The sequence below is a fragment of the Rhipicephalus microplus genome, chromosome 2, assembly GCF_043290135.1.
Source record: "Rhipicephalus microplus isolate Deutch F79 chromosome 2, USDA_Rmic, whole genome shotgun sequence".
Taxonomy (NCBI): Eukaryota; Metazoa; Arthropoda; class Arachnida; order Ixodida; family Ixodidae; genus Rhipicephalus; species Rhipicephalus microplus.
This window is the reverse complement of record NC_134701.1, coordinates 34,624,960-34,769,138: the sequence shown is the minus strand read 5'-3', so window position 1 is coordinate 34,769,138 and position 144,179 is coordinate 34,624,960. Positions and strand designations below refer to the sequence as shown.

Genomic DNA, 144,179 nt, shown 5'->3' with positions numbered 1-144,179 from the left:
TCGCTCGTTTCAGCGATCGCTTTCCAGACTACAGTAGGCAGTGGAACCCAGAGCGCACCAGCGGCACGGCCTTGTTTAAGCTTAAACCGCGTAGGCCGCTGCACAAAAGCACGCAGAAATGTGGTTTGGTGTGAAGGGGAGAAAGATTCGTTCTGCCAGCCTCAAGGACCCCACAACCCGCGAAAGACTTAAAAAATGCTGGCCGTGGACAGCGGGAAGGAAAAGCGCACGTGGCCGTTCGGAGCAAAAAAAAAGTTAACCTCTGAAACAAAATTGTCATGCAAAACAAGAAAACGAACCAACCTATCAACTACATTTTAGAGAAGCAATACTTCCAACTGTTCATCTCCTCTTGCTCAAGTTCGCGGATATTTATTTGTAAGATAGAAATGTGGTGTTTGAAGGGTCACAGCTTATGTACAACGCTGTATACCAGTTTCCTTTATTTCACGAGTTACACGTGGCATGATTGGGTGGCAAATCGGCCAAAGTGCGTGTATGCAGGCTCTGCGCAGTTCCGATTAAAGTTGATATAGGTGACATAAAGGCACGTGCTGGCTCCGGAGACTGCGCCGTGCGCATTATTGCAAAACTGTGCGTGATGGGAAACGCCTGCAATGCATTGTAAGCTTTAATAATACGTATTATTTTATTATTATTTGCTGTTCGATAAAATAACTTAACGGGCGCTTTAGAGCATGTGGACCAAACTAGGTGATTTAATAAAGGCACATGCTGGTTCCAGATACTGCGCGTACTTAACAAAGCAGCTCTCCGCGCGATGGGAGGCACCTTCAATGCACTATGAGCTACATCGGCCAGACAGGGCGCTGCCTCAATGACCGACTCAGGGAACACGAAAGAAATCTTAACAATAACGAGAGAAGTCATCTTGTTGACCACTGCGCGGCGTGCTCGAATTGTGAACCACGGTTCCGCTGCGCAAAAATCCTTGGCAGAAGTAGGCAAAAAACGGCCCGTGAAACCTTAGAAGCGTTTTTCATTATAAAAGCAGGTGAGGATTGTGTCAGCGACACTTCCATTGCGCTGTACAAAGCCGAAATTCAATTTCTGACGCGCCTTGTTTGAACGTTTTTTCTGTTTCCTGTTCTAAGGATCGCTGTGACGATGCGCCTGCGCAGCTTGCTGGTATATATACTTGTTGATCTGCGTTCAATAAATCAGTTGTTAGTTTGCGCCTGTGCTCGTCTCTTCTTCCCTTGTGTTGTGTGGTAGCGCTTTTACGATGTATTCCATGGCTTTAATTACAGCCCGTTATTTCGGTACCGAATGTTGCTGATAGGGTTTTTTTAATACAATTCAAAAAAGTTTGTGAACGGCGCAGCAATTTTTCGGCGCAAAATTGCGTAATGCTCTGGGAAAAGCTAGGAATACATTCCTAATTAAGGCAACTTTATTCACTAAACAATGCGCGTCGGATGCGATAGGAGATAGCTATGAGCTTTAAGTACAGCCTATGAGCTTTAAGTACTATGAGCTTTAAGCGCTATGAGCTTTAAGTACAGCCATTGTATTGCGATGCGTAATTTTGGCGATTACATGAAGTTTCTTAATAGAGTTCAAATAACTCCATGAACGGCGCAGCATTTTATTGTTTTTTGCAATGCCCTGGAGAAGTGTAGGAATGCATTCCTAATTAAGGCAACTTTATTCACTAAATAACGGCGCGCGTAGCACTCATGGTTTGGCAAGGTTCTCCAGTAGTCATCGGCGGCCCAGCGCAAAACGAGAAGCGCCGCGAGAGAGAGAGCGGTTCGGGCGGCCAAACGCGCGCAGCGCGAAAGCCAAAACCGCGTACGAAGCAGCGGTAACGGTGGCGCGGCCAAAGCGGCCAAGATCCGAAGCGGCGCCGGCGCCGTTGCTATGGCGTGACATCACAGCGTCCCTCGGCTCAAGTAGCCAATCAGCTCTCGCCGCCAGTTGCTAGCTCTGCTCCTACTAGGTTTTCAATATATGCTGCCCGGAAAGCTTACCCAAGGGATGCGGTATCAAAATAAAGTATCAAATTATTGGAAATTTCTGATCACAGGCTATTACCCTCTCGCCTGTGATAAACAGGCACTTGAAATACAGTACGAACAGGCACGATAAGAAAAGAAATGGCTCTGACTGATAGTAGATTGAAACAAGAAAGTCCACAGTTTGTAGTTTGCTCTGCTTGTGTGAAGCAACAAGCTCGTGCGAGATCCTCTTTTCGAGGCGCGCCTTCTCCTCACACACCACCACCGCAGAGAATAAGCTTCGCCCTGCTGGGGCAACGAGCGCTGGGGAACCTTAGACAGGGTGCACGTGCAGTGGCGTAGCCAGGAGGTGGCACATTAGGCCTGTGACCCCCCTCCCTCCAAAAATGCCATCGCATACAGGGCACAAAACAAAACGACGCTCGACCACGTCTGCCTGGCCGGCCCCAACTTCGGATCCAGGTAGTATCCCCCCCCCCTCACCTTAAACAAATTTCTGCCTGCGTGCCTGTGCACGTGTGGCCATAAGCAGGCTAGAACGCAGGAGCAGCAAGCAGCGTGGGCTCAAAACCGCAGACGTTCATATACGGAGCCGGTTTCGCTACCTTTTCATGTGAAGTTTAACTTTGGACATAGGGAGATCCCAGCCGCCCACGTACGTTTCTTTGCATATTCTGCAGGTGCAGTTGGGAGTACAATGGAACGCCAGAGCGTGCGTACGCCGGCGGCTGGGGGTCCCTGGCACTAAATCTAGAACACACAACACGCGGATATGCGTGTCGTCTTTAGGCGATGCCAAAGCGGCACGTAAAAAAAAACAAAACTTGCCAAACTGCCGTGGTATTCCATTCGTTTGCTAGCTCTCGCGGTGTAAGACACACACTTTTTTCTTATTTTCTTACTCTGTGCTCGCTCCCAAGCAGTGTTCGTGTCACGCATAGGCATACGCAGGGTTCCCCTTCAGGAGGGGCGAAGGTTCGTCGCAGTGCCACCCCTCCCTCTTATGTCAATGCATGGGGCTGACTTGGCGCTCCCCCCCAGTCGCAGCCTCTATTATATCAATGTGCAGACCTAACTGCGCCCCCCCCTGCCCCCCGTCGTGAGAGAGGAGACTCGAGAAGTTTGTCCGGCGACGTCAACGCTTCTCTGCCGGAAAAAGCGTACAGCCTCCACTCCCTTTGGTTCCCGCGTCCCGCGTATACTTGTGAAGCGCGCGCTGCACGTGAAACAGCCCTCGTTCCGCCATGTCAACGCGACAAAGAGGAGGGAATCATAGCCAACGTTACTAGATACTTTTCCAGTTGTCAAACTCCGCCTGGATCGCCGCACAAACTTGACCCCTCTCTGTTTACTGCCGCCAGGGGCGCTCGCGCCACGGTCGGCCCGATCGAGCGCGTCGGCGCGCAGCTGAACAGGCAACTTTCCCCTGCAGTTCAGCGCAGTTGCGGGTGCTGTTCATAGGTTCTGCATGCTTTTTCGGCTAACATTTTCCATCTATTTGAGGCAAGTTGCCTGCTATTATACAGAAAACCGGAAAACGCAGACTGGGCGGCTTGTATTGCTCGCGAACTTTCGATAAAGAAAGCACCGCGTATCGCGAACGTGCGTCAGCACGTTGGTTCGTAACAGCTAGATTATTTTCGCACACTATCACGCCCACTCGCACGCGTGGTTGCTTGTGGCAGTTGGTATAACAAGTTGCTTCTTGAAAGCGCGAACTACCGGCGAGGACAAGAGAAAAACGTCAACTCAAAGCGCTCGTACTCACCTTTGCAGCAGCCCGGCTCCTAGCTCAGCAGCGGACGCCGACGAAATGTATGCACGCCCTGACAAACATTTATTTTACGCACAAGCAGGAGTGCTTCACATATCCAAAGAGCCAAAGTAACGCGCCAGCACACACTTAAAACACAAACGTACACACATTCAAAGAACCTTATTCGGCTGCTGCGTGATTGCTCACAGCAGGCGGGCCTTTTTGTTCGCTATTGCCACTTTTTGGCTGCTTCCGAGGCGGCGGTTCACATCCCGCGAGAAGAAATGCATGCGGGTGATGATAAAAAAGTTCAGCAGTTGGCACGTGAATGCTGAATTGTGCTGGTCACAGCCGAGTCGAGAAAGGTGGTGCTTCTCCAACTCTTCCAACACTTTCCAAAATATGTCCCCGCAGAGATCCTCCTTGTCCAGACAAGCTGAAACTACTTTGCTGACTATTTTAAAAAACGTCAACATCTTCTGTGTTGGATGCTTTAAGCTGCCTTACTTGAAGCTCCTGTAGTCGGTTAGGTAGCTGTCAGAAGCAAGCACAGGTGTGGCGGAGCTAATGTCCTCTATGCAGAGATGGCATGTTGCATGCTTGGTGAACTTGTGTATGACCTAGCCACACAGGTAGTACACAACAATGTCCTCCACCACACCCTTGAAATAGGTGTGGTCGCTTGGCCGTTGCTCAGATGTGTCAGCAGAAGCAGTTGTAATTTCCATCATTTTGGCTTCCACTATGTCATGCAGGCGGACTTTCTCTTCTTGGTGGGCGTCCTTGGACGACAACAGAATCAACGAGTTCAGTCGACCAGCCTTGCAGCCGCCGTCCCTCTTGCGCCATTGTCGATAGCTCATCGAACAAGGACTGAGTACTATCGAGTGTGACGCTGCCTGACACAGAGCCGTCTCTCTCCCCATAGTCGAAGGTGTTCGGCGCTGTGTTTTCTTGTTCGGCATCGTCCTGAACATTCCGACGCTTCGGTTGGAGGGGTGACCTCACGGCAGGAGCTTTGCGTTTCCGCAAAGGCTTCGAAAGATATTTCGGACAGTTGGGAAACAAGCGGGGTACGGCATCATCTTTGAGGCTCCACTTGTCTCGCGGTATGACGACGACGTCACCGCGGATGTTGTGCACGAAGTTTTTCACAAGGTCTGCTTCCTGAAAGTGAAGGTCGCACACAACACAAGAGCTCGTGAGCTCCCTGTCGCTCCTTGGGATCGCGTGTTGCCATTCTTGAAGCCTCGAAGTTTCGTTGGGCGGTTTGAAAAAGTGTCTCTTCTCAGCTGCGCTCTTCGCAGAGTCGTAGCCGCTTTTGCAGCCGGTCACAAAGCAACGGGGCATTGCTTCTCACTACACAGTCACAGCAGTCATCGACATTTTACGTCTATACACGGGAAACAAAAGCAAACGCGCACAACAGAGAGAGAGAGATTATTGAAAGAGGAAGAGACAAAAAGGACGCTATTTTCTGCCTCCCGTCGCGGGGGCACGGCTCAGCGCCTTTAGGGATCGGGGAAGGGGAAGTAAAGATGATAGGAAGAAGAGAGGAGGGAAAGAAAAAGTGAATGTCATGGCAAGAGAACGTCTTGTCAGTACAGTCAGTAGTGCGAGTGAAAAGAGTCCGTCTATAAGGCGGCGAGGTCCGCGCAAGCACAGAACTCGAGGAAGGCTCGAAGGGCTTTCGTCTTCGAGCGCGCGGGAAAAAGTATGTCTTCCATTGTTTCGGCAGGTAGTCCAAGCAGACGATAGCGGCTTACCAGTGCGCAACGCTCAGTGGCCAGGTCAGGGCAGGAGCAAACAATATGCTGCAGCGTTTCGTCATCACCGCACCTTCGGCACGCTGGCGATGAAGAGCGACCCGCGGAATACATGCGTGCCGCAGCGCACAACAACTCGAGCAGAACGATGCGGTCGCCTTCTGCGCTCGCAGGCCGGTTCCTTCGCGGTTGCACCTCTCACCGAACCGGGCCAATCGTGTCGCGTGCGCCCCCACGCGGCGCTCAATGGAAAAGCGTCACGCGCCGCGGCGGAGTTTAACAACTGGAAAAAGTATCTAGTAACGTTGATCATAGCTGTGTCGTCAACTGTGACAATGGCCATGTAAACACGAAGGGGTCGACTTCAACATTCCCAAACAGAAAAAGCAGGCGACAAGCATGGATCGCAACAGTGCGCCGAGACAAGTAAATTTTTTTTTATAAAAATGAGCACGTGCACGATGCATTTAACCTGACAGGAGTTTATTCCTGCGTCACCACTCCTCTAAGCTTTTGAGTTACATGGAGATACATATCTGCATCTTAAAAGCGCAAATTGCCATATTACTTTCAACTTGCATCTTTTCAGCACTGTCAAAAAATTGCGAAGACATGTTTATGCTGCTACTGTTATTCGATATTGTAGTAGTTGAAGTTGTGTACACATGTGGTATTTGTGATGTGTGATTATATATTTTTTGTATCTAAGCAGCGCCGATGGAAGAATGTGGTTGCCAAAAGCTTCGACAATGATTTGTAGCAGCCATTTTGTGGAAAACTGCAAAGTGACTCAAGCGAGCACACTTCTTATGTACTGACGATAGTTCCAGCGGCTTACAGGAAACGGGCATCTCACGCAGAAACGGCGCAGAGGTATGATAAGCAGCGAAGCGCATAACTGACTATGCATTTTAAAGCATTCTCTTTAGACTGTTGATTCCAAAATTTACGCTCAGCGAAAATTTGTTCCGCGCACGTGCAATTATCAAGTAAAGCTAGAATAAAAGGGTATTTATCATAAACGTGACCCCTTCATACCACCACGTTTTAAGGGTAAGATTGGAACGCGATTAGTAACAAGGACATTTGTCTATGCAACAAGCGCGCCCGCCCTGTCTATGTGTTTTCTTCATTTGCAGTATGGTCGTGATTTTGGCGCGAAATTGACTATTTAATTGAGACATGTACTAACTAGCCTAACAACGAGTACAACAAGCGCATTGCTCTTTGGATACCTTTCATTAAATGTAATAATGATTCAAGCAACGGACTACGCACAATGTTTGATAAATAAATTTCCATACATAGCTATCTCCGTGCAGTTCTCGTATGACATATTTCTGTGCACACCAGATGGTCGCAATCGCTAGTTTTTTTTTTAATGAGGCATTTTGCCATCGCACATGTTTTTATAGAGTTTGATTATGACGTTGTCGGCTACCACTTGCTCCGCATCTGCTACATGGCTGAGCAGATCGCTGACCTTTCACGAAATTGCTGCCACGAAAAAAATCTTAAATTGCGGCGATCTTAAACGCGACAAAAGCGTGTACATCCTAACCGCGCGCGAGGCGAAACTCTCAAAAACACGTGCAGAACGCGTGTAGCGAGGGAGCAAAGGAACAGGTTTTTTAAAGACAGGTTGAAGGGAACATCAGAGAGGTCAACATTCTTGTAACGAGTTTAGCCCCCCCCCCCCCATTCAACGGCAGCGGCTGACCCCGCAGCGCCCTCTACGGCGTGGGTCTCCCCTGCCATCCCTCCAACGTTCAGTCTACATTGGCTTGTCTCAGTATGTCACAGAAAAGGTCTATTGCCGACTTTTTTTCGCCTTCGAGCAAGCGGGCCAAGCAAAAAGCTGTCTCCCCCGAGCTTTTTGCTTCCACAGCAGAAGATTCGGAGACGCTTCAGGAACAAGAAAATGCTCAGTGCTTTGTTTCAATTCCGCTTGAAGAGACTGTGCGTAGCATCGCGTCTGACGATGCTTGCCCGTCCTCGTCAGGGCACATGGACCGCGAATGTGATGACCTTTCTGCATCGTGTGCAGCAAGACATCAACCTGATTCTGCGACAGAATTCACCGCCTCTGATGTGGATGTCGACCACGCAGGCCAGTTGGACATTTCGAAATTCAAGACAGAGCAACCCACACAGCCAATACTGAACCCATCTCCATCTAAGAAGTACGGCAAATTGAGCAGGAGCTTCAACTCAAACTGGTACCACCTATTTCCTTGGTTGGAGTACAGCGCGCAGGCTGACGCAGCTTTCTGTTTCCCTTGCAGAATGTTTTCAACTGGTGACAATGAGAAATCTGCATTTGTCAATGGTGGATACAGTAATTGGAAAAATGCCCTAGAAAGAGACGGTGGCTTCAGGAAGCACGAAAACTCACTCGTGCATAAGACTTGCCAGGCATCGTGGGTTTCCTTCACGCAGATGAAGGCGGGAGAACAAAGCAGGTCGGTTGCAACACATCTCAGCGACGCGTACTCCAGGGAGGTGCAGGAAAATCGCCTCTATGTAGCAAGAGTTGCCGATATATTGCGATTTACTGCCGTTCAGGGAATCCCTCAGAGGGGCCACGATGAAAGTGCCAGAAGTGAAAACAAAGGAAACTTCGTTGAGCTCTTGAACTTGTTTGCTAAATATGACGACATTATAGGAAAGAAACTGAATGGTGGAGCAGCGAATGCGAAGTACGTTCATCACTCGATACAAGACCAGATCCTCGAAATTCTCAGCCACATCACATTAACAAGTATAAAGGAAGAGATGAAAAGCTCCCAGTGCTTTGCACTTATCGTCGATGAAACCAAGGATCTAAGTAAGACGGAACAGTTGTCAGTGGTAGTAAGGTACTACCTCAATGGGGCTTTCTTTGAGAGGTTCCTTGTATTCCGCAACGCTGAGCAATTGGATGCTAAGTCGCTCCTGAGCTACGTCAAGGAAACGCTGAATCGCTGCGGCATTGATTCTCAACTGTGCATTGCTCAAACATACGATGGTGCAAGTGTTATGAGCGGTACGTCACGAGGCGTCCAGGCACTATTCAGGCAGGAAGTGCCGCAGGCAGTGTACGTACACTGCATGAACCACCGTCTCAATCTTGTCATCGTGGATGTGTCTGCAAGGCGATAAAACCGGTGAGGGATTTTTGCTCTCTTTTGGAAAGCCTTTATGTATTCCTAAGTGGATCTGCAGTTCACTCCCTTTATGTAGATGTTCAAAAAAGGTTGTCTTTGCCTGTGACAGAGCTGCAGCGTCTCAGCGATACACGATGGGCCTGCCAGATAACGGCTTGCACAGCTGCCATGAAAAGCTTTCCTGCCATTCTTGTATGCCTCAGCGAAGTCATCGCTACAAACAGCAGGCGGGCAACGGAAGCCGGGGGTCTGCTGGAGCAAATGAACTTCTCTTTTCTTTTCCATTTAAGGCTATTCACCAAGCTACTCAGCCGCCTTAAGGTTTTTTCGGACATATTACAAAGTAAAGACTGCAACCTTAGTCAGGCATGCCTCATGGCGCACACTGTCATTGACGAGTTATCCGAAATCAGAAATTCGCAGAGCGCGTTTGGCACTGTGTGGGAGCAAACCTGCACTATTTCTGAGGAGAACGGGGTCCCCCAAAGGGAAAAGCAGAGAACGAAGCGCCTTCCGCTCCATTTAGAGCAGTTTTTATTAAGTGAAGGACGGCCCGTTGAAGAAGAGTCTCCAGATTCAAAAGAAACTTTCAGAGTCAAAGTTTTTCTGCCCGTTTTGGACCACCTCATTGTGGAACTGACTAGGCGATTTGCGGAAAATAATGACGTACTCTGCGGAGTCAGCGCCCTCCACCCTCAAAGTGAGAATTTTATGGACGTCGCCTTGCTCAAGCCTTTCGCTGAGCACTATGCATGCGACATCAACAGCGTTGAAGTTGAATGCAAGTTGGTAATTAAACTTCTTCAGCACATCGAAGCCGAAAGGAAGTGCAAGATAGAAACATTGCTGCAATTGGTCACCGTCTTGGAAGAGTATAAGTTAGCCTTTCACGAACTGCACAAGCTAAGTGTTATCGCCGTGACGATACCGGCATCATCATCTTCTTGCGAGCGCACATTTTCGTGCCTTCGAAGACTGAAGACTTATCTTCGCAGCAAAATGACTAACAACCGTCTGAGCGACCTAGCTGTGCTTGCGGTAGAACGGTCTCTAGCCAATAAGATAGACCTTCAGCGTGTTGTTGACATGTTCGATGCTGCACACAATAATCGGCGTATACGTCTGCACTAGTATGCCGGTAAATGAAACTCTATAGTACCTTTGCGGCACTTTCATGGGAAAAATGTTCGCGCACGGAAACCCGCTTCGCCATCAAATAATTCCGGCCATTTTTCCTCGCTTTCAAACAAACTGCAAAAGGTGCCCCGCTTGTCTGAGGCCACGTCGGTGCCCCGCTTGTGTGGTGAACAGTGCCTAGTAGGAGAGCTGACACGTTTGTGAAAACTGGTGTACTGTTTAGTCAGATGTGAAATGACTTACCTGCCTATGCGTGATCCAGTTTTACAAATCTATGCCCTTCATTTGTTTATTCTTTTGCTACATTGCTTCTTTTTTCTTTTCCCATTTCCAACGTTTAGCCACACCAGCAGGTGCAAGAACAGCCTTTTAACATTTTGTAATCTGGCGCATCATTACGAAACTTGGAATTGATATGAACATTACTTAGTGGTGTTAGTTATCTCTGATGCTCTGAAATGACTCTTTCGAAGTTATATTCTGATCTAGTTAACACGTGTTATTTTGTTGCTGCTGGTTACCAAGCTTAATTTCTTTTATTTGGTACTGCATTTTGTATATCGGTTGTTTGACACACTGTATCAATTTTCATTTTACTAGCAATACAACTGCTGTGTAAACATGCTAAATATTAAGTTGTATCCTACTGCGTTGCTCGAATATCTTACTTACACTGGTGTGTTTAGAACCTGGGCCTTTAGCCCAGCCAAACGGTTTCAGCCACCGACTAATTGGTGTCCTCTTGTGTTTTCGGAAGATTGTGGTGAAAGATTGTGGTATTTCGTGACTAAGCAGCACTTGCGTGCAGCAAATGAAGCAGTTGCAGGTGAGCTAATAGATAGCTATCCTTGGCGAGATTGCAGGGAACTGCGCATAGCAGTAGATACAGCTACAGTGTACTAGACAGCAAAGACAGCGAAGCAGCATAGCGGCGTCAAACCGGTCGACGCTGATGACGTAGCTGACGTCGTGACACGCAGGCTTGACAAGTTCTAGGAGGCGTTGCTTCGGCTCGACTTCTCCCAGAGGCTTGGCTGGCTACCTCCGACTACATCACAGCTGCGCCCATTTTCTCAAGTTGCTATCGTTCTGGTAATATTATCAAGGAAGCTATAGATCAGCTGTTTTTCGCCCAGCTAATCCCATTCTAACCCGTATAAAGCTAGTGCCTAGGTGATTTCTTTTGTAAGAGTGTAAGAGTTGATTTAGATCAAGAGAAAATCTTTCAGATAATATATTACGTTGAACTTACCTAAGCAGAACAATACGCATGTTTATTGACGTGTTGAGCTACTGAACGAAGCGTAGGTGACATGTAACAGGACATATCGTAGACTTCCATCGAAGAAGTTGGGCGTTTATAAAAGAAGAAAAGGGGAAGAGAGTAAGACAGTGAAAATACAACGCATAAGCTCCCCACTTCCTTGCCCCCCTGGAAGAACTCACTTTTCGTGGTTGCCCCCCCCAGTAAAAACATCCTGGCGCCGCCCCTGCCTATCCCACGTTGCTTAATTTCTAATCTTGCTTGAACTTCTAATCTTATGCACAAGACCGCATTGCCGAACGTTAGACCAGGAACAAAAACCCCTTCCCATATTCCTCTCACAAGATCATACCTACTGTACTTCCACGGTGCCCTATTTTTCATCACTGCTGCATTTCTGATACCTTAGTGTTCACTTATATTTCGTGTTCCCTTAGGTAGTCGGTCCTATTGCTTATCCATACGCCCACATATTTGTATTTACCTGTTATCTCTAGGGTGACTTTCTGTATCCTAAGCTCACAACCTTCATTATCATTAAAAATCATGACTGCTGGTTTTACTTACTGAATCTGAAATCTAACCTATCTCCCTCATTACCGCAGATATCCACCAATCTGCAGGAACGCGACGGCGACACCTGTTGCATCGGTGACGTGGATTGAATCATTCAGCGCCTCGCTTCGCTTGCACAGGTGACAGCACCTATTTCAAATGCTAAAGATCGGAAGGAAAAGCAGCGTGCTCTGAGCACTGCCGAACCACAGAGGTGCGAACTTATTTGTCCAGTCATATGGCTCACGGCATATCTTTTAGTGAGTTTGTAACGCTATTTGATCATGGAGGACGGCTGTGTAGTACATGCTTGAGAATTTGTCAAGTAAATGTCGACACGAACTGAAGGCGATAATTAAGCACATACAAAATGTAACCGTAACGGAAGCATCCATGTCGAATGTGATTATTATACTGTGATGGCTCGAATATCTGTAGCCAATTCCTGATGCACAGCAGTTATCACTCGTACGGCACGAATTTTTAATATTTTGGAACTTGCTGTCGAAAAGAAGACGTGTTTAGAGAACCCTAAAAAGTGTGCTGTCACATTGCATCGTATATACTTTTATAATATTAAAAGGCACTTTCGGTTTCCATGTCGAGAGGGTGGATTTGCCGTGGCGTGAGAAGGCAATGTGACGTCTCGGAAAGGCAGCGATCCGCGCACTCTGCCATGGCCGCTAAATGAAAAAAAAAAGTTTTTTTTTTCATACAGCAGCCATGACTCTACACTTTAAAAAATCAAATAAAAATGATGTCTTTTTGTTTTAAGAAATTAAAGGACTGCAACATAGGGCGAGTCCTTTAATTTTTTTCAAAGAAGTTTTAGTTTTCAAAAAGGAAGCGCAAGCAAGCCGAATGACAATTATTGTTGTGGGACAAAAATGCACCAATTTTACTCGATCTTTTTAAAGTTTTTCTATTTTTTGCTGGCTCATCTGCGCAAGTTGCGGAAAGGAGCTAATTCAGATTGAGAGGCTTAGCTTCGAACAAACTATACAGATTATGAATTATAAACTCCGGGTTAATACTAACAGTAGCTACTTTCTGTGTTCGATTCTAATGTTTTTGCAACACGCCCATGCGCACTAACACTCACTGACATATCCTCTGCGGTCACGCATTTGCGCTCTCCAGCCTTTATTGCACAAGAGGCTACAAACCCAGGTTAATATCAGTAGTAGTAGTAGTAGTAGTAATAGACTAATATTCAGCCACAATTTACAGGCCGAGCATTTCGACCACCTGTGCGACCAGTCGACGCAGTTCTTCCCCTTCGGCGCCGATCCAGTCGAGCCAGGAGGTGATGGAAAGGGATGGGGGAGGGTAATAACTGGATTGCTGAGCAGTTGGGCAGTAAAACAGGCAGTGTGACAGGTCAGCATATGGGGAGGGACAATTAGGACAGCAGGGGTTAGACCTATCTTTATAAAGGAAAAGGCGAGAGGAGGTTATCAGGCAGTTCATTTGGATGTGCCGTAGAGTTCGAGCGTAGTGAGTGAAGGATGAGGGGGAGGGTAAAGACGCTTGTCGAGCCGGAGCTGGAGATATACCTCCTTGATAGTGTGATGCAAGGAGATCTGCCCATCGTTATTCGCGGAGCTCTCACTGTCTTCTGAAGGTGTGGGCCAGGGAATGAACGGTGCCCGGTGCAATATACCGCGGGCAAGCTGATGAGCTTGCTCATTGCCGTTAATACCCGAATGCCCATGAACCCAGCGGAGGAAGACAGCGGAGGGTTGAAGAGCAGAGGCCGCTTGCTCGACCTCCTGTTGAAGAGCAGGGGGCAACGTGTTGTTCTGTATGTGACGGATGGCAGAGTGAGAGTCGGAGTAAATCGTGTACTCGGGGAGAGAAGGGAGGGAGGAAAATGACTACATGGCAAGGACCATCGAAAGGACCTCGAGCGAAAGTACATTTGGCGGGTGTAAGTATGGCCCGCTGGTGTGCGTGTCAGGTGCCGAAAGGTGTGGATGGTAGATAACGTAGAATGATGCTGTGCTGCCGCATGACGCCGGCCGGCGTGAAGAACGGAAGACATATTGGATGGGAGGGGAAGGATGCGGTTTATATCATATCAGGTTTATACCCAGTCAAATAAAAAACCATTGCCACCAATCAAGAATTCCAGTTGGTCTCAATTGACCCCAGTTGGTGTGACCCATTATCTAACAGGTTTCAATGGGATATGCTCTGAAATTACAATGCTAGCCTATGGCCTCTTCTTCAATGGTTCTCCAACATAGTAAGAAAAATCACTTGGTCCAACTGCATGACGATACCAAATGGCCCCTATTTGCTAAAACCAATTGGGACCTTGAATCTTAATGGGATAGCCTAATTGGAATTGATAGTTCTAAACGGTCACAGCAATTGGTGCAAATTTTCTATCTCGACACTCCATCAGAATTTTCGATATTCCAAATGCTTGTGGAATTCCAATTGTGGTCAATCTATATTAGAAGATTGTTCTTCCAATTGAATGTTTGGGTATTTATAAATGTCAGGCCTTATCATTACACAGGCCTTCAATTTTATATTTTTATATATAGGAGCAATTAAAGGTTATTACAGGTTCAATTGTTACACTATATAGAACAGTTCTGGGAGGGGTCATTGCATAATGAATTGATATTAGTTATATTTAATGTCCAGTCAACAGAAATGCACGAGGGTTTTGGGTGATCAAATGATTAATGGAGTTTTAGAGTAAAGTTTATAAACAGGAATGCGCCGAGGACCCTTTATACCAGTGGGGTTCTAATGGGAATTTCTACAATTTATTCTAATCGAACGTCACTGATTTTCAATTGGTTTCAATTGGACATCATAGATATGAGTAAAGCTGTGAAATAAGAAAATAGTTCATAGAAAAGTGCTTGCAATTACACCATTACTTTTGAAATAAAATATCTTTGCACTTTATTATGGTCCACAAAGTGTGCCATTTATTTCATCGATTAACTTTACAGCTGGCCACAGAAATTACCTAATTGTTCTTGGGACCTCACACAACTTACTAGGCTGAATTTACTGGCATGTTGAGCAAGGTTAGTTTTAGAGAAATGAACATGACAGTAGTAAAGAAATTCTTCATTTCACAGTAATACAATCCAATAACATGGTTTCTTAATTTTGATGCGTCTCCAATGAGATTAATAGGTCATACCTTTAATTCAGCGAAACACGGTCTTTCCGATTGGACAGATTGGTCTGACCAATCATCCTAATTGGTGAAACCATTTGAATTACGTTTATGCTTCTGATGGTTTGAGTTGGTCAGACCCATCAACACAATTGATAAATCTAATTAAATTCTATACTGTTTTCAATTGGTGAACTGAGCTCACCTGCTAGTCTAATTAATCAATTCATATGGATTTTCATAGTGTAACCCATCAGTTATATTGGTCAGGCCCATTCAAACCAAACAGGATGACTTATTTTACCCACAGGAATTTTCCAATTAGTGTCCCAAAAGACAATTGAAAATTTTCAAGTGGTTCCAATCAGATGTGATTGGAAATTCCCAATCGGTCTAGGCAAATTCGTTTGACTGGGTACCAGAGCTGTCAATGCTGCGCCAACTCGCAGACAGCAAACGAACACTTCAGTATTTATCTATTTATACAAATACCTCACAGGTTCCTATGTTTAGAACATTGTGCGAGGGGGTGAATAAGACTAGTAATAAACAAGAACTAAAAATTGTGCAAAATATGGCTAATTCAACAATACAGTAGAAAAAACAGATGATTAAAAAAGTCATTGATAGACAGAATGAAGTATAGCAAAACATGCTAAGGCAATAGCAATAGACACATAAATGTGTGGAAAAGAACCACAGATCAGAAATATATCTTACACAAAAATACAACATAAATGTATAGAATATTAAAAAGTGGCAACTACTAGTATGGCAGTAATAAAATGAATTTCTTTGATAAAGCAATTGCATGTAGAAAAGGTACGAAAAAAAGAATAGAGTTAGCTCATCTCTAAAAGTTGTGGGCTCATGTAGGTTTACAATGGAGTCAGTGAGCCCGTTCCCCATTTTTATGCCCCGAAGAAGTGCAGAGTTGTTATATGCGTGTATTCGCCCTAACAAGCGTTGAAAGCACATGCTATTATTGAGATGGCTCGAGGAGCGATGTGGTTTTGTAAGAGGCAATGTGGTTTGACGGTTACTGTAAATTGTTTTGTGTAGCAAGCAGATTAGAGTAATGTTCCTACTTGTCTGCAAGCGTGAAAGTGAAATTAAATGCTTAATTTTTATTATATTAGATAGTCTGTTGTATTCATGAGCAATGAAGCGAGCTGCACAATTCTGGACAGCTTCAATGGATTTTATAAGGTAGTCCTGGTGAGGAGACCAGATGGCTGATGCATATTCGAGCTGAGGGCATATGAAAGTTAGGTAGGCGAGCTTGCGAGTAGTTTCAGGTGTGCTGGTAACGTTACGTTTTACGTAGCCTAATGTTTGGGATGCTTTTGTAGTTATTTTGTCTATGCCCGTAGACCACGATAGGTTAGGTATGAATTGAATAGCAAGATATTTGTAGCAAGATGCAGTCAAGAGAGCGTCATTCTCAAGAGAATATGTAAACGTGGAAATCGATAGCTTTCACCCAAAAACAGGATTTTGCATTTGTTAGTGTTCAAGCTCATAAGCTATTGATCGCACCAATGTGTTATACGATCAAGGTCACGTTAAAGCGCTCTATAATCACCGACCGTATCCATTTTTCTATATAGCACACAGTGTTTTGTGAACAATTTGATTTTGGATGTTATCTGAGATGGTAGGTCGTTAATGAATATGAGAAATAATAAAGGACCTAAGACGCTCCCCTGTGGAACACCAGAAGAAATGTCAGTAATGAGAGATGAAGTGCCTTCGATGACCGTGAAGTGTTTGCGGAATGACGAGAAGTTTCGAAGCCAGGAGACAGTTAAGGAATCAAAATTTGGTTATGAAAGCTTTTCTATGAGGCGACAGTGGTCGACACGATCGAACGCTTTTGAAAAGTCTATGAACATGCAGTCGGTCTGAGATTGTCATCAGCATGTCAGAATAAGTCATTAGTAAATTCAAAAAGCTGCATTTTGCATGAATGACCTTTTCTAAACCCATGTTTCTGCTTTTTCACAATATGTGTTTTCTGTAACTCCGACATATGCTAGTTCGGATTTCCTAACAATGGACCTCATTGTCTTTGATGCTGCCGGTATAAAAAAATCATAAAAATCTAAAAGTTTCATCATCATGTGGTGTAGATGGCATCAATTGAAAGTTCTTAATTAGTACTAAAGTGTACAGTTTCATTATTCTCACTAATATATTTCAGCAATCGCTTCATACTGGTTGCATTCCAGAAGACTGGGAAGGTGATTCCTTTGCACACAAGTCTGGGGATAGGCATTCTCCATATAATTATCGACCAATCTGCATTTCATGTGAAGATATGGAACATCTTATTTGCTCTCATCTCGCATCTTTTCTACAGTCAAACTTCTTTTTTTACAGATCACCAGCATGAATTTCGCAAGTCATTTTCATGTGAAACACAACTTTTGACATTCACACATGACCTAAATTCCATTCTTGACAGGGGTTCCATTGTCGACTGCATATTCATAGACTTTTTAAAAACATTCGACAAGGTTTCTCATCAACTCAGCAAACTTAACATTGATTCGAATGTTCTTCAATGGCTTCACTCTTTTCTCACTGATTTGTCACTGTGAATAACACCTCATCCATCACTTCTACAGTTGAATTGGGTGTGCCTCAAGGCTCTGCGCTGGGACCTTTGCTTTTCCTCATCTACATAAACGACCTATCTGATATCTATGTTCATCAATAAACCTGTTCGCAGATCACTACCATGTTATTAACAGTGACTCTGACGTTGATCTTCTTCAATCAGATGTAAACCGCGCTCGTGACTGGACTAACACGTGAAACATGGAGTTAAACACTAAAAAATGCAAGCACTGGCAATCCGAGCATACTGATTGGTATGCTCGGATTGCCAGTCAATACATCCACCCTATTATCGTTTGGAGCCAGTCAGTTGGGTGTGGGCCGCAGTGCTATTTTGTCAGCGCTACATAAATTCATTCAGGCAACCGGAAGGATACGCTGCCAGTGGTACTGCCAGATATATCCAATTCTTTCTCCCCCTTCCTCATTCTTGTTAATTTGTTTTATATAACCTGGTTTATTGCATTCTTCTGCAATTTTTCACGTTTTTTCAAAGGAACATTATTATTGTTCCTATCTAATTTCTCTTTATTTTTTTGCGTCGTAAAAAATGATCTATTATGAGGTACAGTGTGGCCAATCCCCCATGTGGGTATGAGCCAAGATCTCCTAGGAGACAAGACAAGACAAGACATGCGCGTTTCACATCGCGATACAACATTGCCCTCTTATCATGTTAATAATAATAACCTAGAACATGTGTCATGTTACAAATATATAGGCGTACTCATCACTTCTGATTTTTCCTGGAAGATGCATGTAACACATGTAACCAATAACGCTAATCGCACACTGGGCTTTATACGCCGTAATCTTTATATTTCTTCCTTTCCAGTAAAATTACTTTTGTATAAATCATTAATCCGTTCCAAAATGGAATATGCTGCATCTGTGTGGGACCCCAGCCAAGAAACACTCATTCATCAGCTTGAATCTATCCAGAGTCGGGCTGCTCGTTTCATTTTTTCTAACTACCAATGCACCTCCAGCGTCAATTCCATGAAAACAACTTTATCATTACCTCTGCTCTCACAACGTAGGGAAATATCTAGCCTCTGCCTGTTTCATAAGATATATTACGACAATTCAGTCCTTAAGAATAAATTGATAACCCCTTCCTCCTATGTATCCCCTTGCATCGACCATCATCATAAGGTTGGCATTACCACATGCCACACCAACCATTTTTACAATTCATTCATCCCCCGTACGTCAGCAAGTTAGAATCACCTTCCCCGATCTGTAGTCGAGATTACTAATAACTCTATGTTCAAGGCTGCTACAGTCGAGCCCGACTATATCGAACCCGTTCATATCAAATTATCCCGTATATAGAAACAATTTCTAAACATGTTAAGTTTACATTGAGAATATATAGCAAAAGTTACTGTTTTATCGAACGAAAATAGCAACGACAACTGATATATCAAACTCCATGTGCCTCAAAACTGCCCTAGCAAGTTCGCTTTCCCTCGCGGTGACGGGGTAAACTGCCGGCGCCATCCTAGAAAAAAATGCCGCCATATCCACGAAGTGAATGATGATGAGTGGGCGAAGCTCCGGAGGTAAACCTGGTAAAGCATGAATTCTCCGTACATTTTGCCCACTCGATTTTATTGCAACGCTCCCCCTAGCGTACCTCGCTGCACTATATCGAACGATGACACGCGCCATATGTGGCATCATTCCTATTTTATAACACCTCGCATCTTTCATAATCAACTACACGTACCGTCGTCTAGTTTATAACATCTTGCATCTTTTGAACGGACGGACGGACGGACGGATGGATGGATGGACAGATGGATGGACGGACGGACGGACGGATGGATGGATGGATGGATGGATGGACGGATGGATATGGCTGTACCCTTTAGATCGGGCGGTGGCTAGCGTAATACTTAGAACTGAACGAGAGGTGGCTACATACAGGGGACGCACAGCCCACGCCTTAAGGAGCTTCGCTCCTAAAAGTTGGTTAGACCCGGTTGTGCGCAGGCGAACCCCCCCCCCCCCCCCCCCCCCCCCAAGAAATGATCCTGGCCCGCTCGCAGCGCTTACAGCCAATCAGAGGCCGCCGTGCTTTCTCCGAGGCGCGGAGGCGGTAGAAGGGAGCGCCATTTTTTCTTTCTTTATGCTTGCGTGCATGCTGCTGCCGATTCAGCGTGGTCTGTGGTGATGCCTGTTGGTGCTCTGTGAACTGTATTGGCGCGCTGTAGTCAAGGCTTGCGCAAAGAGGCAAAATTTGCCGTTCGCCGCGAAGCTCAAAATCATCAATCGGGTTGAGCGCGGTGAAAAGAAGTCCGACGTCGCCGCCGCGTACAAAATTCCAAGGAGCACCTTGAGTACTATCCTGAAGAACAAGGCAGACATTAGGGCCAAGTCGGACAAAAGGCCAGGTGCCCGTGGCGCCCGACGTGTGCGCGCTGCTGTGTACGAAGATGTTGAAGCGGCCGTTTACAAGTAATTTGTGGACGTTCGGTCGCGAAACATCCCGGTGTCTGGCTCTATAATTGAGCAGAATGCCAAGGACCTTGCTTTTCTGCTTGACAGGAATGATTTCCAAGGCGGTTCAGGCTGGCTTCAGCGGTTCAAAGAACGGCACGACATCGTCGGCAAAGCTGTTACAGATGAAAGTAGAGTGGCGGACCGGGATTGCGTGGAAAAATGGCTCGAGGAAAACTGGGGAGGGCAAGGTTCCATTTGGCGTTGCATAAGTGGTTGCCAGACTGGAAGGGTGGCTGTTGCCAGACTGCCGCTAAATTTGGCAGAAAATTTTTTTCTGTAGTTGTGGCTTCTTCGCAAGAGTTTGGTGCTATCCGCGGTGCACTTCTTGGCTGAAAATTTTTCTTCTGTAGTTGTGGCTTCTCCGTCAGACAGACAGTCGGGAACAGCACAGAAGCGGCCGCCGACATCCGAGTGATGGGGAATTCGCAAGGACCTCGGCTTAATTATGGTGACCCACGATGCAGTAAGTCGTCACGTACAATCGCCCCGGCAAAAAAAAAAAAAAAAAAAAAAACGAGCAGACCCACACTTCAGGTACAATGGTTGCAGGAAACAGCTAGCTGTCCCAGCTCCGCGGGACACTCACAATGCTGGGTAGGCAGGGGCAAGGCTCCTTTTTTTTTTTTTCCTCTCGAGACGTACTTGGTCGTTGCACGTCTCAACGTGAAAGACCTTTTCCTTCGATTAAGGTGATCGCTCGCCGATATCCTGTGCTCGACTTTTGCTAGGCTCGGTTCCTTCCGTTAATTAAAACGGAATTGAGACGGCCTCTTAATTGCACGGCAGCACCGCGCTCGACTTCTGCTAGGCGCGGTATATTCCGTAAAGAAAACGAATTCTGTAATGCGCGGTTCATTCCGTTAATTAAAACGGAATTAAAACGGCCTCTTAATTGCGCAGCAGCGCCGCGCTCGACTTCTGCTAGGCTCAGTCCATTCCGTTAATTAAAACGGCCAGCGTCGCTCATGCACTCGCGAAATTCACCGCGGATAGCACCAAACTCTTACGGAGAAGCCACAACTACAGGAGAAAAGTTTTCAGCCAAGAAGTGCACCGCGGATAGCACCAAACTCTTACGGAGAAGCCACAACTACAGAAGAAAAATTTTCTGCCAAATTTAGCGGCAGTCTGGCAACAGCCACCCCAAAGTCTGGCAACAGACTTATGCAACGCCAAATAGAACCTTGCCCTGGGGAGATATCGCAGCAAGATATAGAGCCCAAGATATCTTCAAGATGGATGAAACTGCTCTATTTTGGCAAATGTTGCCAAACAAGACACTTGCGCGTCGTCGCGACGGGACAAGCGGTGGCAAGACAAACAAAGCTCTTGTGTCCGTGCTGTTGGCAGCTAATTTACACGGATCGAAAAAGCTTGGACCTCTGATTACCCGGAAAAGCACGGCACCGCGGTGTTTTCGAAATGCGCTCTCGCTTCCAGTTACCTACCTAGCAAACTCAAAAGCGTGGATGATTGGGGAGCTTTTCAGCAGATGGCTATCAACGTGGAATGATGATTTGGTAGGCGAAAATCGCAAGGTGTGCCTGCTCGTGGACAATGGTTCATCGCACCACTGCAGTACGACCTTCAGCAATATCGAGCTGCATTTTTTGCCCCCGAACACTATGTCTGTACTGCAATCAATGGATTAAGGCGTTATCTATGTCTGTACTGCAACCACTGGATCAAGGCGTTATACGCGCAATGAAAGCCGACTATCGAAAGCGCCTGGTGGAGAGCCTGCTGCAGAACCTTCGTGTCAGCAGGGAGCTTAAGATCGACTTGCTCGGAGCTATTTCTATGTTGAGTAGATCGTGGGCAGATGTCAAGAAGGAGACGATCCAGAACTGCTTTAGGCATGCCGGCTTCCGCATGCCTGGTGATGACACCCCAAATTCTGACAGCACTGAAGACACCCCAGGTGTTTCCGCCGAAGTTTGGAATGAGCTGGCAGAGTTCCCGGGTGCTATCGACATTCGACGAGTTCGTCAGTGCGGACGATGATGTCCCCATCATGGGCCAATTACAGGATGAGGATTACATTGCAGACGTCGTGCCAACCACGAGCCAAAGCGACAGCAATATGTAAATCGATGACAGCCCATTGTCCACATCCTCCGAAGTTATTAGTGCACTTGCGTTGGTCCGGCGCTATTGCTTGAATGTGGAAGGTTGCGGCCTCAGCTGCTCGGACTCGTTGGACAATGTGGAGGTGTGCGTGCTGTCGCAGGCAACGAAGTCGTTGACACAGAAAAAGATCTGGGGCTATTTTGTTCCACAGTAGGGCACGCAAGTAAGCCACCATATTAATAAAGTACTTTTCTTCTAGTTTGTTATGTGCCTTTGTGTCAAAACCTATACCGGGCCTACATCGAGTTATGCCGTATATTGGACTAATAAACGTTTTTTGGCGAGTTCGATATACCCGAGTTCGACTGTATAACTAACCTGTCGCCATAATTTTTAGGTCTTAGGTTTTTTTTTTAAGTACTAGACCTGTTAACTTTCGTAGTTCTTCAATACCTGTTTTTGTTGTTATAATGTGCACTATTTCTTGTTGGTTTCTTTCACTGATCCATGTAACCACCAATTTTTTGCTTCTTCATTATGTTGTGTTAAAAATGTAACCCACTCCCCTCTGTAATGCCCTCGGGCATTAAAATAAATAAATAAATGTTGGTTATGAAAAAAATTACTAGATTCCAAATGACAGGTGACATTTGAGACAATGATGTGTTCAATAATTTACCAGGGACGCTAGTTGGTGTTATCGACCGATAGTTACTAACCTTGTTTTTATCTCCCGAAGTGAACAGGAATGACTTTGCCAATTTCCCAAGTACATGGAATTTCACCTGTGCTCAACGAATGCTGAAAAATTCGAGCGAGAAATATACTTGACGGCATAACTGTTACTTTAAGAATTTTCGAGCTAATGCTGTCTGCCCCAGAAGATGTGGATATTTCTAATTTGCTGATTAATGGCGCTATTCCCCCAGATGTAACATTTATAGGGCTTATGTACTCGTAGCTAACCTCTAGGGAAGAAGGCATATTGAAAAAGTTTTCCTCTGTAAACACAGATGTAAAGTAGTCGTTGAAAATAGTTGCAAAATCAATGTGTGGAATGACATTACCGTCGTTGTCGAAAAGTGAGACGCGACACTCAAAAGTGAGTGTACAACTTACCGTATTGGCACAGTTTTCAGGCTTGCCTGGTGATTTAACACATTTTAAAACATTTTTCTCCGAGCATCCTTTATTGATCTGGAATCTTTTTTTTTTGTGGCTTGGAAGATACCACAGGAGGTCAGGAAAAACTTAAGGCACAATTCCCCATACAAGCCTCCACTTCACCATCGTGAGCATGTGGGACATTTTTCCTATCAACAAAGTGGCTGTAGGTTTTCAAGGTTTCATCGGTATGATAATGCACATTGCAAACTCGTGTCCTACCTGACAGCCTTTTAAAGGCGAGGAATAGCTCGATCCCACGCTACACAGAGAGCCAGGTCACGTAAAGGCCAGAAGTGTCTCGAGCACTTAGGCACACAAGTCGGCATTGCAGATGAACAAACATTGATGCTACTTAAAACACAACAGCATGAAAAATCTCTTCAGTCTGCGTACTGCAACACGCAGACCAGTGCAATCGCAGCGAAACACACACACACTGTCTGGTGCACAATGCTGGACTGGCTAAAGCCTGTTGCAACAACAGTGCTACTTCCAATCACCACTACGGCAGTGGCCCCACTCAACACTGCAGAGTTCTCAAACTAAACAAGTTCTATAAATGTTGGACGAAAGCACCCATGGCTGGGGTCCACAAACACAGTGTCCAGATATCACGTGTCTATGCAGGATTTTAAATGCCAAGCATTTCTTGAGAAACTTCGGCGACTTTGAGCGTATCTATCTATCTAGCCGCCTACAACTTTTTGCTTTCCTGGGCGTTTCGATAATGGCATCGATACCAAACTTGGAATGGCATAGCATGACTGTGTGAAAAACGTATTTGACTAGTCTTAACCTGAAAATCATGACATATATAATATAAATGTCAAGATTTATATTTCATGGTCTTGGAGCTCTTGCGGTGGTTTCGTTCGCATGGCATGTTGCAAAACTGGTATTATATGGCATGATTGCATGGCTAACACAAGCGACAAACCCTAACATGAAAATCATGACATCCATGTCATGTAACTACACGACTACAAGCCACGCTCATGATGCACTTGCGGCAGTTTCGCTAGCGTCACATATACCAAATTTGGTATTACAGTACAAAAATAGATGACAAAAATATGTGGCTGGTGCCACATATTTTCATGATAATACCTCATGATAATCATGAGATGCATGTCATGTAACAACATGACTACCTCCCACGCTCATGATGCGCTGGCAGCCATTACGCTAGCTTCACTTATACCAAATTTGGTATTACGGGATGTGAATGGATGACGACGGTAGGTTACTGGTGCAAACATGATGAACATGAGATCCGTGTTACATAACAACATGACTACATGCTACACTCATGATCCGCTCGCGTTCATTTCGCTAGCTTCACATGTACCAAACTTCATATTACGCGACGTTAATGAATGACGAAGTATGTGATTGGTGCAAACATAATAATCACGAGATGCGTGCCATGTGAGAACATGACTAAATGCCACAGTCAAGGCGCTAATACATTTCGAAGTAACGCGGTGCGCGTGCTCGCCGGCATTCATTTCGTCGCGTCACGCCGGCATTTCCACGCCAGGTGCCAGTCCAGCCATATACTCGCAGGCGCTTGCCGCGCTGGGTTGCTTTGACGCATGCTCGTTTCAGTGCGTCCGGTGTCCCTCCATCACGAAAAGAGGGAGACACAGTGTTGTTTAACAGTGCATCTCCTTCATCATTTCACATCAGCGTGAAATGCAGCATGTCGCATTTCGCGCTGGTTGCTGTCTCGCCGCGCCGACGGACGCTGGTTGTGCCTGGCGTCAGACTATAGAGTGCTCACGTTTCGCTAACGCAACGTCGCTGTGCCCAGTGTTCGCACGCGTCAACACTACATGGAGTATAATGGGCCCTTCGTGATGCGCTCTCGAACGTTTTGTTAGCACCACATATACTAAATTTGGTGTTACGTGACGTCAATGGATGACAAAATAAATGACTGGTGCAAACATGACTGGCACGCATGTCATTTAAGAACATGACAACATACCATGCTCATAGCGTGCATGCAGCTGTTTCGCGAGCTCCACATATACTAAATTTCGTTATCAAGTGACGTTAATAGATGACGAAGGTAAGTGACACAACAAACGTGGTAATCATGACCTGGAAGTCATGTACGGCATCATTTATCTCCACCTCGTAACGTTGTGATGATTTTTAACTGACATATCAACATTCCTCATTCGTGCTTCGTATTTCACCGATTACGACTGTATGTGGGACCTGCCAATTTTTTAAAAAATTTCGGTACAAATATGAGTAAAACAAAGAAAATGCCAGGCCTGCGCGGAAGGTGCAGCATAGTCACAGCAAAAGCTGGAAGAGCAGCCTTTGAGAGCCTTTTCAAAACACTCATTGGGTAACTAATGCAAGAACACTTGCTTCATACCCACAAGGGCGTTAGCATTAAACTTTTGCATAGTAGGCCGGCATTTCTGCTATTTTTCGTCATTCTTCTGACAAGCGTCGTATCCGCTAAACACTTGCAAGGAATTTCATGCCAATTGTTCATTCAGTGGCTGACAACGATGAGAAATTATGGATGAAGTGGGTATGCGCCACAGTTAATAGGGGAATAAGAAAAAGCTTTTTTAATGAGTTGGAGCATAGAAAATATCAGACCCATCTCGCTAACTTCTAACATGATTAAACTCCTAGAGAGGGTCCTAAATGGCCGAATAAACTCTTGGATGACGAATAAGTTCATATTAAAGCCAAACCAAATTGGTTTTCGCAGTGAATGCTCAATTTGGTGCGCCCATGTGGATTTAGAGAGTCGAATACAGCTTGCTCATAAAAGGAAACAGTACGCCGCATTAGTAACTCACGACAAAGCTCAAGCATATGACAGTGTCAAGCACTCTATTCTACTGAACACCTTGCAGAGCCTAAAGTTTCCTCATTATATTACTGAGTGGATAGCAGAATTTTTAAAACCAAGGGAATCTTACTGCGTGAAGGATGGCTGTTGTTCGCATAAATTCAAACAGAAACATGGTGTTCCCCAAAGGTCCGTCCTATCTCCAGCATTATTCAATATACTGATGAGCTCTATTCGAATTGTTCAGGATGTCAGTGTCTACATTCATGCAGATGATATCGCGTTCTTCGTTGCAGAGAGCGACTTTTTACTCACTTAATCAAAAATTGCAAAGATATATTAACACACTAGAAATTTGGTTGCAAGCCATTTCATTGTCATTGAACATCAGTAAAAGTGCACCCTTAGTGTTTCCTATAGCAGATACAGTTTCAATTTCTGTATTATAGAATCGGGAGCCTATTCCACAAGTAGATTCAGTCAAGTACTTAGGAATGATTTATAATGAAAAGCTTAATTGGAGCCCACACATAGAATATATAACAGCAAAGGCACAATAGGCTTTAGGTTTATTACGCAGGTTAAGCAACAGAAAATACGGGCTGCATAGAGACTCGAAGTTAATGATATATAAAATGTATGTGTGACCAATATAGAAATTTGGGTGTGTATTATTCTTTGGGGCCACTGGTTATAAAATTAAGCCGCTAGTAATGTTATAGCGAGAAGCCCTGCGAATATGCCTGGGACTTCCCAGGTTCGTGGTAAATAATGTATTGTACCAAGAAGCGCGATTGCCAACATTCCTCTGTCGATTCCGCATTCTAATGATTCAAACCTTCTTAAATTTTTACGCTTTACCGGTGTGAAGATCAGAGTACGCATTTATCAGCGACCCTGACTCTTTCTTTCTTGCACATTGGCCTCGATTTTATACCCCTCAGATAATCCTTGTTAAAAAGTAACTGGATTGCATGACTATAGACATTAGCACGGTAACTAAAACTAATTCCTCAACCTTCAACATTAGAATAGAGTATGATGAAATCTTCCCCCCACAAGCCAAGTTCCAATGTCTAAGAATTTTTACCACTACTATAAAAGTTAGTTACGTTGGGTTCTATGGCGCAAACGCAACAATGGCTATGATGCGCCAGAGACTGGGTGATTTTGATAATAGGGTTAAAATGTGGGGTGAAAAACAAATTTCTGTTTACAGTTTGTTTAAAAGACCTGCGGCCTCTAGACACCGAAAAACATCCTGTATAGAGATGAGTGCATTTTCTGATAGTATCAACATTGGGTGTAGAGGTGTTTGTGTTCTGTAAAATTGTTTAAAACAAGCATGTCTTCTTTTTTCAAAGACTGGGCATGTTATTAAAATATGATTGATAATCAGAGGTTCCTTGCAATGTTCGAATTCTGGCTGATCTTCTTTGCGCAATAAAGAGTTGTGAGTGAGGTAAGCGTGACCTATCCACAGGCGGCATAGTGTTACTTCGATGAAGCGCTTTTGGTGATTGCACGACTTCTATTCTTGTAGAATAGGTTTAACTATTTGAAGCTTGTTATGCACTTGAGCCTGTCACTCTTCTTGCAATTTTGCCCAAAAGGCTGTCCGACAACTGTTGAAACAGTCTCTGAATGGTGCCCTTATTTCTGCTATGCTTTGACGACCTGCCCTGGTTGCTACCCTGTCTGCCTTTTCATTTCCTGGGATACCAACATGGCTCAGCACCCATACAAACCGGATTGTCTTGCCATTTTTCTCAGCTCTTTCTGGCTTCTGTAAAATGTCCCCAAGAAACGGTTTGCTTTCCGACCTCAAATGTAGGGCTTTTAATGCAATAAGTGAGTCAGTGCATATGACAGCTTTTTTGTGATTTCTTGATAAAATTTCTTCGAGAGCAATCAAAAGAGCATATACTTCTGCTGTGAAGATAGATACAAATGGTGGCAGTCTTATACATGTTTCTGAGTGTTTTAATATGACAGCACTTCCTGTATATCCTTGTGTTTTCGGTCCATCAGTGTTGTACTCAGAGTGCGTGTTATATTTTTCTTGTACAGCTAGGAAATCCTGGATAATTTGTTCCCGTGGAGTTTCTTTCTTCCTTAAATGAGTTAAGGCAAAGTCAGTGTAGTGTGAAAAGTCCAACCATGGAGCCAGTCTTTCTGGTATTTGGACAACGCTCAGTGCCTGATTCAGTACTTTATAGTCTGTAAACATATTTTTTTTAAGCGCAGAAGTGGTCTTATCGTGTGCGGTCTGTTGTTGTATTCTGGTACCGATGTGAGAGACAATAGTGTGACATATGTGGCTTGGTTTCGATCTGGTTCTTAATACATAGGATACAGTAAGTAGTGCTCTTCTTTGTTCCAGGCTAGGCTCGTTACTTTCAGCATATAAGCTGTGGACAAGTGAAGTTCTATACGCTCGGGTCGCCAAGCGCAATCCATGATTATGTTTGGGTCAAGACGTTTGAGGTAAGATTTTCTGGCTGAACCGTAAATAATGCTGCCATAGTCGAGTATGCTGCACACGATCGAGCGGTATATGCATAAAAGGCAGACTCGATCGGCACCCCAGTGTTTCCACGATATTATTTTCAGAATGTTGAGCGCTTTTTTTGCTTTCTTTTTTGTGTAATTCATGTGGAAAATGAAGTTTAGTTTCCTGTCAAAGACATTAAAAGATTACTTGGTACATGCAGAAACAAAGACTGTAATAGCTACAGATGCTTCTGTCAACAATGAAAAGCAGGCGTAAGAATTGCGCATCTGATTTCCTCAGCTGGTCTTTTTCAGTGAGGCTTCCAGATTTCACTCCTATAAGCCGAGCTAGTAGCTATTATTTTAGCTCTTCGAAAAATTCCTACGACCGAGACAAGTGCAATTATCCTAACAGACTCGCTTTTGGAGTGTGCAGCTCTGACAACCTCAGAACAATCTCGTGCCCTAGCAGCGTTCCACACATTAGCACCGCCACGTCACTGTGGATTACAATTAAATGAATTGGCAGATGCTTTGGCAAGAGCATCACTTCATGGACCAGTAATTTCAGTACTGATTGATTGATTTGTGGGGTTTAACGTCCCCAAACCACCATATGATTATGAGAGACGCCGTAGTGGAGGGCTCCGGAAATTTCGACCACCTGGGGTTCTTTAACGTGCACCCAAATCTGAGCACACGGGCCTACAACATTTCCGCCTCCATCGGAAATGCAGCCGCCGCAGCCAGGATTTGAACCTGCGACCTGCGGGTCAGCAGCCGAGTACCTTAGCCACTAGACCACTGAGGCGGGGCTAATTTCAGTACTTCCCGAGTTAGAATACTTATCAGGGGGTTAGACAGGAAATTCGCTATTTTTACAGATAGTTTAGAAGATATCACACAATGGCCTCAAATTTCCATGGAAAGCCCAGTGGGGTCCGTCAAAAAAACTTGAAGTTATCTCCAGGTTCTGGTGCCGTGTCCCCCCATTAAATTTTTATTTGCACAGAGCTGGTATGACACTTTCCCCCCTTTGTCTGTTTTGCGAAGAATCAGAAACTATTGAACATTATTTTGGCTCATGTCGGAACTATGCAGTAATTAGGAAAAGACTTCTAGATATTCCATTTGCGAAGCTAGGTTTAAATTTAACCACAGAAAATGCTCTAAATTTTCGTGCCTGTTTTGGGAAATTGCCACAAATATGCATTCGATGTGGTGTGTAATTTTATTCAAGACTCTAAACGTTTTTTAACATAAAGCCCACGTTAACAGATACTCAAAAAAAAAGCGAGAGAAGTAATTTTCAAATCTGGATAAATCCGTGACATACCAAACTAATCGAGTTTGGCAAAACCAGCTGTCTGGTCGGCTCCCAAAATCAAGGTATAGCTATTACTGTCTACTTTCTTGTTGATTTTTTTTTCTATCTGAATCTTTGGTTTCTTTCTTTTTTTAATATAGTATACTTTCTTCATTTCACAACTTTTTTCCGCCATTTTTGTTTTTGTTCTAAGCAATAGTGCGGTTATCGTCCATATGAGACTATATGTTCTATTGGCCAATCCCCCAGAGTGGGTTTGAGCCATGGATTCTAGGCTACAAACAAACAAACGAACAAGTTGGAGCTTTGGACGACGGACTCGTTATGCTATTCGCATTGTGACATGACTGGTTGTAATTTCGCTGTTTTAAAATGCTTCATAAGTCGTATTTACGCAATTGCTTTCTCGCCATCAAGCCTGCCTAAGGCAAGTTTGCCAACGAGTCACAAGTACCAGCATAGCTCAGTGGTAGAATACTGGGCTGGCAGCCAGCAGACCCTGGTTTCGAGCCCCACTGTGTCTTTGGTGCTAAGTTTTTTTCTTCTAATATTGCGCGATGTGGTTACGGACACCAGTGGCGGCGGCAGACAACTGCACATGACCCGAGTTGTACTCTCATAACAGCTTGCGCTGTAAAATGATTCATGTTAGGTGTATGAAACTTTTTCTTGATTAGTTACAATAGCATCAAAGCAATGCTTGCATTTGTGTATATCTGATGTGTTCTTCGCCAGTTCTTTTTTGTATTGTCTTATGCTGTCTAACTCCACCAAAGCAACATAGAAGTTTCTGATGTGCACCTTTTAAGAAGCCGTCACAGTAACCGAGGACACTGCAGAATAGGAATTCACTGCTTCAGGTTAACATTCAGTGCCTTAAATCACTCTGTAATGATGGTCATCAGCAGAATGTTTTCATCGAGTATGGGGGAGGAGAGCACAAGTGTTGCTTGGGCGTGGGCAAGTGCTCGTGTGACTTGAGGGGGCCAAGTGCCCTTCTTGCACCCCTTTGCCGACGCCCATGCCTGTAAACTAGCCTTTGCATAGGTTTTGAGTTGGTCTTGTGAGAGGATTAAAATAGTGAAAGATATTGGTTTGGTTGATTGATATGTGGGGCTTAATGTTCCAACACCACCATACGATTATGAGAGATGCCTTAGTGGAGGGCTCTGGAAATTTTGACCATTTGGCGTTTTTTAATGTGCACCCAAATCTGAGCACACCGGCCTACAGCATTTTTGCCTCCATCAAAAATGCAGCCGCCGCAGCCGGGATTCGATCCCGCGACTTGCGGGTCAGCAGCCGAGTACCTTAGCTACTAGACTACCGTGGCAGGGCATCGGAAGATGTACACTAAAGCCAGAGGATTTGATGGAAGGCTATCATTATAAGCTCAATTCTACCTGAAAACTTGCCAGGTGATAATGCAGCACTTGCTCTACAGACTATCTCTATAACAGAGGGAAATTATACCATGTGTACTTTCTGAACATAACATTCGGCACATAGCGTTGCATGAAAAAAGCTGACCTTATTCTACTCAAGTCGCAGCATTTGTGTCTGTTCACAGCCCATCCCTTTCAGATGCTCAAGATGCTGCAATTTTTAGAAAGTGCAACAACCCAAATGGCCATGGTCACAACTACAAATGTAAGCATTTTGTTTTTCCGTGGTATGCAGGATTTGTCACCAGTATGCATGAGCGTTATTACTTGCAGCATACATTTAATTTCAGTGGAAGTCACAGTCACTGGCCCTGTAAGTGGTGTACATATTTTCTAGCTTGTCGGGACATGCAAGGTATGATTTTTTTTTCTTCTGATTTGCACTTTGCCTTGACAGGTGGACACAGCCACAGGAATGGTAATCAACATCACAGACCTGAAAAAATATATACAGGTCAGCCTCCTTGACTTTTGTACCCTTAGATGTAAACTATAAGGCTGACAGATCAACTTTCAATTCCTTCTTTTGCAATCCTAGTCAATTTGTGTGCTGCATATGTGTGTTCATTTTGTTAGCAATCATTTCATCATTAAAGACTTGGTATGTTTTGTGCAGAGGCTTACTCGTTACAGAAGACAAACTTGTCTGAATGTTCATTTTATTGAAGTTGATAATGAAAACTACCTGCTCATCATGTGCAAATATGGCAAAAATCTGCTTAGATATGAAATAAGCGAGGGGGCAAGCTACTAATTTAAGACGAGACTAACAAGGATAACAGACCAGTTAACGTAGTAAAGAAATAACGTTTACCTCAAGCAAAAAAACAACAATGAGGTCGCTAGGAAAATTATCTGCACTGCTATGCCTAAATTCTGCTTCAAACAGCAGTATTCAGCAAGAAAGGTCCGAATCGTTGCCATAGCCTTTGGCAAGTTTCCACCAGTACTCGCCATAATATCAATTTGCTAACATGTCCACAAACTGCTTAATGAGTAAGGCTGTACAAAGCTTTTCCAGATCAGGTGAAATAACTGTGGAGAACCCCAATAAATATGTAGTCCATCACACATCAAACACTTGTTTTATTTTCAATTTATGAAATGTTTATGTGTTGAACAACTCGAGACAAGTTGGTGCGAGAAAAATTGCTTAGCAACACTACTTTCAATGCTCAACTCACTCTCAAAAGAGTCAGCAAAATTATGTCCACAATTGAACAGTCATAAAACAGCATTTTTTAAACCACAACAATTCATTGCTAGTCCTTCTGTGCGAAGCTTTGGGCAGTGCCCAAATCATTCTGTATGCACTGTGTACTTGCAGTGGCAGTGCATGATGCAGTATAGCGAATTCCACTATGCAAACAAGGACAGACATGCATTGTCTGAAACATGTATGGCCATTGCGGAGTGAAGTGATGAATGCTCTTGATCGCGAGAATTTGGACAAAGATGATCCATACATTCAGAGAGCAGTCAGGTATGAACTAACAATTTATTTACTGCATTCCCTTATTGTACAGAAAAGTTAGGTACTATATATAGACATGAAAAGGAGGCAGTTTAAAAGTACAAGAGGGCTTCTGGAGCATGCAACTGGCTGCAAACATGCAAACAGCTTTTTTCACGACACCCCTGCACACGCCCTCCCCCTGGCAGAAAAGTCTTTTTGTCAGTGGGGCTATGCTTCTGGCCAATACTGGTTGTCCCAGCCCCTGCCAAAATGGTGGGGGCAGCACAGGAAAATAAAAGAGATAGATTAGAGCGTGCTGGCTGTGCAAAGAAAGACTTCGTATTGCTAGAAGATGGTTATACGGTAGCGATTACATGGCTTCACTTATGTCATTGGGTTCAGTTTATAGACCCAGTATGCCTCATTTGCAGTCTTGGGCAGCTGTCGTACTGCTGCCAGAGCCTCCGGAAATAACCAGTTAAATGTCTCTTGAGCTGCTTTCACAGAGGTCAACTGCATTTGAAAATGCAAATGCTTGCATGCCATGTAATGCTGCTGGCATGACATTTTTTTGCAGCACAACAGAAAATGTAGCAGTGCTTGTCTGGCAGCGGCTGCACAAGGTGCTGCCCAAAGAGCTGCAGCTTTGTGTGCGGTTGCACGAAACAGACAAGAATGTTGTCACATACGAAGGACTGTGAAGCTGTTGAAACACGCTTGCTGTACTGCTGTCGTCCTTTTGCACTGAACAATAGCAGTTTCATATCTAAGCTCGCTTATCCTGGAAATTATACCGTATTTACTCGCGTAATCCTCGCGCTCGCATAATTCTCACACACCCCACATCAGCCAACAAAATTAAATGTTCTTTTTTTTCCTCGAGTAATTATCGCACCCCCGAAAACTGCCCCAATAATGTCGTCTCCTCGTTCCAGCTACTGAAGATGATAGCGCGCGTCATCTGGTGCCATCTCTTAAGCATCAAGCGTATGCATTACCGCGCGGAGATTTAATCCAATCCAAGCTAGGCCAAAGTGGCAAGTGCGCATTGCGGCGTGTTTTGTATGTTGTGTCGGTAATCTTGTGGCGTTATGGGGCAACACTGAAGCTACATGGCTGCTTTTTATAAAGTGACAGATCATGCACTAAGCAACGGCAACAGGGCCACCGGTAGGCCCTTCGGAGTCTATGAGTTTTGTGTTTGCTACTGTTGATGGTAGCTGAAAGCCACGAAGACGCGTTGGGCCTGCTGTGTGCCTAAAACTGGGATTGATCGTAAACTTTATTTCTTCAGAAGGAAACTGCGGACGATTTTGTCAAATAGCCATCAGCCCAATACCGACGTCCTACGCTTACCTTTTGAGGGCTTCTGTTGCGGGACAAATGCTACCGCTACACCCGCAACACCCGCAAGCGCTTTGCGTATGGTATTCTAATTACAGACTATTTGTTTGCACTTTAGGTGTCTCAAATAAATCTTGCCTTGTGTTGAACCAGTGCTTTTAATGTTAAGATAAGTTTTAATTAGTACTTCTCAAAGCTTGTTAGTTGCTGGTGTAAGAATCCCAATTTGCGGCCACTTCGTTTTTTTTTTTTTTGCTCTGCACGTTTTCGTGGAAAATTTTCCCTGCGTAATTCTTGCACCCCCCAACTTTGCATCAGTTCTCCGCCAAAAAAAGTGCGAGGATTATGCGAGTAAATACGGTATGCAGTTCCTAATACACTGGTCACACTTCTATGTAACTAGGCAGTGTCCTTAGCTATTGCTTGAGGAAATAAATTGCAAACAAAACATATTTCGTCTCTTTTTGGTGGTGGATGCCCAGCGTCTACACCGCAAGTCTGTTGTCATAATTTGAGCTCATTGACAGTGATGTGAGGCACAGGGATGGATCACTTATTGTGATGCACACACAAATATGAAAATTCAAATGATTTATTGAACTAGGAATATAAAAATATACAGGTTATATGTAACAAAACAAAGTGATGTATATTTCAGCTTAGCTGTTTTTCTGTCCGATCTTCATGATCACCTGACGGTACAAAAAGAAAACATGGTAAGTAGCATTCAATAAGCTTCTTATTATTGCTATTGTTATTTGCAGTATATTGAGAGCTTCAACAATTAGGATGGCAGTGATTTTCCAGTGTAGCACATGTGCAAACTTGAAACATACCTACACATTACAAAAGAAATGTATAGTCAGCCAATTCAATTTGCAACTGTTATAAATTCATCCATGTGAGGTGTAAATATTGTTCCTACTTTGTCTTATAAAGTACGAAGTGGTTGAGAAATGTCTTCAAAGTACATAAGACCTAACTTATTCTGTACTACTATTTGGTGAGCTTTTCAAAGAACAATGAGCAAGATTAAAAGCATCAAAGAGAGTGCCTGTGGCCATTACACAGAAGTATTATTACACAGAAGCTGAAGCATTACACAGAAGCTGAAGTACCATTACACAGAAGTATTATTACAGCAGTTGCAAACTGTAGGTGTATTACTAGAAAGTTGGTCATGTCTTCGGAAGCGGGAGAAAAGAATGAAGGGGAAGACTAGTTCCCTTTACTTCAGTCTCATCATTGGGATTTAGAGCTGGCTATAGAGTTGCCAGCCAATTAAGTTTCCCGTGAACTTACCGATTTCACTTGGGTGTAAGCTTCAAGGCCATATTCTCCAAGCTCACGGCCAATGCCAGACATTTTGTAGCCACCAAAAGGTACTTGGGCAGTCAACACATCGTAGCAGTTCACCCTGAAGCAGAGAATAAACTTTCAGGTTTTAAGAAATGAAAAAAATTTTTCCACACCACGGAGCATGAAAACGAAATATGGCTGTTGCTTTGTAACATTCTTTCTATAAATTCCTGAAGTGTGCGGTGGTGAATGGGAAAATAATTTACTTAGACGCTGCTGTAAGTTATGACAATCGCAGCTTACGCCAGTATGAGTGCATGGCTAACGACTTGAGTCCGCCAATGGAAGCGACTACTTGCAATCCTCAACAAAACGGTCCACCCCATTTCAAATAGTTGCATGCAGAAGTGCAGCCCGTATATCAGCAATGTGAACTCTAGTGGCATTGACAGTTGCACTGATGTTAACAACTATTTATATTGAGACATTCGCAATATGAATGGTGGTCCAGAAAAAAATCTAGAGAGGCATTGTACCATATCTGAAACTTGACCATTATATAGACGGCTTCAGTGTTTGTAAACAAACTGGCTTGTGCAAAACTGCCTACCCCAGTAGACTTCCGATGCGCAACTTCCGGTAATGCTTCTTCAATAATCCCGGCGGTATTTTCGTAGTGTGTTCGAGTTTGCTGCTCTATTATTTCTGGCGCATTCTTTAGGATGTGTTTGGAGCCATGACTAGCGGCCACTTGAAGGGGCTCGATGTAGTGCACAGCAGGTGCAGGTGCGGCCGCTGCTGCAGGTAACACGGCTCACGTGGCCGACCGGCGCGGCACAAAATATTCGCCATGGTGTTCCGATGAGCGCAGCCCCCTCTTCCGTGTTACCTCTAACAGTGGCCGCCCCTGCAGGAGAAGCTTGTCAGCGAACTTAATTGGGCCAGTTGGTTCTGCATGTCGATGTGGATGCGCTTTGAAGTCGTGGACAGAGAATTGACAGCACACACCTGTGTTTTCCCTTTCCGCGTCTTCAAAGCGCACCCACATCATTGACATGTAGGAGAAGAGTTGCCCGATTGATAGTGAAGTTGTTCAATTCAGCTTTTCGACTATAACTGAAAACCTTCTTTCTGCCAAACCCTGAACATATTTGTGTTTTCGCCTAAACACACAACCTCTAGATAAAACGCTTATTTTTCGCCTGTGTCCGCCGGGCACTCTCTAGATCATCGGCGTTCAGAATTTCTCGTGATCTCAAGTGTTCGTGTGACCGGGAAAATATAAAATGTACTGGTTAAGTGATGACATTCACTGGGGCTTGGTCACACGAACTATTATGGTTTACTCACGAGTAAGCTATTAATGAATCATACTTTCAAGTTGAACCCCCTAAGCTATGTTCACACCGAAAGCTAAATGAGCTAGAATGCAGAAATATTAACTAGTGGCAGAAAGATAGGTGATGAGTCATTTGCTCGCACAGATTAGAGCCCACTCGCCGGCGTCGCTTTAAAAAAATTAAAAAATGCAACGACAACGAAACGTGGACACCACGACGTGCACAGTGCGGCAATTCTTGTAGAGCATGGCTTCTTTGTGCCCCATGTTGTTTCAAACAGTACGCATCGTTATTAGCATTCAAACTATACGAGAAACACCTTTGCGATACATTTTCAGCGTTCCCTTCCACGTTTTGTTACCCATTGCACGTATCAGTACACGTATCTGCCACGAGTGGGAGACGACAGTGATTGGTGTGTTCCCGGTAAGCGGGACCTTCGACTAATCTGAAATCTGAGTATAGTCTCTGTGCCATTAGTGTACGCTGAGCTTTACATTGCCTTTAATGAAGTGAAAATAACAAGCGTGCGCGATTTTCACGGGAATCCAGTCTTCTCTCGTGATAAAAACAGAACGTTGTGACTAGCATATAAAATTAGTTCAGGCTTGCAGACTGCATCCTCTCTTGACAAAGCTGTGCCCGAGTTGCGAGCGCTTCATCAGAATAATTTTATCCACATAAAATATCTGAACACAAGCAGCCCCGGCCAACAACAAACGCTAAAACCACCTAATAACAAGCTAAACCGGATGTTTACTGGGGTGGTTTTCTGGTGAATGCACTATGTTGCCAGAGACCGGCAGGCTCTGGCGAAACCTCCTATAGTGCAATCTAAACCCTTAGAGACTAACAGGTATAAGAGAGACTAGTGTGCCTAAACTGAAATAGGGGCTGATAAAGTGCACATAAAGTACCCTGCTTATAAGAGACTCCTCTTATAAGGGAAGAGACTCACTGCCCAGTGCATGTCTCTTATAAAGGGGTTCAGCTGTAGTACGTTATGTAGTACGGATAAAGTAGTAGAGGTGCTACAGGAAATGTTGCAATAATCGATCAGTGACTAAATGCTTCGTCCTTTGGTTTATCTAGGCTATCAGCCATGCCAAAGACTCATTAGGCTGTACCGGCTAGCTTTACGTTTACGTTCAAATTTCTTTTTGTTCTGTAGACATTGAAATTAAAAAAAAAAACATCGCTACTTGAACTGAACTGGATGCTAATTTAGTGTAATATGTTTAAAAGCCTTATACAGTGGACTCCCATCAAAACGAAACTCGGTTAAACGAAAAAGCCGCATAAACGAAACTCGGTTGAACGGAAAAGCCGCATAAACAAAACTATCTAGGCACATTTGATTGGTCTCCCATATATTTAATTATAAAAAGTTTTGGGTATTCGGAACATTTTTTAGCTTACATCAGTTAAAACTAAAACAGGCAAAGCCCATGAACAGCAGAAGTGGCCACAGCAGTCTAGCAACCATGAAACAAATGCCAAAGCTAGCCTAGCCAAGCCAATCCAGTGATTGCACATCTACGTGCACGCTGAGCAGCAATCGACGTCTCGTCGTGAACTTGAGGATAGCCTCAAGATCCTATAACTGAAGTTCGAATTGAGGACCCGTGCTCAAAAGCTAATGAGAAGGTGTGTGATCCAGATCGCATTTTAGTGGCCGACAGTGCAGCAAGAGATGCTGTCATCTTGTTGCAGTGCTATTTCGAACACGATGGTGGCACAGAGTTCCTGTTCAACCTTTCAGCAATGCACTCCTCGAGTGTAAGAAAGTGCTTGAACAAGGTCAAGCAAATTGTTATCACCTCCTTTTTTCCGAGTAAGGAATATTATGAACATTTATTTTTAACGATATAGTAGTATGGTATACTCAAAAATGTTTTTGTTGAGTTAGCCACGGTTGGTGCTTTTGAAATAAAGTAATAATTTATCCATTTTGTGGGCTTTGCTTAAACCAAACTTCTCATAAATGGAACAAATTTTCTTGCCCCTTTGAGTTCCGTTTAAGAGGAGTTCACTGTACTCCTGTAGTTTTGATTTATATAAATCAAAAAAGATAGCAGGAAGGGTAACATTGAAGCCTGCGATGAAAAAAATCTGAACAGAGCCTTGACGACAAGTCCACTTGTCCAAACACTGGCTCGATCACACAACCCTTGTTATTGGATTTTTTCATATAATTTATGTCGTAGCACAGATAATGGTCGCGAGGGCCTCCATTGGTACAGGTCAGAGGTGCGCTACAATAGTTCTGACGTCACAGATAGGATACTTCTGTTAACCTTGCTGTATAGCGGTTGTGGAATGCGACGTTTGGGTGAGATCGCGGTGCACGGCATTGGTTTCCTGGCGTGCAAAGCTTAATTTAGCCTGCTGGACATATTGCAACAGGTATGAGCCGAGAGAGCAGAAGAGGAGGAAGACGTAAACTGGTGCAGATACCTACGCCATTATTACTGGACCATCAACCTCATTCTGCTAATAAAAACTCTTCGACTTTAACCTAAACAGTTTTGTGGTGGAGTTGCTGAGTAATCACCCAAGGCGATGAAGCCACTGCCGCTAGGTCCTTGCCGAAGCCGACGCCTCGCGCGACTGCCTCCAACACTACTGGAACTCGTGATGTTGAACAACGGTGACCTACAGTCACCTTCAACTCCTCCGGCGTGGACAGCCGGTGCCTGGATGCGTCAGTTGGAGCAGCGCCCTTTCTCAGGGAAACCCAGCGAGGACGTGGAAGAATGACTCACACACTACAAACGTTGAGCAAGTGTAATGGCTGGGATGCTACGGCTCAGCTAGAGTATTTTGCTCTCTTCCTGACAGACACTGCTCGTGTGTGGTTCGAGAACCACGAAAAGTCGCTAACAACCTGGGATCACTTCGCTATCCAACTCGCAGAGTGCTTGGGGGATTCCACTGCGAAAAGAAAGCGAGCCGAGCAGACTTTGCTTCAGCATGCTCAAGTGCCAGGTGAGAATTGTACCACGTACATTGAGACAATCCTGAAGTTGTGTAAGACGGCGAATCCTCGTATGTCCGAAGAGGACAAAGTCAGGCATCTTCTGAAAGGTATTGCCAAAGACGTGTATACCTACTTGATTGGCAAGGAGAGTCTCCATTCAGTAGCGGACGTGATCAATAATTGCCTCCCATTTGAGACATTGAAGCTGCATCGTATCACGCTGAAGTTCGGTAAAATAGCGAATGTTGCGACAGTGGCAGGCATTGAGGACCGCAACAGTATCCATTGGGAACTTGCGACTACTGTGAGGCAAACTGTCCGTGAGGAACTCAAGTGACAAAGGAAATCAATGAATGCTGTAAAGGCCGAAGAGTTCGTTTGCATTTTTAATCAACCTCACGAAGCTGCGCCGGTGGTTCCTTCGTTGTCAGCCATGCCAGGCATTGCAGACAGTCGAAGCGATCTCCTAGAACAGCACCACCATACGTTTTCTGACGACGTGACGCATGACCAACGCACTTATTGGGGTATGACCACAAATCCGCACTTGGAAGATGGTAGTTACTACTCGCAGCGCCCGAGGGCAACTTATTCCGAAGTCTACAACGTCGGTCGCCCTTCACCTGTTTGCTACAGCTGCGGTGCGATAAGACACATCTCTCGTTTTTGTCGCCGTCGCCGCCAGACAAGGTATGGCCCACCACCGACTTGGCCTAACTTTCAAGCCGTCAATGATGATCATTGGCCAGCAGAATCTCGTGCAACAAACGCTACAGGCTCCCCACCCAGGAATGCCTTCCGCCATTGCAACAGGAGGAGTGACTCGCCAGCATCAGACTGCAGCCTGATGTTACCAACCAGTCGCTCACGCCCTTTACCATCCCCACGGCGACGTTATACACCACCGCCTTCATCGGGAAACTAGCCGGCGCGGCTGATGAAGATAAGGTCGTTGGCCCGTCTCCATCTCTGCAAACTGCTTCTCTTCCTATTATGATGTCCCAAAACAAAGCGTGTGTGTTAATTGATAGTGTGCCTGCAACTGCGTTAGTGGATAATGGTGCTACGGTTTCCGTCATGAGTGCCACATTCAAGGAAAGGCTTAGTCGGAAGGTTATGTTCCCGTGGAATGGTGGTGTGACGTTTTGTGGTGTCAGCGGAGAGTGCCTCGTTTCTCTAGGTATTTGTGTAGCAAGTGTTTTGTTTGGCGCTGAATGTCTCGTCACGGAATATTCGGTATTACCGCGGTGCACTCATGATGTGATTCTCAGGATCTACTTTCTTCAAAATTGTGGTGCTTCCGTTAATTGTGGCACAGGTGAAAGTACGGTGAATAACGCGCTTTTGTCTACGCTTGCTGAGACATCTTTACAGAGTAAAAACTGTTTCGTCATGTCAAGTGATTCTCTTTTAGCGCCGTGGTCTTTATGACTTGTACCTGTTAATCTTGCTGTTGCCGACCTTTCATGGTTTGAAGTGCAAATTCAACCACTTGCGACGGGTTGCATGAAGAAAAATGCATTTGTGCCTCGTTCTCTCGTGACAGTTGTGAATGGCGCCTCAAGCTTATGGGCTTTCAATTGTTCTTCGGTGATTACTGTTTTTCCGCGTGATATGAACCTTGCCGAGTTCGACGAAATCACGTACAACACAATCACCGTTTAAAGCGAAGAGCAGCAGTCTGAAACAAGCGACCCCCAAGAGAAGCAGTTCTGAAGAACAGATCTTAAAAATGATCAGCAAGTCGCTACACTCACATGAACGCTACGCTCTTGCACAAGTCCTTAGGGCACATCTTTCCATGTTCGAGTTCACACAAGGTGACATGGAGACTTCACTACCGCGTTCTCATGCTCATCACAGAATTGACACCAGTTCTGCACAATCCGTTCCTCAAATACCTTACCGCGTGTCGTCGACAGAGAGGGAAGTGGTAGCTGAACAGGTCACCGATACGTTGCGGAAAGATGTTGTCCAAGAGTCATCCAGTCCGTGGGCAGCACTTGTGATCTTAGTAACGAAGAAGAATGGATCATGTCGCTTTTGTGTTGACTATAGAAAACTAAATATGGTCACCAAAAAAAGATGTGTATCCGCTTCCTCGAATTGATGACGTTATTGATTGCCTGCATTCCGCAGCCTACTTTTCGTCACTGGATTTGAGATCAGGGTATTGGCAAATACCCATGCACCCAAACAACGAAGAGAAAATGGCCTTTGTGACACCTGACGGCCTTTATGAATTTAATGTTATGCCTTTCGGTCTTTGTAATGCACCCGCAACATTCGAACGATTTATGGACACAACACTTCAAGGACTTAATGGGAAATTTGTTTGTGCTACCTAGATGATGTGATGATTTTCGGCAGCACACTGAACGAGCGTAACAGACGTCTCATTCTTGTTTAGGATTGCATACAAAAGACCAGCTTGATCCTAACTATAAGAAACGTTTTGGTGAAACGAAGACATTAGTACTTGGACAACTCGTTGACAAAAATGGAGTAAGGCCAGACCCACAGAAAATCGAAGCCGTCAGCTCTTTCGAAGCTCCTCGAAAGAATCGAAGCTCCTCGATTCCTGCACCAAAATCGGTGCGGGAATCAAGGAGCTTCTTGGCCCCATGCTCATATTTTCGTCGTTTTGGTTCCGAGATTCGCCGATGTGATGCATCCCCTAACATGTCTTCTTCAAAAGGATGTCCCTTCCAACTGGACTTAAGGGGGGACGCGGGTCTTAGAATGGTGAAAAATGGACAAAAAGTCGATTTTGAGAAAATGCGATATTTGAAATTTTTAGACCTATAAGCCAGCCTATGTCCTCAAATTGTGAACGCTGAATTCGATCAGTAAATGAATTAAAATTGATTATGAAGTCGCCACGAGAGTCGCAAAACAACCCACGGCAGGTCAAATTCGTTCAAACTTCCCGCGCGCGCCGCCGGCGAGGCAGTCGGCTGATCGCCGCCATCTTGGGCTTGTTTTGAAGCTGATTCCTTTGTGCGCATTTTGCCACCCTTCAAAATGGCGTCGCTTAAACAACGGCTGCCCTCGTCCCTTTTCCGGAGCCCCCTTTCAAGCCGCTGATTGGCCGGAGCGCGCGCGCACCAAGCAAGTCCCCTGTTCCTCGCTTCTCATTGGCTGATGCGGCCAAAGTTGCCTGCGCCTTTTTTTTTGTATATTGCTCGTTGGCCGCCGGTTCCCGTTCGCGCACATTGTTCGTCTGCTTCCCGCACGTGCCTGCTTGTCCTACGCGACCGACGCACCGACTTTCCGTCTTTTGCCAGCATGATTGGAGACGCTCGTCTAAAGAAGAAGACGCGCCAAGCGTACGGCAAGAAACGGAAGCGCCCGTCGAACGCCCGCCAGAAGAAAGCAGCCGACAACGTGCAGCCGATTTCGCCCGATGCTGCCGAAGTCGCGCATTCCGACGACGGCACGCAGGCGCGGCCGCTTGTGTCCGAAGCGGAGCACTCTCCTGTGCCTTGCAGCAGCACTTCCCCGGATTCTGTCGTCGTCGGATCGTCATCTTGCACTTCCAGCAGCATCCTAGACCGCACTGACACGGCGTTTTATTCGGCGGACGAGTTTGCTGAGTGCGCGAGAAATGCAGCAGGCTTGAAGGCATCACTCGCATCGCAGTGCGCGACGGAACGTAAGTTCGAGTTACTAGATATAGGTATGGAGGATGGTGGCAAAGAAAATGGGACAGAATTTGTTATTGTGGATCTGGCGGCGATACGCTCGTTATTTGGACTTGTCACGTGCCCAGAATGCGGTGAAAGAAGCGTCACTATTTCAAAGGCCAAGAAAGAGTACGGGCTGTGTTCGAAGCTCATAGTCACGTGCGGCAGTTGCGACTTTCACGAAGAGCGTTTTTCGTCCCCACGTATAGCCAACGAGACCGACACCAAAATAAGGCCGTTTGAAGTTAATATGCGTGCCATGAAGGCCATCAGCAGTATTGGCAAGGGGGCAACGGCTCTGTCGGACTTCTTCGCCGGGATGAATATTTCGCATAGAGGGCTTCACCACAAGAGCTACCAAAGCCACATGAATATAATGAAAGAAGCCTGCTGTGCGACTGCTGCCGAATGCGATGTTTTTGCACATTGCACTCGGCCTTACGGAGTTTTTCCTATGTTAAACTTGAGTGAATGGGACAAAGTTGGTATCATTTTACTCATTTTGACATGATCTAGGGAGTGATGCTATTTCTATTTCTATAGCATCACTTCAAAAATTACCAATCAAGATTTTAGTGAGAGAAATTTATCGTATACTGACCATAAGTGTTCATCCGTTTTCTTGCTTGTAAAATGCCTTCAAATGGATAAAGATAGCATTACCCCCTACAGCAAGTCTCCTGCATTGGGATTATGCATTCACTTTTTGGATTTAGAAAGAATAAATTGCCAGGAAGTCCCGTAAGAAGTACGCAATTAATTAAGATTCAGACCTTCATATTTTCTAGACCACTTGAAATATTAAGAAACAAATCAGAGATTTGAAATATTACGAAACAAAACAGAGATTTGAAATCAGCATGAAAAACTAGCTTAGGTAGTGAAGTTTGGTTGAGATTGAGAAAAATTTTTAAAACAATTTTAGAACCCACGTTCCCCCTTAAGCTTGTGACGATGCGTTCCACCAGGTAAATTTTCTACTAACGTAGGGGCCCATACTGCGTCACTTCGATGTGTCTTTGCCTACGGAAGTGCATGATGATGCTATTGGCATCGGCGTCAGTGCTGTACTTGTGCAGCGTCATCAAGGAGCTAAGCACGTAGTGAGTGGCTTATTTAAGTCGCTCTTTCAACAAAGCTGAACGCAACTATATGGTAACAGAATGCTTGGCAGCTGTTTTTGTGGTACACAAATTTCGACCTTATATTTATGGACGTCGGTTCACTATCGTTACCGACCATCACACTTTATGCTGGCTAGTTGCCGACCTCACGAAGCGACCTGCAGGTCGCTTCGTGAACCAACTGGTCGATTGGCGAGTGGGGCTCTTTGACTTCAGAAGTATGACTTCGTCATCTTGTTTCAGTCTGGCCGCCGCCATGCAGATGCCGACTGTCTCTCCCGCCTTCCCCTGAAGACGACCGAGTGTGAAGAAGGCAGTTTTGACGACTGTTTTGCATCCATTTCTTCCACATTTACAGACTTAGGTACTTTCAAGAAAGAACAAAAGGCTGATATTAGCTTGGAGCCATTACTTGTCGCGGCATCGCGTCCTCGAGCCACCGGCCGCTTTTGTGTCCGTGACGGCCTTCTATACAAGACAAATTATTTGGCTAAAGGCGCACGCTTTCTTCTAGTAGTAGCACAGAGTCTACAATTCAACATACTGAAAGCCATGCATGACGATGTGACAGCTGGTCATCTGGGGTGCATCAGAACTTTGAATAGAACACAAGAGCCCTTTTACTGGCTCAGAATGCGGGACACAGTCAAGCACTATGTCGCAAGTTGCGAACAATGCTAACACTACAAGCAGCCTACGACTCCTCCGCCAGGTCTTCTCCATCCACTGCCACCTCCTTATCTACCATTTGATCAAGTTGGTATCGATCTTTTGGGCCCATTTCCACGCTCGTCTAACTACAATCGATGGGTGATGGTATGCGTTGACCATCTGACTCGCTACGCAGAAACTGCGGCGATAACATCCTCGACAGCCGCATGCGTAACCATGTTTTTGCTTAGATTCATCATTCATCGGCATGGCCCTCCAAGAGTAATCATTAGTGATTGTGGTCGTCAGTTCGTTGCGAACGCCGTCAAAAAACTGGTTCGTTTGTGCAATTCGCAGTTTCGCCATTCATTCGCTTGTTACCCTTAGACGAATGGGCTGGTAGAATGTACGAACAGAACTCTGACTAATATGTTGGCCATGTACGTATCGTCTGTCCACAAGGACTGGGATGACGTTCTCCCCTTCATTACATATACGTATAACACAGCCAAACATGAGACAACCAATTACAGTCCTTTTTACTTTCTTTACGCACGTTCACCGTTAAGCTGTATCGATACTATTCTACCATTTGACTTCCATAGCGACTACTCTGTCTCCAAGACACTCTGCCTAGCCGAAGAAGCCCGGCGTATTGGTCGTTTTCGTACTATGGCTTCGCAACACCAATTGAAGGAAAGCTATGACAGCCGCCACCAGTCTGTCGCATACTGCAAAGGAGACTTTGTGTGGTTGTGGACACCACAACGTAAACGGGGCCTATGCAAGAAGTTTTTACACCAGTACAGTGGCCCATTCGACACTGTTGATTGCTTGAGCGATTTGACATGCGTGGTCCAGTTTGACCGACGGCTGACATCAGCTGGTCGTCAGTCAATGCACACCCAGCTGGTACATGTCGCTCACCTTAAGCAGTTTCACCCTAAACATTCAGAGCAATTCATACTCGCCCAGCGGGCTTCGCCTGGTAGCCGGGAAATGCAACTGGTATGAGCCGAGAGAGGAGAAGGAAGACATGAACTGGTGCAGATACCGACGCCATTATTACTGGACCATCAACCTCACCCTGCTAATAAACACCCTTCGACTTTAACTGTAACAATATCATTGCAATGTAAGCAGTATTACCGTAATTACTCGAATCTAACGCGCACCTTTTTTCCGGTTAAGAGAGTTCATAAATCGCATGCGGGTTAGAATCCAGTACGAAAAAAAAAATGAATGCGGTCATTCTACTGCCATCGGCATTTCCAAAATGGCCGCCCCCTACGTGTGTCGGCATGGCGCGTCAGCCGTTTCTGCCTAAGTGTTTCCCATGTGCGGCACTTCGTACGTGTAATGAGGAGTTCGTCATCTTGTAGTGCACTAGCATTGACGGCATGGAAGGGCCGACTCTAAAAACTCGACGAGTGCACCACGATGCCGCTTTTAAAAGAAAAGTCATCTCGTGTGCCGAAACAGACAGAAATCGGGCCGCATCGCGGTCGTTCGGAGTTCCCGAAACGTGCGTGCGGGACTGGCAGAAACAAAAGCAGAATGTTGTCGACAACAAAGATTCACGCGAAGGCTTCAGTGGACCACAGCAGGGTCGGTTTCTGCACATTGAAGAGCTGCTCGGCGAGTATGTGATTGAGCAGTGAGCGGCACAACCGCCTGTGACGACAGAACTGCTCCAAGTGCAGGCGGTTCTGACGGTGCAGGCGGTTAGCCTTAGGAAAAGGTCTAATGCCGAGCCAGTTTAAAGCGAGCAGGTGCTGGCTAACTAACTTTATGAAGAGGAAAGGTTTTTCCCTCGGAAGGCGAATGGGCATACGCCAAAAGTTGCCGGAGGAGTACGAAAAAAAGCACTGTTTTCAGAGGTTCGTCCTAAACTTGCGGCACAAACTACGTGCTTGGGCAAACCGGGAATGCCGATCAGACGCCTCTTTACTTCGACATGCCTGGCACCACAACTGTCAAGAAGGGGGCGAAGCAAGTTCGCGTGCTGACATCGGGCCACGGTAAAACTAGAGTGACCGCAATGCTCCGTTGCACGTCAGATAGGCCCCGTACCTCATATTTAAACGGAAGACGCTCCCAACAAGAGTCGTTTTCCCGAGTGGTGTGATCGTGCGGGCCACCGAGAAAAATGGGTGCGCGTTGCAATCGATGTCTTACCCCCATTTTTTTTTTTTCGTCGAGGAAACCAGGTGCGCGTTACAATCGAGGGCGTGGTAGAATCGAGTAAATACGGTAGGTTGCGTACAAGCAGCTTTTGCTAATAATAACATATATGAGGTTTTACGCCCAAGAACCACGATATGATCATAAGGGACACTGTTGTGGAGGGCTCCGGAAATATTAGTTATCTGGTATTTTTTATTGTGCACAGGCCTTCAGAATATCACCTCCATTAAAATGTGATCGCCGCGATCGGGGTCGAACATGCGACGTCAGAAGCAGAGTACTGTAACCGCCACACAACCGCGGCGGACAGCATGCAGCTTTAGATTGTTGGTGTACTGTTAGATGTCTCAGTGCAAGGCGTATGCAATAGATGTCCCGGTAGATTTTCATCAATGCCCTAAATGCGAAGAAATGCGCTACACTTGACTGGTAAAGCTGAAAATGGGATAAGACGCCAACGCTAACTCGCGGGTCCGCAGAAAGCACTTTCGTAACAAAGATTTCATGTTTGCCGCCATTTTTGAGATGTTCAGTAACAGCTGAGCTGACGTACGCTCCCGAGGCACCCGGCAGCACATCACATGCATTTGCAAATAAATTTGCTGATGACTGACAACGACAGCCTCACTGTAAATTAACAAAATAAGTAAAAAAAACACAATTGTCTCCTATAACTCTCACGGCGAGGTCCTTAGGAAACAAACACTGTCACATTTACCATCTCATCGAAGGCACTGAAAACTAACATCGATATGTTGCCCCTGAGTGTAAGCCACGACGAAAAGTAGATGAAAAAACAGAAAAAAAAACGAAACTCCGATGACTATCAATCTTATTAGATCACAGCTAAAAAGAGCAGTGGAGGGCAAGCCAATTGGCCTTGTATATCCCACAAGCGCTTGTAAGCATGTTTTTCAATTCTCCACACTCACCATTCGCACGTGTTCATTGACACGTGCATTTGAATCGCATTAAGCTGTGCGTTTGAACCGCATGCGTGGATGTTATTACTGTTCTGCAGCACATTTTATACATGGTCTGAGATTTCTCGTGGGGTAAATGTTTAATAATCTATTAGCAGCTTAGCTTTCGCGATATCAATAGCATCGTTCGCTATGGCATCTGCTGCGCGGGGATTGTAGAGCGCTACAAATGAGTCCCACCAGGCGACTCTGGCTTTTGCACGGTTTGTTTGTCTGAATTATCCGATAAGTGAGCACACCCCAACAACAAGCAACTTCCTTCCTGTATCCGTGTTCTCCTCTTCCAGAATGAACACCTGACCACTAGCTCCGTTATTATAAACTTTACCAGGTCATACCCCACTTAAAAAAAAAATTAGCTTAATGACAAACTGGAAGCACAGGCTGTGCACACAACAAAGAGGCGCGGTGGCAAAAGTGCAGGGTACCTACCAGCAGACAATACAATTCGGCATCCTATGAGTGGCATCATAACATGGGTGGCGCCACGCTATGTCATCGACGCCAATTCTATCAAAGTTTGATTTCACAGCGGCACAAACAATGCAAAATAACAGTGGCAAGAGATGTGTTACGTTTTTTCAAGTTAATTTGCAGAATCTACAACATGATTCAACAGGCTCAATACTGAATGTCTTGTGATAAGTATTTAACTGGTAATTATTACAACAAAATATTGCATACTTTACAAATAAAAAGCATGCCAATTCTCTCACGACATGCTGCCACTCAAGCAAGAAACCATGTGAACCCACAGTGTGCCTTCTTTAAAAATCTGTCACACCAAATGACTTGCAAAAGCGCAGTAATTTTCACTATCCAACTCAAGCTACAGCTATAGAGAAAGCTGCTAATGCTCACCACACAGTTCCTGCTTTGATCCCAGATGAAAAATGCAAGGCCTTCTCAAGGTCTTGTGTAAAAAGGCTTGCGGCCAAACCATACTCAGTCCGGTTCGCACGCTCGATCAACTCGCCAATGTTTTCAAAACGCAAAATCTGCATTACTGGCCCAAATATCTGCAATGGAGACAAATTCAGCTGTACACTCTAGGTTTAGCCTGCAACAGCATGCGTTAAACAATTGCAGGTGACTGAAAAACCAGACAGTACATCTATTAACACGACAAAACTATTTTAGAACTTGTTTTTGCACAAAATAAAATAAAACAACAAAAACTGATCACCATGCTGGATGTACAATACTGGAGGCATTACCAATGCCGCTTGGTTGCTACCAAACTACTGAAACACAACATCAATTCAACGCCTTCTCAAGCACTCCTGCGACGCAAGTGGCTGAAGTCATCTTGGTGAAAATGCTACATGAACGGAAATGGCTAGTCATTTTCACATGTGCTGCCTTCAATCAATCAATCAATCAATCAGCTTTTATTTCTCCTTGAGAAATATGGGGGTAACGGAAAAAAGACGCAGTACTGTAGTTTGACAAAGCTGCAGCCCCCTACAAAGTCCAGCAGCAAATAGTCAAGTAGAAAAAAAAAACATTGCTGGAAATTTAACATTTGAATTCAGTGCAGACTAATATAGGTAGTGGCAACATACAGATTTTGAGAAGAGCCTGCACCACTACTGTATCGCAGGTAGTGGCAACATACATATTGTGAGAAGAGCCTGCACCACTACTGTATCGCAGGTAGTGGCAACATACAGTGAAAACTAGGTTAAACAACAAAATATTTGATTCTTTAGGAAATATTATACTGACACAATGCGACTTCAAGTTACGCGCGCTAGCCGATACTTATGCCCTCCGGGTGATTTGCGACGCACGAGCCTGCGGGGCCCAGCTGTGCGCGACCCGTGATGGAAAAAAGAAGCAGAAGTGAATTCTCGGGACTGCTAGGACATTCCGTTCTAGCTGTGTTATTATTCTCAGGCACAAGTTTGCCCTGCCTACGTTAGTCTATTAAAAGTGTTCATTGAACTGTGCGTAACAAATTTGGTGGAGGTACTGGGTACGATGCCAAGCCCCTCTCGAGTGACGGAGCACAGTCCAGAACCACAGCGATTCGAACCCAACGAGCTGATGTCTGTTTATCAGTGCTGCGGTCGACGCCTACAAGGTAAGGGTCCTGAATTTTCATTTTAATCGACTTCCCTTAGAACCTCAACCGTTGTGAATGGGTACGCAATCAACATGACAGCTCAGGTCACTCCAGCCAACATTGTAGTGAACCAGCCAATGCTACCAAAGTCTTTCCACGGCTAAAGGTACGAGGACGCGGAGGACTGGCTTAAACAGTTCGAACGTGTCACAAAGGCTAACAGATATGGGGAAGAGCGCAACCTTGGAAGTGTTTACTTCACCCTGGAAGATAGCGCACGAACGTGGTATAAAACCACGAAGCTGCCTTCCGGTCGTGGGATGACTTTCGACAGGAGCTGCTCGCTGCTTTCCCGAACACAGACCGCAAAGAGAGAGCTGAAGCTGCGCTCCAGACAAGAAACCAGCACAATAATGAAAGTGTCGCCATGTATGTGGAAAATATCTCGCCTATTCCGCCGAGCGCATCCAAATATGAGTGAAGACAGGAAGCTGCGTCATCTGATGTGAGGCCTGAAGCAAGAACTCTTTGCTGGACTAATTCGGAGCCCGCCACGCTTTGTCGCCCAGTTTCGTTTCGAAGCGAGTATGATAGAAAGGACGCTTCAACAGCGAGCAAGTTATACAACCGGGATGCGATCATCACTTACTTGGACATGTTGCCACCAGTCTTCGGTAACAGCATAGAAGCACTACGCGAGATAATGCAGTCTGTTGTTCGAGAAGAGCTGCAGAAGCAGTGCCTTGACCAGAACGCTCCAATGCTTTCGTCTCTAGCAAACATAATCCGTGAGGAGGTCAGGAAAGTGGTACGCAAACCTTAAAGCAACGCACAGCCACAACCGCCACTACAACAGGAGACGAAAATGACGTAAGCCGATGATCTCCAAGACGTGCAGACATCGCGGCGGCTACACCTATGCAGTACCCGATGCCACCCAGCACCGTGCAGCCAACGCCCGAGAGGAGACTCAAGGTGAGCGATGACTGGCGCACTCCCGACAGGATACCGCTTTGTTACCACTGTGGGAAGCTGGTCACCTCTACCGAACGTCTCACTACCGCCAGGCAAGACTATGTGGTTTTCGTGTTAATACACCTCAACTACGACATGGTGAGCACCCCTTCGAAATTGAAGAATACCTGTCGAGTTGTCAAAGCTCAAGTGGTTTCCAATGACACCAACCTTGAGCAACGACCACAGGGAGGTATAGGTCGCCTAGCCCCCGACCTTCAGCAAGCTCCCCGAGGTCTCGTTCTCCAAGCTTGCGTCGGGGAAACTAGACTCGGCGATCTGTGGAGGCAAAGCCGCTGTCGGCGCTAATGCAGAAAAACCTCCGTCGCCGATTCTAAATGACCGACTCAGAAACCGATGCTTCGATAGTGACGTTGCTTCCGATTTACGTGTGTTTGTTGACAGCTACGAAGTCATTGCACTGGTAGATACAAGCGCAGATTATTCAGTGATAAGTACCGGACTTTCTAAAATACTGAAGAAAGTGCGGACACCTTCGAAGGGGCCACAAGTTTGCACAGCAAGAGGGCACCTCATTAAGCCAACTGGATTCTGCACAGCAAGAATTGGAATACGAGGGTTCACATACGTCGCCAGTTCTATTGTGGTGCCGGAATGCTAAAGAGACTTGATTATTGGCATGGATTTCTTACAAGCTAATGGCACTTTAATTAACTTGCGAGAATCTTCCGTCTAATTGTCGACTAGGCACACGATTGCTACCATTGAAACTGAAGAAAACGTATATGACCCTTTTATTGCAGATGATGGCGTCATGGTGCCGCCAAGATCGAGCATATCTGTTGCAGTAACCAACAAAGCATTCAGTGAATTCGAAGGATTTGCCGATAACAACACTGCCTTAATACTCCAAAAAGGGATCTGCATGGCACGAGGCCTTGTTAAGTTGCATGAAGGATGTACGAATGTTATACCTACAAGCTTTGAAAATGAGGTGCAGCTTGTTACAAAAGGAAACGTCGTTGCCAGTCTGAATGATTTCGTCCAGGTTACGGAGCTGCGCACTTTCGAAACCAATGAGTCCGATTCGCAAGTCTGTCCTTGCAGCTGTCGACATCGAGCCAGGGCTACTACCAAGCCGAAAAGAGCAAATAAAGGTTCTTGTAAAAGAATTTGCCAAATGTTTGTCATTGTCGTCTAAAGTTCGACGCACTCCTATCGCCAAACATCGCATCATTGTCGACGAGTCAGTGAGGCCAATATACCAGCATCCCTACTGAATGTCACCTTTTGGTAATCACGTTAAAGAAATGCTCAAGGACGACTTAATCCAGCCTTCATCAAGTCCATGGCCATCACCTGTTGTTCTTGTGAAGAAAAAAGACCAAATCTAACGTTTCTGCATTGATTACCGGACGCTCAACGCCGTCACCAAATGGCATGTTTATACTCTTCCAAGAATTGATGACACTTTGGATAGGCTGCGAAATGCCTGGTATTTTTCTTCACTGGATCTTAAAAGTGAATATTAGCAGATAGAAGCTGATGAAAGAGATCGCGAAAAGACAGTGTTTGTAATACCGGACGGTTTATATAAGTTCAAGGTACTCCCGTTTGGCCTTTGTTCAGCACCTGCCACATTCGAACATTGATAGACACAGTGCTTTGCGGTCTGAAATGGCAGTCGTGCCTGGTTTATCTCGATGATGTTGTAGTCTTCTCTGCTACCTTCGAGCAACATTTGGAAAGGCTCCAGGTCGTGCTCACTGCTATCAAGTCAGCAGACTTGACGATAAAACCGCAGAAATGTAATTTTGGCTTCGGTGAGCTCCTTTTTCTCGGCCATGTCAGCAGTGCAGAAGGTGTCCGCCTAGACCCTGCAAAAACTGAGGCAGTAGCGAAATTTCTGAAGCCAACAGACAAGAAGGCTAGTAGGCGATTTTTTAGGCCTCTGTGCCTATTATCGGCAGTTTGTTAAAAATTTTTTACGAATCGCTGAACCACTCAAGCGGTTGACAAAAAAGGAAATGCCTTTCATATGGATTGCCGAACAAGAGGATGCCTTCAATGAATTACGCAAGTGTTTTCAAAGCGATCCCGTTGGGGCGCATTTCGACGAGGAAGCGGAAACCGATATCCACACGGATGCAAGCAATTTAGGTCTCTCATCCAATGGCAAAGCGGACAAGAACGAGTCACGACGCATGCCAGTCACACTCTTTCGAAAACTGAGGTGAACTACTCAGCGACCGAGAAAGAATGGTATGGGCTATCAGCAAGTTTCGACCATATTTATATGGTAGGCCTTTTCGAGCTATAAGCGACCATAATTCGCTATGCTGGCTGGCTAATCTCAAGGACCCATGTGGACGGCTTGCACGATGGAGCCTGCGATTACAGGAGTACGATATTACGTTTGTGTACATGTTAGGTTTCAAGCGCAGTGATGCGGATTGCTTGTCACGTGCTCCAATTCAACCTGCTGCTTCTACTTCCACGAGGACGGTGAAGATTTTGTTTTCTTGGGAGCTGTGACACCATCGGAGTTGGCACATCATCAGCAATCCAACCCTGAGCTACTCGATCAAATATCTACAAAGACAGTCTGTCGATGTTCCACGACCTTTTGCCCGTGGCTTGTCAGCGTTCGTCCTACGAAACAACATCCTGTATAAAAGGAACTTTTACAACAATACAGCGACATTCCTGCTCATCATCCCTTCACTTCTGCGACCAGAGATTTTGGAGGCTTGCCATGACGATCCATCAGCTGGACATTTAGAAGTAAACAGAACGTTAGCACGCATCCGCACTAAATACTACTGGCCAAAGTTGCTTATCTCTGTACGACACTATGTCAAAACTTGCCGGACTGCTAAAGACGTAGAGCCCCACCACTAAAACCAGCAAGTCTCCTTCAACTAATGAAACCACTAGAGGCCCCATTCACACAAGTGGGAATAGACTTACTGGGCCCATTTCCTACATTGTCATCGGGAAAACGGTGGATAATAGTTGCGACCTAATATCTAACCCGATATGCTGAGACAGCGACTCTTCTTAAAGAATCAGCCGTTGAAGTAGCCGAATTCTTTTATTGATATGTGGGGTTCAACGTCCCAAAACCACCATATGATTATGAGAGACGCCGTAGTGGAGGGCTCTGGAAATTTCGACCACCTGGGGTTCTTTAACGTGCAGCCAAACCTAAGCACACTAGCCTACAACATTTCCGCCTCCATCGGAAATGCAGCCGCCGCAGCCAGGATTTGATCCCGCAACCTGCCAGTCAGCAGCCGAGTACCTTAGCCACTAGACCACCGCGGAGGGGCAGCAGCCAAATTCTTCATCTCCAACATCATACTGCGGCATGGAGCTCCAGGAGCGTTGATCAGGGATCGCGGAACTGCATGCACGGCTGACCTGATAAAATCTATTATGAAATTGACGCAAACCAGTAATAGGAAAACGACGGCATATCATCCTCAAGCGAATGGTCTTACCGAACGACTGAACAGAATGCTGGCTGATATGTTGTCAATGTACGTGGCTATAGAACATCGTACTTGGTATAAAATATTACCCTATGCAACATTCGCCTACAACACTGCGATGCAAGAGACAACATGGATGAAGCCATTCCAACTTGTTTTTGGCTGGACGGTAACGACACCTTTAGACGCAATGTTACCTATTGACGAGACGTCCGAGAATAACTATGACGTTCACAACTACATACAAAGAGCAGAAGCCAGACAGCTGGCACGATATCTCATTCTCCAACAGCAGAAAACCGACACGCACCGATACAATCTGGGACGAAGGGACGTCGAGTATACATCAGGAGGCAGAGTATGGGTGTGGATTCCTGTACGAATACGTGGCTTATCGGGAAAACTGCTTCGCCGCTATTTCGATCCGCACAGAGTGCTCCGCAGTGTCGGCTCGCTGATCGATTGATTGATTTGTGGGGTTTAACGTCCCAAAACCACCATATGATTATGAGAGACGCCGTAGTGGAGGGCTCCGGAAATTTCGACCACCTAGGGTTCTTTAATGTGCACCCAAATCTGAGCACACGGGCTTACATTTCCGCCTCCATCGGAAATGCAGCCGCCACAGCCGGGATTCGAACCCACGACCTGCGGGTCAGCAGCCGAGTACCTTAGCCACTAGACCACCGCGGTGGGCGTAGTGTCGGCTCGCTCAACTACGAAGTGATGCCAGAAGGACAGGGTTTTTCATCACGACTGCGGCATCGCACAAAAAACTGTGCATGTTGTCAGAATGAAACCGTATTAGGACAGGCAATGAAACGTCGAGGACACAAGGTTGTTCGAAGTTAACTGCATCCACGACAAGGTATAGTGAATGAGAGCGATGCAACCAATTTGGCACAAGTATCGGGACGATGCACTCTGGCAAAGGGGGCAATGACACAATCTGACTTCCAAGTTACGCACGCAAGCCAATACTTATGCCCTCCAGGTGGTTTGCGGCGCAGGAGCCTGCGGGGCCCAGCTGCACGACCCGTGTTGGAAAAAAGAAGAACGTGGAGAACGAAGCAGAAGTGATTCCTCGGGACTGCTAGGAGATTTCGTTCTAGCCGTGTTATTATTCTCGGGCACAAGTTCACCCAACCTACGTCGGTCTGTTAGAAGTTTTCATTGAACTGTGTGCTACAATACGTAATGAGACACAGTCATGCGATTCAGAAGAATAAAGGGGGGTAAAAGGAAAAAAAAGGCACAATCGCAATTGAAAATATTGTAATCTAGTATACAACATAAGTTTACAATTTAGGCCAACAGTGTACTATGAAGACAATGAAAGCACAACAGGAAGAAAATAAAAAAAAGAATAAAAGCAAAGAAAACGCCATGCATCAAACAGATACGCATACACATCTGATTATCACAACAAGATGCTAGTGGAAAAACAAACTTTTATCATCACCCGATAAAAATGAGTGAAGGGTGCGTATTGAAGCCGTCTCAGCAAATAAGTCATATTTAGCAGATCTGTTTAAAAATGCAGGTAGTTGGAATGATAACGAGCGATTTCCATAGTTAGTTCAACCTAATGGCAGGAGCCAGAGGTCGTAAGTTCTTGTGTCATATGCATAGTGCCGTCTCGTTAGGCGAAATGAAGTGATGAAGTCTATGTTGTTAGTCCTTATCGCGAGGCGATATGCACAGGACAGACAAAATGCGTAGGTCAACTTAACCTTAAGTATATCTAATGCTTCAAAATAAGGGACAGTGTGAGTAGCTTACAGACGTTGGCTAAAGCACAAATTGCTCGCTTTTGGCATACTCTGGAGTTTTTTTCAAGTTGTTAGAGGATGCGTTACCTCATACAAGGGGACAATAGTTTACCGATGATAAAAATAACCCATTGTGTAACAAATATTGAGCTCTTTGAGGTAGTATTTGACCGTTTTTGTTGATCAAAGCAGTGTGGTAATTTAACTTGTTGCAAACATACTGCACATGCTTATTCTATGACAATGTTTCTGTAAAAATGACACCTCAAGCTTTAATCTCATTTACAGTACTAACTATATCATTATCACGTTACAAGTTTTTTTGTAGGTTGAATGACTGTGTGTTGAGTGTGGAAAATTATGGCTTGTGTCTTTTTGTGTTAATTCTCATAGCATTTCTTTTTGACCACACTAATACTTCAGCAAGTGCATAATTGGCTAAGGATACCAACTCGCCAAGTTCTACTCTGAAAAAAAAAAAAAGAAAAAAAAAAGGGCTGTATCATCGGCGTAACCTACCCACTTACAATTTGTAGTAGATGAGAAGATGTCGTTATTGTAGACGATGAACAGAAGCGGTCCGAGTATACTCCCTTGGGGGACCCTTGTCTTAAGGCATATCGTGTTTGAATTGAAGGTTTCATTCGTGACAAACCGACTTTTATGCTGGAGGTATGAATGAAGAAGATCACTAATTTGCCATGCACGCCATAGTGCTCTAGCTTATACAGAAGTATAATATGTTGCACACAATTGAGAGCTTTTGAGAAGTCAATATAGGTAGATGCTAAGTAGTGTATTTTTGTCTTCAAATACTTCTATTATGAATTCTTTTTGGGCTAGTAGTGCTTGTTTTGTGGATTTCCCTTTCAGAAAACCCTACTGGGCCAATGAAATAAGAGATTGTTCAGAAGGTGAAAAAGATGTGCATGCGTAATCTTTTTTGCGCTTTTTGATAAGACTAAGTATAGAAATAGGTCTAAATTTACCCAGATCAGTTTTATCGCCCCTTTTGTAAATGGCAATTACCCTTGCAATTTGCATTTTTTTCCGAAAAACAGCCACTTTCAAGCACTAAATTGTACAGTGTCGTCAAGACAGGAGCAATGATGTCAATGAAGTGGTTGATAGAGCTAATTTGCATGTCGTTAGGATCAAGTGATCTTGAAGTTTTCAAGCACTTAAATACATTGACAACCTCACTCTCCGTTGTGGGGAAGAACACCATGTTGAAATGGAATGGGCTAGTACCGTGAATAGGATATGGCTGAACGTTATATGCGTTAGACTGGCCTACTGCAATGAAATGATCATTGAGCACTTTTGATAAGTCTGGACCGACCTTCGTCAGACCATTTACATGCAGGTTTAAAATTGCATGGTCTGTCTTAGGATAAATTATGTTGTTTAGTCGTTTCCACACCAGATCAGTATTTGTTGCTACAGAGAAATGCTTGTTAAAGTATTCTTTCTTTCCTTTTTTGAGCAGACTATTCAGATGATTTCGGAAAGACTTGAAATTCTTTCACCATTCAGGTTTTCTAGTCTTGATAAAATCTCAATAGAGATTGTTCTTCAACTTCATTTGGCTGTGAAGGTGATTAATTAGCTATGGTTTTCGCGATTTCCTACCTGTATGTCTAAAAGCAAATGGGAAATGTTTATTGTACATTGTCTTTAGTTAAGCTATGAAGGTCTCATACATGGAATTTGAGTTGCATTGTTTGAGAACTACGCGCCAGTTACGAGCTTCGACTTCGTTATGGAAGGCATCCAGAAATACACTATTGCTTCGAAGTGTTGCCATAGCTGAGAGTATTGCTTAGCTGTAGATTCATTTTTGATTATAGTAATGATGGGAAGGTGGTCGCCTAGGTCGCTTGCAATCAGACCACCACAAGAAATCTCCTTATCAGTGTTAGTGATGAAGAGATAGATAAGTGTATTGGATGTCTGAGCAATATGGGTGAAATTTACGATAGTATTTACAAATCCGTTTGATTGCAATAGTTCTGAGAGTTCCGTCTGAGCCCTTGAAGTTTTTAACATGCCTATATTAAAATCACCGCCAAGAAACAGCGTATATTTTTTGGCCTGAATGAAGTCGAAATATTCTTCAAGAACACCAAGTGTGAATATCGACATCAGGTGGCCAGTAGGCAACAAAAAAATAATGAATCGGCTACACACGCTTAGAACTTGGAAGTTATTACTAGAAACAGAAAATTCTTTGACAATGACGACGTTTAGTTCAGTCTAAGCCAACAAGAGTTTGCCCCCTCCTCTGCGACTAGAACGGTTTAAAGCAAAGCTTTGATAGCCTGGTTGGGCGAACGATAGGGAATGTTTAGTGCACGTTTCAGATAACATTGTGATATACAATGGTACACCCATACTACCCAGGAGTAGTTCGAATTCATCATGTTTGGATTCCAATGATTGCACGTTTACGTGAAGTAAAGACTACTGATCACTTCCAGCTAGGTGCCTAAGTGAAGAAGATTTTACAGCCATTTTTGCAGAAGTCTATACGAGAAAAGGACCCCTTTAACAGCAGTTTCAGTTATGACGCATCAGTTGACTGCGCCATCTTCTCCAAGTCGCAGCACGGCTGAACTTTCATCTCGACGAGCAAGGATGCACCCATCCTTTGCCCAGACATATCGCCAGCCTACTTCTCTTTTCTTAGCTACTGAGCACATAGAAGTTGTTTATTCCGACGCGTCAGGTGTTCATTGATGAACACAGGTTTTGTAGAATTGCAGTAAAGCAATGTACCCGTTATACACGTTTTCCTAACCTTTGCTAGAAGGGAATTTTGCAAACATAACGCAGAATTATGTTTTGTTCGTTTTGCTTAGCTGGGAACATGCGATGACAGACATCAATATCGTCCTTCAATACTGTTTCGCCAATGATCTCGCCCATTTTCGAGACCACGTGATCCACATCTGGTTTTACAGGAACGGCCTTAATCACTACATTATTGGAGCGAGAATATTGCTCTTGCTCGTCGACTTGCGCTGTCTACTTTGCGTTCTCCCCCTTGGTTTTCCATTACCTAACCTTAGTTCCTTAATCTCTTTTATTACCTCTTTTATGTCACTGCCTATCTCAGTCACACTGTTACAAGAATCACTGCAGTACTCAACACTTTTTTTCAAAGAATGAAGTTCTGACATAATTTCCTTTCTGAGGTTATCAATTTCGTTCTGCTTTGCCGTTGACTTGCAAAGTTTATCTTCAGTGTCATCTTTGCTAGTTTTTCACGTAATGCGGCCAGTCATTTCGAAATGGCTTTAGAAAATAAGAATAGTCATGACAACAGTGAGGAAATACAAACAAACAAATACAAGTAGCACAAAAACTTTGCTCGGCAGCAGTGCGGAAAAACAAAAAACTTGAAGTACTAAGAGCTTAGAAGCACAAAAAAATTGCGCTTCCTGTACACCTAGCACTGGCAGATCTGTTACCTCGAAATTTCAGAATGGAAAACTGATGAATTTGATTACTTCTCTCATTGCTGGTCATGTCGGCATTACACGAGGCATGCAGAGGGGTCTTTGTCTTCACTGTATGCAGTAGAGGTGTGCAAATATTGGAAGTATCAAATATCTTTCTAATAGTGTTTGCAATTAGATTCGATTTGCACCGAAATTTCACTATTCGTACTACTGAAGACAAATGCAGTCTACATCCAATAGACCTTTTTCAAGCACACTAGTGCCATCAACAGGTGTGCAAGCGCTTATGGAAAAAGTTGGTACGCCGCAGCAGCCGCCACAACAAGCGCGCGAGCCTCACCCTCCAACTTTCCGTTTCCACCGTGCCAGCGCTTTTCAGATCAAGTGAACTTGGCAAGGTGTGATATTTACTGCATCATTCACTCAAAAACTTCAGTGTTTGGGGGTGATGACCTGTCTACAATTTGCACTAATCCCCGTATTCAACCAGCTGAGCGGCTCAGAAGCTTCAGTTCATTATTATTATCCTTTAGCATCAGTCCGCCTTCTACATAAATAAAAAAGAAGAACAACTTAGTTGTCTAACAGGTGCAAGCACTGTTCATGAATTCACGGAGGCATTAGGAATCAATGCCATTTGACACTATTTACGAGTAAGTTTTATAGTTCTGGTATATTCAAAGAGTGCTTTAGAAATAAGTGCAATTTCATGAAATAAAATTAATTGACTAGACCACTGCACGACACTCGCAGCATATGCGTTTACCAACTTCTCTTGGCACTATAACTGCAGGTTGAAATAAAGCCCACAGGCCAAAAAGAAAGAAGCAGGATTAGGAAAGAAATGTGCACAACAGAAATGCACACTCACAACTCAAAGGTTATCCCACGTGTTAGCAACCATATATAAGAAAATGGTGGTACATCACACACGTCAAAAAGAGGTACAAAAAGACCAAGATCCGAGGCGCGTGTTTACCGTTGATTAATAAAGTTGTGTTGTAAGGATAGCGAAGGTTAATTGACTTAAACAGGGTGTGGTGTTCTTTATGATATGTCCCCAATATTCCTCGGGCGGTCTGGTTAGAGTGACTGCGAGATTACCAGCCCTTCGAAGATGAAATTGCATGACTTAAAATGTTAGGTGCAATGCGATAGCTTCAATCAATGAATTTGGTGCTCTCTGAGGCACGTGTTGATACATCAGCCCGTCTGACCAATGTATAGATGTGAGCACGGGAGTGAATTCGGTTAGCAACTCTTGCACAACAATTGAAAGAGCAATTGGCATGCCTCTAATAGTACTTTTCTCTGGCCACTGCAGATCCCTGTGACCTTCTGCGCTCTATGGTAGAAACGTTACTAAGCCTGAGGAGCCGAAAACACAACCCTCCCCTATATCCCTTTCCAACTTCCTTTCAGACTGCAGAACGTATGCATAGAATAATTGCAATATGCCTAGTTTTTTTTTTTTTTTTTTTTTTTTGCAGGTGAAGGTTGTCTGAATGAATTTTTGTTTGCAGTGTGAATGAGGTTTTAACAAACCGATGCAATATGATATAGGCAGGACACCACACTTTCTCGCAGCTGGAACTAGTGCTCATGTAATGTGCCCGAGTTTTTTTTTCGCTGAGCATATGCAAGACATCATTATTCCTCGTTGAATAATATTTGAATGCGCCGACACGAAACTCAATAGTGGTCTCACTCAATGCGGAATATACTGCCAGCAAACATGTCCCGCAGAGACACAAGCATCTTATAAGAAACCACAAAATAACAGAGTAAGTTATCTCTCAGTGAATTTTAGTTCCATCCCTCCGTCTTGAAACGTGTTCAGATTGCGTTTTCCTTTCCTTTTTTTCAGCACGTGACTTGTTCATAAAAAGTTTTAAAATTACATAGCTATAACACTTCTCTGCAGCCTTGTGTTAACGATCCCAATCATACCGCAATGGTATTATAAGCATGAGCCGTTCATCCTTGAATAACTATGAATTCTGTGTTGCAGCTCGCATTCCTCACGATAACAGGTTTTGACCACATGTATCGGTACACAACTCGCATGCCGCTCATCAGCTACGTTTGATGTACACCCGTCCAGTAATACCTACACTGACTGCGTTATTCATTTCACATTTCATGCATAGATACATGTAGGTGTGTTCGGACTCTATTAAACAAGCGGTAACATGTTCTTTTCGTTTTGTGCACTCACACGGAGCCAACGAGCAGCCGGCGACAGAAGAGTCAGTTCTCACCAACGTTTCTAGACTAGGTAAGTTGCAAAACTCCCCGCGTCAGACTACTCGGCACACGGCGCCGGGAGAGCTTCCGGTTTGGTGGCGCTGGCGCCGCAACTAGCTTCTGCTAGCAGACGAAAACGCGTAGTCGTCATGGCAAGACGCCGTGGCGGCCGTTCTGAAAGAGGTTACCAACAGTATATTATTGAGATTTGCTGTGCGGCCGCAGAAACTTAATACTGCGTAATATTTAGTGGTGTAAGGCAAATACAGTATAATTATGGTTTTCTGAACTGCCCACAATAAACAATGCTTGATATATATAGCATAACATACGAGTCTGTAGGTTAGTTGCTAGTTGGTGTACGTTCGCAATAGATTTTTAGACGCGAAAAACCCATTTACAATGTATGGCATCCTCTTTTGTGGCTGTGTTTTTTGGGCTTGAAAATAAATTACAACAATGTGGCGTAATCTTGTGGCTTTTGTCTGGTTATGTAGTCAGCTTTTTTTTTTTTTTTCATGTCAGTCACATTCTTTAGCAACTTAGACCGTCAAAAAGCTACGCGTGCGGCCATTTTCTAGAGCATGTCTTCCCTCTGTTTCTTCTGGAGTTCCTCTAATGAAACCTGTTAACACAGCTGCAGCCAAAGCTTCGAGCAGAGACTGCACTTAGGGGTATCGGTGAGCACTTCGTAGTCATTACTCACTAGTCTGCCTGCTGGCGCATTGGGACAACATGCCCCGCCGCGGTGGTCTAGTGGCTAAGGTACTCGGCTGCTGACCCGCAGGTCGCGGGATCGAATCCCGTCTGCAGCGGCTGCGTTTCCAATGAAGGTGGAAATGCTGTAGGCCAGTCTGCTCAGATTTGGGTGCACGTTGAAGAACCCCAAGTGGTCAAAATTTCCGGAGCTCTCCACTATGGCGTCTCATAATCATATGGTGGTTTTGGGACGTTAAACCCCACATATCAATCAATTGGGACAACACGAACACACTTGCAGCTTTTCTATGTCCTCCAGAAGTTCGGCCCATTGGGTGATGGTATCTGCATTACCAGGCGACTTGGCTAAGTGATGGTGACGGCTGCTAATGGTGACTATCATGTCTTCTGCGACGACAATGCATTTCTCCACAAATAGCGCTCTTTTTTTTTCTTTGAGCCCTAGAAACACCACAAGAAGTCTTGTCTCGCCATTCTCAACTTTCCGCCAGCATGCAAAATAACGTTTTCTATGTTTTGAAGCGAAATGACGCCACTAGTTGACGGCATGTCGAGACTTATTTCACTGTATTTGAGCTCAGTGCTCGGAGATAGTCTATTCTTTTTCGCCGATGATATTCCGGAAAATACCCCACTCCTATCGGGCAGCTTTCGCTTCTTTGTTGCGGGCCCCGCGTTTGTCGCAAAGGTAAGCGGGCAAATTCGGGAATATTCGTGGAACGCATCCTTCGACGAGGGCCCACTTTTATCTTGAGATTTATACCTTCTTACCATATGACGTGAGTGAAAGTCTTCAGGATGTCCTTCTCATGAAAGTGCATATCACACACACGTGAGGTGCTGAGACAGTTTCTTATCTGCACGAGGAATAGCGTGGTCCCATACCTCTTGCTGCTCAGGTACACAAGGGCACAAAAGAAATGTCGTGGTGTCTCTTATTTCCAGTAGCTACTCTACAGCCGAGAACGCAACATCCGGGCATGATGAAAATGCAAAGCAGAACAGGGCGCTCTGAAGCACAAAAATTTTAACGCAGAAAGAAGCCTCTACAGATATCGACACACTGCAACATGCACAGTGATGGAGGTTACGGGAGTGACACGAGCAAGCTTGGTGTTCTGTGAGCGAGCATGCAGTGAGTGAATCTGGATGCGACAGCAGCGCCATATTTGTCGCTGCCAGCGGCGGCGCCGCGCTACATCGCTCAGTTTTGCAACTTACCCAGTCTAGAAATGTGGTTCTCACGGCGTACCAACTTTTCCCATAGTGCTTCGCGCGCCCACGGGACGCTGTGGGATAGCTTGCAAAAGCTCTATTGACAGTACCCTCTTCAAACTTATGATACCATATTTACTTGCATAATCCTTGCACTTTTTTGCCAGAAAACCGATGCAAAGTTGGGGGGTGCGAGAATTACGCGGGGAAAACTTTCTACGAAAACGCAGAGAGCAAAAAAGAAAACGAAGTGGGCGCAAATCGGAATTCTCACAAAAGCACCTTACAGCAAGCTTTAAGAAGTAATAATGAGAACTTACCTCAACAATAAAAGCAGAGGTTCAACACAAGGCAAGATTTATTTGAGACACAAAATGTGGAAGCAAATAGTCGAGAATTAGAATACCATACGCGAAGCTTGTGGGCGTTGCGGGCGTAGCGGTAGCGGTCAGCGCTCAACAGGAGCCCTCAAAAAGTAAGCGTAGGACGTCAGTATTGGGCTGATGACTATTTAACAGAATCGTCTGCAGTTCCCTTCTGAAAAAATAAAGTTTACCATCAATCCCAGTTTTAGGCACACGGCAGGCCCAACGCGTCTTGGTGGCTTTCAGCTGCCGTCGCCAGTAGCGAACACAAAACTCGTAGGCTCCTAAGGGCCTACCGGCGGCCCTGTTGCCATTGTTTAGCGCATGATCTATCATTTGCAACTTGAAGCAGCCGTGTGGCTTAAGTATCACCCCATAACGTGCCAAGATTACCGACACAACACACAAAACACGCCGCAACGCGCACTGGCCACTTCGGCTTGGCTTGAATTGGATTGAACCTCCGTGGAATAGTACGCTTGAAGCTTAAGAGATGGCGCCAGATGGTGCACGCTATCATTATCAGTTGCTGGAACGAGCAGACAACATTATTGCGGTAGTTTTTGGGGGTGCGATAATTACTCGAGGAAAAAAAAAAAAAACGTTATTTTTTTGGGGCGATGTGGGGGGTGCGAGAACTATGCGAGTGCGAGGATTACGCGAGTAAATACGGTATGCTTGACCCCATAAAACTCTCATATTGAGACAAAGCTGCCTTTGAGGCTCTGCTACAGTCCCACATGTACGGACTCGAGAAAAGGCTGGTTCCCACATGAAGATGATAGAAGCGGCAGAGGTTGGGGGCTCGATGCTGTTTTGTACCTGAAATTTTGACAGCAATTCTGAAAAATCAGATGCTGCAGTTCTTCAGCTTCTGAAATTTCAGGTGTTTTTATATAGTGGAAAGTTTTCGAATGGTGTACGCCAACACTATTCATTGCAGTCGCTACCACTGCCCATGCGTCATGACGCTAACTGCCGTTAGCATTTGCGGTTTACCCGCAAAAAATCCAAAACAGCGTGCAGCCCGCAAAGCCCCTTTGCGGTGACCCGAGTGTGCGTCAGCGTTTGCAGGGGACAAACTCTATTTAAAAACTTACACGGCACCCATACACAAGCGCCAAACCCACAACGGCCGCTAACTTAGTGTACTCTATTTGAAAGCTCCCTATTGACATCTAGGAGGCAGATTAGGAACTCCAAACACAAAAGGAGAGCACCCTTGTTCACCTTATAAGTTGGGCTTCCACAGAAGTTCTAGGAAGAGAAACAGCAGCTGAGGAAATAGCATCTTTGCCCTTCCCATCTAAGGTGTTGTCGACAACACTTTAATAATACTTGACCATGCACATAAACAGTGATGTTCCATACTATGCCAAAGACTTCCCATTCAGAGACACGGAAATTCTTTATTGCGGTGATTTTTCTCGGCAAACGTTGACGAAATTCCCAGCATATTTCCCTGCACAATAATACTGATTTATTTAAGAGTTCGACGAAATCTCGTCTTGTCGGGGACAAACAGTGCAAAGTAAAAAAAACGCCGACGAAGGTGAAATACATTTCACCTTGGTTGGCTTTTTTGTTACTTTGCAGTACTGATTTATGCTTCCATCCACGCACAGACATACTATAATTCCATGTGTCTTACGTACTGGTGACTTTTCACATAATGACTAGCCCCTCCACTGCCGCTCAACTAAAGCATGCTAAAGCATAACTTTATTAATTCATATACTGTTAGTACACTGCAAATTGTGGGCTTCAAGTCTAACACCCATAATAAACTAGAAATCACTCCGCGTAAATATCAGAAACAAATCTCAAAGGCTATGCTCGCGTGGTGCATGCGCCAGAACTGATGAAGGTGCGTTGTGAATGCTAATTACAGTCGTCATAAAAGAATTTACCATTCCTAAAATTCCCTGCAATATTATTCACAAAGATTCGCTTTTTTCCTTTGGCTCAAAACTACAGGTGAGAATTTCCCGAAAAAGAGAAAATTTCCTGCAGGGAACATCACTGCACATAAATAGAATTCAGCCTCTGCATTGCTTCATTCTTGATGATACGACTATGAAATACCACCCCGCTATCAACCTAGCCAAAAGAAGCTCGCGTTGATATCTCATAAGAATACCCTCTCTAACTTCTTTTTCAGCAATTTCACTTCAAAGTATATTCGAAATATATTCAAGAAATATCTATTCGCACTTCAATATTTGGATTCACTTCACACCCAAAATTTTGCTAATCGCACAGCTTTAGTAATAATGTTTCTGTATTCTTAATAAAAGACAAAATTGCACACGTCCATTGCATCCAAGAGTAACATAAAGATAGTTGTGCAAATAAATCCAAACTTAGTTTTTCTTGCACTTGTGCGTGACAATGCTCATGTTGAAACAACATGATGGGTGAGTGTCTTAACAAAAATGCAGTCATCTTCAGTACTAGCACCAAAACTGTCAGAACAATGGTAAATATCGAAAACACCGGAATCAAGGCAGGCTTTGTAGCAGACCTCACCTCCTCTCTGGCAATGCGCATGCCATCTTTGACATCCGAGAAGACAGTGGGTTCAACAAAGTAGCCTCGAGACCCATGCCTGGCTCCTCCACACAAGAGGCGGGCTCCCTCACTCTTGCCACTGTCAATTAGTGTCAAGATTTTTCCCAACTGTTCCTGGTCCACCTGGATTATGAAAAATATTTGTTATAGCACTCACAGGCTCTCATTTTGGCGTTGCATTTACACACAATTTCATGCATACAGTGTACGGCAGTGTACGCTAGTGCACGGCTGTGGCACACGCTTTGAAAGTTTTGTGTATGGCGACGCTGCAGTCCCATTTCCTATTCCAAAGTAATTCTTGATGCTGACCATGCGGAAGTGTGTCACAGTTTTGTGTGCTGACATGGTCAAGAGCTGCACACATTGGGTGGCGATAGTTGCACCTGGCTGCTTCTCGTTTTTGAAGCTCTTTCAAACTGAAACTAAAATTGTTGGATAATGAGGGCTTTGTAATAAATTATCTGTTGCATGCTGCAGCAAATAATGTGTCGTGTTATGACTAACAGGCCCCCAGAAACACATTGCAGCAGAAAAATGGGAGGCCAGAGTTTTTGTGTCAGTACCCCTAGGACACAGCTCGTTTGCAGCTACATTTTACTTATCTCAAAGATTAGCTGTTTCCGCAAGTTTCTTCTTTTTACACTGTGCAATAAAGGCTGTACTTGGAGCTCATTTTGTCCAAGAGCTAAAGCGAAAATTTTGTATCATGGAAGAAAAAAGGAAGCATGCTGCAACACTGACACAGAACTACATTATAGTTGAGCTGTAACAACAACAATAACAACAATATTAATAATAATATGTGAAATTTTAAGTTCCAGAACCCTGATATGATCATGATAGATGCCATAGTGAAAGGCTCCTGAAATTTCAACCATCTAGTGTTCTTTAACCTGTGCTGACCTCGCACAGTACATGGGTCTCTACCATTTCACCTCCATCGAAATGTGACTGCCGCGGCCAGGATTAAACCTGCGATTTTCATGTCAGCATATATTTGAGCTGGTTTGTAGTGACTCACCTCATACAAAAAAAAAGTGAGACGCACAGACACATACACAATAGATGGAAAAAGAAAAAACACTGGGGTCATACTGTAGAAAATGCACTGTAGCCACTGTGTGATATTTCAGCTGGTAGTCATAGTTTCTATTGCATGTTTTCCTTCTCTCTCGTGTGCCCTTAGGTTTTTTTCTTTGATAATACTAACGGCATGTCGAATGTGGGAAATTGAGTATTGCAACAGCTACTAAGTAGTAGAGTATACCTGTGGTCCCTGTGTGGTGTTAGCATCAAAGGGGTCCCCAAGAACTCTTTGCTTAGCAAGTGCAACACTGCGTGCCACAAAATCATCATAGATGGCGCCCTCCACAAAGATGCGTGAGCCAGCGCAGCAGCACTGGCCTTGGTTGAAGAACAGTCCAAAATGTGAAGTCTCTATTGCTTCGTCCACTGTAACGGTGGCATGCAATAAATCAATCAAGGTTTATATCTTCAGCTTCAAAGACATTCAATGCAGCACGGTGGGTACAGATAAAAAAGCCATGAATCTGGTTTGACACTGTCCATACCCACAGGCTTGGCAAACGTGGTATACAGAGTATACACGCATGCCATAATAGAGTATACACAATTCTATAATATACATCACGAATGTTTCTACGTTCCTCTGTGTCTATGGCAACATTTGGTACTCAATTCAGTGATGTCATGAAAGCTATCGGCTCCTGTTAACCGTCTACACAACATGTACATAACTACTGCGTGCAGACCTGCACACAACCTGATGCATTCTGGCACACACTGCCAGCTGTATCAATAACGTCATCATGAGTGATAGTACTTATAGATTAGAATAAGCACTTTGGGGAAGTCCCACATGATAACTAGGCACAAAGAAGCACGATCTTCCCTGCTATGAGCAAATAAGCTAAGACACTTACTTTAAATTATTGTGATGTGCAGAAGATTAGTATTACTGCATGAATAGAACTGCCCTTTTGCTTTCTGTAGAACATTCATTTGATTTTTACTAGAGCTGTGCAAATAGCAAAATTTGGTGTGCAAAGCAAATTCGAATAATGAAACTGAGTGCAATTCTAATAATTTTCGAATACTTCAAAGTGCTAATGCAGAAAAAAAGTTGGAGAGAATTCCTAAGCATACTTGTATTAGATAGCAACATAGAAGTTTCTTTTGGGCAGGTTGGCGACGCGTGGGAAGAGTGGAGGTTCATAGTCGTCTTATTAGGAATGAGGCAATGCAGAAACTGAATTTTATGCATGTACAGGATTTGGTGCAGCCAAAGTGTTGTGGAAAACACTTTACACGTTAAAGTCAAGGACACTACTTTTTCTTCAGCCTCTCCTCCCTTTTTCAGCTTCTGTAAAAGCACAACCGATGTGGCGTACAAGGGCATGCCTCCTCAATTCTAGCTTTCAAATCTGCCTCTTAGACATCAATGTACAAGAACCACCGATATTTCAGATACTAAAAATCTTCAGCGTCCCATTTTTCACACTTTCTAAAGTCTAGGTCCAAAACAGTTTTAATTGAGGCCCCAACTCTGTCGCATCTATCATCTCCATATTGTCTTGAATCGATACTGTGGGTATGCGAATATTCAAAATTTCAAAGATTCTTCTAATAGTGTTTGCTATTCCCGCTCGCACTGGAATTTTACTATTTGAACTTCCAACAGACAAATAATGTCAATGTCCGGTCGACAGTGACCCCTTCAAACTTTTATTAAGCTTCACCCCATCATAGTCTCGCATAGCAGCATAGCTTCCTTTTAGGCTCCACTACTGTCGCAAATGTATTGACTCAAAGAGCCAGTAAACAACCCCGAGGTACGAAAATTGTTACGAAGTGAAACATGTGCACTTTTGCTATGTGAACAAGCTGCCACGAGAATTGTGCAAATGTGTGTTATAAAAAGGAAGTTACAGATAACATCTGTTCTAGCTGGTTTCACACTTTTCGTGTGACCTCAAGACCCTTCTCAGTCACAGAAAAGGGGAGTCGTTGCCCATCACCCCGACTTCGCTCACTTCGGCAAGACGAAACGTCTGCGATAAGTCATCGGCAGACAGCCAACAACCGAGCAGGGCATCCTGAGCATGAGCACGTGTCATAGTGGCGCGGGGAGGAAGCGCAGTAGCACCCTTTCCCTGGGGGTAAAGTAGAGACCCCTCTTTATCGCAAAGGCTTTCGTTCTGGCAATACTGTTTCTGCCAGTAGTCTCTGGCTCAACAAAACGGCACAGGGCAGCCCAGGATTATGAAAATGTGCACTGCACGGCTGGGATTGCATCAACACAGGGCCAAGGCACTGTATCGTAGGACAAAGGCCCAATCAACGAGCTCAGTAATACATCAAGTTGCCCATGGGCAAACTTGCATCACTGCACATACAAGGGGGATTTGTCAGAAGCTAATGAGGTACGAGAATCGTTTTTTCGAAATGGAAGGTCTGTGTGGCAAGTAGTGCTGTAATATATGACGCGCGGGTCTACCATACGAATATGTCAACTTGTTTGGCAGGTGTAAAAAGAGTCTGAGCCTGTTTGCTAGCTTTTTAAGAAAACGCTGGTTCCCACATGAACATGGTAGATGTGACAGGTCTGGGGAGGCTCAATTAATGCTGTTCAAGACCCAAAATTTGAGCAGGAAGTCCAAAAAATAAGATGACTAATTTTTAGCATTTAAAATTTCAGGTGTTATCATATTGACGTTTAAAAGGCAGATTTGGAGCTCTGAATTTGAAGGAAGCCCTTGTTTGCCACATTGGCTTGGCTTCTGCAGAAGTTGAAGGACGAGGAGATGTTGAGAAAATAGCATCTTTGCTTTTCACATGTAAAGTATTGCCGGCAACACTTTGGTTGCACCAAATCATGCGCATAAAAACAATTCAGCCTCTATATTGCCTCATTCTTGGTAAGACAACTGTGAAACACCTCCCCGCCAGCGCTTCATCAACCTAGCCAAAAGAAGCACTTTTTTGTTGCTAGCTTGGAAGAATATGCTTAAAAACACTCTCAAACTTTTTCTGCATTTTCGCCTCAGAGTATTCAAAATATAGTACAGAAATAATAGGAAAATATTTGATTAGATTTTGCCCTTCAATATGCGAATTCACTTGGCACACCAAAATTTTGCTGTTCGCACAGCTGTGGTCAATACATTTGTAACCGTAGTAGGGCCTGAAAGGTGGCTTTCGCAATGTGAAAATATGACGGGGTGAAGCATATTAAAAATTCAATTGAACCACCACCAACTCAATGTCGACTGTACATAGTGTTCGAATAGTTCGAGCAGTAAAATTTCAATGCTAATCGAATCAAATGACAAAAACTAAAAAATATTCGAAAGCCGGAATATTCGCACACCCTTCGTTTTTACAAAGCCTGTTTGATTCTCTTCCTCTGAGCTAGTCTAATTTCCTTTCTGTAAAAACTGCGTAGCAAATAACGTGTGTGCAAATCTTGAGTACACTCACAGTTAGCATCCTTGAAAACTATGTTGGGACTCTTGCCACCTAGTTCCAATGTGACCTTCTTCAGGTTTGACTTGGCAGCAGTTTCCATCACCTGTTGGCCGACCTGTGACCCACAAAACGTAGCTCGCCAAGTTTCTCACACCAGAAAACTCACAATGACTAGGTTTTGTATGTACACATATGCCATCACTCAATTTCTCTCTACAGTATAAGATGCTATGCAAAGAAGCATGCCTTACACTTCCCTTTTTTAAACAAATGTGACAAACAGCAAAATCAAGTATGTACTCTTAGAAATGACTGCATACTAACCCCAGTATTCTAAAATCTAACTTGACCTCGTCCTTATGACTTCAGTCAACCTTAGTTATAAGTCCGCCCTTAACGCGTTTCAAGAACCTACCTTGTACTTATCGTGGAGCTTTCCTCGTACCTAAGTAAGGCTCGGTTAAGGCAGCCTATGACCTACCTTAAGGCTTCCTTAATGGCAGGGGACGACAGCTTTGTGTATTCCGTTTATTATGTGGACTGCAAAGAAGAAATATTGAACGGTACAGCGTATACATACACGTCACCGCCGCGGCGAGCCCTAAACGTTCGGCGACACTTACAACAAGCAGGAATTTTTGTGCCACCCTCACTTCACAAAAAGTGCGGGGAAGAATCTGCTCACTGTGCCTTTTTCACAGGAAAATATCCATGTTAGTGGGTTCGTTGTGTCCCGTCTCATGCAGCTGCTCATCGCAACGCGCTTTTATATAATTGGCACGTTTCAACTTGGAAGCGACGACCTTGTCAATGTCTACTATCCGATTGTGTCACAAGTATAGGGGTTATGCACTGAACCTTGATCCGCAAGGTTGGCGATAGCATCGCCGAGCAGCACCGCCATCTAGGTGGTGCGGCTGTTCGCGAGTTCGTAAGTGCAGTACCGGGCTGCATTCTGTGTGCGCTCAGTCTTCACTGTCCGCGCATGATAGGAAAAGTTTCAAAGGTTTGTACTGTACAAGCTGTCCTCCTCAGTTCACATACAGTAGTGTCATGTGCACGGCCCGCATTTATTACGTGGAAAGTCTGAACGAGTTCATTTGCATTCGAGGACAGGCGGTACGCGCTGTGGTTGCACGCCAATCAGCAACGACACTGGTGAACTGTGCCATATTTAGTTGTAACAGCCACACGATAAAGAAGCCTGGGGATCAAAATGTCGCCTCGGCAAGTTTCTTTTTTTACACAAAAAGTGCTGAATCATGGCAGAAGACCACAGAGGTGACACCACGACGAAGGATGGAGTTGTTTCACTGCATTAACCTTCGAGACATCCTGCCTTCCCTTTCCTGTTTACCAGATTCACCGGCGTTAGCACAACAAAATAAACGTGGTTAGAAATAAACGGGACGTCGGCTTATCTTTACAACAACAGCAATCGTGCTGTACGGCGGAACTTCCACGCCTGCACTAAACATATGCCATCAGTCGGCTACACATGAGCAAGGTACACAGCGGCTGTTGAGAAGAAACAGGCACTGCAATAATTGCTGTGATCATTTTTCTGCCATACATCCCGTAACTGTATTTACAGTATCAACACAACGCTCGCATGGCACCATAAACGCGATTACAAGTAAACGAGAGAAATCTGTTTGCCTTTCCAGCTACCACTACAATCGTGCTATTTGGAAAACCTGCACACCTAGCTGCTGCACCCATCCGTTCGTAAAATAGTTGTGAACCTCCTTGGATTTGCATACCTGCCAAGTTCAAGGATTCTGAATCCGGGAGATTTCCACAACGGAGGGGGCTGAATTATTTGCCCATTTTTTTTCGGCACCAAAAAAAAGAAAACCCAAGGACAAGCAAACAAAAAAACATCACAAAAAACAAGAGGGGGTGGGATGGGGGGGCCTTGTTGTCAAGCACCAACATCAGCGTTGCGGTCTTATAGTGGCTTGGAGTGGCCGAACACACGAGGTTAGGGTTTCCCACTAATGTGAGAGTCTCGAAGCAGAATCTATTTCCTTCAAAACAACTCGAGTATGTCTTCCTGGGACACACGTGAACAGACGGGACGGCACAGCTGGCTGCCGCAAAAGCGCAGGTTAAAGCTTTGCTCACTACTAGATTCTTTTGACAGGATCGCCAAAAACGCGTTTGGCCCTTTTTTGTTGCGATAGCAATTATATGGACAGTCTAGGCTGGTTTTTTGTCATCGCCACCGTCATTCACCGTATATATATTTATATATTTATAACTCAAGAAAGACCAGCACTCGGCATCCAGCTCTTCGCGATGCGTGGACACGCGCTTATCTCTCACGCGTACTATGCCCTGCGGATGAAGGGTGGAGGGGGAGGGGGGTAGATGTTTGTGCGTGCGCTCTTATCCTTTGGTGGGGAGAATTGTGTACCTTCTGCTTTCACTGGAACGATTGCGTTAGTTTCCAGGCCCACAAAGGCCGCTTCGGTCTTTGCACAGGTCCCCTTAGCGAGAAGAGTACACTTTTCATACACAGTGAGGTTTAACTGGGGAACTTGTTAGTTTGTACTCATCTGTATTAGTGATTATGTACCATGCATCCTTTTTCTTTCAACAGCACGTTACCTGTTGAGTGGTAAACGTTGCTAGTTCGCTCTCGTCCTGTGTGTGTCGTTTTCGTGCGTCATTTGTGAGTGAGCAGCGCGCTGCATGTTTCGATCTGCTTGCCGTTCTCAGCGTGACACTCCAAGTTGTTGCTGTCGCATTTGTTGCTTCGCCCTTACGGGGAAACTATGAACTTTTTTTACGCATTTGCGGCCTTTATTCTAGCACTGCGTGCCCTTGGAGCTCGTACATTGCTATCGCGTTGCTGCGACCGCAGTTTTATGCGCGGCAGCTGTGCGAAACGGTAGTTCCTTTTACAATCCCCGTGTGCTCGGCTGCGCAAGCGGCTTCAAAGCTAGGTCGTTTTATGCCATCTACGATCGCATCTGCCGCAGTTCGATCCACAGAGTTGCTTTGACTGATCAAGCCCACACTTTTGGGGCTCTTGTCAGTTACGTTGTCGCCATACATGATCGCGTCAATAGCGACCGCGGTTTTTACCACAGCGGTTGTGGCAACGACAATCGCATGCACTGTAGAAGACAGTGCGTGCGCTGGTCGCATGCGTACTTCCGAAGCTTCCAGGTACGCTGCTCTCGGCCTTCATTCGATGGTTTTTGTATCACCCTCTGCGATTACGAAATGTGTTCAGGACATTCAAATTTAGGCCCAATAGACATAATGAACTTTGGCTGGCAAATTTCATGAATTCGTATCCGCCGTAATTTCGCATCACTGAGATTCTACTGTAATGTTTACATGAACACCTTTTTAAACTCATCCGTAATAAAACGAGGTAGGTTCGAAAGGCCTTGTGCGTACTGAGCTGCTTTTTTTTTCAATGCGGCCAGATCATTCACAGAAATTTGGATTTCCGGGAGATTTTTATGACAACCGTACAAACCGAAGAAATGGCCCTAATCCGGGAGTCTCCTGGCCAATCTGGGAGACTTGGCAGGTATGGATTTGCAAGCTTTTAGTTGATCACGTGACACAAAAGTTGTCATGTCAGGAAGTCTACGCATGGCAACAGTTCAACATCGCGTTGGAGTTCAGCATCTTCAAGTTCGAGTTGGTCCATGCCGCCGCACAGATGCACTTTCTACGGGTAGCGCTATCACGCAGGTTCGTCTGACTCGCGTGCGTATGCGCTTATATCCATTGCAGTCCACAGGTGCACAAAAAAAAAAAACAGAAAAACTGATAGCTCTGCATTGTCACTGCAGCCACCATGATCGCATCGAACAACCGAGACCGCCAAGATGGTGGCATCCTGGAATGATGCTAGCACACCTTGCGGATGATTTCAAGTGAATACCTCCTATACAGTAGAGCGCATACCTGCTATGATTGCAAAAACATCTTTTTTTACGTACCTGTAAATCTTCTTGAAGTGGCGCAAACACTTTTCTAGTTGTTTGGTCGGCAGTTCACGGATCCTCATTGTGTCGATTGTTGAATTATATCGCTAGCTGCTTGCATGTTTTTTGTTTACTCTGAAGGCACATGGCATCTGTCTTGGTACTTGTTCACAAAATACGTCAGGATGCAGCCACTTCATCGACAAGTTTACTTCAGTGCACCATTCCACAATAAGTGCAACTTCATAAAAAGATGCTGTAAAAGTTTTCAAACTATCAAATAAATCTATTGAAATCTCAAAAGAAAATCACAGCATATCCACAGAGTGAATGATGATGAGTGGGGTAAAGCGTCTGTCAGCCCGTCCGTGCTTCCGTCCGTTTGCGCGACCATCCGTGCATCCGTCTGTCCGCAAGTCTGTCCATCTATTTGCCTGTGTCTCTTTGTGTGTCAATCCGTCCATACGTCCGCGCATATATCCATCTGTTCGATCGTCTGCTAGTCTGTCTGTCTGTCTGTCCATCCGTCTATCCATGCGTTCATCTAGTGAACACTCCAGCTACCGCCATCTCCCATTTCTCATCCCCAGTATGTGCGGGTATGTGCCACCAATGGCTACTGTGATGGAGTGCGCGGAACTTGAAACGGGGCAAGTGGAATTTGAAGTGCGCGCCATGAACAATGTTGGAAGTAGGCAAGGAAGAAGAGGCTGGCAGGGATGTTAATAAATAACAAGAAATGACTGAAGAGCCAATGCCACACAGATGCAGCCGCAAGACAGAGAAGAAGAAGAAGAGTCGCAGGGGTGGCCAGAGGGAGACGAAGTCCAAGGATGAGGCTGCCACCAGCTGCAGGGCTTTCGATTGCACGTCCTGTGAGAGGGGATTGGCCACACTTATCACCTTTGGTTCTTTATTAGTGGTAGAATTTCTTTTTGCTGATTTTTCAGGAGCCATCAATACCGGTCTCCGGCCCCGGCCAAGGCTCGCCCTGGTCGGCCAGTCGCCCTGCTGAATCGGTACCACTGGAGTGTTTCCTCAAGAACGGCGTAAGCAGTTTGCCTGTCGCGCTTGTGCCAACTGATGGTGGAGCCACTCGGTTGAGTAAAACAGAGGTGTTTCAAGAAGAACTTCGTAACATAAGCGGTCATTTTTTGGACATCCCGTAGGTGAGGCGTTTCGGCAAGACTGGCATACTATGCAGGTCTTCAAATATTCAATGCTTAACAGATTTACTGGCCGCCACGAGATTTGCGTTCATTGCTGTTCGCGCTTTTATCCCCCCTCATCTTGCGTGTGTGAAGGGCATTGTTCATGGTGTTCCAACTAACATTAGTCCTGAAGCATTCTTAAAGATGGTCTCTTCGGCTGGCGTGATATCTTTCTATAGATCCACCAGACCTGTAGGTGATACGCGAGTCCCTACTGAAAGAGTCATCGTTACCTTTGCCGGTCTCACATGCCCCTCTGAACTGAAGGCCTGGCCTTATCTATTCCGTGTAGAGGCATTGACACCTCGCCCACTGCAATGCCTAAGCTGCTGGCAATTTGGACATAGCGCTATTGCTTGCAGGTCCTCATTGAGATGTGCGAGTTGCGGTGGGGCACATGTCGCATCAAATTGTCAGGTAGACAACTGCAGGTGTTGTCTATGTGATGGAGCACACACAGCCACGGACAATAGCTGCCGTGCTCGAGAACGTGAAACACAAATTCAAGATATAATGGAGAAATGCCGTTGTTCTCGGTCTGAGGCAACATCCTTCATTAAAGAGCGCGAAGTGGAGTACACTGCTGCTACATCACGCCAGTGTGAGTCCATTGAAGTGACGGTCGCTTCCGCAGTGTCGGCAGCGATAGATAAGGTCATGCCGATGATTATGGAACGGCTTTTCAACACCTTTGCTGAAGGTCTGACTGAGATGCTCGCTGCCAGGTTACACAGCCTTATTCCCTCCTTGACTGCACACACTGTCACGGTCTAGGGTGAAGCTGAGCATCTCGACAATGAACAAAATGATCGGTGTCAAGAAGATGTTCCCCCAGAAACGCTCGTCAGTTCTCACTCCCCGGTCCCTGTGGGGCCCAGTGGGTCGTTTGGTGACATGAGGCTTGGTAATATCATTCATAAACGACGCAGCGCTCCATTGTCTCCAACAAGTTTGTCAATGTCGAAACCTAAAAAAGTTACTACTGATAGCAACAACGAGCTGGACGTTTTGCATTCTACAGTCGAGTCAACAATACTATTAAGTCCATTATAGCGCCTGTAAAAGTTCTTCAGTGAAATTGTCGTTCCGTATATTCCGCTTACATAGATCTTATTTATCTCATACAGCAAACAAGTCCTAATATTTTTTTACTTCAAGAGTCCTGGCTTTCAGTAAACCAAACACTTACTCTGAAATATTTTCGAACTTTTAGACTGGATCGGCCAGGTAGGAGAGGTGGATTATTGGCCCTAATATCTTCAAAAAATGTATCATCATGTTATTGTAACTTTTAAACATATTTGTCCAGATTGTAAATTGTTAGGAATGGATTGTTTGCTACCTGGCTCCAACAAGATTACAGTGAATTATGCGTACTTTCTGAATGGAGTAAGACGCACAGATCACCTAGATTCTGTTATCAAGAATTTTTCATCAAATTCAATTTTATTGGCAGGGGATTTTAACTCGCATCACACTTCTTGGGGATTGAAAATAGATGGCTGTGGCAAAAGATTGTGGAATTGGTTACAGGATAATAGTTTTCGCTGTCATAACTCTGGACAAGTTACCTTTTTACGCGGGATAAGCTCATCAACATTAGACCTAAGTTTTCAGGTGGCCAGTTTATAATTTCATCATGGGAAACGTTTGATAATGGGACGAGTAGAGATCATGTACTGATTACCTATGAAATAATGCTATCACAACTCACATCTGGGATCCGGCAACAATGATTCACGAGCCATAAAATTTATAAAACTGTTTTAAACTCCGCGCTCTCGTCATTGAGAGGACGCGTCAAACAGCAACGAGCTGCTTCAGTAGTAGCATGTCTAAGTGACTCTGTTCAGCCGGCAGAGTTTTCTGTTAAGTACGGCAGCACACCGTCAAATTCAGCTTGGTGGAATGAAGATTGTACGCTTGCGTATAGAAGACGTAAAGCTCCTTGGAAACGTTTACGCCACAGCCATACTCCGAAAAATTGGGTTCGCTATAAATTCCATGCAGCACTGTTCAAGCGTACAGTTGCTATAGCTAAAGATAAACACAAATCTGACTTACATTTGCATTTATCAAACCCTGATAAACGATCTGTCCTGTACAGGTTTCTATGGAACAAAAAATCGACGCAGGTACCAGCATATTCGCATTCAGTAGTGCTGTCTCCTAAAGAGACAACCGATTTGTTAGAAAGCATCGCGAAAGGACTTGAAGCGCGTTTCGCTTTGTCATGCTTAAGACCTACGGCATTCAAAAGCTCAACCGCGGACACTCAGGAAGTCACTATGGCGGAACTGGCAGATATCAAACTAACTGTAAATCAAGTGGCTCCCGGTCCAGATCAGATTACAAACTCTACGATTAAATTGATATTTCATTCCCATCCCGATGAGCTTTTGAATATTGTTAACTGCTCCTTACAGCACACATGGATTCCAAGCGCATGGAAAATTGCTAAAGTTGTGTTGTTGCGAAAAAATCAAAGCCTCAGGATATGTCCTAGATAACATTAGGCTAATTTTGCTTACTTCAAACTTAGTTAAAATAATTGAAAAAATTCTTCATAGAAAGCTCAGTGAATTCATCGCTCGACTAGACATCCTTTCACCAAGGCAAGTAGGTCAGCAGCCGAGTACTTTAGCCACTAGACCACCACGGCGGGGCGGCTTCGTGTATATTGTGCAAAGAGGAAAAACTAAGAGACAGTGATCAGGACCCCGACTACAGGCAAGAAGACGACATTACCGGGGCAATAAATGTGCAACGAAAGAATAGCAGAACGAAGTGCCGGATGCTGGTTTTGCAAGGACTTTTGTTTGGCAAAACTGTAGCTGTTTTACGGGACATGGGTAGCAACAGGACAGTAGTGCGATGCTCACTTGTGCCAGATGAAGCACTTAAAAGGTTCACTACAACAATGCTCTTAGCCGATGGCAGCAAGCTAACTGTCTCGGAAGCAAAGATTGAAGTACTTTCGCTATACTTTTGTGGCATGGAGACTGTGAAGTGCATGACATTCCCGCTCTAAGATGTCATTATTGTAAATGTCCCAAGAGCTCGTGATCCACGTGACCCACACAGGGAATGGAAGAAAAAAGATACCAAGAGGAAAGCGAAGCAGAATGTGACATCGAATGGGCTAGACGAAAAGGAAGACAGTGGCAAGATAGTGTTACTTGGAGGAGTCAAGAGCACAAGTTCATCATCATACTCGGGGACGGTGCAATTAAAGGCCTGAGAAGTAAACCAACAAGATTTTAAGGATGTACAAGCGAAAAATAAGACCCTAGAGGCTTGTGGAAACAAGATCGGCCAGATATTTTATGGGAGAAGATCGAACCCCCAATATTCGTTTTTTAGAGAGAAGGGACTGCTGTATCGCCATTACCAGGTATCGTCCAGCAAAACTATAGAGCAGGTCTGTTGTAACTTCAGAACCAGGGCATGCTTTTCGAATCCTTTATTCAGGCATGCCAAAGGGCAGCCTCACAACAGCACAACGACGCCGTAACGTAGGGCACACGCCCCTATATACAAGTGGCTCCAGGTTACACATGCGCAGTGGCGATCATTCACTTATCACCGCAACTTGACAACTACGACAGGTGTAGCCTATCGCGATATGAACACAACACTCCCTTTCTGACAACTTTAAGTACGGCTACTATAGCCCCAGCGATCAGGCGCCCGGCGTTGTCGGGTGCTTCTCCGGAGCGTAGTCATGTCCGGCTGCGGCATACGCTCCGTGCTCGACTGGTGTTGGGTAATCGGTGGCAGCGTCGTCGTCGAAGTAGTAGGGTCCCGTTCTTCGGGCACATGCGGCAGCTCGAACTCGTCGTCCACAGCTGGCTCTTTCTCCCGTTCCAGACAGGAGTGGCGCAAATGATCGGCATGCACATATCGCACACGATTTCCCACCAATACTAAGTATGTGCATATTGATTTTACCTGCAACACTCTACCCGGTAACCACTTCACAGTCTCTCCACGCACTGATCGTACCAGTACGCACTCATTCATCGCAAAAGAACGAAACACTGCGCGCCGCTTGTCAGCGGATGTTTTCACTTCCTCTGCTTGGTCAGTCAACACACCGTTCACATCTGGTCGTAGCAATGATAAGCGGGTCCTCAGTTTCCGTCGCAGAAACAATTCTGCTGGTGATTTCCCAGTGAAAGTGTGCGGGGTTGCGCGGTACGAGAACAAGAAATTATCTAGGCGATGTTGTAGTGACCTGTTTGTACCTGTCCTTTCGTCATCCATTAACTGCTTCAGGAGAGCCTTCTTAGTTGTTTGCACCGCTCGCTCGGCCGCTCCATTAGATTGCGGATGATACGGTGGGGTGAGCGTATGTTTCACGCCATTCGCTTTCAGGAAAGTTAGAAATTCCGCTGCGCGGAACTGAGGCCCGTTATCAGTAACCACTTCCACAGGTAACCCGTGCGACGCAAACCAGGAACGCACAGCCTCGACTGTTTTCGCAGCCGTGGTCGACTGCATACACTTAACCTCTATCCATTTGGAAAAAGCATCTACTGCAATAAGAAAGATTTGCGATTCTTTTTCCGCAAAATCCAAGTGGACTCGTTGCCACGGGTGTTCACAAACTTTCCATGGAAACAAAGGAACTGGCTGCGCTGCAGGAAGTACTGCCTGACAGATACTACATTTGCGCACCGCCTGTTCAAGGGCATCGTCGATACCCGGCCACCAGACCATTGACCGTGCAACAGCCTTCATTTTTGAGATCCCGAGATGCTGTTCGTGCAAGAGTGCTAGTACTACAGTCTTCAAGCTTTCAGGAACAACAACCCTGTTATTCCACACAATACAGCCCTCGTCCACCGTGAGCTCAAATCGGCGAACCCAAAACGGTTGCAGTTCCGCACTGACAGTCTTTGGCCAACCTTGCCATATCCTATTTCGCACAACTCGCAGCAAACTGTCACACCCTGTTGCACGCTCAATGTCTTTCGCGGTCAGCGGCAAATCTGACAACGTGGAAAAGTAGCAAATTGTGTCCTCGTCATGCCCCCCCTCCGACAACGGTAGCCGTGACAAAGCATCAGCATGCGATATGGCGGAGCCCGGCTTATGCGTAATTTTGTACCGATAGTCTGCTAGAAATGTCAGCCATCTGTGTACCCTGGCAATTGCCACGGCCCCGCAATGTCGGTGTGGGTCGAAAAGAGCCGTCAGTGGTTGGTGATCCGTTAAAACGTTGAATGCCCTGCCATATAGATACTTGTGGAATTTTCTTACTCCAAATACTATGCTCAGTGCCTCTTTCTCTATTTGTCCGTAGTTCCGCTCGGACACTGACAGCGATCTTGAGGCGAAAGCGATAGGCTTCTCTTGGCCGTTCACGACATGCGATAGTACGGCTCCTAGGCCATACTCTGAAGCGTCACACGTGAGCTGAATTTCTTTTGCCACATCATATATTTCCAACACACTTTCATCCGTCAACAACGTTTTACATTTGTTGAACGCGTCGTCACATAGTCGGGACCAGTGCCACTTGGTTTCCTTGCGCAGCAAGCCATGAAGAGGCTCCAGGACTGTAGCTACATTTGGTAAAAATTTTGCGTAAAAATTGACCAGTCCCAAAAATGCCTTTAGTTGCGTGACATTGTCTGGCTTGGGTGCATTCTTTATCGCCCTTACTTTGTCACTGGTAGGGTGCAACCCATTGCCATCAACTTCGTGCCCCAAGTAGGTTACTCTTTTTTTAAACAAGCTGCACTTTTCCGCGTTGACCTTGATACCGTATTCGCTTAGGCGCATGAGTACTTGTTCCACTCTTTCACGACACTGCTCGTAGCTACCTCCCGCTATGATGACATCGTCAAGATAGCAAGCCGTGCCTTGCAAGCCCCTCAGGACTTGGTCCATTACCGCCTGAAATGCGGCTGGTGCACAGGCTACACCATAGGGTAGGCGCCTGTACCGGAAAAGGCCCATATGCGTGTTAATGGTGAGCAGTTCCTGAGCGTGCTCATCTAATTCCAGTTGCAGATACGCCTTACTCAGGTCAAGAACTGAAAACACAGCTCCACCTTGCAACGTGGTGAATATATCTTCAGGCAGCGGTAGAGGGTAATGGTCAACTACCACGAAAGGATTGACGGTGACCCGGTAATCCCCGCACAGTCGAATGCCATTATTCTTTTTCGGCACAACCACCAGTGGGGTGGCCCAAGCACTGTGCCTCACGCGGTACACAATGCCTGCCTTCTCCATATTAAGCAGCTCTTGTTCTACCTGCTCGCGTAACGCGTATGGCACTGGTCTCGCTTTACAAAAAACAGGAGTAGCGCCTTTCTTAAGCACAATACTAGCGTGAAACCCTTTAATGGCCCCGTATCCTGGTTGAAATACCTCGCGGTACTTATCAGTTATCTGTGCTTCTTCCCGTACGTTCTGCACCCGTACCACATTCAGCCAGTCGAGTTTTATTTTCGTTAGCCACTCCCGCCCTAATAATGTTGGCATTCTAGCCCCTGTGCTATCCTTAGCAATCACTAGTGGCAAGCGAACGTGTTGGCTCTGGTACTCTACATCAACATCCATAATACCTTTGACCGTGACAGGCGTGCCATTGTAGGTGACTAGCCTAACATCTGTTTCCCTGAAACTTGCATCGGGAAAATGTTTTAAACATTCTGTTTCACACATTACCGATACGGCTGCGCCTGTATCTAGCTCCATCGAAATCTTTTTTCCGTTTATCAGCAACGGCACCACAATGGCAGGCGTGCCCGACCTACGGTCTGTGTGACACAGTGTCAACAACTCATCACGCGTTGCATCATTAGCCAGGCAATGAATAGGCGCCCTAGTTTTACACATTTTGGCTACATGGCCTTTCTTGTTACATTTAAAACAACGGCTGTTCATGAACGGACAACTTACAGGAGAGTGCCGCCCACCGCAACGATGACACCCCTTAGTCTCTTGTGTACCTGCAGCTGAAGTGGTTTTCGGCATGAAACTCCGTGCGTAGTCCCCAGCAGGTGCTTGCCGTTGTCCAGCTGCCGTTTCCTTGTTCCAGTGAACGTCGCTGTCGACGGGGGTCCCTGTTGCGAGGGTCGCCACCATTTCCCGAGTGCCTCTAGTAGCAGATTCCATGGCTGCTACAATGCTGCAGGTGCGCTCCCAGGTTAATTCTGCATCAGGTGTCGCCAGAAGCCTGCACCGTATGCTGTCGGAACACAATCCCGCGATGAGACGATCTCGCAGGGCTTGCTCAAGAAATGTGCCGAACTCACATGTTGCAGCCAGTTTCTTGAGTCCTACTATGAAGTCGCTGATGCTTTCGTGCGGTTCTTGATTGCGTTGGTTAAAACGGTATCTTTCCGTAACCACGGAGCACTTTGGGGTATAGTGCTTTTTCAGCGTTGCGATGACCACGTCATACGTCTCCTGGGTAGGCGTTTTCGGCAGAAGAAGGCTCCTCAGCGTGACGTATGCCTTCTCCCCGATGGACGTCAATAGCACTTGCAACTTCTTATCCTCTGCGATGTCGTTAGCAGCTGCAAAACACTCAAATCGCTCGAAGAAAACATCGCAGTTGTCCCCGTCCGGATCGAACTCTGGAAGCTTTCCGAGCATGGCACCACCCCGAACAGCTGCTGTTTTTCCTGCTGTCTGGATCCCATCTTCGTCGCCAAACATGTTGTAACTTCAGAACCAGGGCATGCTTTTCGAATCCTTTATTCAGGCATGCCAAAGGGCAGCCTCACAACAGCACAACGACGCCGTAACGTAGGGCACACGCCCCTATATACAAGTGGCTCCAGGTTACACATGCGCAGTGGCGATCATTCACTTATCACCGCAACTTGACAACTACGACAGGTGTAGCCTATCGCGATATGAACACAACAGTCTTTGTTCCACGCATTCTCAGGAGCCACATACTCAAGTTAGCCCATGAAAGATTCATGGCAAGTCATAAAGGTATCAAGAGCACGATCGACTGAGTGCTGGGGTCTTTCTACTGGCCAGGACTGCAGGAAGAAGTGAAGAGGTGCGTGCGATCCTGCGACATCTCTCAAAGGACTTATCCAAACAGCAAAGTGGGCTAGGCCCTTCTGGGTCAGATTCCTCTAATCGACACTTCCTTCAAAAGAGTAGCCGTGGACATCAGTGGGCCCCTGAAACCAATTACTAGAAGCAGAAAGCGATACATACTAACCATGGTGAACTTTGCCACGCGTTATCCCGATGCGGTGGCTTTACCAGCAATTTATTCAGCGACCGTGACGGAGAGACTGATAGAAATGTTTTCACGAGTCGGATTCTTACGGAAAATCCTATGTGATCAGGCATCCTGCTTTACTTCTGGCTTGATGAAAGAGGTGAATGATTTATTGTCCATCAAGCACCTAAGCTCGACGCCGTATCATCCGATGTGTACTGGCTTGGTGGAACGGTTTAATGGAACATTAAAACAGATGCTGCGATAGCTGTGCCAGGAGTTGCCGAAATCTTGGGATCGGCTGCTGGCACCGCTGCTATTTGCCTACCGTGAAGTGCCAGAGCAGTATGAGATTTTCACCATTTGAGCTCGTCTACGGCTGGTACGTCAAAGGACCCCTCAGTCTACTCAAGGAGGTATGGACTGGAGAACACATCGGCGATGAGATTAAGACCACGTACGGGTACGTGTAAGATCTCTGGGATCGTCTAGAGAAGACCATAAAAGTGGCCCACGAGAGCCTTGTGCGGGCCAGTAAAACCCAGAAGATTTATTACGATTGTAAGAGCAGAAATCATCAGCTCGGAGTAGGAGACCATGCCCTCATTCTACTGCCCACTACGGCCAATAGGTTGCTCATGCAATGTAAGGGACCTTTTCGAGTGACAGGAAAAAAAGGAAATCATGATTACTGACTAGACTTGAGACTCGAAAATAAATTGTTCCACATAAACATGTTAGAACGGTATGAGGAACGCCTAACAGGAAACACTCCCCAAACAGCCTCCTTCGTCGTGATGGAACAGGATGAGAATGATACACCCCTGCCAATATGCATAAGTGGCGTAAGAATAAGGACAATTACGGTTGGTGAGGAGTTGGAAGTAGACAAGAAAGGACAAGTTCATCCAATTCTGACTGAATAACAAGACGTGTTTTCGGAGATTCCAGGAAGGACCAACCTTTTAGAATGCCAACTCCAATTGACGACTTCCGAGCTTATTGCTACACCTCAGTACCCATTACCGTTGCCAATAAAAGAAGTGGTAGAAAATGGAGTTCGAGAGATGGTGAAATTAGTAATTGAGCGGTCTCAGTCCCCTTACAACTCTCCGTTGGTTATTATCAAGAAGCCTGACAACACTTAGCGGACATGCATTGACTTCCGTCGAATAAATAATGTTTTGTTGTCAGACGCAGAACCTAAACCGAGAATGGACATGTTTGTGGAAGTCGGCACAAAAAGATACTTTTCGAAATTTGACCCGACTAAAGGATATTGGCAAGTTCCGCTAGAGAACTCGTTAAAACCTATAACCGCTTTTTCAACTCAAACTGGACACTACAAGTTTATCTACATGCCGTTTGGCATAAAGACCGCATCTGCGGTGTTCACAGGATTGATGAGAAGCCTTCTTCAAGGTCTCCAAAATGTCGTATATTACATAGACGACGTGCTTATCGCCACAATGACATGGGAAGATCACTTACAGACATTAAAGCAATTCTTGCATAGAGTGAGAAAAGCAGGATTGACCATCAAGCCCCAGAAATGCGAGATCGCTGTGATGTCCGTCGTGTTCCTCGGACATCGTTTAGGAGGAGGACACATCCAGGCCGTGGAAGGTACAGCTGACAAGATAGCCAAAGCACCCAGACTTGAGACAAAAAAGCAGCTCCGATCATTTCTTGAACTGACGGACTACTACAGAGATTGGATTCCCCGTTATGCAGAGAAAACCCAGCCTCTAACAGAGTTAACCAGAAAAAGAGAAAGAAACAAGATTTGCTGGACTGTTCACTGTGAAGCGGCATTTGAAACCTTAAAGAACACACCGGCTTTGGGACCGATTGTGAAGGCTCCCAATCTGAAACAGGTATTTGTGCTTCGCACGGACACTTCCGATTCTTGTATCGGCGGGATGTTAATGCAAGAGCATAAAGAGGTCTTACATCTGGTATCCTGCCAGCCGCCAGCTCCTACCTCAAGAGAGAAATTATTCCACCATAGAGCGTGAATGTCTGGCGCTAGTATGGGCGCCAGACATTTTACAAAAAACAAGAACAAGTCTTGCTGTCAGCGGAGTTAGGGCTAAAGACGACTCCGATGACGCGCTGCGCTCGTAGACCGCGCGCTTGCTCGTGGTAATCTGATCGTGCATCCGGTGCGACCACTCGTAGTAAACAAATTGTGCCGCCGCTTACAGCTTCTTTGCTTGCGAAGAAGCACGTCGCCACGATTGCGCTAGCGCGTCGTTCCTGCCCGCCGTCTCGCTGTCGGCAAAGTTAGGGCTAAAGAAGACTCCGATGACGAGCCGCGCTCGTACACCGCGCGCCCGCTCGTAGTAACCTGATCGCGCATCCGCCTACGGCTCCTAACTAACCCGTAATTATATCCTAAGTGGTCATCAAGCCGCGAAAATGTAACAAAGTAGGGATTTTCGAAAGTCATGTGCTCGCGACGCACAAGCAGCAGACGACGATCTCCCGGAGCGAGCATCGGGCCAATGGCGAGGTGAGCTGAGGCAACATAGCGGCCACAGCCAATCAAGGGCCTTGAAACGCCCTTCAAACATTTGCTTTTTGTGCGCTTGTTTTTAAAGGGAGGAGCCAGCTGAGGCGGGAAAGTTAAGCACGGAGAAATGCTCTTTCCGATGAGCCCAAGAAGCCGGCTCCCGGCCCCGCCATCGTGAAGCTATATTTTTCAAAAATCGCTGTTTTCTCGCGATTTCCAGAAATATTTTCGCTACCTAGGCGAGTGAAACGAATTTACCAAAGCACTTCTGCGCGGTTTTCAGTGTGAATATTGTTACGGGGAAGATTTATTCACCGACAGCAGTTCTTGATAACGGCTTAAAGAGCGCACAGTCATGCAGGCCAACAAGGGAAGCTCGAGAAACCAACCCACAACAACCATGTTGTCATCTTCTTCCTTTAGGGTGCCATTTCAGCTGTGCCGAAGCGACAGTTCCACACACGTATCATCACCCCGGCGGGTCAGGCACCATCTCGGTGCCTGTTAAATGAGCGAGTCCACGTTGTAGGGCTTGAGAGGAGAAACGTGGACTATTTCCGTTCCGGGTGCAGCAGCCAATGAGTTTGCGGTAGCGGCAATCTCGCATGTCATAGGTGTGACCTGACGAAGGACACAGTAGGGCCCAGCGTACCGCGATAGTAGTTTCTCGCAGAGGCCGACACGTCGAGATGGGAGCCACAGGAGAACAAGAGATCCCACAGAAAAAACGGCATCCTTATGTCAACAGTCGTAAAAGGACTTTTGTGCTGTCTGCGACGACGATAACCGAGCGCGGGCTACCGCGCGTGTCGTGAGGGCAGGGGTGATGGCATCCTGAGCGTGCGAAGTAAAGGATGAGTGGTCTGATGAAAGCAGTGTGTCGAAAGGCAGTAAGTGATGACGTCCGAAGAGTAGATAAAATGGGCAGTAGCCTGCTGTTTCATGACGCAACGAGTTATAGGGGAAGGTGACGAACGGCAGAGCTATGTCCCAATCAGTGTGGTCGGTAGATATGTACATGGAAAGCATGTCTGTCAATGTGCGGTTTAGGCGCTCTGTAAGGCCGTTAGTCTGAGGGTGGTAAGATGTGGTGAAATTGTGACGGGTAGCACTAGATCGGAGTCGATCATCAATCACACGAGATAGAAAGTAGCGACCACGGTCTGTGAGTAGGTGAGGCGGAGCGCCATGCTGCAGAATAATGTCGTAGAGCAGGAAGTCGGCAACGTCTCTTGCGCAGCTGGTTGGTAGCGCTCGAGTGATTGCATACCGAGTGGCATAATCTGTGGCCACTGCAATCCATTTATTTCCAGTTGTAGAAACAGGAAAGGGACCTAGCAAATCCAACCCCACACGATGAAACGGCTCCGCTGGAACTTCAATAGGTTGAAGAAGACCGGCAGGGGAAATCTTAGGCTTCTTTCGGCGCTGGCAGAGATCGCAAAACGGCGAACGGAGCGGTAGAGACCCTTCCAGAATACTCGTCGTCGAACGCGGTCATAAGTTCTGGAGATTCCTAGATGTCCAGAAGTTGGAGCGTCGGGGAATTGTCGCAGAACATCCTTTCGCAGGTGATGTGGTACGAGGAGTAAAAGTTCCGCGCTATTGGGGTGTAAGTTGCGGCAGTACAAAATGTCTTGAAGCAGGAATCTGCTAAGGGAAGGGTCAGTATGACGTGATTAAAGGCGGTCAATAATGATGAGCAGCGATGGATCTCAGCGCTGTTCGTCGGCCACGTTCAGAAAGTCAGTTATGGCTAAAACACAGGCATCAGATTCCAAATCAGTCGAGTTAGGTGTATCAACGGGATAAGCAGTCAGCATCGCTGTGCAGCTTTCAAGCTTTGTACACAACCAAGAATTTGTGCTCCTGTAATCGAAGTGCCCATCGGTCGAGTCATCCCGTAGGGTCCTTAAGCGTCGACAGCCAGCACAGCGCATGATGGTCCGTGATGACTGCGAATGGACAACCGTATAAGTACGGATGGAATTTCGCAATTGCCCAAACAACGGCTAAGCATTCCTGCTTAGTGATGGAATAATTTTTTTCCGCTTGCGACAAAAGGTGACTAGCGTAGGCTATCACACGGTTGCTACCATTCTGTATTTGAGAGAGAATAGCACCAATGCCATGGCGACTTGCATCGGTGCGAAGCTCTGTTCGAATTGCTGGATGAAAATGAGCCAACACAGGTGGTGATGTGAGGGCGGTAATCAACGACGCGAAGGAATGTTCTTGGTCCTTCCCCCAAGAAAAGGCCACATTATTTTTGAGGAGATCCGTGAAGGGCCTAGCAATATCCGCAAAGTTGAATACAAAGCAGCGAAAGTACCCTATTTACTCGCATAATCCTCGCACTTTTTCTGTCGGAAAACCGATGTGAAGTTAAGGGGTGCGAGAATTACGCGGGGAAAACTTTCACGAAATTGTAAAGTGCAAAAAAAAAACAAAAAACGAAGTGGCCGCAAATCGGGATTCTCACACCAGCAACTAATAGCAAGCTTTGAGAAGTACTAATTAAAACTTACCTCAACATTGAAAGCACTGGTTCAACACAAGGCAAGACTTATTTGAGACACTAAAAGTGCAAGCAAGTAGTCGAGAATTAGAATACCATACGCAAAGCTTGTGGGTATTGAGGCTGTAGCGGTAGCATTCGTCGCGCAACAGGAGCCCTCAAAAGGTAAGCGCAGGACGTCAGTATTGGGCTGATGGCTATTTAATAGAATCGTCTGCAGTTTCATTCTGAAGAAAGAAAGTTTACAATAAATCCCAGTTTTAGGCACACGGCCGGCCCAACGCGTCTTGGTGGCTTTCAGCTGCCGTCACCAGTAGCGAACACAAAACTCATAGACTCTGAAGGGCCTACCAGCGGCCCTGCTGTCGTTGTTTAGTGCATGATCTATCACCTTCAACTTGAAAGCAGCCGTGTAGCTTCAGTATCGCCCCATAACGTTGACAAATCACTAACACAACATACAACACACGCCGCAACGCGCACTTGCCACTTTGGCTTGACTTGGATTAGATTGAATCTCCGTGCAGTAATAGTACGATTGATGCTTAAGAGATGGCGCCAGATGACGCACGCTATTATCATCAGTGGCTGGAACGAGCAGACGACATTATTGCAGCAGTTTTTGGGTGTGCGATAATTACTCGAGGAAAAAAAAGAAGTCCTATTTTTGTTGGGCGATGTGGGGGGTGCGAGAATTATGCGAGTGCGAGGATTAAGCGAGTAAATACGGTATGAGCAGAGCCCAATAAAACAGCAAACTTCTTGTGTGGAACGCGTAACTGGGAATTCTCTGACAGCACGGACTTTGTCAGGGTCAGGTTGAACACCAGTGGCGTCAACAAAGTGCCCGAGTAGTTTAATCTGCCAGCGTCCAAATGAGCATTTCGACGAAATCAGTTGGAAACCAGCGCAACGAAAAACGTCAAGAATTGGCGAGAGACGAGACAGGTGGCTTTCGAAGGAGGGCGAGAAAATGATTACATCGTCCAGATAGCAAAGGCAGGTCGACCATTTGAAACCGTGGAGAGGACAGTCCATCATACGTTCAAAAGTAGCCGGGCGATTGCACAACCCAAAAAGCATGACTTTGAATTGGTAAAGGCCATCGGGTGTGATGAATGCTGTCTTCTCGCGGTCGCGGTCGTCGACCGAAATGTGCCAGTATCCGGATCGAAGGTCGAAGGACAAGAAATAGTTGGCGCCGTGGAGGCAGTCGAGCGCATCATCAATTCGGTGTAGAGGATAAACGTCCTTCTTGGAGATCCAATTCAGGTGGCGATAGTCGACGCAAAAGCGCCAGGTGTTGTCCTTTTTAACTAAGACCACAGGAGATGCCCAAGGACTCGATGAAGGCTTAATGACGTCATTGCTCAGCATTTTCTCGACCTCCGTCTGTATAACTTGGCGCTCAGCATGTGACACACGATAAGGGTGTTTGTGGAGTGGACTGGCGTCGCCGGTGTCGATTCGGTGGGTTGTGCGGCCCAAGAGACGGTTGTCGACGTCAAAGATATCCATACAGTTCCATACACGTATCAATATTGTGGAATCAGAAAAAGGGTTCCAGAAACTGAAAACTTGATTTTGAAAAAATCGTTTTTTTTTTTTCGCCATTTATCGCGATCCTAAAGCCGAGTCCCCCTTTAAGGATGCCTTTCATAAGCCACCTTTATGACAGAATAAGGGAGGGTTCTGAAAAGCACCTTGTACTTTTCTTACACTTTTGTTGTCCGTTCGTAAGCAGCCTTACGGCCATAAGTAAAGGTCTGTTCATAAATACTGCAGTAAGACAATTCTACAGCATGCTTTCTGTTATATCCAGGCCTGTCTCCAAGGTAATCTGAATGGTTTGTCAAGAGAGGCTGAACTTGTTCAGAATAAGGAGAATTTTACGGCAATATGGAAAATGCAGTTTAAAGGAAGTGTGAACATAACAGTAGATAATGTACATTAAAATACTTCACAAGCATTTATTCAAAAGTTTTAAAATAATATCACCAAAAACTTACGTACACATGTTTTATCAAATAGGTCACTTTGAATAACTTAAAAATGTGCAGTGTAAGAAAAATATGCTGGAGATGACTAATCTAAAGTGTGTAGACATGCACACACGCATGTAACCTTCGAAAGGGCTCACGAAATTATAATCAAGAGCAGAGTAAAAGAAATACTTGTGTAGCTCTGTTGGGCCCTAAGTATTTTGACAATTTTGGGGGGATCTTGCTGATGATAATACATAATAAACCTAAAAGCTCCGAGAAGCAAACAAAAAAAGGAAGATTGCTGCCAACCTCGGTTGAGCCTGTAAAAGCAATCTTGTCCACATCCTTGTGACCTGCGACGGCCGCTCCAGCAGTAGGGCCCATTCCAGGCACCACATTGACCACGCCGGGTGGGAAGCCAGCCTCAGCTACCAGAGAGGCCACATGAAGGGCCGACAGTGGTGTTTGCTCGGCCGGCTTCATCACCACAGTATTGCCCATTGCAAGTGCAGGACCAAGCTTCCAAGCCTGCATAAGCGCTGGGAAATTCCACTGCAAGACAGAATAAAAACAGGTACTAATGGTTTACTGAGCGACACATTCGATGACAGTTTAATTTTTCAGCACAAATAATTGTTCCAAGCTGCTTCAATAATGTGCATGCTGTATTCTATCAAAAATAAATCTCTCGACCTTGTGCACACGGTATATGGAGAAGAACGAATCGCAATTCAGAAAAATGCTTCATGCCTACTTAGTTGCTGGGTTTGTTAAGGGAGTATGATAGGGTAAACCTCCCCAAGAAATCAAATTTGCAATTTTGACACCTAAAGATTTGCTGTACTCTGAGGAACAAACCTGTGGAAACCCAACATCAAGTGCCCACTCCAAGCGGTTTAAACGCCGCGCCGCGCCCTCTGGCGTAAGCAGTATGCCCACATAAATCTTCGTTTTTCTCAAATTGCATTTTTAAAACTTTTTTAACTTCAAGGCACGTTTTCTCAAAAAGTATTGAATTGATTTCAATGAAACTTTGTATGCATGAGCAACAACAAGTTAGAAATACCCTGAACAAAAAAAATGCAGATTTCATAAAAAGCGAAGCTGTGAGAAAAATTAAACAATAAGCACTCTTTGTGGCCTTGTGCATGCAAAAATTTTTTTTACAGAAACTTCACGAAAAATGTAATATTTTTTTTAGTTCAGATGTGACATATGAGTCTACAATAGCGCAGCTGAATATCATTCCATACATTTCAGTAGTTGCTGAGAAAAGGTACATTGAATAAGTGAACCCCCTTTAAAATTTGGGAGTGGGCCATAAGTAGAATAGGCATCCTAGGCACGAAAAAAGGGGTCACTTGATAACCAGTAGTATTTTTTTGTGAGCACGTAACATTTTATGAGAATACTTGTAGCCGCTTCTAACATATTACGCTGAAACTGACATTACCCTATCATACTACTTCAAGTATTTCACTTTTTTAGGGGTGAAACTCTTTATAGCATCACCTGGTCGGTCGTCCTGTCCATCCTGCGTAGCCAGCATACACACGGATTGAATGATAATGAGTGAGACAAAGCGCCCGTCCATCTGATGTGTGCTCTAGTGCAATAGGAGCAGACAGACAGATGGACAGATGAACGCATGGACAGAAAACAGACTGACAAACGCAGAGGCTTTGCCCCACTCATCATCATTCACTCCGTGGATATTCTGTGTTTTTTTATACCCACACAGCCTACACCATACACCTTATCAGTGCAGCTGAATCAAGTTACAAGAACTGACAAATAGTACAACCTACCATGCAAATCTACATGATCAGATTCATTATTGCCGACCAGAATGACTGAGGAGACAGCTGGTTGAACATAAGTTGCCATTGAAATCAGCACAAAAACTGAGATAAGGACATGTGCTGAGCCTCGTTTTTAGTTCCTTCTCGTGTCAGTGTCTCAATTCGTGCACTAATTTCATGAGTATCTACACTGCCAACCAGAAAAATTTTTGAATTTGGGAACATGTGTACTGCAGAGCTGTGCTACAGGACTCGTGTATTATAAGTAAACTTTTAAACGCAGCTGCACTACAAGCTTTGGGTGGCAAAGTGTAACTTAGCACAATGCTGCAGTGAATCTGAACCGACACCTTATGATCGTAATAGGGTAGATAATAATGTTGATGAATTTATGAAACCCTATTGAACTGAAGTACATTTAGTGCAGAAATTTCTTTTGCATTTACTAAGTTAGCACATAGCAGGCAAAAAAATGTGGCAGCTGTGAGTCACGTCATTTACCACTTGAAACAATGCACTACCCTGAATGAATGTGAATGAAAAGGGAGAGGAAATGGGCTCGTTAATTTGCAAGAGGCAAACTTGCTATCACAGATCCTCTCAGCGAGTTTTATGTGAATGATGTGCGTGTCATGTGTGGAAATACACACAAAGGCAAGCTAGAAAAAAAAAAGAACATGCTAGAGCAACACAGCTGGCTAGGATGGAAGTAAGCTGAAAACAGCAAAAATAATTTCAAACGAAATACACATAAAAAAAACTGTGCAGCCACACAGATGTATCATTTTTTTTATTGGCCCCATTAGTTAAAGGATGTGCCATACCATGACATAAGCCTAGATGAACTTTGCAAAGCAAAAAAAAAAAAAGCATGGCATATATGCATTCAATACTACATGGGCCATCAATTTATTTCAATAACCACCCTGTGCAGTCGAGAGAGACAGTGTTGCTCAGAATGTTGCCTAGTCAATGTAAACGAGTAAACAACTTTCGAGAACAGCAATAGAAATGCTCTAAGAGTACTCGGGTTTTGATGAATAATGGCCAATGGATTCAACGCACTTGCAATAATGGATTCAATGCACTTGCAGAACACACAAGCTACATATTGTACATACTATATGCAGTTCACAGAATGCATAGAATGATAATAATGAGCAGTCTTTTTAATTAACAGTAGACACAGGCACACTTACCGGAATAATCTGGCCACACACACCAACAGGCTCATGACGGGTGTACGCAAAATAGCTGCCGTCAAGTGGGATAGTCTTGCCATGGTTTTTGTCAGCATAGCCGGCATAGTACCTGCACAGAGGCGCATAAATGAATACTGCCACACACACAACAACTATAGCACAGAACATACTTCTTTTCAACAGAGAAGGCAAGCATTATGCAGTACATGAATGCAGCGCAATAATAAAGAAACACCTGCTGCTTTCCTTGCAACAGGAAATGAACAATGCAGAAATAGTACCACTTAATTTGTGCTGCTTGAAAGCACAGTGACAATGATGATAAGGGAAATACTTGTGTGTCCACTTAATGTATGAAATAATGTTTGGTTATGCCATAAATGGAGATTGAGGCTTGGAAAACAATGCAAAGCACATAGTTGCATACGTGATACATTAAATATGATTTTCACCTGTGACAGATTAATAAGTTGCCAATTATTTACATACAATATATTAAGAATTACTTGAATATATGTTGAAGATATGTACCCTCATGACTAGAAAAGAAAGTAAAGCTCCAAACAAACTTTTATTGACAAGGAACTGCATATGAGCATGTTGCAGGTGGCTGCAAAGACAATCGCAAGGTCACATAAAAATCTGTTTATAACTGGTCATGTTTGGCATGGTAAAAGAAAACTATTTACACTGGTGAAGTGCATTATAAAATGGCATTGCAGGTACTGCCTCATTTAGTAAGCGTTGCGGAGATCATCTATGGGGACAATATTGAAAAGTTAAACTGCGCTAATACAAGCAAGGACACAAAAAAAGTAAAGGACAGCACATGCACAGACTCACAACTCAAACTTTATTGCCTTAAGGACGACATATATATATATACAGTGAACGCAAAAAGACAGAATGAGCTCATTGGCAAAAAAAAAAAAAAAGGTCAAGCAAAAGCTTGTAGTACAGTCATGATCTAGCTTCTAGATACTGTATTCACAATCAGGAAGCAGCATCGACAAATCGATGACACACTTGTTTTTTTAGTCGCATAAGCTTCGTATTGCTCTCTTGTATTGTGGTCCTTATGGTAATACCAAAAGGTAAAAAGGTTCAGGTTAAAAGAACATTTCACATTTCAAGAACTATTCATATGATGGTTGTTCCCATAAGTTATGGCAAAGCACTTTGCAGGGACTGTGTAAAGAAGAAAAAGAAGGCATGCCACCCACTTCTAGAAAGAGCAAGGGTTTTGTATTGCCATGAGGACCGCAATACAAAGATGTCCATGAGGTCTATGCTATTCAGAAAACACAAGGGTGTGTCAGTAATTCATCGGCACTGCTTGTCAACTGAAGTGCACCAACTAAATTCTAGATTGTGAAAGTGCTTGAAGCATTCATGTGACCTTTTTTTTTTCTTTTTGCCAATAAGCTCGTTCTGCCTATTCATATTTACCGTATATAGTATGTCCTCTTTTACTCGATGAAGCTGCGAGTTTGCGCATGTTCTGTGTTCTTGCTCGTATTAGCGCAGTTAAACCTTTCAAGAATGAACCAACTAGCCCAGCTTGGCACTCTTCGGCAATGGGGACGATGTGAAAAGTGACACTATGAATTCAAAATTTATGTAAACTTTTCAATGATGTCTGCCCATGTGATCACTTTTAGTCTTGCTGATGATGAGTGATGAGTGGTTTTTTTTAATGGTGCAAGGGCCAATTGATGGCCAAAGAGCGCCATTTCTAGAGATATGAACAATGATATGATGCATGGCTGTAAAGGGGCCTTAAAATTCCTCGCGCTAATGCGGGTAAAAACGTGGGAGTAATAAAATCATGACAGTGGCGTGAGATATGTGCAGTGAAAGTGGATGGAAAAATGTCATGATAATAAAACCATGATGAAGATGTACTCACCGCAGCCACGACCACGGTACAGAGGTCATGCTACGGATCACCTCACAATATGGAGTGAAAGCTATGAACATCTTTTAAAAACGTGAAAAGTGATTGCAGTGTAAAAAGCGGATCCCTACCGATGAGCATCCCTGGGTGTAGTGGGAGCTGCTGTCGGTAGGGCAGTACAAAGTGCTTTTTTCTTGGAGCATCTAGCTCATTGCACAGGTCGAGAATGTAGAGAACCGTAAGTGGTTCTCCACATCTCTCACAAAATGGTGGATCGCCTGTAGATAGAAGATATGAATGTGTGGAGTGTGTATGTCCTGTTCTAAGCCTTGCTAGTGTTACTTCTGTGTGTCGTGATTTTGATAGTGGCGGCCAATTACCTAGTTGCAGCTTAATAGCATGGAGTTTATTGTCTGTGTGTCTATCCCACTTGCTCTGCCAATACCCCCTGAGCTTTCATTTTAGAAAAGATTTCAAGTCAAGTGAAAGGTTGGTATTGATTCATTCGAAGTAGTGTCGTTGGCAGAAGCAGCCATATTGTCGGCCAAAACGTTCCCTTGTATCTCATGGTGCCCTGGCACCCAGCAGACGACATGCTGTTTTGATGTGTACAGTGTGCATAGAAGCAAGTAAAGTGACACCAGCACACGGTTATTGTGTTTTTTAGGGATTTTCAGGGCTTAAACCACACTTAGGGAATCTGTGTATGTTACCGCAATTTGTAATTTTATCTGTTTGGTGCATTTTACGACTGCCAGTATTGCGCAAGCTTCTCCTGGTAAAATGCTTGCATAAGGATGAAGAACACCAGCCTTGGAAAAGGATTGGCCTACCGCTGCATATGACACAGAAGTGTTGGACTTTGAGGCATCGGTAAAGAACTCGGGGAATGTGTATTTATGTTGTAGTTCTAAAAACTATGTATGTGTGCAAGTGGTGCGTACTTAGTGACTTCAACAAAAGAGACATCACAGTCTATAAGCTGCCATTTCCACGGTGGCAGATATGCTGCAGGAGCCATGAAACTGTGTTCGAGAAGAGGCACACCTGATTCTTCGGCCAGGCCCCTTGCACGTAGCGAGTAGGGCTGCCGCAACGAAGGACGGTTTTCAAACAAGCCAGAATAGAATAAGACAAATCATTACTTGTGAAATGAGAGGGGTGTTTCTTGTCGGCCTTCACCTTCAGAAAGTACAAAAACACAGGTAATATCTGTGTAGGTGAAGCGACCATTCATTCGAATCCACACACAGGCTCTCCACAGGGCTAGTTCGAAAAGCACCCATAGAGAGGCGAATTCTTAGATGGCCGATAGGCTCGAGAATCTTCAAGGCTGATGGTGTTGGCGACTGAGAGATTAGAGCACCGTAATCTAGGCGTGTGCGTATGAGGCTTCTATATAAATTCATCAGACACTTCTTGTCACTGCCCCACGTAGTGCATGACAACTTTCAAAATATTCATTGTTTTTAAGCACCTGTCTTTTAAATACTTGATGTGTGGGATGAAGGTCAGTTTTGTGTCTAATATTAGTCCAAGAAACTTGTGCTCGGTCTTCACTGGCAGGGGTTGACCATGCAGGTCAATGTCGGGGTCAGGATGGAGGCCCCTCTTTCAGCTGAACAAGATGCAAGTACTCTTTTGCGCGTTGAGTATAAAACCATTCTCATTTGCTTATTGAGACACCTTGTTCAACCCTAGCTGTACTTGACGTTGGCACATTGAGATGTTGCATGATTTGTAACCAATCTGCACATCATCGACATATATGCAGTAAAAATATTTCGTGGGAGAGACAGGTGCAAGGAATTCATTTTAACTATGAAAAGTGTGCAGCTCAATACACCTCCTTGTGGCACTCCTGTTTCTTGGACAAATACTCGAGATAAGACTTCACTTCACTTCACTTCACTTTTATTTCCTTAAAGACCCCCTGTAGGGGTATTACATAAGGGGTGGTGCATAACAAAAAAAAAAAAAAAAAGAGAACTATACAACGGTGTTTTTAATGGCTTCTGCAAACATAGATGGGTTAGTGATGGCACAGGTGGCGTGAGGAAGGCCATTCCAGTCTTTTGCTGCTCTTACGAAAAAGGAGGCTTGGAATACAGTGGTCCGGGTACGTGGTAATGCGACTTGTAACGGATGACCAGTGCGATGGGATATGTGCGGAGGGGGCGTGATGTACGGTGGATGATTCAGTGAACTGAAATAAAACATATGAAAAAGAGAGAGGGTGGCACACCGTCGGCGTGAAGCAAGGGTTTCTAGACCTGATTCCGCCTTTAGAGATGAGATGCTGATATCGTATGAATATGCAGAATGAATGAACCTGGTAGCCCGATTTTGAAGTGATTCGAGTTCACTTATGATGTATGATTGATGAGGGCTCCAGATGGAAGATGCATACTCGAGTTTGGACCTGATAAATGATTTGTATGCAAGCGTCTTGACGTGAGGCGGAGTATGGCGTAAGTGTCGTCTGAGAAACCCGAGTGATTTATTAGCAGACGAGATGATGTTAGTAGTGTGATGACGCCAAGACAGGTCATGAGCCAAGGTGATGCCGAGGTATTTGAATGATTGAACTGATTGTATGGGAACATTAGTGATGGAATAGGTAAACTCAAAAGGGTTACGGTGGCGAGAAAAAGAAACGAGCTTACATTTATTAGGATTTAAGTTCATTAACCAACGATCACACCATGTTTGTATGTTGTTAAGATCATGCTGAATTAGTGTTTGGTCATGAATGTTGGTTACTGATCGGTAGATTACGCAGTCATCGGCAAACATACGAAAGTTACATGATACATGCAATGGTAGGTCGTTAATGTAAATTAAAAAGAGTAGAGGCCCTAAGACAGACCCTTGCGGGACACCTGAGGTTACAGGTAGTCGGTTAGATGAGTGATTATTAACAAACACAAATTGGGAACGATTAGTCAGGAAAGATGTTATCCATGCAAGTACATTAGGATCTAGATTTAACAGAGATAATTTAAGAATTAGGCGTTTGTGAGGGACAGTGTCAAATGCTTTGGCGAAATCCAGGAAAAGAGCATCGGTCTGAATGTTGCAGTCAAGGTTAGAATGTAAGTCGTGAATGAAAATGGCCAGCTGCGTTTCACAAGAATAACCCCTTCGGAACCCGTGTTGAGAAGGATGAAAAAAGTGCATTGAGTCCAAGAAGTTGATGATATGGGAGTAGATGACATGTTCCATGATTTTGCAGGGGATACTTGTTAAGGATATGGGACGGTAATTTAGTGGAGAATCTCTGTTACCTGATTTGTAGACTGGAACGACCTTGCCTACTTTCCAGTCTGCTGGCAGAATGCTTGATGATAATGACTGCGAAAATAACAATGTAAGGTATGCGGCACACACATGTTTAACATTTATGAGAAGTTTTGAATTAATGTCATCCACACCTGCAGAAGAAGAAAGCTTAATCTTTTCTATAATCGAAATGATGCCGTCCGTAGAAAATGCAATCGGGGGCATAGACTCGGTGCTGCGCGCAGGTGAAGAAAAATCGGGAACTGAACTCTCATTCGTAAAAACAGAGAAAAAGGCCTCGTTAAAAAGGTTCGCGCATTCATTGTTGTCGACTATATCGCCATGCGCATTTGAAAGACTAGTGGTGCGCATCTCCTGAGGGTTTATCACCTCCCAGAATTTGCGAGGGCTGGTTGCAAGCATTTTGGGCAGCTCTTCATGAAAGAACACGTGCTTGGCGTTTCGAATGGTTCTAAGATAATCATCTTCCGCGGCGTAATATTTTTCCCATAAGGACAGAAGTTTAGACTGTTTGGCTGATCGGAAGAGGCGTTTTTTCTTGTTTCTTAGTTTGTGAAGTGTACGTGAAAACCATGGCTTGTTTCGGTTTGCGGTAAACGTTATTTTTGGGATAAATTTCTCGACAAGAGTGGCTAACTTATCTCTAAATATAATCCAATTCTCATCCACAGAGCGTGTATGGCTTATTCTCTCGAAATCAGGAAGAAAAGATATCAATTCATTATTGATGGCACTATAATTGCCCTTGTCGTAAAGACGGATTGTTTTGGTGACAAGATCGCGTTTTACAGGTCGAAACGCAAAGGCCGCATGGATTACCTTGTGGTCACTGACGGCACGCAGATATGTAATTGATGATAAGCTCTCTTGATGACTAGTTAGTATTAGATCTAAGATGCTGGAATTGCTCTCTGTAACGCGCGTTGGTTGGGATACAAGTTGGGTTAGATTGCAATTCAGGCAGAAATCTATGAAGTCCTTTGCGGGCTCACTGCCCACAGCTGACGGGACGCTACTACTCCAATCTATTTGAGGGAAATTAAAATCGCCGAAAAGCAGTATCTCTGCTTGCGGATACTGTTTCCCAAGGTCACTCAGGTTGTTGTTGAGCTTATATGCGAAATCTGGGTCACTGTTCGGGGGCCTATAACAAACGCCTACAAGGACAGTATGAGGGCGAGCACGGCAAACGACCCAAAGAATTTCAAGTTCAGGAGAGTTGGTCCTGGCCACCGAGCACGATAACTGTTGGTGCACAGCCATCAGAACCCCGCCTCCACGTGCGCCTGTACGGTCCTTACGATAAAGTTGAAATCCAGGTAGGTGATCTAGCACTTCTGCATCGGTTATATCATTTGTCAGCCAAGTCTCGGTTATCACCAATACGTTACTGCTTGATGACAAAGCAAGCTCAGAAAAAGTTATGCGTTTCGGAAAAAAACTGCGCGCGTTAGCAAAGACTACCGAAAGTGACAGGCCAGATTGAGGTGTGGGGGTGTGCCCGGCAGATTTGCGCCGAGGAAATTGCTACGATGCTTCCCTTACAGTTTGCGATTGCTCATCGTAGACGTAGCGCTTGTGACCCATTAGCAGTGTCTTGTACGTGATGGAAAAAGGCAGCGACTTGGTTTTAGCAAAGGCAATCAATTGCCGACGGACGTTTTGCACACGACGTGAAAAATCTTCACCAACACTAAAAGTGGTTCCTTTAAATTTCCGTCCATTAGAAAGAATCTCTCCTTTGGTTTTATGGAATGCGAATTTAACTATTATGGGGCGATGGTGGTTAGTACCCTTGCGGCGACCCAGACGATGCGCGCGCTCAATTTCCTTCGGATCGATGGAAATACCTAGACGATCACGGCAGTGCTTGATGACAAGTTGTTCAACTTGGACAAGTGCTTCCGATCCAGTTGATTCAGGAAGGCCATAAAATATGAGGTTATTGCGCCGAGAATGATTCTCGGCTTCATCCACGCGTGCTTCAAGCTTGCGCAGAAGGTCACTCGCGCGAGCGGTGTCTCTTCTGAGCGCTTCCACATCAGTACGTAAGGAAATAATATTTTGGCAGTGCCCTTCCAGATCAGTCATGCGTCTACTGAGATCTGCTATAGATTTATCTGTTGATAGCAAATGGGACTTAAGGTCCTGTACCTGACTGATTAATTCCGTCTGACCGGCAGACAATTTCTGCAGTTCAGTTAGTACAGCATTAGAAGCAGGACCCGGATTGCTTTCAATATCGCCCGACATCATCAACAAGGCACGAATAACACGAGAACACTCAAGTGCAACAAGAACGCAGCAGTGTGGGCTCGGCAGCTGAAACAGCAGGTAATTACTAGACTTCTTAGCGAGAAGACTGTAAGTTTTACTAACCTGCATGACAAGAGTGAAAGGATTAGCGGTCTGCGTTGGTGCACAGCCGCCGAGCCCACACAGCGCCGCCGGCAAAGGCCGCTCTTTTGTAGTCGACACAGGCATCGATGCCGATGCTGATAGCGTCGACCAGGTTTTGTCGAGGACCATGTAGCTGACCGGTGGCGCCGGAAGGGATCCAGATCTGTTGCGTGAGGTGAAATCCAGTGGTTCCAAGTACGTTGCGGTTGATAAGCTTGTGTCGAAGACCAAGAGGGCGTGACAGGTAAGCGTGCCACTTTCGCTGGAACGATGTTGATACTGCAACGGTGTGGTCAAGGAAGCTGGCAGGAAAACGGAAAGCAGTATGCGCAGGAATGCGCACTGAAACACCTGCATGACAAGAGTGAAAGGATTAGCGGTCTGCGTTGGTGCACAGCCGCCGAGCCCACACAGCGCCGCCGGCAAAGGCCGCTCTTTTGTAGTCGACACAGGCATCGATGCCGATGCTGATAGCGTCGACCAGGTTTTGTCGAGGACCATGTAGCTGACCGGTGGCGCCGGAAGGGATCCAGATCTGTTGCGTGAGGTGAAATCCAGTGGTTCCAAGTACGTTGCGGTTGATAAGCTTGTGTCGAAGACCAAGAGGGCGTGACAGGTAAGCGTGCCACTTTCGCTGGAACGATGTTGATACTGCAACGGTGTGGTCAAGGAAGCTGGCAGGAAAACGGAAAGCAGTATGCGCAGGAATGCGCACTGAAACACCTGCATGACAAGAGTGAAAGGATTAGCGGTCTGCGTTGGTGCACAGCCGCCGAGCCCACCGGCGGCTGTGCAAGACGGTGCCAACTCGAACACGGAATGTACGGTTGGACAGGTAGCTTTCGATGATTGTCAGCATTCTACCCCGCACACCTAAATGTGTCAGGTCTCGCAATATGCCAAAGCGTCATGTAATGTCATATGCCTTTTCCATATCGAGGAACACAAAGAAAAAATTGCTTATGAACAAAAGCGTCGCGAATTTGTGCCTCGACACAGACAAGGTTGTCAGTGGTGGACCAAGCCTCTCGAAACCCACACTGGTATGGGTCAAGTAGGCCATTAATTTTAAGAAAGTACATCAGGTGCCTGTTAATCATTTTCTCAAAGACCTTGCAAAGACAGCTGGTTAATGCTATTGGCCTGTAGCTGGAAACTGAGGCCGGGTCTTTGCCTTGTTTTAGAATTGGGATAACGATAGCTTCCTTCCATTCCAGGCTGAGGGTAGCTCGCCGGAAGACAATATCGCATTATACAGGGAGAGGAGAGCTTTCTCGGTTTTAGTGGGCAGGTGTTTTAACATTTCATATGCCACACGAACCGGGCCTATGTTAGATTTGTTGCAGCAGGTAAGTGAGGCTTGCAGTTCAGCCAAACAGAAAGGTTCATTGTATGCCTCAAGTGTTGCGAGTTTGCGCTCCAATCTGTTTTTCTAGTCTGGTTTTGTATCGTTGGAACGCTTCACTATAGTGTGATGAGCTGGAGACCTGTTCGAAGTGCACTCCGAGAGTGTTAGCCTGGTCTTCCAAACTCTCCCTTTGTGTGTTCACTAGAGGAAGTGAATGTGCTTTTCGTCTTGCCGCTTTACCAGCCATGTTCCAGACTCTCGCCTCATCTGTCTATGAATTAATGCCTGATAAAAATTTGTGCCAACTTTCCCTTCCCGCCTGTCAGTGCGTCCCCATTCCTTGCGACTTGATGTTCTTAAAGTTTACAAGATTCTCGGCAGTAGGCGAGTCTGTAAGCAACTTCCATGCCTTATTTTGCCTTTTTCGAGCATCACGGCACTCATTATTCCACCATGGGACTCGTCGTTTGCCTGACAGTCCACATGTTCGGGGAATACATATCGTTGCTGCATCAACCAAGAAAGCTGTAAAGTAGCACACAGCATCCTCTATGCTTAATGCCACCATGTAAGTCCAAGTTACTACAGTTATTTTTTGAAACTTTTCCCAATCTGCTTTGTGGGTGAGCCATTTGGGAACCTGTGTATTTGTTACTGATGCGCTGATAACGACAAGTCACTACCATGTGGATTATTAATAACTTCCCATTCAAGTAAAGACAGGCGTGATGGGGATGTTATGCTAAGGTCTATTGTTGAGTACACATTGTTAGCGATGTTGTAATATGTTGGCTCTTCCCGATTCAGGAGGCACGCACCGGAAGAGAAAAAAAACTGTTCAATCAGGCAACCTCGCGCATTGCAGCGAGAATCACCCCAGAGGCTACTATGTGCATTAAAATCCCCATAGGACAAGGTAGTGTTCTAGAAGTTCGTCTATGAGGGACTGGAATTCATGCTTTTCAAGATGGTGTTGTGGAGGTATGTAGAGAGAGCAGATGGTGACGAGCTTATTCAAAAGAACTGCTCGAACAGCAAGCGCTTCAAGGGATGTTTGTAGTGGTAGGTGTGCGCATGCAATTCCTTGATTGACTATAATGGTAACACCACCGGATGGCACAATGGCATCATTCTGGTCCTTCCGAAAAATAACGTAATGACGTAAAAAGTTGGTGTATTTGGTCTCTTGTACGCACAGCACCTCAGGTGTATGTGTGTGTAAAGGTTCCTGAATATCGTCGAGGTTTCTCAGCAATCCTCCGACATTCCCACTGCAGTATTTGTGTCATTTTAATGTTGTGTGGTGCTGTGTGTACAAAAGTGCTGCGTTAGATTACAGGGCCTTTTGGGGGCCCTGTGATTCGAGGTTTTTCTTTTTTGGCGCACTCCAAGGAGTTGCGCCTACCCTTCAGCGTCTGAGGCGCCGGAGGAATGGGACTTCTATTCATCACCTCTTGTGAGGTGGTGGATGGTGCCTGCTCGGCAGGCACATTTACAGAACTTTCGAACCTAACTGCGCTTGCAGCGGTCCGAGGTTCAGCAGACACGGGGGTCTGCTGGCCCTGTTTGTCAGGTGGCGAGTGACATTCGCGGGTGCAGATACATGTGGCGCAGTGCCCCGGTGGGTCACATCTGCGAAGGAGGGATAAGATGGGTTGTGTAGTGCGAAACAGCGTGCTTTTTGGAATGAGAGATTAAATTTGACCGTAAGTTCTACAATTTGTTTCTCTTCTTTACATGCAGGGCATGATCTTGAGTAGGCGTGATCTCCTTCACAGTTCGAACAATGAGTTGTTTCTGAGGTGCAGTAGTCCGATATGTGTTGAATGGATGCACACTTTGCGCAAGTGGCACGCCCTCTGCAACTCTGCGATCCATGACCGAAACGTTGACACTTGAAACATCGACGAGGGTTGGGAATGTATGGTTTTACACGGAGCTTACAATAGCCGGTTTCGATTGATTCTGGTAGGTCACTTGTTCCGAAGGTAATTATTACGTGTTTTGTAGGGGTCAGTTTGTTGTTGTGCCTTATTGTTATTCATTGGACTTTGACCACATTCTGGTCCTGCCAACCTTTGAGCAGCTCCCTTTCAGAAAGCTCAGCAAGATAATCATTGGAAATTACGCCATAGACAGTGTTCATGGACCTGTGTGGGCCCACCGAAACAGGGGTTTGCCCAAACGCTACAAGTTTAGACAGCTTCTCATACTGAGCTTTGTCACGAACCTCCAGAAGATTGCGGCTTCCCATCTTTGTCACTTTATAACCTGGGCCTATTGCTTCTGTGAGAGTTTTGGAAACGAGGAAAGGTGAAATGACTCGGACTGTCTTCTTTGCATTTTGGCTGTGGATAACATGGTACTTTGGGAATGTCGGTTTTGGTGTGTTAGGCAGGAAAGTGTCTTCGGTGCGCCACCTTTTCAGGGAGCGATCAGGCAGGGGGGGAAAAGCTTTAGCTATAAAAATACTATAAAATTGGGGCGGCGATGGTGGCCACCCACCACTGAGCCCAACATGGGGACACTACAAGATTGAAAGCAAACACTTGGAGACGCCAGCCATACATCGCCGCTATAACCTGTTATAAATATCCTAAGTTGGACAGCTACACCAAGTTAACCCTCGCAGCCAGGAAACTTGGAAGTAAACGGAAGAGAGAAGGTAAGATGACAGGACAGATGAAAAGTGAGAGGTAAAGACGAAGAGTAGGGGAAGAGAGATGGTAAAAGGCGACTGACGATTTCCCCTGGGTGGGTGAGCCCAGGGGTGTGCTGTTTACGTGATGCTGGGGCCAAAGGGGTGTGTTGCCTCTGCCGGTGGGCCTTAAAGGTCTAGTCACCCAGCGTAGGCTCAACCCCCAGGATCCCCTTTTTCCCGGACACGGCAAAGCCACGCACGGCTGGGCATGGGAAAAAGTCGAACCCCCTCTCCCCGTTAGCTCGGGTCTGTGGTGTTGCTACACATTAAACGCCTACTTGCGCAGACGCCCCTGCGGGGCTTTTAATCTTGCTGTACCAGAGCATGTTTGGTTATGCTCCTTGTCATAAATTTCCACCAAAATACTTAGGCCAGTTTCCACAAAGTCTGCAACCACACAGAGCATATATGATGATGAGTTGTGCAAGTGTGACGGTGAATAATATACATTCCATCTATACCCAACTATGTGTGGACACTGTATTCACTATGAACAGGTGGGACTAGGTGCCTGGTATCGGCCATAGATTTTATCATGCAAGGCTAACTAAATATCTTCTTTTATGACTGTCTGCACACGATGAAAAACCAGTTTTCTTTGTGCACAAAAAATCATAAAAGCAGACATTTTTAAAAGCACTAAAATACTCAAGCATTAAAAAGAGGTAATAAAATAGTACCTGAGGCACTTGATAACAAGAGGCAGGTCAATGTTGTAAGCATCCACAAAGGGCTTCCCATTGTCCAATGTCTCCAAGCTCTGGTTACAATTAAGCAATTGGTGAATGGGCACACATTCTTTGACAAAGGGCCAAGTTAGTAAAGTATGTCAACTCACAGCAATGAGGCAGCGATCACGTTCAATAAGGTCTGCGAGACGATTCAGCAGAACACCTCTATCGGAGGCATCCATGGTGCGCCATTCCGATCCCAATTCAAAGGCCTTCTTGGCTGCTTGCACAGCTTTGTCCACATCGGCCTAAGAAAGCACTGCTAATTTTAATAACTTGAATATGCACACCAACACCATGGCAAAGATACGCTGTGGTACACATTCCAAGGAAGCAAATTTGAAAGAAATGTAATAAGGAAAACAATTAAAACAAAACAGAATTACCTAAGGCCAAGTGCAATTATTATTACCAGCCAGCAGCATAAATATTACAGAAATATGCATGCTTGAAACAAGTTTGCCCTCAGCCCAAAAGAATCCCCTGGAAATTCCCTGCTTACCACAGCCATGGTCAGAATATCCATGACAATTCTAATAGAAGAGTATGTCTAATTTTGTGCAGATTATTTGTGTAACAGAATGTAAATGATGTCTCGTACGTTCAGAAAATCAAGGACAGTCTCTATTCAGACGCGATATTAAAAATATTGTATTGGTGCTGATTAACACTCCCTGGTTATAAAGTGGACGGAGGTATGACCATTGCTGTGGCTCTGTTAGCAGAGCTTATTGGAAGGTCGCAAGTTGACCGTTTCGTCCACTTTTTTTTAATACATACACAATTACCTCTAATAACACCTGTATTCTTTCCGTGTCAGCATTGTCTATTAGCTCTCATTAATATTGTAATGAAAATGAGCCCTTAGATTTCCACTTTTCTAATAATCTGTTGGAGCAAGCTAGCGTGTACACAACATAAGTCATTCGATCACCAATTGGACTAATTCTCGGCCTTTTATTTAGAGAGCTTCAAAGTTTTATGCAGAAAATGAAAAACATTCACGGTTAATGTGTTCCCGCAGATTTTTTTTTTTTTTTTTTTGCACAGAGATTAAAGAATGCAATGTCAGCTAGGTCTCACAAGCACCGTGAAGCTATGCAAGAACTGCACCACACTAGTTGATTTTAATTAGTGCATTATTAACAAAGTGTTTGGCAGATGCTAGTGAACTGTATGCACACAGTGTTGTGCATTTAAAAAAACAGAAACAAAACAACATAATCTCATCTCAGACTTCCACCAGCGTGAATGTATTACGGAGTGAGATAGGCGAGCTGTCCGATGGCATATGCACTAAAGATACGTTCATTATTTTCCCTTTTAAATGAGCGTTATTAGGCATTTATTCGATTGAACCACATTGCGGAGATTCGAGGGTCAATATGAAACAAAATTAATTGCGTACCCAAATTACGACTGATAATAGTGAGGTAGCGGCGACTAGATTTATTTTAACCATCGGGGTTTGTGCGTACAAGTCAAACTTAGCAAGACTTACTTTGTCACCTTCTTGCACGTAAGTTATCACTTCTCCTGAGGTGGGGTTGACAGTGGGAAAGGTTTTGCCAGACGCCGAGTTATGCCATCCATTGTTGATGAATATCTGAAGTTGAAGCAAAACGCGTGTGAAAAAACTAGCAGGAAAATACGAACCGCAACGTTCAAACTCCGCCGCGTGCGGCCGGTGCACTTTTCAGCATCTTTCTTATTTAAGAAGGGCTATCATAGGGACTTAACTTCCACGTCCCTTTACCTGGGTGTAGGCGATGTCAGGATTCCGCACAGGCTCTACTGCAACGGCGGCGGTGGACTGATAATGCACGCTGCACCGTCTGAGTAGCGACAAATTACGCGCTGTTGCTCGCATAAGCATGGCTGTCGATGCGTCGACGTTCCGCACGGATGCACGGCACCGGGAGCCGGTTTCAACTGTTCGCCGACAACTACCAATGCCTCCCCTGCCAAGGTATGTCCCCTGCTGCGACTACAAATACGAGCCGACAGCAAGCTCAGCAGGGAACAACGCTACGGCCAGTGCGCCCGTCACCTTCGTAGACCTCGCCCTTTCTCAGATCTCGCCACGCGTGCTCGCCACTTTCCCGAAGTTGTGCAACTGCAACTGATATCGTACGCGCGGTCTACCCGCGCTGTGGCCACGGTACCGAAGTGAAAGAAACACTTGCATAGGAAATAGAATAAATTTTTTCGCTATCTATGATCTGGGATAAGAGTTTATATAAGCATATACCCACGCTCCCAACTTTTCGTTAACCACCCACCCGATGAGCCAGCGCAGCCCGGAAGCACGGTATAAAGCGTGCAATACCCTGTCGGCATTAGAAAAAAAAAAAAAAAAAAACTAGACCCAGATTTTTTCCAGGTGGATAGCAAAATGGCACGTCGTCTGCTATGGTACTTCCGGTTTGAGGCCTCGACAGCTTCGCTGCTTGAAGGCATCTTCAAAGTACCTGCTGAGCAGTGTAATCGGGGTGGAAACAAGTGCAATTCTGTGACGCTTTTGCTGCCGCTTGTTCAATTATTGTGTTCTTTAATTCTTTTTGTGAATAGATAGATGATATTTTGTGCATTTCAGGGAACGAAGGGAGACGTGGACATAGGCAAGAACGAGGAACGTAGAGAGATGGGTTTCAAGCACAGCGTGCAGTTATGCTTTGAAACACGCGGTTATCTTTTGCAGAATCACATCGATTCAGTATTTTCGAGCGCATACGCTTAACGAAGACACTTCAAAATTCAAGATCACTAACACATATGTACCTATGCTGTTATATGTCTACATATGAACGCGTACTTCGCGCGATCAAGTATGTCGATATAGTATACATTGCTATTGTACAATCTGCATCACTAACTGTCTGTCAAACTAATTGAAACAGGTGAGTGCGTAAAAAGCCCACAGAACAAAATGGCCACCCAAATAATGGTATCATTCGACGTGAAACGATCGAAGCCGCTTTTGAAGCAACGAGTAGCATGGTATGACGTCTCTGTTATGTCAGACTTGCAAGCGTGACGTGGTGATAGATCATGGTATACTCCGACTCATAGCCTTGAAGGCTATCTTGCACAACTCTACGCTGAGTGCGGATAATTTTGCATGCATTGAAAAACATTGTTCGAGCGTGTGAGGGACGACACCTCCTTTAAAGAAATATTTAGAGGCGTAAAAAAAATGCAAGAGAACTACGAGCACGTTTCATTATTAGCGTTCGAAACACATTCACTGCAGCCATTCGCTATATCAAGCCCGGAATGGTATCTTTGCAAACCAAAAGTTGATAAGTCATTTTACGGGTACGTGAGCAACATGAAAACGAGTGAAGGGATACTTCGTGATCCCATGATGTGCAGAAAATCTTTGTTTGTGACAAAACATGCGCGAATAACCTTCGCTGCAAAACAACAAGCATGTGTCCAAAAGTGCAAGCCGCTTCAATAAAAAAAAAAAATTACCGCTCGCACGATTATAACTATTCCGTAGTGATTACATTTGTTGTTCAATCATGATGCATAGCACTCTAAAGTAGTACGCAGCAATTTGTAAGAAAAAAGGCACCACGAGTGCAAGGCGGAGCACGCAAAAAAAACAAAAAAAAAAACAAAAAAAACGCCGCCACTGGCAAGAATGTCCACACGGCATCACAACGCTTTGAATGAGAAGTCGGTGCAGACAGGCGCCGTGACCCACAATTCATTGCGTGAGCCATGATGCTATAACACGGAGGAAGGAAAGGTGTGCTAGAACTACAGTGGAGTGAACAAGGCGGCCGCGCCGCTCCTCGGCTAGAGGTGTGCCACCGGCGACAGTTTTTGGTTGGCGTCGGCGTGCCGCCACCAACAGTTTTTGCTACGCCGCCGATGGATGGATGGATATGGCTGTACCCTTTAGATCGGGCGATGGCTAGAGCCACCAAGCCGTTATACTTAATGAACCAAAAACTAGATTTTTTTTTAATAGTGAGGTTGAGGATTCGTACTTTGCAGCGAAGGGTTCAATTTTCACTCATGCCTTGACTTTAGCCACCACTCAGATAACCTTCTTCTAGTGAATTCTACCTGCTTAAAGTCTATTTTGCCCTCACTGTCCCTAAACCCCAGTGCTTTGAAAAACTCTGCGCCATCAACCTGAACTACAGAGTGAAGCCCTTTACAGAACATTATCAAGTGTTCAACAGCTTCTTCTTCCTCTCCACATGCACTGCATACCGTGTCTACCCCTTCGTATTTGGCGCGATATGTCTTTGTTCGCAGTACTCCCGTCCTGGCCTCAAACAGTAAAGAACTACCCCGAGTATTATCACAGATCCTTTCCTTGGCTATTTCCTGCTTAAAAGTTCGATAGCTCTCTAGTGCGGACTTCTTAATCATGCCAATTCTCCACATATCAGTTTCAGCTTCCTTCACCTTCTTAACCAATAATTCTTTTTGGTTTGGCCCCCTGCTGTTTCCCAAGTATTTACCAGTCAATTTTCTGGTTCACTTCCGCCATTTTGTATCGACATTCTTCACGTATAAGTAGCTGAATACCTTCCTAGCCCAACGCTCTTCCCCCATTTCTCTCAATCGCTTCTCAAATTTTATCTTGCTGCTAGCTTCCCTGCCCTAAAATGATGTCCATCCCATATCACCTTGTACTTCCTGATTTGGTGTATTCCCGTGAGCTCCTAAGGCAAGCCTACCTATTCCACGTTACTTAATTTCTAATCTTGCTTGAACTTCTGATCTCATGCACAAGACCGCATTGCCGAACGTCAGACCAGGAACCACGACCCCTTTCCATATTCCTCTCACAACATCATACCTATTGTAATTCCACAGTGCCCTGTTTTTTTATTACTTCTACATTCCTTTTACCTTTAGTCGACACGTATATTTCGTGTTCCCTTAGGTACTCGGCCCCATTGCTTATCCATACGCCCAGACATTTGTATTTATCTGTTATCTCTAGCGTGACCTCCTGTATTCTAAGCTCACTACCTTCATTGTCATTGAAAATCATGACTGCTGATTTTTCCTTACTGAATCTCAAATCTAACCTATCTCCCTCATTGCCGCAGATGTCCATTAATCTCTGCAAATCTTCCTTGTTGTCGGCCATTAGCACTATATAATCTGCGTACATCAATGCTGGTAGTGCCTGTTCAATGAGTTTTTCTTGTTTGATGAAAGAGAGGTTGAAGCCCAGTCCACTTCCCTCTAATTTGGCCTCTAATCCTTGTATGTACATCATGAATAACAAGGGTGACAGAGGACACCCCTGCCTAAGTTTCCGTTTCACCTCTGTGGGCTTAGACACCTGTTTTTCCCACTTTATTACTACCTGGTTACTTTTATAGATCTCCTTTAAAAAATTAGTGACTATATCTTCCACGCCTAGTGTGTCCAGTATTCCCCATAGTTCCTCTTGAACTACGCTATCGTGCGCTCTCTTAATATCCAAAAATGCTAGCCACAGGGGCCTCTGTTCCTTTTCTGCTATTTCGATGCACTGCGTCAGTGAGAACAGATTGTCTTCCAACCTCCTGTGTTTCCGAAACCCATTCTGCAGTTCCCCCAGCACACCCTCATCCTCTATGCAAGCTTGCAGTTTTTCCTTTATAATCTGCATCGCCAGCCTGTAGACCACTGATGTCGTTGTTATAGGACGGTAGTTGTTTATGTCAGCTTTGTCCCCCTTTCCTTTATAGATCATGCTCATCCTGCTAAGTTTCCATCCATCGGGAACTTCTCCATTGATTATTATTTTGCTCACTGCCTCTCTCAAAGCCTGCTTAGACTTCGGAACTAATGTCTTAATCAGCATAAATGGAATGCCATCTGGGCCTGTTGATGTACTACTAGGAACCCTTTTCTCAGCCCTTTCCCACTCTTGTTGTGACAATGGAGTCATTGCGCCACTTGATTCATCCTTGTCTATTGTGCTGCATAAAGCACTTCTGTGATGAAATTTTTCTGTCACCCCCTTTCTTATATATTCAATGGCTTCGTCCCCTTCTAGCCTAGCACCTTGAGCTGTAGTTATATACCTCTGCTCTACGCTCGTCTCAATTCTTAGGGAGCTTAGATGGTTCCAAAATTTCGCAGCTGCCTTTCTATTTTTTTATGTACTTCTGCCAGCCACTGGGCTCCCTTTCTTCTAATCTTTTCATTGATCAGAAGGGATGCATCCCTTCTACAGCTTAGAAAAATTTCCCATTTTCTTTCAACATCATCTGTCGGTTCACCCCGCTGCTTAGCATGTCTGTGTTCCCTAGAGGCTTGCTGACGTTTTGCTATGGCTCTCTTAACTTCCTCATCCCACCAACTTTTGGGTTTGTGTCTTCTTTTCCGGGGTGACGTGTCACGTGCCTTAGCAAGCTCTAACTCAAACAGCCTAATTAGATTCGTGTATGTCCACACTGTTTTATTATCCTCAGTGATTACTTTCTCAATTTGTTTAGTGGCTATTTCAATTTGCCTTTCTGAATAAAAATTTTCCTGTAATTGCTCATCTTGTCTCCTTCCCACTTCAAATGGTCTTCCGAAACTTAGCTTGATACGTTTGTGATCACTACCCAGACTTCTGGAGCCACCTTCCTCTATGTGCATTCCCCTGAGCTTATCATACATCCTATGTGACATTAGTGCGTAATCTATCGTCGACTGCAGCCTTCCTACCTCCCATGTTATTTGCCCTTCACACTTCTCGGTATATTGCAAATGATCAAATCCAGCCTTTCACACATATCCATGATCATTTTGCCTGTCGGGTCGGTATACCCATCTATATCTTCTATGTGTGCATTCATATCTCCTAGTATAATTATCTCGCACTCTCCTCCTAACTCCTGAATATCCTTTGATATACACTCTACCATTGCCTGGTTTTCCTCTCTGGCCTTTGCTCCCGTCCACAAGTACACGAAACCAAGGAGTGCCATTTGCCCTGCCACTTTCCCTTTTAGCCATAAATGTTCCTTGCACTTCTGCTTGACTTTTTGCCAGTCTGTACTTTTATGAACGAATGCCCCAATACCACTCCCCTTTTTGCTGCCTTCTGTTGTATTACAATATTCCCACGCGTAGCCCGCATTGTTAGGGGGTGGTTCCATGTCCCTGAGATGTGTTTCTACAAAACCGTATACCATCGACCTCTCCTCGCTTAGGTGTTCTTCTATCTCTTCCCACTTTAGCCTGTTCCTACCGCCCTGCATGCTAATATACCCTATGTCTGAATTGGCTCGGCGCTCGTGGCTACGTTTGTTTCTGCCCCGGACTCTACCTATCTTAAATACTGGTGCCACTTTGGAATCGTATCTGTCCATACAACCTGTCAAAGAGTCTCCCTGGTTGTTTTCCTTGTTAATAGCTATCCTGCACCCCGAAGGGCCCGCTTGCCACCCAAAAAAGCCACTGCGCGTCCTGCAAGTCGCCAACCCACCTCATGACCTAGCTGCCCATCGAAGTGAATTCTGTCTCGTTGAAAACCACCAAACCTATGCACCTTTCTGTTTATTTCCACCACCTCAAAGCCTTTCTCTCGACTCATCCGCCATGTCTCTTGGTTTGCGTTGACAACCACTCTTTGCAGGTTGCTATCACGCATCGGTACCTCCGGTATCGTTCATATCGCTACCTTTACCTCAGGGGAAGTGGCGCGCATGTCATCGACGCCTTTCGCCAGTGTAGTTGCTAGTCCTGCTGTATCTTCATTCAAGGCATCGTTTAAGCCGCCTGAAATTATCACGAGGTTCCGTCCATCAGCTGTAGTTTTGAGTTTTGCGCTCGCTTGCCTCATGACTGATTCCAGCTTCCGTCCTGGGAACGTCCTACTGCAACCCTCTTGTCACCTCTTAACCTCTCTTTGATGGCTTCTGTGCATCGATTTAAATTCGAGTCCCCGGCGATTATCACATGCTGTGACTTTTCAGCTGGAGCGTCCTGCACCTAGGGGCTACTTGCACCTGTGACGCCGGCTTCTATGTCCCTTCCAGCCCAACCATTACTTCGCTGAAGCTGGGCCTTGCGACTATTGAACCGGCTGAACCTGTTTTTCCCAAACTTGCTTGCTCTTTTAGATGCGGAAGCATCTTATACTCGCGCCTTGTAGTGCGCCGTCCGCACCGCTTCTCCAACATTCGACAGCTGACGCGCGCGCATGCGCCGCCGCGCCGTCTCCTCCTTCTTCCACCATCTGTGCATCCCTTCCTCCTCTACACACCGCGCGCGCTTCACTCCTCCACCATCTGTGCACCCTCCCTCCTCTACACACCGCGTTCGACATCTACAATTCTCATGATTCTCCAGTGGACGCGCATGCACCGTCGCGCTTCGAGAACATTCAACAGCTGACAGTGCATGCACCGTCGCATTGTATATATATATACTCAAGGTCGGCGCTCGCTCGCTCAGTTGCTGCTCGTCGGTTGGTTTGTACGGTTCGTCGACGTCCAAGGTCGCGGTGAAATGAATTCCAACGAATCCACAAACACAATGATCGACGTCCCTTCGACCAGCGCCGCCCTTTCGCATACGTGTGTACGTGTTCACTCATTTAACACCCCCTCCTACAACCACGTTAACCAATTTAGCCATCGACCCAAGTAAGTCGCAATTTAACACCCCATTTCACAACCACGTTAACCAATTTAGCCATCGACCCAAGTAAGTCGCACTTTAACACCCCGTTAACCAATTATATGCTCCGCATCCTCCTCAGTGTTCCCCCGAGGGAAGCTGCGGGCAATTTTTTTCCTCCGCCGTTCTGCTTGCCGGTTTCCTACTATTCTCTCCGTAGGCCGCTCCTCTGTTCATTTTGGCCAGTGCTTCCTCGGCGGACTTCAGCCTTTCTCCCATTGCCCTCGTTTTCTCTTGCTCTGTCGCCAACGCAATCTCGAGCTCGGCGATTCTCATCAGCAGTTCACTCTGGGCAACCATCATTTGCTCCATTTTTTTCTCGACCTCACATTGCCTGCACTTCGCGTCAGCTTCTTCTTCATCCGCTTCTACACTTGGGTCCACTTTCAAACCCACTCCACATCCTGAACACTTTACAGTCTTTTTAACCATGTCTTTGTGACACCAGTTGTCCCTATACTCGATAATTACTAAACTCGAGCCCTACCCCACGAAAAAAAAAGAAAGTGTAAGCTCTACTACAAAAATTTGCGTGTTCAATGTACGCGCACTTCCCCTAAGGGGTGGCAAAAGAAAAACAACAACAAAAGATTCAAACACACACACACACGCCCTAACTAATAAATACCTGGTGACTGGCCCCCGAGAAAGCCGTACCATAAATAAGTGCTACGAAGATTTCAACTGCTGCCTTATATATATAAATACAAGCTCAAAACATGCAAAAACACTTATCTGCGCAGTCGATCGGGAGCGCTAAAAAAACACGTCCATCCAGAGTGACAGTCCGAACCGAACCGAACCGATGCCAACCGATCGGCGTGCCACCGACGCCGACGTGTTCTCTCGGCGCGCCATTTAAATAAGATTTTTTTTTCAGCTTACCTACGTTTATTTTGCACTTTCTGTTACCAGTCTGGCCTTAATTCTGTCTACTTCGCAAACGCATCGAAATTGGTACACCTGCCATTTCAAGTTAAATAAGTGGACTGTAAAAAAAAAGAAAACTTGTCGACTGCTCGTAATATTGTTGGATTAGATTTAAACTTGAATTTTAGGGTACTTTTGAGTTCACTACATTTCAGCGAATCCCAGTCAGTGACAGCACCAACGCTGGTGTTTGGCGAGGACTGTCGACATATTCTAGCTGACGAGAATTTTAATAAGTGAGGTGGGCTTTGAACAATGAAAAAAGGTGTAGAAAGTCGGTACTGGAATATTGATAATTATGACTGCGAGTGAGTCGAAGAACAAAGGCAGTTCAAATGCGAAGGGTGGGGGCCAGAACTGGGGACGGGCAAGGTAGAAGCGCGATGTATATGCAAGATATTGTTATATCTGAGGAAGGGCTAGTCGTTTAGGGCATATTTTAAAGAAAGGTAAAATGACAATTAATGTACGAAATGTTCTATCAAACAGAAACAATCCCCATTGTACCGGCAAGTTGAGAAAGGTCGACAATATTGGACGAATTGGTGATCACGATAAATTAAGTTTGTGTAAACTGTGAAGTAACGCACAGAAGATGAATGCGGACAAAACACTGAAGCGTGGGCTTGTATTTTCAACGTGCTTTGTCCTGCACACCGTACGGTGCTCCACGCCGCGCTATCAAATCAAGTAATCTGACTTTTCTTCGCCAGTTTTTATCTCGGACTTGATTTAAGTAAGTATAGGTGCCGATTTGGCGACACGTGTTTCAAATAGGACACCACATATGTAGCTTGCTCGGCGAGTTGGTTTATAATATTTTTGGAAGAGCAAACTAAGGAGCTCAACTTGACAGGACATATCGAGCGAATTGTTTATGGCGGAATGTCTGCAAACTAATGTACCACAAGCGCATTCATGAAAAATAGGCTGAGGCGTTCCACAGCTGCACACCTAACGCTACAAAGGCAAGAAGCGTGTCAAACGAGTTCAAACAGCACACTTCTATGATAAACGCCACGTGCACCCGCTATATAGCAACACGAATCCCTTATCTATCAGTGAGGACAACTGAAGGATCACTTATACATGCAGTGCACTTTGCCTTTTTTGTTTTTTAAGGCTTCAAAATCTTCACGTTCACTCTATTTCTTCATTTGCCGATGACACTGATATATTGGGGACGCAGAGACTAGCGAAGAGGTCAGTTTTGTGCCTGAAGGATGTTCACTAGGCCTCACCCCGTCTGATCTCTGTAGACACGGCCACACGACAAAGGAATTTCTTTCAAATCATTGTATGTCATTGAAAAAGAAAAAAAAGACATTTAACGCGAAACTCGTGGTGCCTTCGAAATAAAAACAGGGCGAAGTTTCATGTGTGGGTGATCCCTCAGCTTTCCTCACAGATAAACTCGGTGTTGATATTTTGGTGTTTCATGGATATCGGCTGCTTCATACCACTATACCTTGAAACATTTGTTGGAAAAAAATGCACGGTTATTGTGAAACTGTGCTATAGATAGCCTTTTTAAGCATGTGCTTCTGGTTAGTTTTTGTAGGGGCTTTCTTTAATAACATTTAGTTTTAAATCCAGCACTTGTCTTTTCTGGTTCCTACGCTGCATTCATCTTTTTCGTGGATTTCTTCTTGCGTAGATCGGTGAAAATCATTCCTATTATCGTCATGTGGGCGTAGCAACCTCCTTCCTCATTCTCCCATATTTCACCATCGTGAACGCACACAAAAGGTCTTCATCAACGTGTGACGTGAACGAGAGATGTGTTCCGATTGTAAATCGGCTAACTACGAGCTCACTTGCCTCTACTTACCCGTTGAAAAGAGGCTCCTCCGTTATTCATTTACTTCATAGTAGCTTCAAGCCCGGAAGGCATTACAGAGGCAAGTGGTGCATTTGATAATAACTGGATGATTAACAGTTACTTGGAAGTAAAAACAATACGAAGTGTAAGTTAATAAGGAGTAATACCTAGCATATATAACAGCATTGCTGTGAGAGTAAAAAGAAATGAAATTTCTTGTGATACAGTTTTAGCTATGAGAACAAACGGGGTGTGCTGAAAGAACATAGTCAATATGTATGCTCACAAACAAAACATTTACGGGACGTTTGGCAGTCCACTTGCATCTCCAAGCTGTTCTCTCAGACATTACTGTTAAAAGTAGTTAATTCCAGCTAAATAAGCAGAGAAAACAGAGTAAAGTAGTTGTTTTAATTGTAGTTTTTGTTTCCATGCCGCTGGCGCCGCCGCGCCGACAAAAAGTGGCCGCGCGCCGCTGCTGATCATTTTGCCCGGCGTGAGCCGACGACGTCGCCGCCACCGACTCGGAATGACCACGCCGCCGCCGGTTGAAACCGCCTCGGCGCACACACAACTCTAATCTCCGCTGATTCTCCGGTGGGGGACAGTAGCGGCGGCGCTGTAGTCCCACGGTACTAAACACGGAGGAAGGAAAGGTAAGGAGAGGGCATGCTCAGCCGGCGCAGGGCGTAAAAAATGTGGCGGAAATTACGTCACGCGTGGCCATATTCACTAGGCACAATGGCGGCGTTTTGTTATTGTTGATGTAGTGCGGCGCGGCACCGTTCAGGCGGTCCAGTGGTAGTGTGCGCGTGGTCATGGGCCTCGCACATAACCGTGGCGTACTGCAGGTGTTCGACAGCATCCATTATTTGTGCCGCATTGTTAGCTACGCGATTTTCCTCCGGTGGTGGTTGTAACTAGGTGTCTGAACTAGAAACCATACAACGAGCGTGCGTATACGTACTCCGAATTTGCAGCGTCTGTCAAAGTTATGCTGAAAAGCCATCATAGAAGATAACGACTGTGCTCAAGAATTCGTTCAATGAATGAATGCCTTGCAGGTTAGTGACAGTTATGCGGTGTTGCTTCTTATGACAACGGACGATGCATTTGCGGTCCACAGGCCCTTATTAAGAATAATCTAATCTTGCTTTTCATGTTCCTGTAGAGTTACCGGTTGGCGGTTGGCGCTGAGCTCTGTTCCAGATAAGGAAGACAGAAACAAGCGCCTTCTCTTTATTTTCCTCTAATGACTAGCCACTTATCCCGGAGACATCTTCCCTCGCATTTGGCTGGCTTTCCCTGCCGTCCTCGGTGGCTGTGTCGACGCGTGAAGCTTCCCGCAGACCTTTTCTCACGCATTCCTTCGGCTAACTTTTCCACCTTTCGCCCTAACGCGATCCTGGTCTCTGTTCTCCGTAGCTACTAGTGCGCGTGAATCACACTGGAGACGTGTTCCCATGCACTTTCGGGTGGTCTTCGCTGCTTTCGTCCTAATGAAATCATGGCCTTTGGGATATCCGTAGGAACCAGTGTGCGTCGGACAAAAGAGGGGCGAAAACAAAGAGGCCGGCGCAAACTCAACGGGCTGCCACGCACACAAGCTCCACCAACGCCGACTTTACTGGCATAATTACGGACCTCCGGGTTTATTGCAGGGAAGACATTTTTTTCTTTTTTTATCGTTGTGTCTAGCCCACAGCCTGACCGAAAATTTCATAAAACCGAAAGAGAAGTGCAAAAGGGGAAAAAAGTGATCCGAAAGAAGCTGTACAAATTTCGGTGCCTGGTTCGTTGCGCGGCAATGTCGGAAATATAATCTTTATTTTTACAAAGAACACTTCAAATAAAAAAAAGCTTAACGTGCAACTTGCCGTGTTTATCGTTAACGCCGGCAGTGCAAGAGTACAACAGCCATACGCAGAGATTTCGTCAACCGTATCGCGGCAAGACAGCGTGTTGAAATTCGTTCCGTTGGTTTCGGATAGCACCGACGCACGCGGCGCGCAGACCAAGTGCTTTTTGAGACAGAGAGGAAGTCGCGCCTTCTGCTTAGAATTCACATGTAAACAAGAGAGGAGAATTTGCCTAGTCAATATGGCCGACTTCCGGCTTCATCGCGGCTTCACAACGAGTGACGTCAGGGCCTCTCCTTACCTTTCCTTCCTCCGTGGTACTGAAGATCTCAAAAGCTTCTGCGTTGGGCGCGCGCGCGCCGAGCCTGCGAAAGCGTGTAATTGCTCGTTTTTAGCGTGTTTAATGCGTTTCTGGGCCTTTATCAGTGGACGCACCAGCTACGCGCTATGGTGCACGAGTGAATATGCAGGCACGCCGAAATTGCGTCGATACATTCAGTGTTTTAAGAGCCTGCCGAACCACACACACACACACACACACACACACACACACACACACACACACACACACACACACACACACACACACACACACACACACACACACACACACACACACACACACACACACACACACGCACGCACGCACGCACGCACGCGCACACACACACACGCACACGCACACAAATGTCAATCGAAATTTGCATGGATTCGCCTAGCTTCTTACTCAATTAGAGCCTTGAAATGCGTTACATCATAAGTGGCTACTGGCGAACTACAAAGAGAGGAAAAGTATCTAAGGCGTGATTAAATAATACGCTCGTTTTGTCGGCAGCCTCTACGCTATCCATAGCACAGTGTCCCTCATATGAGCCTACATGCGCTCGATTATTCCACCGGAAACCAGAGTATTAAGTAACGTTGTCACAACATTAATCGGTGACGACTCTGTTTCATCATGCCAGTTTTGAGAAAGATAATAATTATTGCTTTCCGAAAAACTTAATACATGTTAAACTTATTAAAACAACGCACAAACATATTAAAAAGTGCCATTTGTTTATAAAGCTCGTCTGTTATTCTGCGTAAATTCATTGTCACCAGTTCTCATTTTTTATCGATCACTTAAATTGTGCTGCTTTCCCAATATTTTATTGAGAACGCCATTGCATGTGCTGCTTTCCCAATATTTTATTGGCGTAACGCCATTGCAAGCGAGAAAATTCATGACGTTGTTTTTTATTATAAGCGTAGATCTATTATTAAGTATCAAAAGCGTAGGCAGGCAGTGGTGCATCTTGTTTTGAGAAATTCACCTTCCTTGTATATGCACGCAGTAGACACACACCCACGCGCGTATATATATTATGAAGTCTTGGTAGTCTTGGCTGCGTCAGCGTTTATTTGAGGAAAGACCTCGCAAAACGAACGGGCAGAGCCAGTACACAGACGATGACGAGGATGATGACGCACAGTGGCAATGAAGACAGAGAGACAAGCGGATGATGGTGATCGTGATCATGCAGGGATGAGGACGATGTAAGTAACAAATGCCCACACTAATTCCCCCCACTTGAAAGCGGACACTTTGGCCGCCGTAAGTCAAAGTGACGGGGAACGTCGCGTGAAAGGTTTCATGTGACAAACGTGGACAACCTCTGTGCTGCGGTAGCGGTGGTCTGTTGGGGAGACGAGTGGTGTCACACGTTAATTGACCGGCAAAGTCTGTTCTAAAACAACGTATGGCCCGATGAAGCGTGGTTGGAATTTGTCACAGAGACCAGGAGTGCGAATAGGTGTCAAAAGCAGCACCTCGTCACCAGTTTGGAAAGACACAACGCGGTGGGATGTGTCATAGATGATCTTCCGCTCGTGCTGTCTCGCTTCAGTATTGATGCGAGCCTGATGGCAAGACGGGGCCAGGCGGGAAATGTATTCTTCGCTAGAAGACTGACATGAATTCCCTTGGCTGTTAAAGAAGGGGAGGTCGAGAAAGGTAGTCGGGGTGCGTCCGTACACGAGGTAAAACGGTGAGTAGCAAGTTGTTCGCTGAACGGCGGTGTTGTAAGCGAATGTCAGGAATGGTAAAAGGGTATCCAAGTTTTTGTGGTCGGGTTGGATGTAAACGGCTATCATGTCAGCAAGGGTTTGGTGAAATCTTTCTGTGAGACCATTTGTCTGAGGGTGGTAGCCTGAAGCTGTCTTGTGAGTAGTTCCAGAAGCGCGCAGCACTTCATTTACCATTTGTGACAGGAACACTTTGCCGCTGTCACTAAGCAGTACACAAGGAGCCCCATGACGCAGGATTATGGCGTAAAGTATAAAGTCTGCAACTTCCACAGCTGAGCCTGTAGTAACAGAGGAAGTCTCAGCATAGCATGTCAGGTGGTCCACGGCGGTCACTATCCATCGTTTGCCAGCAGATGTGACGGGGAGAGGCCCGTAAAGGTCAACACCTACAACCTCGAACGGCATTGAAGGGCACGCAAGTGGCTGTAGAGGTCCAGCAGGTGCAGGCGTCGGGAGTTTACGACGCTGGCATGAGTAGCAGGAACTGACGTCCCACACTACGCTAGAAGAAAAGCCAGGCCCGTAATAACGACATCGAATGAGGTCAAGAGTTTTTTTAAAACCAAGATGACCAGCAGTCAAGTCTTCGTGGAAGGCTTCGAGCACCTGAAGTCGAAGAGAGCGTGGCAGTACAGGAACCCAGCACTGACCATCAGGGTGGTAGACGTGGTGGTAGAGATGCACATTGTCCAGCTTAAAGTGCAAGAGTTGACGACGAAGTCGCGCGTTTAGTGGACGAGAAACTCCCGAAAGGTGGTCCATCATGCGTATGCAGTATGAATCGGACTGCTGGCGGGAGATGAATGTTGGTTCGTCGTCCGAAAAGGGTTGCCTTATTGATGCAAGCGTATGAACTTTGGTAGATGTGGCGGTTGAGTTCTCGCCAACGCTGATATGGGTAGTTGGAAGCGGGCAACGATATAAAGCGTCGGCGTCTTGATGTTTTCTGCCTGACTTGTAAGTTATGTCAAAGTCATACTGCTGCAAGCGTAGTATCCACTGACCCAAGCGTCTAAGGCATGGTGGTCCGTAACGATTGTGAAGTGACGGCCATGAAGATAGGGATGGAACTTCTGGACCGACCAAACAACAGCCAAACACTCTTTCTGTGTTATCGTGTAGTTCTTTTCGGCAGGGGTGAGTACGCGACTGGCATATGCAACAACTTTCTCTAGGGAAGACTTGTCGCGTTGTAGAAGAACGGCTCCTATACCAAGGCTGCTAGCGTCGGCATGGAGGATAGTCGGTGCGGCTTCGTCAAAGTGGCAGAGCAGAGGTTCAGACGTGAGTGCCCGCTTCAACAGGTCGAATGCCGTTTTACATTCTTGCGACCACAGAAAGGGGACGTTGGAAGCAAGTAGTTGGTGTAATGGAGCAGCAACAGAAGCGAAGTTCTGGATAAACCGGTGAATATAGGAGGCGAGGCCACGGAAACTGCGAAGCTCCTTTGGTTTTTGGGACGCGGAAAGTGAAGGACTGCAGAAATCTTGTCAGGGTCGTGCCGGATGCCATCTTTGCTAACAACTTGTCTTAAGACCTTGATAGATTTGCTAGCGAAAGAGCATTTCTTAGTGTTGATTTGAAGCCCGGCGCCAGCAAGGCACGTCATAACTTGACCCAATCGTTCTAGGTGCTCAGAAAACGCTAACGAAAAGATAATAATGTCATCCAGATAGCAAAGGCAACTTTTTCATTTCAGGCCGCGCAGCACGGTATATATCATGTGCTCAAAAGTCGCGGGTGCGCTGCAGAGCCCGAAAGGCATTACGTTGAATTCGTATTGCCCGTCAGGGGTTGCGAACGCCATTCTCTCCTTATCGTCTTCATGCATGGGGATCTGCCAGTACCCAGAACGCAAGTCGATGCTTGAAAAGAATTCCGCGCCTTGTAGGGAATCAAGGGTGTCGTCAATGCGTGGCATAGGGTACAAGTCCTTGCATGTGATCTTATTGAGCGTCCGGTAGTCCACGCAGAAACGCACAGAGCCATCGTTTTTACGGACCAAAACAATAGGAGACGACCAAGGGCTAGATGAGGGACGGTCGACTTCCCGTTTAAGCATGTCAGCAACATTTTCTTCTATAATTTTTCAGCTAGAGACACGTGGTAGGGTCGGCGGTGTACGAAAGCTGCCCCAACAGTTTGAATTTGATGTGTTGTAGTATTAGTGCGGCCGACGAGGAAACATCGAATAATTTGCGTGTTTCTGTAACAATGCGAGCAGACGCTGCCTCTGTCAATATGTCAAGTCGCTGCTGATAGCGGTGATAAAGGCGGAGGAAGAAACATGCTCACCGAGGGAAGAGTCTTTGGATGCGGTGGCCTGAAGTGGCGTGGCAAATACAAGCTCGAAGTCGGCAACACGGGCCACAGTAGTGCCCTGTGTCAGTAAGATTTTCTCCGATGTAGAGGTGACAGAGGTGACAAGTGCAGAGCCATTGCGAAAACGAACGACACCGGACGGAAGAACGATACCTTTACGAACGCAAAGTGGTGACGGTGAGACCAATACATCACCGTAATAGATGTCATTGGACGTATTGCTGACAATTTGCTCTTGTAGTGGCGGCAGTTTGATGTATTTCGCAGCGACCAGACGAAGTGGCTTCTGATGGTCGTCGTCAAGCATGTAGTCGGTGTCAGCGAAGTGAACGGGGCGTTGTCCACAACAAATCACCGCGGATGCAGATGATAGAACATGTCACCCTAAAATTAGTTGGTGAGAGCAGCGGGACAGGACAGCAAACTGGACATGATGGCGGATGCCGTCGATGAAAACACTCACAGTTCAAAACGGAGAAGGGCGAATGACGTTCCCCTAGGCAGCAATTAACGTGGGGCCATCGTAAGGCGTCAATACTTTCCTTAAATGCTCACACAAATCAGCACGTATCACAGACAATGTCGCACCTGCTTCTACCAAAGCATTGACTCGCACTCCTTCCACTTCCACAGAAACCATGTTACGCGGGCCTGATGGAGAAATTTAAGTTCTAATTCAGAATGCAGTTTTTCCTCCACAAATTGCATCACTTAGTTTTCTGAATGAATATCAGAAGAGAATGAGGCGGGCCGAAGTGGACAAGTGGAACGGCAAAAGGGCGAAGGCGAGCGGCGTCTCGTGTTTCGGCTGTTTCGCGGTGCCGTCGATGCCGGAGGAGATAGAGACCGGTACAGGGGAGACGAATAACGCCGACATTTATAAGACGCCCCAGTGTACAAATCCCGTTCGCGCACGTCGCTTCGACGCTCATGTTGCTGGCACTTTCGGCAGAAACGAGATATGTGGCTGCGATAGCCACAGTAGTAGCAGACAGGGCGAGACGAGCGCCACGGTGGGGAATAGAAGGCATTCGGGGCACCTGGAGATAGCGCGGTCAGGTGGGCCGAAGGGTCAGGGGGCACGGAATGGTAGTTCACCGGGGTAGTGGCAGCAACTGACGCGTAGGATGGACGCGGCATTGCCACATGGGCATCGCTGGGAGTCATGGCAGCAACTTGAGGGTACGTGGATATGGGCGAGAAGCAGGTGGCTGTACGGGCGCAGAGCCAGTCAGGGATGTAAGTTCCTCCTTGATGATGTTACGTAAGCGCACTCCCGAAGGCTGTGTAGGACGCGGTGTAGGAGGTGTGAAGCCCATGTACCACAATTCTTCGCGTTTAATGTACCGGATGAGGTGACGCAGATGACCCTGTGACGTGGAGTGGTGGTCGCCAATGTCCAGTTGTAGGAGAACGGAGTCCAGCGCATCAAGGTGCTGGCACGTCGTCACGACATCAGCGATGGTAGCTGGGTTTTGCACAGCGAGGGCATTAAAGACAACAGGCCCAATGCTTTTCAATATGTGGCGCACTTTGTCCGATTCCGGCATGGATTGATTGACACGCCAGCACAGTGCGAGGACATCCTCGATGTATGAAGTGTACGATTCACCGGGATGTTGTCGGCGAGTATCGAGTGTCCTCTTCGTGACAGCGGATCGAATGTCCGGTGTCCAAAAGACGTGTCGCAGCAGCTGCTGGAAGGTAGCCCAGTCGGGTAAGTCAACGACGTGGTTAAAATACCATGTCTTTGCGACTCCGGTCAGATAAAAAGGCACGTAACGCAGTTTGGCGGCCTTGTCCCACCTATTAGCGGCACTTACGCGGTCGTAGTCATCGAGCCAGTCCTCTACGTCTTCTCCCCGAAGACCAGCGAAGAGCGGGGGTTCCCGCTGATGTCCTTGTATGTAAATAGGAGGGGCAGCTTGCGGCGGTGCGTGGTTGATGACATGAGCGCCAGCAGGCTTGGTCTGGGACATGTTTCCTGACTGTGGGCGCAAGCGGCGGCCTGAACGAAGCTCCAGGGGGTAGAGTGGGCTGCGGGAGGTCAGAGGACTGAAAATCCACCTCCACCACGTATGAAGTCTTGGTAGTCTTGGCTGCATCAGCGTTTATTAGCGGAAAGACCTCGCAAAACGAACGGGCAGAGCCAGTACACAGACGATGACGATGATGATGACCCAGACTGGCAATGAAGGCAGAGAGACAAGCGGATGATGGTGATTGTGTTCATGCTGGGATGAGGCCGATGTAAGTAACAAATGCCCACAATATATATATATATATATATATATATATATATATATATATATATATATATATATATATATATATATATTGTAATGTACTAGACAGAGAACAAGAGACAACACCCGATCCTGGGCCAGCTGTTCTTACTCTGTACTTCGTCTTCCTCTCTTTCTTCTGTAGTCGCGTATGCACCCGCGCCTGAGCACTGCACTTATCATCATTACACTTGGCCACGCTGCGAGCATGCAGTCCTACTAAGCTTGCCCTTCACTGGCACAGGTCCTTTTCTTGGAAGGTCGAAAAATTCAGAGGGCCTAGGCTATGAACCACTATAGGTGTGCGGCATTGGCTGTCTCGCATAGGCCGGTCATGACCACGGTGTGTCTTGCGTTTAAAGTAAGGCGACGATGGCTCTAGTGGACGCCATTGAGTGTTTTGCAATGGTCGTCTTCCGCCCGCATGCCCGGAGCCCTGAGTGGCCAATACCGTCTCTGGTGGGCGGTATTGGCTGTGTCTGTGGGGTGCCTCTCGTGGACGCCATGACTTGCCTTGCGGGGCTGTCGAACACTCTGGTGGGCGACCTTGGCTGTCTCGAGGCGGCCGCAGCAGCAGGCAATTCAGTTGGCGCAGTTTGGGGCACTGTCCTTCATACCCGTCGGCGTTCTGCACAGGCTGTGATTCCCGGCCATCATGCTTTGACGCAGGAGCCTCTGCGCTGCCATCTTTGGCTCCTCTTGTTCTGCGGCCACAAGGAATCAAGATGCTCCTTGGTTGTTCTGTACCGCGGCGTCCATACAAGTTAACGCCACCATAGCTGCACATCATGCTGCAGACACCAGGGGCGTACGAAGGCCTCACCTCACTGCTCTGTGCGAGCTGGTCACCGGCTGGCTGATCTATCTCCGATTCTTCCTCAACGCACACTGCCTCCTGGTGATCCGCACGGCATTAAGATGGTCTCAAAGTCATATTGCATTGCCCGTGATCCCAAGTAGGACTGTGCGCCGGGAGGCCGGAAGTGATGATGTTGACTTCGCCTGCTTGCGGCGCATCACTACCGTCGGCCAAGGCGTCGTGGGCAGATACGGATAAAACAGGCAAACAGGCCATTAATCTGTCTTTGGCAGACATGGATTGAATAAGTGAAGCACTATCACACTCGGCCAATGACTGCCGCGTAGTAGGCAAGTCCCCCACGAAAGAGGACGGGGTGGCCGATGGCTGACACAAATTTGGGTCCGGTACCAGCGACGAGTCTGGAAGCTCATGTGGAGAACTGGAGTGCTCAGCTGGAGCCTCGAGATGGAGCCCTTCTTGAACTCCATCCTCTGTACCGGTCAGGTTGGACGGGGTGGTGGTGGAGAGTTGGTAAGGATTAGGACTAAAAGCAGCTATGAGCTTGCAGCTCCACTACGCCCATGACTGCTGCTTCCAGCCTTCATACCGGTGCCACGCCGCTGCACCTTCCCGAAGACGGTCTACAGCCACGGTCCATTTCGGAGATTCCGTCCAGGCCTCGCGCATTGCTATCGCGTTGACGGTTGCCACCCAGCTGTCGGCGTTGTTCCGGACCCCGTGGAATTCCGGTAGTTCGCAGACGGCTGGTGATTGTGAGGTGGCAGGTGGCAACGCAGAGATCACCGACGCGAAGCAGTCGAGCTGGTAGTTGGACCAGTTTCCATTACCGGATCCATCGGTCGCATCGAGTCCCTAGAGCATAAAACCGAGCAATTAGAGGCGAGCGTGGCAGCCCTCCCCACTCAAATCATGTCGGCAGTCCGCGAGTCCTTTCAGGACATGTTCACGGCAGCCTTAACGCAAGCACTTCCCGAAATTGTGGCACAGGTCTCTAACTCAGTCCTTAAAGGCGTGCAGCCCTGGGTTATCGCCCAAATTAAAAACACCACTCAGAGCGACTCCCCGCAGGTTAAACGCAAGCCGGCCTCCCGTCAGGCAGCAGAAGGCTTTCCGGGGCCGGCTCCAGGTCCGGACTGGTCCTCTGCACCTTAAACAAATACTAAAAGATGGCTAGCCGATCTAATAAACAAGCTAAATATCTACAAAAATTTGAGATTATTCAATGGAACTGCAGGGGTTTTAGAGCCTGAAAAAAAACGGTCGCACCTCCAGCTCTACTTGCAGTCCCTCGGAAACATGCCCACCTTGCTTGTTTTGCAGGAGCCCGGTTTGGACGTTAAATTCTCTGGCTATAGCACTTTCCAGGGGGGGCCCTCGTCATGCATCCTGATGAACAAGGCATATACCGCGATTCAGGTCGATTTAAACTTAAGTACTGAACAAGAATACACAATGGTCAGAGTACTGCCTCTCAGACGTCGCGACCAGTCAATACACATCCTAAATATATACAGCCCCTCGCATAAGCCCCGCGTAACTTTTAGCGAAATCTTCCTCCGGGCGATCAAGTTGGCAGACAAGGACCCCTTAGTAATCGTGGGAAACTTCAATGCTCCCAGCCTTCACTGGGGCTATCACTACGAGAAGGCCAGAGGACGTAAGCTGGCGGAGCTTATCTCCACCCTTCGCCTCACGCTGCTCACGGATCCGGCGTACCCCACTCGAGTGGGGAACTCGGTAACCCGTGACACGTGTCCGGACCTCTCTCTCGTAAAAAATGCTAAGGGTGCCACCTGGGAGAACTTGGGCGATTCTCTAGGCAGTGATCACTGCCTTCTCCGGGTCACACTCCTGGAAAAGTCAGCTCATAAAAAATGCGGTCAAGCCAAGTTGACCGATTGGACCCAATTTCGCAATCAGACTATCCCTCCCGTACTATTTTCTGGAGGCTATACAGAATGGGCTCAACACGTAAACAACATTCAGAAAAGACTTACTACTACCCTCCAAACCAACGAAGAAATTCCCGCAGTTGACACTTACCTCCTACACTTGTGGGAGGCACGCCGAAACTTAACAAAACGTTGGAAAAAGCAGAAGACTAATCGCAAATTACGTATCCGCATAGCCCAACTCACAGAACAGGCTGCAGCGTATGCTGCCCAACTCTCAGATTCAAATTGGATAGCCCGCTGCGACGCCGCAGCTCGTCAGATGAGCCGAAGGGGACATGGCGTCTCTTTCGCAGTCTCATAGACCCCTCTCAAACGAAAGGGGAGGCGCAGAAGCAGCTCCGGCGAGCTCTGCAAAGGTACCAAGGCACTCCGGCACAGCTTGCGGATGCTCTGTGCGATAGGTATCTCTGTCGTACGGAGGACCCGCCTGGGCCGGCGTACACGTACTCTGGTAAGCCTAATCACCAACTCGATGCCCGTTTTGAGTTGCATGACCTTAAAGCGGCTTTAGCTAAAATGCGCAGGGGTACGGCTCCGGGGCTGGACCGCACAACAGTAAAGCTGTTGGCAAACCTGCCTGACACAGCCTACCTTCATTTATTGAAATACATGAACGAGATCTGGGACGGCCGTGCGCTCCCTTCCGAATAGAAAACGTCACTTGTGACTTTTATCCCCAAAGCAGGCAAGGCCGTGAATACGGAAAATCTGAGGCCCATATCACTGACTTCGTGCGCGGGCAAGCTTATGGAGACGATGGTACGGGATCGCCTCTCCCCATACCTTGAGGGCAAGGTCTCTTTTGCAGACACCATGTTTGGGTTTCGCCCACACATGTCTGCACAGGACGTCCTTCTCCAGCTCCATAGGGCCGTCTTACAGCCCATAACTATGCAACACAATGATAAAGCCATCCTCGCCCTTGATCTAAAGGGGGCTTTCGACAATGTTAAACACAGCAGCATCCTGGCTAACTTGAGCTCCACCGATTGCGGGGCTAAGGCCTTTGCACATGTCAGAGATTTTCTCTCTAAACGCCAGGCACTTCTTCGGATCGAGGACGAGGAATATGGCCCGTACATTATGGGAACACGAGGTACCCCACAGGGAGCAGTGTTATCACCGCTCCTTTTCAACATTGCTATGATGCGCCTTCCAAGCGAATTGGCCAGGGTGGAAGGCACACAACACGCAGTATATGCCGACGATATTACAATCTGGACCACTGAAGGGAGCCTTGGTGAAATGCAGGAACGCCTTCAGCAGGCCGCATCCATAGTCGAGGCGTATGCCAACGATTGTGGACTCCAATGTGCTCCAAACAAATCAGAGCATCTGCACGTTAGAGCGAAGCCAAGAGATAAGTCAGCCATACACATCTCCCTGTCTGGGGTTCCCATCAGAGAGGTGGAGGAGCTCCGGATTCTGGGCCTGTTCATTCACCACAGACTCAGACCGGACTCCACTATAGCGAAGCTCAAGAGAATAGGCGAACAGGTAGGGCACATGATCCACCGCGTTTCCAACAAGCGGGGTGGTCTGCGGGGCAGGGACGCGCTTCGGCTCGCCCATGCCTTCGTGACTAGCCGGATCCTCTACGCCGTCCCATACCTTCGCACTAACAAGCAAAAAGACGAAAGAATAGATGCCATCATTCGTAAGGCTACTAAACGAGCTCTGGATCTCCCGGTGGCCACTTCCAACGCCAAACTGAGGGCGTTAGGTGTGCTCAACTCCTACCAGGAGTTGCGGGAGGCCCACCTTATGAATCAATATACGTGGTTCGTGCACATGGCTCCCGGGCGCCGCCTGCTAAACCGCTTACATATACAGCACGCTTGCACTGCAGAGGAGGCGGAGCGTATTCCGGAACTGTGGCGGCATATTGGCACGTTCCATTTCACAAGTTTTTGTTATCGTTCCGAAACACCACACGATTCTCGGCGCAAACCGCGCCTGCAGCTTTCGAGAAGGTTCCGGACTGTAGTAGATCATTTCGATAAGATCACGCCCACTGTGCGAACGGTACAGATTGTTCTGGAACCTACGCCACCGCCAGCAATAACGCTAGAACATTCGTCGGCAAGGGTATAAATGCCGAACGGCTTCGCCGCTTGTCAGTTGTTGATCGAAGGCCGACGCTGCGTTCGCCGCTATCAGTTCGAGACTGCTATCTGTGCATGACTGCTGCTGTAATTAGACTTTCCCTTTACCGGGCACAGGTTCGCCCAAATAAACAGTTAAATCCCAACACGAAGTTTCCTCTCTTTGGCCACGTCACGACCCCGTGACATCTGGTGGAGGTGCTGCTTCGTTCATGTACCGGACGCCCCCGTCAAGCCGTGAACCCAGCCCCCGTCGCGGAGAAGACACCGACGCCAACCAAGAGCAGCGAACGAGCCGCTGACAGCAAGGTCTCCCACCGGAGTACGGCCTTCTACAAGACAAGGCGCGGAAGACCAAGACCATGACCTCGACTGCAGCGACAATGACAACCGGAGCGTCCCAACCCGTGATCGTCATTCATCAACCCAGGGAACCACCAACGTTCCATGGCTCATCGTTTGAAGACCCGGAATCCTGGCTAAAAACATACGACCGTGTGGCCGCCCTCAACCACTGGGACAACGAAGAAAAGCTCCGTCGTGTGTACTTCTACCTGGAAGACACCGCAAGGACCTGGCTAGAGAATCGGGAGTCCACGCTCCGAACGTGGGATGTCTTCTGCGGCGCATTTCTGCAAACGTTCGCAAGCGTCGCTCGCAAAGAGAGGGCCGCTGCTCTACTCGAGACCCGGGTTCAGCTACCAAATGAAAAGGTTGGAATTTCCACAGAGGAGATGACCCGCCTATTCCGTCACGCTGACCCAGACATGCCTGGGGAAAAGAAAGTTCGTTTCCTCATGCGAGGGGTCAAACAGGAGCTCTTCGCGGGACTAATGAGGAATCCTCCGAACACCGTCCAAGAATTTGTATCCGAGGCGACCACCATCGAAAAAACGCTGGACATGCGCACCAGACAGTATAATCGTCGCCTGACTCCAGAATGCGCTGCTGCTCAAGCCAGCGACTCCGACGACCTGCGTGAAACGATCCGAGCGATCGTGCGAGAAGAGCTGCGCAAACTGTTGCCTTCGGCGCAGCCTCAAGTGGATTCGATCGCCGACATTGTGCGAGAAGAAGTTCGGCAATCGCTTCGAATTCCCGAAACACCGCCGCCCGAGCCAGAAACTATGAGCTACGCCGCTGCAGTGCGCCACAACGCTCCTCCCCGTCCACGCCAAAACGCCGCCCCGTCACACTTCCGTCGCCAGACGCCACCGCCGCCACCACCCCAACCGACGTCCTACCGTTCCCCAGCGGGCCAGCGCAGTGCACCGAGGAAAACGGACGTTTGGCGTGCACCTGACAACCGCCCGCTCTGCTACCACTGCGGCGAGGCCGGGCACACATACCGCCGTTGCCAGTACCGACAGATGGGACTGCGTGGCTTCGCCATCAATGCACCGCGTCCGCAGCCAGGAGATCGGCCACGTGACATCGCCGACTACCTGGCAGGAACTCAATGGACACCACGAAGTCCTTCCCGTTCGCCGTCGCCCAGCCACCGCATGTCACCGCACCCCCGGCAGTACTCTGGCCTAACGCGGGGCCGGTCTCCTAGCCCGTATCCGGGAAACTAAGGGCAGCAACCGATGGAGGTGCGGTTGCTGTGCGACGAACTACCGAAGATCCTCCGACGACGACGCCGACGCGACGGAGCTTTTTGAACACAACACCAACCAGGCAAAGCCCTGAAGGAAAAAGCTCACTTACCGAAGGTGGCCAGACGACGCAACATGGAAGCAGCGGAACAAGCCGACGCAGCCGTGACCCGACGCCACGCCCTAACTGTAATGCGAGACGGCGAACTAGCGACCTCGACGTTCTTATCGACGGTCACAGTGTGACTGCTCTCGTCGACACTGGAGCCGACTATTCTGTCATCAGTGGCTCGTTCGCCGCGAAGTTAAAGAAAGTTAGGACAGCTTGGAAAGGCACTGAAATCCGCACAGCCGGAGGTCATCTCGTAACGCCTGCAGGAATCTGCACAGCGAGAGTCACCATTAACGGCCGTATTTATCCTACAGACTTCGTAGTCCTACAGCGTTGCTCGAGTGATGTCATCCTTGGCATGGAATTCTTATGCCTCCATGGTGCTGTCATCAACCTAAAAACAAGGTCGATAACGTTATCCACAGAAGAAGCACTACCGCCGCGCACGCCGTCAGGACACCATGCCTTGAATGTGCTGGAAGAACAAGTCACCATTCCGCCTCGCTCAAGCGTCATTATTTCAGTCGGCGCTCCTAAATCACCTGACTTGGAAGGCGTCATTGAAGGCAGTCAGCATCTGTTGGTCACCCGAAATATTTGCGTCGCAAGAGGAATTGCAGAGCTGCGGGGAGGCAAAGCAACGGTTATGCTCACGAATTTCAGCAATGAGTACAAACATGTGAACAAAGGAACAACGGTCGCATACATCGAAGAAATTGTCGAAGCCACCAGTGCTTTCGCCCTCGCCGATTCTGCGGAACCTGCTCAGAGGAACCAAGGCCCTCCCATAGCTTTCGACGTCAATCCCAGACTTCCGAACGATAAGCAAGAACAACTCAAGGCCCTGCTCCTGCAATACGAAGATTGCTTTTCGTCGTCATCGAAAATTCGGCAGACCCCAATCACGAAACATCGAATCATAACCGAAGAAAATGCCAGACCACTCCGTCAGAGTCCGTACAGGGTTTCGACGCGAGAACGTGAGGCAATGAAGAGACAAGTTGATGAAATGCTGCGAGATGACATTATCCAGCCGTCCAAGAGTCCGTGGGCATCCCCCGTGGTGTTAGTGAAGAAAAAGGATGGGACCCTACGTTTCTGCGTCGATTATCGCCGCCTGAACAAAATCACAAGAAAGGACGTGTATCCTCTCCCACGAATAGACGACGCACTTGATCGGCTCCATAACGCCAAGCACTTCTCGTCAATGGACCTCAAGACTGGCTATTGGCAAATCGAAGTCGACGAAAGAGACCGAGAGAAGACGGCGTTTATAACACCGGACGGCCTCTTCGAGTTTAAGGTGATGCCCTTCGGCGTTTGCTCAGCGCCTGCAACTTTTCAACGCGTTATGGATACAGTACTGGCAGGATTGAAGTGGCAGACTTGCCTTGTGTACTTGGACAACGTCGTCGTGTTTTCCTCGAGTTTCGACGAGCATCTTCGGCGCCTTGAAGCTGTACTTCAAGCCATCAAGACGTCCGGACTCACACTGAAGCCAGAAAAGTGCAGATTTGCGTATGAGGAGCTCTTGTTTCTGGGGCACGTTATCAGCAAGTCTGGAGTTCGTCCCGATCCACGGAAAACAGCCGCCATCGCCGACTTCCCGCCGCCCACTGACAAGAAGGCCGTGCGCCGATTTCTGGGCCTGTGCGCCTATTATAGGCGGTTCTTGAAAAAGTTCGCCCACATCGCCGATCCTCTCACTAACCTTACCAAGGCCGACTCGGAGTTCAAGTGGGAAACGCCACAGGAACACGCTTTCCAGGAGCTTAAACATCGCCTCCAGACGCCTCCGTTACTTGCCCATTTCGACGAATTCGCCGAGACAGAAATACATACTGACGCAAGCAGCGTAGGTCTTGGCGCCGTTCTTGTGCAGAGGGCTGACGGACTTGAAAGGGTTATTAGTTACGCCAGCCGATCGCTATCCAAAGCAGAAGCAACTTATTCCACAACAGAAAAGGAGTGCCTCGCCATCATCTGGGCTACGTCGAAATTTCGCCCCTACCTCTACGGCAGGCCCTTCAAAGTTGTGAGCGACCACCACGCCTTGTGTTGGCTAGCCACCTTGAAGGACCCTTCAGGTCGCCTCGCACGATGGAGCCTGAGACTTCAAGAATATGACATTACTGTCATTTACAAGTCCGGCAAAAAACACTCCGACGCTGACTGTCTCTCTCGTGCGCCTGTCGATCAACCGCTACCCGACGACTCGGATGACGACTACTTCTTGGGAACGATAACTACCGACGACTTCGCTGAACGACAGCGGGCCGACCCGGAACTTAAAGCCCTAATAGAATACCTCGAAAGCAGGACCGCCGAAGTCCCGAAGGTATTCAAGCGCGCACTTGCGTCGTTCTTTCTACGAAACGGTCTTCTACAAAAGAAAAACTTTTCACCGGTTCGAGCTAAGTACCTCCTTGTGGTGCCTTCAGCTCTGCGACCAGAACTCCTGCAGGCCCTGCACGAAGATCCGACGGCAGGGCACCTCGGTGTTTCCCGCACGCTCGCGAGGATACAAGAAAGGTACTACTGGCCACGTCTTACCACCGACGTCACTCGTTATGTGAGGACATGCCGGGACTGTCAGTGACGCGAGACACCGCCGACAAGGCCAGCGGGACTTCTGCAGCCAATCGATTCACCTTGCCGACCTTTCCAGCAGATTGGTATGGACCTACTGGGGCCGTTCCCGACGTCGGCTTTCGGAAACAAGTGGATCGTGGTAGCTACCGACTACCTCACCCGCTACGCCGAGACAAAAGCCCTGCCAAAAGGCAGTGCATCCGAGGTAGCTAAGTTCTTCGTCGAAAATATCGTCCTACGTCACGGCGCCCCGGAGGTCCTTATCACCGACAGAGGAACGGCATTCACTGCCGACTTAACTCAAGCGATCTTGGCATACAGCCAAACAAACCACCGCCGGACGACAGCGTACCACCCACAGACCAACGGCCTCACCGAGCGGCTTAACAAAACGATCGCCGACATGCTGTCAATGCACGTCGATGTCGAACTCAAGACGTGGGACGCCATTCTTCCGTATGTGACCTTCGCATACAACACGGCGGTGCAGGAGACGACGCAGATATCTCCATACAAATTGGTCTACGGAAGGAGCCCGGCAACGACGCTCGATGCCATGTTACCCAACGTCACCGACGAAGAAAACCTCGATGTGAGCGAGTACCTTCAACGCGCCGAAGAAGCCCGACAACTTGCGCGTCTCCGTATCAAGAATCAACAGATGACCGACAGCCACCGTTACAACCTTCGACGACGCTTCGTGGAATACCAGCCCGGTGAACGTGTTTGGGTGTGGACGCCGATACGCCGACGTGGACTAAGTGAAAAGCTTCTGCGACGGTACTTCGGACCGTACAAGGTGGTTCGACGTCTCGGCCCACTTTATTACGAGGTTGTCCCCGACGGCATCGCGAACTCTCAACGACGCCGATCGCGACCTGAAGTCGTCCATGTCGCGCGCCTCAAGCCGTTTCATGCACGTTAACAAACTGAAACACTGTGTTTTGTATTATTGTTGTATTGTAATTTATTCATTGTACTTTCTTGCATTATTATTGTACCTTCATCTTTAGTTAAATCATCGGGACGATGCCTTTTTTCAGAGGGGGGCAATGCCACGTTCCATTTTACAAGTTTTTGTTATCGTTCCGAAACACCACACGATTCTCGGCGCAAACCGCGCCTGCAGGTTTCGAGAAGGTTCCGGACTGTAGTAGATCATTTAGATAAGATCACGCCCACTGTACGAACGGTACAGATTGTTCTGGAACCTACGCCACCGCCAGCAATAACGCTAGAACATTCGTCGGCAAGGGTATAAATGCCGAACGGCTTCGCCGCTTGTCAGTTGTTGATCGAAGGCCGACGCTGCGTTCGCCGCTATCAGTTCGAGACTGCTATCTGTGCAAGACTGCTGCTGTAATTAGACTTTCCCTTTACCGGGCACAGGTTCGCCCAAATAAACAGTTAAATCCCAACACGAAGTTTCCTGTCTTTGGCCACGTCACGACCCCGTGACAATATGCTCTCGGTCTCTCCACTCCCCGGTAACATGGATAAGCACACGCACGAAAGCAGAAGACAGGCGCGGGCTCGCACGCTTGAGAGGCAACACGGCTCCCGACCTGGTGTATTCTACGTAGATAAGGCAGGGCCTTCGCCCATGGGATTTTACACGGCCTCTGTAGTTCACCGGGAAAAGCATGTCAATGGGCTCTCGTTCCGAGCACAAAATCCAGAGCGCGCTGAGGAAGTCGCGATAGAGCTTGCTGCTGCGGACCCCAACTCAAAAGTAATCATCACGGACTCCCGGAAAGCATGTGCTCATTACTTGGTAAGAGAGATATCCCCTCTAGCCAGCCAAACTCTAAAACGGGCTCTCGCTGATCCAGCCCCGAAACGCATCGTATGGGCTCCTGGCCTTCAGGGCTTACGAGGTAATGAGGCCGCTGACGTGGCCGCCCGAGCGCTTACTCACCGGGCTCCTCACCTTGGCTCTTATGACTCGGAGGCCAATACACCGCTGCGGCGGTTCAAAGAAATTCTGACCTATTATCGCGACACTCACCGCCTTTACCCGGCTCCTGCAAAGGGGCTGAGTAAGGCGGAAAAGCGAACTCTAGGGCGCCTGCAGACAGGTACTCTACTCTGTCTTGCAATCCTAAAACATTTCGATGAGAACACAGATGGGCGGTGCACACACTGTGGGGAGACGTGTGATATCTTCCACATGGTATGGGCATGTCCGAAAAATCCCCACCTACCCCCTTCCCCTACCCCTTCCCGAGAGGCATGTGAGACTGCCCTCCTCAACTGCTCATCACTAGAGTCTCAACAGGCTCTGGTGAGACGGGCGCGAGTAGGGGCCTCGTCATGCGGTGTCCCGGACTAAGGACGCCGACCATGTAGCGGGGTCATGCTTTGGCCCCGTACCTCTCTTTTTTATAACAAATGTTTTTCATCATCATCATCGAGCTGGTGTGAGAGCTCGATGAGAGAAGACCGAAGCTCCCTGCGTTGCTCGGGTGTGCTTGGCTCAAGGTCGTATGAGGCAGCTACATCCAACACTGCGTTAATGTCACACAGAGCTGGCAACATTATAGGAGCTCTCTCGGCGATCAACGCTGTCAGTTTGTTAGTCTAGGCGCGGAGTAGCGCGATGGTACGCCGCAGTTTCATGGCACTGTCGCACGAGGCTTCTGAACCGCTTTGGTTCGCGTCCGTGAAGTACGTGGTTCTAGTAGTACTCACGGCGGTGACACACACGTCCAAGGAAGCATGAACAGCGTTTCTTGGTGGCTCGTATGTTGGAAGAGTACCGGACAGGGAATGCAGGCCGTGGGAAGCTTGAACAGCATTCCCAAAGGACAGGAGTCCGTGCGTATTACGGCCGCGAAATGGTAGCATAGTGTCCATTGGTTTATGCCCTGGTACCACAGAGGAGGCATGGACATCGTTCGCTGATGGTTCGATAGGCAGCTGAAGCGGCAGCTGGGTTGTTGACTCTATCGCCAAAGAAGCGTGAACGGCGTTCCTGGATGGAGAAGCCCGCACTGCCGACGAACCACGAAGACACGTACCGGTGGCTTCCCGCAGAGGGTTCACTTGTCGGACAGCGCCATTGTAATGTACTAGACAGAGAACAAGAGACAACACCCGATCCTGGGCCAGCTGTTCGTTTGTTTGTTTGTTTGTATCCTCTCATCCATGGCTCGTACCCACTCTGGGGGATTGGCCAAGAGAACATATAGTCTCATATGGACGATAACTGCATTATTGTTTACAACGAAAAAAAAAGGGGGGGGAGTTGTATAGTGAAGACAGTATGTTAAAAAAAGAAAGAAACCAAAGATTTAGATAGTGAAAAAAAAGAATCAACAACAAAGTAGACACTAATAGCTATAACTTGATTTTGAGAGCCGACCAGACAGCTGGTTTTGCTAAACCCGATTAATTTGGTATGTCACGGATTTATCCAGAATTGAGAATTACTTTTCGACCCGGTTTTTCTTTTGAGTATCTGTTAACGTGGGCTTTACGCTGAAAAACGTTTAGAGTCTTGAATAAAATTAGACACCGCATCGAATTAATCTCTGTGGCAATTTCCCAAAACAGAGGCACCAAAAGTTAGAACATTTTCTGTGGTTAAACTTAAACCTAGCTTCGCAAATGGATTATCTAAAAGTTGTTTCCTAATTAATGCATAGTTACGGCATGAGCCAAAATAATGTTCAATAGTTTATTCTGTACTTCGTCGTCTTCCCCTCTTTCTTCTGTAGTCGCGTATGCACCCGTGCCTGAGCACTGCACTTATCATCATTACAATTATATATATATATATATATATATATATATATATATATATATATATATATATATATATATATATATATATATATATATATATATAAATATACATATATAAGGAAAAAAGTGCATACCTAAGGGCTCGTTTTTCTGTGTTTTGACACAATACGCTGTAGTTGCGTACCTCAACATAGTGTGCCCGCCAAAACGACCTGAATTTAAGCGTGTGCTTGATTTTAGTCGTGCCGATGACAACTCTATTATCGATACGCTAGCATCTAGTTTTGAAGATTTTTTTCCTAGCAGTGAACACAGTGATGTAAATGTACTCCTTGGTCATTTTCATGGTATAGTGCAGGAGTGCATATCAAAGTTTGTGCCTCAAAAGTGTATTAAACGCAATCCAATACATCCGTGGTACACACGGGAAATCATTCAACTAACTCGCCGCATAAAGCGACTTCGCAAATGTCGTCCTCTTTTGTCAGCTGCGCGATCACCATTGCTTAATTCTTTGAAGTGTACTTTGAAGACGAAAATGCAGGAAACGAAAAATTTCTATTTCAACAATACATTGTCATGGTTTATGGTAGAAAACCCGGCCAAATTCTGGAAGTCTATTAACCCGAAGTCATCTGTTGAGTCTTGCTTCCTTATAATTGACCAATCATGCTCCGATTCTAACACTATTGCAGAAAGCTTCAACAACTATTTCAAGTCCGTGTTCTCTCGTGATGATGGCAAAATCCCAGATTATGCTTGCAACTTTGTTCAGTCTACAATTCCAGACATCACAATCTCTTGTTCAGGTGTTCACAGTTTGATACTAAAATTAGATGCGACTAAAAGTTCCGGTCCTGATGGCATTCCTAATACGTTCTTGAGGCGGTACTCCGAATGGTGCGCTCGTTACTTGACTGTCATTTTTAATAAATCGTTTGCGTCGGCCACTGTTCCCATATTTTGGAAGACAGCTAATGTTGTCCCCTTATTTAAATCTGGCAATAAGCAGCTCATTCCAAATTATAGGCTAATTTCCCTAATTTCAACAAGCTGTAAACTACTGGAACATATCATTCATAAACGTATTGTTGAGTATTTGGACGCAAACAACCTTCTGTCCCGGTGTCAGCATGGCTTCCGAGCTGGATTTTCTACAACAACGCAGCTCCTAGAATTCACCCATGGCATTGCCACATCACTTAACAAAAGGGGTCAGACAGACGCAATTTTCATAGACTACTCGAAAGCTTTCGACAACGTATGCCATAAAAAACTTCTTCTAAAACTTAGTTCCTTTCTTAAAGATTCTAAATTACTCGGTTGGATTGCGGATTACTTGCGTTCTCAATCCCAGTTTGTTACTTTCAACCAGGTGCAGTCATCCCCTTTTGAAATCACATCCGGTGTGCCGCAAGGCTCTGTGCTAGAGCCTCTCTTGTTTATTATATTTATTAATGATGTTGTTAATGTCATCTCTGGAACCCCTGTAAACATACGTCTGTATGCTGATGATTGCGTACTGTATAACTGCATTGCTACCTTTCAAGACCAGTCAGTCCTCAACAACGTATTCTCGTTTTTCTGCGATTGGAGCTCACCGTGGCAAATGCCCATAAATTACAAGAAAACTGTAGTTATGACTTTCTCAAATAAAAAACAGCCTCTCAGTTTCAGTTAAAACTACAATGGGTCCACCCTAGCACATGTGGGTGAATTCAAATACCTAGGCATTACCTTTACACATGACCTTAAATGGGGCAAACGTGTTGACTAGATAACTTGTCAAGCTCTAAGGAAACTTGGTTACTTAAAGCGAAGATTGAAAAACTCGACAAAAGATTGTAAGTTAACTGCCTACAAGACACTAGTGAGACCGATACTCGAGTACGCCTCTGTGGTTTGGTCGCCTCATCTTGAGCAAGATAAAAACAGGTTAGAATCTGTGCAGAATAAGGCTATACGGTTCGTTTTTAACCGTTATGATCGGGACTTCTCCCCGTCTTCACATGCTCATTTGTTTTCACTTCATTCACTGGAACACCGCCGTACACGTGAGAGTATTATCTTGTTGCACAAGATTGTACACAACATGACCCGCGTTCACGCGCCCTTATCTTTCGCTGATATACCAGCGCGTACAACACGTAGTACAGACGCTTTGAACCTTGTACCCTTCAGGTCTCGTTTGGATTGTTTCAAATTCTCTTTTTTTCCGCGTGTGGTGGAAGTTTGGAACAAGCTTGATGGTGCATTGCGTAGACTGAACGCTGTAGAGTTCGGGAAAAATTTGATGTGTTAGTCACATAAATTTGTGCGCACTATTGTTTGTTTCTGTGCTTTTGTTGATTTTTCTGTACCCGCTCCTGCAATGTCCCAGGCATGGGACAGCAGTATTTGTAAATAAATAACTATTAATGAGATCTAACAGACAGTAATGCCAAGGAATGTATAGGGGAAGTTATTAGAACAAATGGAATGTGAATAAGAAGAAAGAAAAGTGGGTGAAAATATAACCAGCCGTGAGCAGGAATTGAATCTACAACCTTCGAATAACACGTTATTCGAAGGTGGTGACTACCAGGCAAAAGCCATTCCAAGAAAACCCTCACACTCTACTATAAGGGTAACTATGCCGCCATTAACAACGAACTATCCATATTTTGTGAATGGTATATAAACGACTTCTTCCAACGCCCCCTTGAAACTAACTGGTCTTTGTTCAAGTGCAAAATCCATGATTTGATCAATAGATTTATACCCACAATTACAATTACGGAACGGGCGTCTTCACCTTGGTTCAACATATCTCTCAAGCGTCTTAACAATAAGAAAAAGCGATTATATCACTCGGCTAAACTGTCTAACAGCGCGAGCGCTTGGAACAAGTACCGCGGAACGACAAAGGAATTTGAATCACTCGCTGTGAAGGCTAAGCGTTCTTTTTTCTCTTCTACATTACCTAATATGCTACGAAATAACCCTAAACGAGTTTGTAGAGCCATTAACCCCAACCCCACTAAAACATTATCCTTACTTGATGAACACGGCGATCCTATTCCAGAACATGTTACCCCTCAAGTACTAAATACTGCCTTCTCTTCCGTATTTACACTGAATCTTGCAGCCCGCTTCCAGACTCCCCATTTCTTGATCATCCTGTCATGCCAGGCATTACATTCGATTCATACGGTATTGCAAAACTAATTGACGAATTGAAACTAACGTCATCCGCGGGAATGGATGGCATCAAATCCAAAATTCTGAAAAACACTAAGCCTATAACAAGCATTATTCTTTGGCACATATTTCAGCAGTCCATTTCATGCGGAGTGGTGCCGGAAGACTGGAAGCTTGGTAAGATCGTTCCTGTCCCGAAAAAAGGTCTTTCATCTACCGAGTAATTATCGCCCCATATCCATCACAAGTGTATGCTCTACATTAATGGAACACATAATTTATTCCCACATAGTAATTTTTCTACGTTCAGTACATTTCTTTCACCCTAACCAACACGGTTTTAAAAAAGGACTTTCATGTGACACTCAACTCGCCCCGTTCGTTAATGACCTGAATTCTAGCCTGGATAATAACATACCTGTAGACGCCATTTTCATTGATTTCGAAAAAGCCTTTGACAAAGTTTCTCATAACAGATTCTTTTTGAAGCTTTCACGTCTTAACCTTAATTGTCTTGTTTTTAATTGGATATGTGACTTCTTGACTAACCGTAAGCAGTTCGTTTGTGCTAATAACCATCGCTCCTCCCTATCCGCTGGAACCTCCGGCGTACCTCAAGGCACGGTCCTTGGTCCTCTACTATTCCTAATCTATATTAACGACCTCCCCAATAACTTAGCGTCTAACATACGTCTGTTCGCAGACGACTGTGTCATTTATCGTCC

At 46.0% G+C, this 144,179-nt stretch overlaps 3 protein-coding genes across 4 annotated transcripts; 1 reads left to right on the top strand and 2 right to left on the bottom strand.

Annotated features, from left to right (window-relative positions):
• The first annotated feature begins 7,298 nt into the window (after positions 1–7,298).
• On the top strand, positions 7,299–10,178 carry LOC119169909 (zinc finger MYM-type protein 1-like). Its single transcript, XM_075884974.1, has 2 exons — positions 7,299–8,581; positions 8,698–10,178. The coding sequence occupies exons 1-2, from the start codon at positions 7,299–7,301 to the stop codon at positions 9,779–9,781; spliced, it is 2,367 nt and encodes a 788-aa protein (XP_075741089.1). The 3' UTR covers positions 9,782–10,178.
• A 21,292-nt stretch (positions 10,179–31,470) lies between these two features.
• LOC119169147 (aldehyde dehydrogenase, mitochondrial) lies at positions 31,471–109,511 on the bottom strand. 2 transcript variants are annotated; one of them, XM_075886365.1, is made up of 12 exons: positions 109,171–109,511; positions 108,916–109,020; positions 107,522–107,662; positions 107,364–107,443; positions 95,032–95,143; positions 92,340–92,582; positions 71,655–71,757; positions 68,422–68,606; positions 67,110–67,274; positions 49,122–49,279; positions 35,313–35,427; positions 31,471–31,646 (listed from the first exon to the last, which is right to left on the bottom strand). In XM_075886365.1, exons 1-12 carry the CDS (start codon positions 109,288–109,290, stop codon positions 31,497–31,499), a joined length of 1,677 nt encoding a protein of 558 aa, XP_075742480.1. In that variant the 5' UTR covers positions 109,291–109,511; the 3' UTR covers positions 31,471–31,496. The 2 variants fall into 2 exon arrangements, with proteins under 2 accessions (XP_075742480.1, XP_037276143.2); XM_037420246.2 differs by lacking the exon at positions 31,471–31,646 and adding an exon at positions 34,587–34,702.
• Positions 101,646–103,444, bottom strand: LOC142796204 (uncharacterized). Its single transcript, XM_075886366.1, has one exon. It carries the CDS (start codon positions 103,361–103,363, stop codon positions 101,762–101,764), a length of 1,602 nt encoding a protein of 533 aa, XP_075742481.1. The 5' UTR covers positions 103,364–103,444; the 3' UTR covers positions 101,646–101,761.
• Positions 109,512–144,179: the final 34,668 nt, after the last annotated feature.

Excerpts from the sequence above, each read along its gene's own strand:
- LOC142796204 (XM_075886366.1), bottom strand. The coding sequence starts at position 103,363 with ATGCAGGTGTTTCAGTGCGCATTCCTGCGCATACTGCTTTCCGTTTTC.
- LOC119169147 (XM_075886365.1), bottom strand. The coding sequence starts at position 109,290 with ATGCTTATGCGAGCAACAGCGCGTAATTTGTCGCTACTCAGACGGTGC. Across the intron at positions 92,583-95,031 it reads TGTGTGGCCAGATTATTCCG|TGGAATTTCCCAGCGCTTAT; the intron begins GTAAGTGTGCCT and ends TCTGTCTTGCAG. Across the intron at positions 35,428-49,121 it reads ATCAAAGCAGGAACTGTGTG|GGTGAACTGCTACGATGTGT; the intron begins GTGAGCATTAGC and ends TCTCTGCTTCAG.
- LOC119169909 (XM_075884974.1), top strand. The coding sequence starts at position 7,299 with ATGTCACAGAAAAGGTCTATTGCCGACTTTTTTTCGCCTTCGAGCAAG. Across the intron at positions 8,582-8,697 it reads CAGGAAGTGCCGCAGGCAGT|TGGATCTGCAGTTCACTCCC; the intron begins GTACGTACACTG and ends TGTATTCCTAAG.